General features: G+C 42.8%; 3 protein-coding genes across 14 annotated transcripts; 2 read left to right on the top strand and 1 right to left on the bottom strand.

The window, feature by feature from the left end:
• Nucleotides 1-48,675: 48,675 nt before the first annotated feature.
• On the top strand, nt 48,676-50,328 carry Ak6 (adenylate kinase isoenzyme 6). The gene has a single exon (XM_022851207.2). It carries the CDS (start codon nt 49,024-49,026, stop codon nt 49,561-49,563), a length of 540 nt encoding a protein of 179 aa, XP_022706942.1. The 5' UTR covers nt 48,676-49,023; the 3' UTR covers nt 49,564-50,328.
• On the bottom strand, nt 50,003-132,301 carry LOC111270799 (uncharacterized). Of its 6 annotated transcripts, none has more exons than XM_086972642.1 (7): nt 132,004-132,299; nt 129,983-131,743; nt 129,706-129,813; nt 128,956-129,322; nt 123,546-128,408; nt 52,259-53,792; nt 50,003-51,731 (listed from the first exon to the last, which is right to left on the bottom strand). In XM_086972642.1, exons 6-7 carry the CDS (start codon nt 52,664-52,666, stop codon nt 51,615-51,617), a joined length of 525 nt encoding a protein of 174 aa, XP_086828768.1. In that variant the 5' UTR covers nt 52,667-53,792; nt 123,546-128,408; nt 128,956-129,322; nt 129,706-129,813; nt 129,983-131,743; nt 132,004-132,299; the 3' UTR covers nt 50,003-51,614. The 6 variants fall into 6 exon arrangements, with proteins under 6 accessions (XP_086828768.1, XP_086828769.1, XP_086828767.1 ...); XM_086972643.1 differs by having other exon boundaries at nt 129,983-130,181; nt 131,259-132,298; XM_086972641.1 differs by having other exon boundaries at nt 129,983-132,300.
• Nucleotides 88,584-121,031, top strand: LOC111270797 (U7 snRNA-associated Sm-like protein LSm11). 7 transcript variants are annotated; one of them, XM_022851202.2, is made up of 6 exons: nt 89,647-89,963; nt 95,288-95,410; nt 98,480-99,199; nt 112,576-112,826; nt 115,926-116,228; nt 118,818-121,031. In XM_022851202.2, the coding sequence occupies exons 1-3, from the start codon at nt 89,742-89,744 to the stop codon at nt 99,110-99,112; spliced, it is 978 nt and encodes a 325-aa protein (XP_022706937.1). In that variant the 5' UTR covers nt 89,647-89,741; the 3' UTR covers nt 99,113-99,199; nt 112,576-112,826; nt 115,926-116,228; nt 118,818-121,031. The 7 variants fall into 7 exon arrangements, with proteins under 7 accessions (XP_022706939.1, XP_022706937.1, XP_022706941.1 ...); XM_022851206.2 differs by lacking the exon at nt 118,818-121,031 and having other exon boundaries at nt 98,480-98,650; nt 115,926-118,709; XM_022851201.2 differs by lacking the exon at nt 118,818-121,031 and having other exon boundaries at nt 115,926-118,709.
• Nucleotides 132,302-144,179: the final 11,878 nt, after the last annotated feature.

Raw genomic sequence — 144,179 nt, 5'->3', positions numbered from 1 at the left:
TATCGATACATCTTGTGGTGTATATTGACAGTCCCTTCTGCCCTATGATCTGCCATAAACACAGCCTTCTGAACCTAACGACCAACGTGAACGACGAGAGAAAAACACTTCCAAATTACGTATTCATTAAGTTCCCGATGAGGGCAGTTTATGATCACCTTCAATAAAAAGAGGAAATAGGACGACTAATTGTCTTGTACGTTATTATCAGTCGAGGCCGTTAAAAATGCCTACCTTTTATTTATTTCCTAACATTGCTTTTTCTATCGCGTCCAACGATGTACGTTTTGAGTCAATACCACTAGCACCCCCTGCTAAACTTAGAAAGCTTAGCGAGAGGCGTGAGGGGTCCAGGCATTTTTTTATGCAGCTGGAGCGTGCCTGCTTAAGCAAACGCTATTGGGCGATGCAAAAATACGCACACGCGTCTAAGACAAACAGCGAGAGCTTGTGCTGAACAAGAATTTTTTGGTGCTGTGCTCTGTTAACTTACCAACATTACACATTTCGAAAAACCCCATTAGCTGAATCTGGAAAACAAACTGGAATCTAGACTGGCTGTATAAATTTGAAGTATGATTCGGACTTGCCATCATATCGCATACGGTTGAATTATATGACATCAACGCTAGAATGTCGGGTTTTGTCGACAATATTTGTCTTTGAGTCTGAAAGTAAACATGGTCCAGATTGAGCTAGTACAATTTCTGTCACTAAAAATCCTTTAAAACGGTAAAAAAATTGAATGTCATCGTATGGAGTATAATAGAAATGTCTGCTCCAGTGCGGGCTTTTTTCGCGCGAACACTTCGTGAGTGCCTGAGGCGCGGGGCAACAGGTCGTTGTAAACCTTACAATATTAGATTTCCGAACATTCGTTTATGAAGAACATCGTCAGCTCAGTCTTCCGACTGAGGTCTATAATGGAATGGGATTTTCGATCGGTTTTCGCTTACACAGTCTCGCTCATATCGGTGACATAGACAAATTCGACTAGAGTCAAATTGGACGAATAGAGAAGGAATGCATATAGAAGCAAGAAGCACATACAAACTGTTCCCTATATTCGAATTTTCAGTTAGATATTGTGCAGAGCCGCGTTTGGCCATCTACTAGAAACGACTGTTTGCCTTACTTCATTCACGGGATAAAATCTGAGCCACAACGACCATTAACCGGCCAGCCACTGGTAGGGCTGGTTGCATTTCGCCAGGGGCAACTCCTTTTGGGGCTGAGGTGGGGCCAGATAGAGATACGCGACACGTAACCTAGAACCCGCATGTCGCATTGAGCCAAGTCAGCTTCCTTTCTTCGCTAAAAGTCTCTGGGATGTCATCGCTTTCGGTTGTTCTTTGGGGTCAGTCTCCCCTGAGAAATCTTTTGCCCATTGGAAGCCGAGCGGTCAAACGAGCCAAGGTCCATCATACGGAGCGGGATTGTGCAAGCAGAACGATGTCAAGCTTGGGTAAAAGAAAGGAAGGAGAGGGAGCATGCTGAAGTAGTGATAGCGATCTGACCAGCTTACGGCCGGGTTTACGGTCACGAAACGGCCTACGAAAGCCACTACCTAATTGGAACTAAGTAGTGCGGGAGAGTGCGTTTCAGTGGCAATAACTACGGAGAAAGAAGCGAAGATGTAGATGGATTACGACAATGACGGTATCAACTCCATCAGCGGCAAAGGCTACGACTAGGGCAGAACAGGAAGTTGTGTATAGGCATAGACTGCTGTAATAGTGGCTAGATTTGGATGCTAGAATTTGACTGTATAATAATAAAAAAGCGCTCGCCAGACAGCAATAGAAACCGTAATACGAACGCTGCAGACTCCGGTCAACGATCAAAGCCGTCCACCGTTATGGATTAGATTTGTAGGTCTGTGCAGATACCTGGTTAGTAAGACAAGGTAGGTCCACTCTACCCAAATTGGACCAAGTATCATTGAAGGTTTATCTTATGTTAAGTGAACAGGATGCAACAGGATGTTAAGTTAAAGGAGAATTTTAGATTCCAAAAACCCAGATGGACGCGTACAGAGGGAGGTAGGGCACACACGTTATCCATGGCATTTGTCTACGAATATCATGCAGACTAGCTCACTTCAATGATTCCACTGCATTTTCATGTATTCGTGTTTCTTTCTAAGTTCTTCTCTCTATATGTAAGTGAGAGTTTTTGTGTGTGTGTACCAACGACAATATAACGATAAGGTGTGGCTAGTAGCATCTTCTTGCTGTAGCATTGAGGGAACGTCCGATTTAGGAGTATGGCAATGTCGATTCGACCGGAAACGGAAATTGAACGGATATCAACTTCTAACCGGAAATGTATTTTAAATAACGAAAACGCAATTGTCTGTTAGTCTCCTGGAATAGGTACTCCTGATTTTTCCTCATGCCACAATCGTTCCCCAACCCTAGGGCTGCTATCGCTATCGTTGCCACGTTTTGATTTTTCTACGAAGCGCTCGTTCTGCAAACAGGCTCTTCTTGCCAGACCTTTATAAGCTTTTTTTTTGGCTACAGATTATATTCGCCTTTCTTGTTCATTCACTGTTGGAAAATACTATCGCTGCGGTTGCTAACGTTTCCTGTACGGGGCAAACGGAAACTAAGCTACAACAATGACTTTATGAGTTCGACCCGTACAAGTTCATGACCTCACTATTTTTATCAAGTTTTTTTTTTAATTTTGCTTTATGTTCCTATCTCGTAGAGCAAACCTTTATTTAAGCGGTATAACGACTCGCACGTTTGTCTTGCCCGCTAGAGTAGCTGGCTGTATCTATAGTCTCTCTATGTGTGTGAGCACCTTCGCCAGTCAGCCGAGCTGAGCTAGCTAGCATAGAATCACAATTAGTATAGCTATAGAAATATCAGTTAAAATGATTATGCATCATGCAACATTGCCTTGCATTGTTGTCTTCTTTAACTAGTGGTCGAGAGAGGCGACGGGAAAACATGATGACTGAATGGATGAGCGAGAGATGGAGACCCAGGATAAACGTGTTATTGCTCCGTGGCAGCGGTGGCTTTAATCCTAAACGATGCTATTTTGAAAGGACGACGGAATACACCGGTACTGAACACGCGATGACTCTTGTCTGGCGATCTCTTTTCCCTCGAAAAGTTGACGGTCGAGGCCACCTGCCACGAGTCGGAGTTCCCTTTCCTATTGTCCCCTCCTCGGTGAATCTTTCCAACCCGGAAAACACAGTGTGTACCACACAGTCGACTGCCATTTCTCTAATTCCACATCTATTGGGTGGGTCAGCTGTGCTGAAAGCGGCAGTGGCCGGTGCGGCTGCCGCCGTCGCTGGCGTCTCCGCTTGGCGTTGCCGGATGGGGGCTAATGGTTGCCATTGACAGCAACTGTGGAGGCAGCGGCGGCGTTCCTACCACTGGCCGTAGCGATGCCAGCAAGTGGCATTACCTGCAGAAAATACAGGCACCACCGCTACTATTGCTACTTCACGGTCGGCCTCTCTCGATATGTAATTTACCTTTTCACCGATATATTGTATAAATGCCTATAGTATGCGTAGTTAAAGATCATCGAAGAAGTCGAAATAGGCATGCTATACAGGGCTCAGTCTGAGAGACATAACGGATTCAATCGTTCACGCATACTTCGCAAAAATATAGTATACAGAGAACGTCGCACAAGATCTTTCCATTTGGGAAAGTTGCCTATACAACATGTGAGAAACGAATGAGTTTCTGGTAAAGCGCCTTTTTTTTTCTTAATTGCGGGAGCTAGCGATTATATTCTAGCCGAGTAAATATACTGAACCATGTAAAAAAAATGGCGTACCATGAACTTGGTGTACGGGTACCCAGTGTATTTTACAATTTTCCTTCAGCACCAAGCTATTTCTCCTGGATAAGTCTAGACACTCATATTTCTCTCGTATAGTCCTCCGAAAGCGCATACATCATGATACTTAAGGCTGTGCATACGTGACTAGAGTGTAAGAATCTGAACATCTATGATATATGCGCACGTGAGAGCCCTTGAAGCCATCTACGATACCTCGAAAGGTAAAGGATGGGGTACATTGGTGTTAACTAGGCAGTGATAGCCGTTGATTTGGCTTTGTGGCCTTAGTTGCTTAGAAGCTTATTTAGGCCGTGACAGGGAGATGCCGATTGGGGAGACAGGCGAACAATAAGCTGTAACTTATGAATAATGTGTACAATGCGACATTACCATTGCTTTTTCAGGCAGGTGGTAGTGTTCCTTCAAGCTAGCGTAAACCAAGAAAAAAAATCATACATGGGAACAAAACGCGAGGTCGAGAGAACACCCAGCTTTTTCGGTTGTATAATTTTGGATACCTAGCTTCGTCTCGTCAGTTATCGGGGAAAAAAGGACCACATAACTCAACCAAATGCATTAAACCTTTTCTTGCCAATACAATGCCAAGGATGGGCAATAGGGGATATCTTGTAAGCGAGTGCATTGTGTGAGAGTGCAACGACACAATTCGAATCATTTCGTTACCTTTTAATTCGTATTCTTACGGCGCTTGTTGTACTACCGGATAAAGATTATTTACCTCTCGTTCTTAGGTTAGTGAGTTATTAACCCTCGTCAGTTGTTACCGTGTACAATTCAAATAACCCGGGCTTTCTCTACTCGGCTAGAAATACTACTTTGACTGGGCAGTTCGTGCATTTCTGATTAGGGTTTCTTAGGTATAGATAGCATTACACATAAATAAATATGTCATAGTCATGGCAGGATTCGTGCTTACAAGCCGTGTTGCTAGTGAATAGTTAGAGACGCACGCACTGCCGTAGACGTGGGTAAAAAGCTGGGCAGAATGTCAGTCTTTTGAGATAACGGAATACCAACTTTTGTCCCGCCAAAAGACGCTTTCCTGCCCGGTCGCAGCAGATCATTAGTGATGATATTGGCTGGACAGCCGTCTGCCTCTATACCGGATGCATCTGAGACGAGTGGACCTGTCCTATTAGTAGACGGCTCAGTTGTGGCAAGACACCGACATCATTATGACGTCATGTAGCGTCACCGTTGTTCGTTCTCTCCGTCTTCGATATTTCATCTCAGCTGCTTAGCATAGAATCTAATCACGAAAAGGAACAGTAATCGCTGTCATACCAACTGAGGTCTTCAGTTGTCTTCACTAGAGACTACTATGATTATAGAAAATTGTTGCAGTAAGTTTCTCGTCAGATATTTTATAAACTTCGAATACTCAAAGTTCCCAGGTATGGTAGATTTCAAGGGGTACTTTGCTTAATAGTCCACCTAGGCATGTGCTACATGATATGTTTGACAAAGATACGGGGAAGGTGCCAGTCCTACAAAGGGCGAAGGAATTCGTAATCGTTATGGAGGGGCCTTTGTGCAACAGCAATAAACAGACAGAGCCTGAAGGCACAGATATACGGGTCATGTACGTCCTGCACTACGCTTGGCCGTAATTTGTTTCTATTTAATCTATGAAAACAGCGCTTGGAAACCAAAATTTTGAAACATAATAGAAAAAGTGTATTTTAAAGTATATCCTAATTAATTCCCTTGAAAATAACTACAGCTTCTTTTCGGTTCTATAGGCCATTTCGACTTTACGGTAACGCAGCAACGTATTTCTCCGCCGAAGGTTGCCCAGGAGACTGTATGTAAAATGAGTTTGAAGCTGCTTGTTTTTGCAAATTGCCGTCCTACTAATAGTGAACGACTTGGCCCTTAAGGTATCTCGTGTAAATAGGCTGACTATGAGCAGCGTTTATTACAAACATACGAAAACCACTAGAACCTGTTTTTCCAGCTGAGTGTCGGTCTGGCCAAATATAAGGCCTGTGAGATGGGCGGTGCTCTGCGTTGATGAGGGCCACCTAAGTAGCTGTTCTCGAGTTGTAGATATCCGAGGTGGTAACAGAACGCGGTAGCTTCACTGTTATCAAAGGGTAAAACAGCTGGTATAGGTATGAAATTGTACCTCCGCCTAGGGCTTCACTACCAAAACGAGTTGCGTACTGAAACAGTAGTATAGTATGGAGAAATATATGATGAGTTAATTAAAATAATGAGCTACAAGAAGATTAAGTCGTAATAACAAAGACCATGTGCAATGACAAGCACTCAAAGTTTATATAGAGCCGTGTTTATACAATTAATATTGCGCTGATTTCAAAAGCGATTATTGTTTAGTACCTTAATAATTCTTTATCATTGTTATAAAGGAATCTGCATAGACGAACGAACGTCACGTTTTTTTCGTGCAGTTGGCAAATGGAAGCTTCTGGACCTCCTTGCCCTGACGGTGCAAATGAACTTTTGCACAAGTACTGCTCATCAGAGTACCTTATTCATGGTATTCCAGCGTACACCTTAGTGCAGTTACATCGCAACAGTAACAACATCAACAACAGATAAAGCCGATAGCCTCGATAAAACATAGTACTGCGTCTTATAATAGCACCAGCAGCATTATCTCCATGACAACGGAACCCGTGATGATGACAACGACACCAAGTTATTCGCATGTAGAGTTGCGGTAGTGATGTCTTAGGACTTGTTGCCGTTTACGTCTCGCTACGTTTATATACAAGCATGGTCCCTAACTCGGCCGCTTTCTATGTGATTAGAGGGCGGTCTCGGAAAATAGCAGCGGGCGAGCTCGTTATGCGATCGGCCAGCTAGCTAGCCTCCTGGGCTCCTTAAATTTGATTCCCTTTCTGACTCCCCAACGTCAGTGCCCGCTCACTCTCAGCCCTTCTGTCAAGAAACGTGACAATGACTATGTAAGACGGCAGAGTGGGGCCGAAGGTCCACCAGGAACCAGCAAAACGTACAGAAACTAGCTTAGCAGAGTAGCTCATCTCTGTTTGCAAGGGCTTTCTCCCGGTCGGGCTGCAGCAGCCGCGGAGCCTGCTTCCGCAAACAGGACGCTCGCTAGCCCGTTGGGTACTCGTCTACCTGCCTGGTTGGCAGCTAGGCTGAAGGAGTTCGCCATCAGGAAAGGTCTTTGTCGGTGTATTAGAGGCGAGTGTGGGTAGATGTTTGTGTGTAGCGCTGCCTGCGCTTCTATTCCCTCATGCGTTCCGTCCGTTCTAATGTCGATGGCACTGCATCGCATGGCATGGCGACGACCCGCTGTGTCTTGCGTGCCAACGGCAGAGCGAGTAAGCTAGTAAGTACGCAGGCAGACAAAGAGGCAATGAGAGCGAGCGACCGAGCGAGGACGCGGGATTGGTCAGCTCGTTTCGGCATCCTGCTGGTCTTGTCTGCACCTCACGCTAGTATCAACTGCTGACTGGACATTGTCACGGGTAGTGAACCCTGACTCCGCTCGTCCTTTGGGCCATCGACCGGTCCCTCAATCAAGGCCCAGTGTACGAAGAGTGTACAGACGCCCGCATCAGCACGTTACGACACTTGTTGTGCTTCGGTCTTCCTCTACACCTACATAGTCGCTTACACGAATAGGCGCACACGCAAACACGCATGTACGCATACACAACCCACATGCATGCACATATACATACAAACACGCATAGATATATTTGCATACATACGTCAGAAAAGACAAACGCATACAAAGCTGTAAGCAGCAGCAGGGAAAACCGTCATCTATTTTTCTACTATATTCATCCGCGATGTGGAGCCGCGAACTCAAATATAGATACACGTGCGCGGTCATGCTAAATCGACTTGGCAGGCGCGTGCCTCAGACGCTGCTGCCTCCAGCATCGTTGTTTGTCGGGGGTTGACCAGAAGGAAAATAGAGCGCTCTGAATTGCGTCCAAAAGATGGGATTGCCGTAAGCGTTGCTGTTCCCTATTCATATCTATTGTCGGTGCCGTTCTTTTCTTAACTCCCGACAACGAAGTTATGAATTCAACGTCAAGCACAATGAAAATGGGTTTTCTGAAATGAAACAGGTTTATTTGTAACAAAATTTCAAGAACAGGCAGGACAGTCGGAAGAACAAGAAATCGGGTCAGAGTAAGAATCAGATAAATGGCGCGGGGGGCGCAAAAGAAAAAGATGAAATCGAAATTACTGTCTTAACGGATGCCCTGGGCTCAAAAAGGTAAAGACTCTCCAAAAAAAAACCTAAGCCTTCAGAAATTCATTGCGAATTGTTTGCTTTTTAGTCCAACAGATCCGACTCAATTTCAAAATCCAACGTTTTACCTTAATAGAATGCATTTTTATTATGGATATATTTTAAATGTAAACGTTTTATTATGTTGTATCTAGAGTCAACATCTCTAACGTGGGGTGGCCAACAGGCCTGACTGAGTAAAACTATGTATAGCCCTCAGCTAAACGTCTATGCAGTGCCGTAAACTCTTTATTGCTGAATAAGAACTTAATAGATCGCGATAAATAAATAGCAAGCTCTTCTTTGATAACTGTATGACTCTGTGAATATAAGAGTGACCACCCTTAGGAAAGTTATACCTGCAATGATTTTTCATTTTTGTCAGAGCACATTCTTTAGTGCTAATATTTTCTGTTTAAATTTGCTTTAATCAAGTAGGACACCGATTATTCGTTGCCTTACAAATGTTGAGTATTTGCTGTTTATGCTGCCGAGAGCAGCATCTTTCGCCCACTTATATGTTTGTATACCTGCTTGAGTGTTTGTGTTTATAGGGAGCAGTAATCGATTCAGTGGATGGAAGTTTTACCTAGGGAGCGGATATGATTATTCCTATATAGCGTCAGAAGGCCCGGAAGACCTGCTGCAAATAGTCGTCTTCACTTCGTCCCAGCTTTGTCCTAGCAGTCGTCCAGGTTTCGAGTCCTACGTCCGGTATCGCCGTTAGGCGTTCCATCAGACGGTTGGCTCCCACCACAAAACGAGGTGTGTCTATGTCTGAGCAACCCAGCCCCAGCGGCACAGCGCCCTTAGTCCTGTGTACCTCTAAGGCCTTTGGGCAAAAAAAGCCTAACCGCTTTGTGATATTATTGTCGAGAAGGCGTTAACCCCGCGACTGACTGACTATATATCGATATAGAAAACACTAACAGCCGTGACAATAGCGGCAGCACACGAGCAACACATGGCCGTTCAAACTTTCCTATTCATCCATCTCTTCTTCACTCGTGGCAATCGACCTTTCGCCAAATCTAGCTTCCAGCACTTCTCAAATGCAGAATGCGAGCAGGGTCAAACATAGAAAATTTCAGAAAATGAAAAACGTTGTCAAGATGCTCAAAAGAACTCACTGCTGTATTATATGTCGATGCGGATGGATTCATTCGCAAAACCAAAGAGACTGAAAACGCGGCGGACAATGGCTATTATCATTCTTATTATCACTCTTGTCAACGCAAGGATCAGTTAGCTGTTCCCATTTCTCTATCCTAAAATTCTAGGACCATCCGTTTACTAAGCAGAGTTATACGACATCGTATGAGCGGTCTATAGAGTCGATGGATGTCGCTGCATCAAGAGTAGGCCATTCAAAGAGGGAAACATACTTTAGCAAAGTTGGTACCGGGTAGACGGACGTTGTAGGGCTAGTTGTCCGTCTGTACTGCAAGGCCAAGTTCAGGCCAATTCAGTTCCAAGGTCAATCTAGGCGCGTGGCAGGAAGTGAGCCAAGGTCTGGGGCGTCCGTGATGCCGGCGATGGCAGCAGCAACGGCAATGGCCTGTTAGACCCCGATTGTTGACTCCGCGATGCCACCATCGCCTTTGCCATTCCAGACTATCAGGGGTGCAGTAGTCAGCAAAACAGCGCAAGGAGACCGCACTCTCTAACGCCGTCTAGGGCCGCGGCAATTGCTATACAATTACCGACCCATTACTGGCGACAAGGCGTTGAAGGCAGCCAAATAAGGCAACCGCCTGTGTCGATCGGAGGGCACCTCTCTTCATTCACTGAATCTTTCTGACAGAGATTGTAAGGCAACTGAAAACAGCATTCGAGCGGATTATTGCAACTATTACTGTGGTCGTACCGTGCACTTCGGTCTTACCAAACGCCGCCAAGAAGATAGGGAAAAATCTACCATCAATTCTATGATAATCACTGTCAGCAATATTTACAGCGGTCATGTACCTATTCTCGTAGAAGACACATTCTCGTCCCGTTTGACAGTTCTCCGCTGGCTCGTAGGTGATTTCTGCAATTTATGTCGAATAACACGATAAGGCAGAGGTAGCCGAATGAAGCACTCAGAGAGTTCGCTATGACGACAAACGTCACACATATAATAGCGCTGGTCAAGGTAGCACTAATTATGTGTTCATGTTTCCGTCATTTCGCTTTATAAGGAGTCCCCGGTCGTCTACAGCTAGAAAGCTATATCGCTTGGTTTAGGAATAAAGCATGTAGAAGTACTTTGCTTTGAAGACTTCAAGCAAATCTTCATCTCTTCTGGACATATAACTTTTTGAAAAAATTAAAGTGTATACAGTCAAGACGTTTGCATCGATAACAGCGCTACTAATTCGGCAGCTCAAAGATCTGCTGGATTAATATCGCTGGGCGCATCCACGCGAGTTTTTTTTTGGTGTTAATGTGTGTGTGTGTGTGTGTATATGTATGATGAATCCATTTTGTTCAGGCGAATTCCGCCCTAAATGCTATTATCGCTGTACAAGAGTTTTGCCCAGCCGTCCGTGTGTTTAGGCCGCGTCACTTGAGGCTAGCTCGAAAAGATATTAGAACAACGTTATTCGGCCAAAGCAGTAGTAAGGAAGAGAAGGTAGGCAAAGCCAGCTTCTAATCTTTTTAGGCCAGCAAGTGCTGCGATCGTCTAGGTATCACAGTACAAAGCGTTGAGAACGCGACGCTTCAAAACTACGCCAAACAAGATGATTAGTGAATTACGCTGACGGCACTGAGGTAACGCAGGTTCGGATGATCCGCAGTAAACCCAAAAGCGCACTTCAAATGTATTTGTCAGTATGTTCGCACACATACCTAAAAAGAGAAAGCACATATAAGTCTGCTGAGACCATTGTATTGAAATTTCTCTATGGAAACGTTACTTAAATGACTATAATTGATCTTAACAACATCGAAGCACATCTAAAAACAACGACAAACAAACTATTTTTACATTAAGAGTAATCAGTTTGTGATTCACTGACTTGCTGATCAGGCTCTGTTTCCACACAAGCACAAATGTTCTTTGCTCGGTGACTGATGACCCAATAAACAGTTGGTCAAGATAGCAAATAATGGCAGAAAAAACTGAATTGGTTTGTATATGTGCATAAAGCAGACAAAATGTGCTATACTGCTTCGTCCGACGCTTTCACTAATCAAACTACCGTAACGACACACGTGCCGAAAGAATTGAGTCCAAAAACGGTCTTGCGTTTTAAATTTAATTCCCTTTTTTTTTTTCATTGCCAGGAAGCTACGCGCAGAAACACAATCAAAGTTCGCTAAATACTGTAAAAACATTCTCAAATATAGTAACGGAACTACCCAAAAAGGCGTAAACTCGCAGCTGTCTTAATCTAATTTTCGACGGTCAGGGGAGTTTTTTTTTCCTATTCGGGACCTCCTGCGATCACCACGACTTGTACAGGCGCACCGAATACCGGCGCATTGCCATTCAGTATTCATAAAAAATATCTATTAGATGGTCATTCGAAAAATTGCAACACGACGAGCACAGGATCACCTAATCAATTTTTTATTTTAGATCTATACTCGTCGTCGTCGTCGTTGTAGAAGATTTTTAACTAACACCATCCACTCCGTAGGTAAATCTGTTTCATTCATTTAATTCTTACATAATAGAGCTAGCTTATAAAATATACAAGTTCGCCCCCAAAAACTGCGTAGTTCAAAATTAGTCCCAAAGGTAAATGTTGTTAGAAACCATTGGGATGTATCTTGTATCCAAATTTACTTCGGTGAAGCGAGATTCCTTCAAGATACTTCGTTTTGATATGTAACTACTATCTTTAAATGGCCAGCCAAAAACACAAGGAGGAAAGTTAGAGCATCACAAATTTCACGATAACAAAAGCGCCTATATTTAAAAGCGAGCCAATGAATCAAATTTTACATTCGAAGACAAAGAAAAGTTATTTTCTAAGAAAATCAGCGGGACCCATCCCTGGTATTAGTAAAACTCAATGTCTAGCAGCGTCTGATTCAGCTCTACAGGCCCACATTATATGTTTGTGGTAAACCTGTATATATAATAGAAATTCCCAACAGGCTGTTTTTTTTTACATTATATCTTAAAAAAATGTTATGGTTTGGAGATTATTAATATGTGAGAGGTAGACGAAGATCGAAGTTGCAGAGGAAATGTAAGGCTTGTACAGATGTTGTTCTGGAGCCTTGTGGTTACGCGGCACTCAGACCATGCGAAGCTGTTACATCGGCATGCTCCCCCGCACAGCCTCCTGTAGTAGACGACCGCCAACGCATATGATAATAGACAGGAAATATAATAGGCTATGACCAGATTAGGGCAGGATATTGGATTGTTGAAAAAGTCAAAGCTGAGGCAAATATTTTAAAGTTACAATATAATGAAAAGTTACAATCACAAATTAAAAAAAAAAAACAGGTGATTTGTTCACCCCTCAGTTGCAACTAAACCAACATTATTAAGGATATCCTGCAAAACAGGTAGCCTGTTGGTGCGGACACCCACTAATATGCGCACCATACGACAAACGGATTCAGATTTTTCCATCCAAGTCCTGTCAGTTTTTTTGCCTGGTAATTGAAGATGTACATGGTAGAAGACAACGCTTTTTCTGCTCACTAGTTCCGATTAGATCCTTGTAATACTGCTAGCTGTTAACAGTAGAGGTTTGAGTCAACCATTTGGTAAACGAAAACAACTCATAATGCGTGATTGCTTTCCAATTTCCACTAAACACATAACGTTACCTTGTCTGGCATCAGTCTTTGAGTTTTCACAAAATGTTTTTTTTGTTTAGGCTATTGTTGTACATGATACATTTTTCATCGTCCGTAAGAAACGTAAATAATAAAAAGATTTTGTTGCGGTTCACGATGAAGGAGACACGATTAAGTCCATTTTTCTGCATCATCCAAATATCAAACTTTTTTTTATAGTCAAGTATCTTCAATTGGCTTGAAACTGTTTAGCGGTTTAGCTTTCTGATGATATCATGGTTAGTCAGTCACATGTCGGTCCTGCCTAACTTTCACAATAACTTCATAAACCTTCACCGTAATGAACTGGCCATATCAAGGAGCATAGTTCACACCGTAATTTCCAAAAAAAAACCTACGGAACTATATTGGGCCCGTTTCCTTCGGTAACGTACTGTGACAGTAAATAACGCATGTTTGGAGAAATTTCAACAACCTTCAGCGAGTTCCAGCTTAAGTCTGATCAAAAGCATTCGAATTCTGTTTCAGTACATCTACTACTACCAACCTGCAAATAGCGAGAGGACGCAACGCCGATTCGATGCAACCTACGTTACTTTTAAGTTATCTAGATACAAAAACGATCAATAGCTTTTCGATAACATAGTGATGTAATATAGGTTACCTTGCGTACAACCTAGCAGACGTGCAAGAGATGTTGTCGCCGGCTTCTACAATAGCGCTGTCATTTCCTGATCTTGGACCCATGGACCACTATGCTAACTTTAGTTAACTTTGTCCTGTTACAGGGAAGGACTTTTATCCACGGCAGGACAGAAGTGGACGAGCAGAATGAGTTGACCTAGGTTGCCGCTGAATCAGCTATAGAGTAGGTTACTGGATTAGTAAAAATCAAATGTAGCTGAGAGAATTGTTTGAAATGCATCGCCCAACAGAGGAAAAAATCCAGTTTCGACAACGTAGGTGTACATAAATAATAATAATACACAAGAGGGGCGATAGCAAAATAAAATAAATGTGTTAAATGGCAGGATTTTTTTCCAGCAGAAAATCCCATTGCGACAGTAATAACAGAGAAAACATATTACGAGCAAGCGAGAAAAATGCATTTGTCCGAGGTGAATGGGACGAATATAGTAATTAGAAGTCCTATATTCTAGTCTCGTATCCGTCTAAATTGTATAGAACTTATGATACTGTGTTTCTCTCCTTCGCTGTTAGCTACGCGTTATCCACCGCGAGTTCCGACGCCTTCCGTAAGTTCAGTCCGATCTAATCAAGTTCAGTCAATTTAGTTTTAAAACGAATATCTATGGTATGCAGTACAATACAATGCAACACAACAACTATGGAACAAGAGAATAAGTATAAAAATTCAGCAATAAAGTATTGGATAACTGGGTTTATCGATTTCCGCGCATAGCCTACTACCTTAAAGGGACGCATCGTTGTTAACAGGTTCGCTGGGGTTCCGATTTAGTTAACCGTAAACTTTAATAGTGCGAAGTCCATGTGGGAGGTTCTGCACGATAAAAAAAATGGCCACGCTCTTTCCTCGTTGTAAATCGGTGGATAAAAGATTTGGCGCGAATCCCCGCCAGCTAGGGACAACACCGTGTTTATTTTCACCGTGAGATAGTAATTCGTCGGCCTGAGAAGTTTCCTTTTGTTCAATTTGGCATTCTGTGGATTTATCTTTGATGTATCGCTTTATTTGCTTCTCATTTGTAAGGAATGTCTTTGAGATATTGGGCAAAGTCTAATCAGTATGAGGTGACGGCGAACATAGATGGCAGGCGCAAAAAAACGGCTTTAGAGAAACAAAGGCTAGACGATGAAAATATGGCGAAATTAGAGATGTTCGACACCAGTTCAGCTTTAAACAATTGCTCCACTTGTACTGCACCTCAAGGTCGCCCTAACCCCCCGGAGCATCGATCAAAAATGAGGATGGTGTCTGGGGAACGGGGGTTATAACCAAAGCAGTATCCGACAAACCTATTTTAACAGTTTGATCTTTGCATGAGAATTATGATGGGATGATACAAAAGTACTAAGCAAAGCTTGTGAACTCCTGGAGATGCCGACATGGCGATATCGGGAACAAATGCAAACTGTGAGCCACCGCCAACTACCGTAAATTATTTGCAGCTCTTATTGCCGCTCGTTGTTGGCCATCCGCGACTTACAACACAGACAGCATCGCTAAGAAAGGAGACACAGTAGCCGAGAGAGAGAGAGAGAGAGAGAGAGAGAGAGAGAGAGAGAGGGTACGGGGGCGACAGAAGGGTGGGTGGGTGTGATTTTGTATGATTTCGAGATACCCAAAGCAGCGGTAACCGAGATGTCGCTATTTGGAGAACGTGCTACTTGGGATGCCGTTGATGAAACTATCGAACTTAACCCGAGGCGTGCCCCGGCAGAATCATCGACTAGCACTATTGCAGGCTAAATACTGGCTGCCACAGCGATGTTCCGTGCCGAACATAGCCGGCCGGTTTACAACCTAGATTGGGGGTTGATATGGGCTAAGGCTTCATCACCGCGCGATCTAAGGAGTCTGAGCCGACCACATTGATAGAGGACGATCACGATGATGCCATCAAAAGCAAATGGAATGAAGAGCAAATAACTGTGGTCATCAACCGCTGTGGTTCCTTGTTAAATTCCTCTGCTCATAACAGCGCTTATCGGGAATACAGGCACCCTCTATATAGGCATAATACGATGAGAGTTAGTCTGTAAAGGATTTACAATAGTAAATCTTTTGGCAAATATGTTTACTAACTCCACGGATTTGTTATTGAAAGTATAACACATGGAGAAGAGAAATACCCGCATGAAACTTGTTGATTCCTAGAAGCGCTACTAAATTAACAAATAGACTGTGCATATGACACTGCGCTCAATATGGTAAAACGGGGTGTCGTAACTTGACATGAAACGGGTTTTGTATGCCCCGGCATTCTAGCGAATTACATACAGCTGGGTCTCATAGCTGAAAATAAGATTAAGAACGAGTCGTTACCGCTTCAAAGAAAAGCGAAGTTCTAGGTAAGTTGCTAAAGCTTGGAACGACGTTGTAAACAATCATGTCCAAACTATTTTGTGGAAGCGATAGACGGTGTTAGCGGAAGCTTACTACACTCTGCTTAATGAGTGCGGGACTGCCACGCTCACCACGGAGACACTTATTGGAAATTTCGCACATAGAAACATGGGTTTACCGTGTTTCCCTTCTGTGGTTCGTCACTGCTCAAAATACACTTTATGTACATATTAGGTAGACAGTTACGTTATGAAATATATACTAGATATAAACGAGGCCATATAGAGGCTCCATTTAAGAGTCAGGTACAGCTAGCGAAGTGAGTTCTGCATCGCGTCAAAGCAATACTCTGATACGTGTTGTTAATAAAATATGCCAATGAACAAGATGTACTTTTCCTCTTTCTTTTTTGCCTCTGAAAATTTTACGCAATGAAGGATCGCCACAGAAAACGTAAAACTTTCTTTAATTGTGTTCATCGTTTGTAAGGCTCATCATTGTGGGTATACTTTAGTTCAGATAAAGAGCATTCTTAATCTCTTCCTTATAATGTCACTATTAAAGTTGTCATTTAACGGATGCTGTGACCTATTCACTGTCTATTGTTTAACAATAGGGAAGTCCAGGTAGCAGTCTGACTTTTGAGTGAAGTTAGAAGATTGTGCAAAAACATGGCCATGAAAAAACCTTCCCTTTTGAATCCAGGAACCCACTTTCAAGAATACTTATCGAAAGAGCCAGACAAGAATGACGTCTTTAATAAAAAAAAAAAATCATTGCGGATGTAAATCTCTAAGCCAATCCTTGACCGGTTAAAGAGAGGTTAATATTATGATTTTTTTTTTGTGCCATTTGTACATCAGTCTTTTTTTATTATTTCCTTTTTTCAGATTAGTTAGCATCATGGTATCGCGTACGAAAATGGTCGAAGTTACTTAGCCTAGAGGGCAATAAAACACATGAGGACCCTTACAGATTCTGTCTTCGAAGCGACTAAGTGTACACGGAACATTAATGCTGGTCAAGTAAAGCCATAAGATGGCGGGTGGTTCGTAAAAAATAGAATCTGATTACATACCAACCGACAAATTTTTTCTCCAGCCATTTTCTCCTTTCCTTTTATAAAGCAGAACGAAAAATATTACTTAATTACTCTACCTTCATTGTTACGTTCGGTGCAAAAGGTCACTCGAAAACGCATCGTTCTCTCAATATCAGCGACGATTATATTGATCTGAATTAAGCGGTTCGCTTTTCTGCAAGTTCAATTCAGATTTTGCTGTTACGCTGACACAGATCACTTGTTTGCATGCTTGCTTTTCGCTTACTTTATACATAGCTTTCGTATAGCATATAATTGTAGCACAGAGATAGTCGAAAGGTCTAACTAACAACGACGATGAGAGCAGTCACGGCGGTCCACACTTTTCGAATTGACCGTTCGCTTTCATCACAATTAACATACTACAGACCTTTGCGGAAGTCTCCCCAAGGGACGTCATCGCAGGCCATGATGAAAAATTGCGCGTTCGTTCGATTTGTTCAAACGGCCCCACTAGGCAACACCTAAACGACGGCGCTCGTCCGCCAAAAGCGGTGGTCAGAACGAACAAAGTTAGCGTCCGAGGTCGTCTTAGCGCCGAGTAACAGTGTCGACGACTTGAGTCGCGACGTCTTTCTCTACTATTGGAACTGATATTGATTCTCGAGCTTTTTCTACTGCAGCAACTTATTGCAGTTCCCAATAGAATCGAAACTTGTTTGTGGTTAGCGGCTATTCATGGCTCAATAGTAAACCACCATTTACCCCGCAATTTGGCCCCTATGCATTTTCCTTTTCAACACAATAGAAGAAATGCTTGCAGTAGTTCTTCAATACTGTTTTGGCATTTTCTTGTTAATTAGATAATACTGGCTTTGCGAGATGGCCAGGGAAGGACATCCAGACAGACAGTAAAGGTTGCCAGCCAGACAGTCAGCCAACATCGCGAGTTTATTCCCAGCGGCAGCGAAAGCGTGACGAAGCGTTACTACTGATGAGGTACAGACAGCGGACACTGACAGGAGAACAGAGTTGAGACAATGACAGTAACAACATAACCTCCTGCGACGCTTTCAAAGCTCGAAGATATTGTAGCCATGTGTTTGATCGGCTGTTCCATCCGTCAGCGCTGCGCTGTTTTCAGCGTCCGGAGCTGCTGACCGTCTTACCGCCGATCATCCCTCTGCACCACCATTGCTGACTACTATTTTCGCTTTCTACGATACAGAAGTAGCAATGTTGGTGAAAATAAAAAGAAGAATAAGGCTACGGCAAAATAAGGAAAACTATATTTCGTAGCTTGCGGGTTGGTGAAGTGCTCGTGACCAGAGAGACGGAGGGCTGCCATTAGCGCAGTAGATGTGTTCGCGTCAAAGGCTGCGAACGCCGTCTGCAGGCTTCAAGCCCAATTTTTTTCATAGACGTACTACGTGCAAGGCGGATAGCCAGGAAAGGCTAGCAGGACACACAATGTTTGACCGCACTGCATTTCGTACACACTCGACGTGTAACCGTTCTACACAATGTAGGCAACAAAGCGGCTTTGCTTCTACAGATGCTGCTTCTGCCAGTTTGTCTATAATCGACGCAAATGGCATCCCGCCCACCTATCGGCAGCAACAACGGCAGCGCCCCAAGCGACCAGGCGTTATCTTGAATAATGAGAGATTAGGAAATGATAGATAAGAAGAGAAACAATTCACTTCTCTTCACTCGCATGTATTGCGCTTAAGCAAGCTTCACTTTGTCTTACGTCACCTGCCTAGGATGGCGAATATATACATATTCACTAACCTAATAAGGCTACCTAATAAAATTTTACACATCGTCGAGTTTAATCGAAAGTATTCCCACACCCTAAACGAATTTCATATTCATGTGGCTTTTATGTAAAGCTGCGTCCTTCTGCTTTCTAAGAGTATTTTTAAGAAGCTTTGGAAAAAAGGAGACGGGTAACGCAATGGCTATCCGAAACCTCCAAAACGTAGGGAAATTCGAGGGTTCGGTTTCGTCTTTTTGTTTTTATGGAAAGAGCCAGATGATACTAGCAATTATCACCCTCTCCAATGATAATATGGTTGCACCCGCAGATAATTTCGAAGTGAGCTTCAATTGTGGTTTGTGCCTTGCCGGCCATATGTGAACTCTTGATAGAATTACGAGCAGACCTCGCTGCAAAGCAACGATCGTAATAGCCAGACTCAATACAAAAAAGCGACAGCGCACGAAAAAGTGAGTGGGAATGTCCAGCAGATAATGTAGCCTAAAGGTAGAGGACGGAATTTCTGTATCAGAGATTGGAAACGATGTATAACACAGCGAGGAAAGAGGATTATTCCCTGTCTGTAGCGGTTTTTCAACAGTGTAAACACGTTCCTGTGCAGTTTATCCCTATATCCATAAGGATTCTCCAACGCCATGTTTAAGATAGTCGTTTATAGCTGTCATGAGCAATCAGAAAACCTCGAATAAACTCTTTACACGCACATGCGCACTCCAAATGGGTAAAATAATTTCAAAGTGAGACAGATCAATAGCATTTTCTTAATTTTGGATAATTACGCTCAGTACGTCTACATATGTTTTGGCGAAAGATCCTGCGAATCCTGTGTAATTTAGGAAGTCAAACATCCGAGCGAGTCGTGATTTTTCTCTGCGGTACCGGGACTTTACGTTTATTATTCAAAAAAGCACAAAGCAGTGTGGAAAAGCAGACGAAAATGCTATCCTAGGTACGAGAGTGACTTTCGGGTGGAAACTAAGTGTCGATGCATAGCGGCTCATCATCTCGTATGGCAAAGTGTTCTCCTGAGCTGCTCTCAGCTATCGGTGTTGAGTTTTTGCCATGATCTGGAAACTCATCGAACTTGGATCCGATCTAAAGTGTGCGGCATTATGTCAAAAGTGTGTCAGGACCAAATAGGAAATCACGAGCTTCTCGCAACTCAGAAATATAGTATTTCAAGCAAGGAGTGCCCTCCTTCCTGAAGTCTGTAGATACTCCTCTATCGACATGTCGTGACATCATTAGAAAGCACAGGGGAGCAGCTTTGACAACCCGAATATCAATATCTAGTGCGGGTGCGAAGCTATTTTCGATCAAACTCGACCACATGCGTAATTTTTAGCTGCCTTTATGTCGTTGATTAGTAACGAACACAGGGTACTTACCTGTAAGAATAGGACTGCCGCTTTAACGTATTTTAACGATAAAACGATTTATGCGATTAAAAAGACCTTGAATCCTTTGTAAAAAGGAACCAGTCCGGTGTGTAAATATCATACATTGCAAAGAAAAGGTGGCATTACATACGGGTATCGTCGAGGCGATGGGTCTCTGGTAACTAAGTAGACGGCTTTTTTTTCGATAACGGATTGTGTATTTCCCTGTAAACTCATCTTGATTTATACTTCCTTTAAGAACATATGTATACAAACATCACGCCGATAATTGTGTGCTGTTTCTTCGAACTATTCTACAATCAATTAGGAAGCTCTTTTGTCTTGCCCTCTTAGCTCTCGCTAACTCTTCCGAGTCTTCCTTGTTGAACTCTCTATATATATGTTTCTACGCCGAAGCTTTCAGTTTTTTTACCTTCATCCCCTCCCCTCTCCCCCCAACGATGGCAACAAGCAACTTAACGAGAAATCAGAACGGTCAAAAGGCGCTGCAGCGGATAAAGAATAACAAATGATGGTGATAATGTTGTCGGCGTTGCAGTTGGCGTTTATATCGCCGGCCGCCGTCACCTTTACATTGCCTTGCCTCATCGTTTCACTATTGGCCGCGGCACCAACGGCGGCGATGGCTGCTGCTGCTACTGAGAAAGTACTCAGAACGGGGTCGCTGAAAAGTCGACAATATATTTTATATGGGTAAATGACAGCGGCATGTATGAAGACTGCGGTTGTTACCGCTGCCGCGATTACAGCTTTGGCGCTTGCTGGGTACTGTCTCCCGACAAAAAACCATGTCTCTACTATCTGTCTGTCTCCACTCGTTTCGGCTCATCTGCGTCGTATAGAAAAAACCTAGACGAGGTGGCCGCTGGTCAGAGAGACAGGCAAGAAACAAGCAAACAATCAGGAGGCTACAAGCAGCTTCGCCGAGGTGACGGCGTCGCCAGCTTCGGCACAAATAGTCACCAGTCACGAACAGCATTGTCGTCAATGTCTCGGGCATCGTATCACACATAAGTAATGCATCAGGCTCCTATTGGACTGCGGTTTGCAATAGCGTAACGCAGAGTCGCAAAAAAGGTGAGGAAAGGAGGCAAGGCATTTTCTTGGCAAACGACCTAAACGACGGACCCCAGGCACGCGTCGCTTGTCATTCACGACAAGAGTAGCAGCAGCAGCAGCAGCAGCAGATAAAAACAGGAAACAGCTGGAAATTAAGCTACCATACTAGAAAAGTTCACTCTGGGCGTGGAAGTGTCGTTTTCGCTGTTGTTACCGACGTTAGCTATCATAGTAGACTGTGTTGTCACTGTTGGAAACGCGGCTTCATGAGCTGCTGCATCTGCTGCCGGCGACAGCTGTTCCCAAAGGAGGTAAAAGGGTTTTCTGGCCTTTCGGTGCCCCGCCGAGAAACCAATAGAAGACTGCACACAGATATATAGAACAGCAGCTTACGACAAGACACAGAACGTTAAGCAAGTTAAACACAACTCAAAGCTGATCTGGGCGTGCCTAGGACGGACACACGCTAACCAGAAAAAAAAGAGAGTGCACACGACAATGTGCATAAGCGACAGTGATAGCGTAAAGTGATATTTTGTGGTCTGCTCATCAGAGGCTAATGTGGCCATCGCTTAGACATTCGAATTGGCCGGAGGCGGCATGTGCCAATCGCCGGTCATAGCTGGTCGGTGCATAGTGGTAGGAGCAGCGGTCGGTGGGTCTTCCCGATCTCTGAAAATCGCGCCTGATCTTCACCTCTCTGTCTCGAAGTTCTGTTATTGTCTCTTGCGACTGAGATACGCAACGACACGAAGGAAAGGCCTCATCGTTTCATACGCAGCACCGAGCTGAACTGGCGCTAAGTCCTATCGTTGCTCCAATAGTAAAGAGAACGAGCCCCAGACCTGTAGCTCATCAAGCAGCGCTTGTTGTCGCTCTTAAAGCTAACCGGCCGGCCGCCGATCAACCAGATCACGTTTGGAAACTCTGCCTGTTTGCCTGTCTATCTGTCTACATACGTGCTTCATATATCTGAAATGAAGAATGACACGTTTTACCGCCCTAATCTACTGGCTAGCTTGCATCATTTATTCTCACACGCACAAAGTAGTAGCAGCGACGGCGGCAGCATCGAGGCCATACGCGCAACGGTGATGCTTGCACACGGTACGCCGCTCTTCTTGACGGTGACACCTCGGTCTAGGCAGCACCGTAACTTAGCTATAGTCCTATCGTGTCACTCTTAAGCTCTAAAAAGTGCGAGAGAGGCAGTCTCGAATCGAACAACACTCGTTTGCGGGCAATAAATTTTATGGTATCCACAAAATGAACATTATATGGCTATCAGAAAGGCTACTTTTTAATATGATTTATTAGAAGACTACATGCGGGTTGCGATCTTTAGAAGAACGGCTTCGTCAAGACCAAAACAATAAGCTTAAAGAAAAATGTATTAGAATATACATATTTGTATATACACTCGAAGAATTAGTTTATTATATATATATATATACTATGAATGAGATGAAAATTGCATGTTGTGCAGGCAAGATACGCTTTTTGCTGCAAGACCAGATCGGAATGAATATATCTTTTTGACCTTTTTTTTAGTAAGTATCTATAATGCGTCATCTGTTATTGTTGTTGCGTCGTATCTTCATACAACGTTGCAAATTATCCATATTAAAATATATAGCAGCATAATAATAACGATGATAGCAATTAGAGATCTCTGGCAGGCTATTTATGTCTGGACTTAGGTTTTAGAGAGGGCTATGTTTATCAATACAAAAGTCACATTGCATTTCTCAAGCGAAAGGTCAATAAAAAATGGCCGAACACCTGCTGAAGTACGGTTGTTGTTTTGTTCTGTGACGTATATCTGCACGGGCAATCAAACATTATCTTACTGAATCAATACAAACGTAGTCTAGATGCTATTATGGCCAAATGCTAGTAACCTTACCCGTGCATCGTCACCAGCTACAGACCGTCTAGCAACAGCTGCAATTTGATCACAAGGGTGGCGTGCGTAAATGGCGCTTCGTGCATAGCGGTCGTGAAGGCGGAGCGTTAGAATGTACTGAATATTCTCAAGCAGACATCCCTAAGGCTTTCTTAGGGTTTGCCTCGACACGTCGACTCATACGTTGTCCGTATATTTCGATCCAGCGACGAGCCGTTGAAACGTCCTTGGTAAATGGGGCTGTCTGACTCGTAGTACTTCGGTCGTCCTCGGCCTTGTTGTCGAAGAGTCGAATAAAATTGGAGCAAACTATGAGCGGATCTTGGCGATGAGCTCCGCCAGGTGGGGATAGGGCGGCTGTGCGTCTGCTTGCTTATTTGCTTCCGCCCCTTCGCCCGCGCATTTGCTTCGGTTTGCCCTCGTTCTCTGCCATGAAAGGGCAAAGGTTATACAGAGTGAATGTCCAGTGTACTGACACGATAGTGAGTTGGACAATGCTAGGGTAGTAGTGGGTGGTGGCTCCACGCTGGTGAAGCGGCCTTGAAGGGCCAAGGCCGTTCAGACAGGACATGTGTCGTACCGCACAAATCCGCCTACCCTCCTCCTGCACTTCCTGTTGACGGCACAACCGGGGAGAAGCGGCTATATCGAGGGTGGCACGGACGATGGCAGCTTAAAACTGCTTTTGCTGCCCCCAGAGCCAGTTAATATTAGTAGTGCTCGTATTATTCTATCACAATTTTCGTCTCCGCCTCTTCAAGCTGGGGACGAAGCCGTACTGCTGCAGTTGTCGTTAAACTATAGTCGCTATACTACAACGGCCACAAATAAAATAGGCCAAATATCGTTGCTACCACTAATGGATCTTATTTGATTGTCCTTAATGCTTTCGGTGACGATAGCAGTGTCCTTTGCCCGAAATTGACAGACTATTGGTAGTTTTTAGGCGGGTTTTCAAAAAATCAAGCAATGCCTTTTTGAGACAAATCAAAAAATACTCAGTGGGGTTTAGCTTTGAAAAGCTCGAAATTAATCAAAACCTACGACTTAAAGAAACCATTTCTAATATACGGATGAAACGACTGTTTTAGGGAATATCAATTGCTATTAGATCATCCAGATAAGCGTAAAAGTTCTGAAGACATTCAGTATCCTTTTTCACCTTTTTTTAAGCTTTTTGGCCATCTAGCGCCTTCGAATTCTCGGTAGCTTTGGCCTGGTACAAGTCCAGACCTTAATTTGCTGTATGTGTATAGTGAATATGAGAAACGCGTCAACAAGTTTATATTGCCTACCAATATTGAGTTGTTTGCGCATTGAGAATGATTGGGTCAGTGGTTTAAATCCCAAACCGAATCTGTGGTCAAAGTCAGCAAACAAACAAAAAAAAGGGCACTTGTAACATGTACAAAACATTTTGTTGATATGTTTTTATCTAGGTACAGTCTTATAAGCAACTCATTAGAAAAAAAAGTCAGGATTTCAATGTCCGATTCTGTTTAGGTGCTCTGAACGAAACATGAAACAATACCGCACATAAAAGATAGAGATCGCGCGCTAAATTATAACGTACCTTGATATGATATATTGTCGATTTACCTGATTTTACATCTACGTAAATGCATTACATCTATACACATAAAAATAAAGTAACAATTTCATGAGAAAGTCATTTAGCTGTTGATTGTTGTTATAGTTGTGATCGAAAAGCTAGATACTGCATTACTTTACACGTCTGTATACGTTGTCAACGAAAATTTATGAATTTTCTTTAATTGAAGATACCAGCACTTGTCTCTGTGTGTCCATACCCCGTTGCCTATATCGCTTACGCCACCTAGATCCCTACGTCAAGCATGTGACTCAGCTGAGGGAGGAAGTGACACATGCGGAAGGAGATTAATCGGCTTGGCCTTATAGCTTTCGATCCGTGCCATTCTTTCTTAGGCAGATGTACTCATCTACGCCCCTCTCCCCTTAATATGAGCAGTCACCAGCTGGGGAGACGACGGGTGTCGACGGGAGACGATGCTGCTGTGGGGGTCACTGAACGGGTACAACTTCGTGGGTAGCAGCATCGGTAAACAGGGGGAAGGTACAGTCCACTTAGGGTCTCCGCTGGGATAACTGTCAGACCCACCAACCGATCGTTCGTCTGCCCGTCCATTTGGTGGACATACGGGCTGCCTTTAGCCAGCTAAAATGGCCTGAGTTGGTTGGGGGATTTAGTAGAATGGTCGTACTTCTGCCAGTCGCGTGGAGTCAATGTCTGGTGGGTAAGGGTAGGGCTGGCTGACTGCCTAGGAGAACAGCGCTGAGCAGGCCAACAGCAGGCGGCGATGAGGAGTAGGGAACAGCCAGGCCGGCTGACCGACCGACCGACTGGCTGGTTGCATGGCAGTCAACAACAGCAGCAGGCTCTGCCGTATTTGCGTTGTTCGGGTGGCTGACTCGATTGCTGTCGGCAGCGTGACGGAGAGAGGACATCGGCGCGTGTATTCAAGGTTAGCGTGGTCCTTTGGGGTAGGAGGCTTCGCCCCATCGCCGCTCCCTGTCCGTCTGTCTGGCACACTGCTACTGCTGCCGTGGGCACCGCACTCAAAACACGGCGTAAGTCGAAGAACCGTGCGCGTCTGTCTACACTCTGTAACTTTTTATTCCCTGTACATTATGCTACACTGCAGTGCGACTACAGCGATAACCCTACAGACACCAACCAGCCGCAGGATGACGCTATCGCCAGGCCAACTCAACCCCTGATAGGTATCTGCTGACACCCCTACACCTCTCCCAACATACGCACGTACACATGCTAGCCTTCTTACCACATCCAGGTCGACTCCTCGTGACGTCCTTATATCGATGTATACCTCATACATTCCTCCTACTTCCCAGACTGTCTAACCGTTGTTGCGTCCCGTCCCGCTTTCGGCTGCTGCCGCGCTAGCAGCAGTTCTTGTTCTTCTTGTCGCAGTTGCCTGTCGCCGATGCTACTACCGGTTCAGGCTGTTACTTAGTCGATGGGGCATACATACTGTAGCAACTTTCGTCAGCGGCAGTGGCAGCGGAAACAACAACAACAAAAGGATCAGCCAGCGAAATGAGCCCGAATGGGAACTAAGCGGGAGTCAAGCGAGAGCGGTAGTGCTGTGAATAAATAGAGTAGGGCTGATAGAGAGTTCACCTAACGCTGAGGTAACTGCTATTGCCACTGGCTCCATTATTCCACGTATCCGAAGACGGCGCGTGTGGCCAACTCTCTACGTATAGCAATCGTTACCAAATGTTCATGATATGAGGCTATATATATATATGCATCTCTATCCTTTTGCCCGGTTTGACTACTAAGACAACATGTTTCTTCCCCTGTGTACATTCTCGGGGTGGAATTCGCACGTTATACCCCGGATGTCCCCCGATTTGTTGGTCAGTCAGTAGGCCTAAGTGTAGCTGTACTTGTGTATACGTGTCTGCGTGTCCTGTCAGCATGTGCTCGGATCAGCGCACCAAGTCAACGCATGCCGACCGGCGTCTGTGCTTATTTACGACACCTGTTACTACGTAAGATGAACAACTGTATTTGTATGAACGCGCTCCTTTTATAATAGCAAAGCAGCTAAGTTAGCCATCGATATGACCGTTTATGGTTTTAGGCAATAACGATAAATGGTGTTGATGATGATAGTATGTGGTGACCTTTGCATGTCGGTGTCTGTGTGAGAGTGTGGAAGAAAGACCGAACAGATCTGTTTAATGTATGTAATTCGTTTGTTCCCTTCATCGTTCTATCCATTTAGGTGACGGAATTGATCTGATCGCAAAAGTATAATAACATACACATACACCTACAGCTCATGTTTAGGTTTCCGGGCACCTCTGTTAGCTGCTGCTCGATCCTTGTGTTGTATAGGGCGCGTTTCGTAACGTCTAACTTAAAAGCGAGTGGTGCCGTTGACAACTGTTGGTTCTGGCCGTTGTCACCATAATTACTGAGGAGCCGGGGGAGACGATGGTATGATGGGAACGGTTCTCCTGTCGGCTGGGTAATGGACCTTGGGTAGGCTCTAGAATTTCAACGGCATCTTTTCGGACGGACCTATGACCTTGACTTGCTGTGGGAGCGGGTATCGCCTAGGCGAAAGGGAAGGAGACTGTTCCGGAAATAAGCATCCCCTTTGGGCTAGTTCCCGGTAGCCAAGAATTGCCAGTCACTACCTAATAACCTACTTTCTAGTCCGTCTGTGGTTTTCCCAGTTCTTCGCTCAAGTCTTGGCCTTCTTTTGGTTTCAGCTGCGGCTTCTATTGCCGCCATCGTCACCACCGCTGCCGCCGTGCCCGCTACTACTGTACCCTCTGTCACACAGAAAGGATAGTATCAGCGGCTTTCCTAGGCTAAAAGCGAAAGGTTTTGTTCGCTCCGACATACAGAAAGTTCCTGCTGAATCACCACAGGACCGGATGACGATACCCAGGAAGGAAGAAAGAGCTTCCAGGAAAACGAAGAATCGACTAGAACGAGAAGAAGCAAGAATGAAGGGAAAAAAGAGACAGCGCAGAGAAAAGGGCGGAGGCCGATCAAAGTAGTTGGGGAATAATTCGCAAAAGCATGCACAGAAGCCGTTGCGGCCACCGTTGCAGAAAAGGCACCAGCAGCAGGAAATTAAGGAAATGCAGTCGCCACTATCATTCTGCACACCTCCTGCCTACTTTACCCAGGTGTCCTTCTCGCTGCCACTACTCCGAGGACAAAGCTACAACTACCAGCTAAAGCGAACTTTTGCTACAGCAACCGCAGCAGTATCTGGCTTTGCCGTTGCCCCCATAGGGCTACTACTGCTTCTGCTACTTGGTAGCACCGTTCACCTATTCGTCCTGTTGGTGGCCTTCTTTTCTACTACTATCGCCCGCACACACTTGCACGCACGCGCACAATGGAGACGACCTGACAACTTGCGAAAGGCGTTCCGTCCACCTCTAAACCCGTCCGTTCACATCAAACTTGCATTGTCTTTGGCATTGGCTCAGGAAATGGAGGTACCGAGGGAAAGCGGAAGAAAGGGACAAGAAACGCAGAGGTCGTGTAGTAATGACATTGAAGATGTGGCCCGGTCGCTTTTATCGAATTCTAGGAAGTTGGCACGTAGCCGGTAGCGGTGCAGAGACTGGGCCCAATATAGGGAGAAAAAGCAGGAGCATAGATGAACCTCTTGCAGTTGGCTGCGTGGACGGGTGGCCATGGCACTGTAATACAAGCTTAGCGAGGCTACAAATGGCAAGGTTAGCAAAGCAGACGAGATAGAAAGGGTGGCTTCTACCAATGTCCTTGCGCGTCTAGAGGGCATGAGATTAGGCGACGGCGTACATGTTATTCTGACAGGGCAGCTCATCTAGGCAGCGGCGTTCTGCGTTGAGCTGCGTGTTGCTAGCAGTAAAACTGGATGGTAACAACAAGAAATAGAGAATATATGGACTAGGCGTCTGGACAATCGGGACTAGGACAGAATCAGCATTCCTGGGCTTAACGTCGGATATGGTGAAGCAGCATCTCACTCACCGGCGACCCCAGGACACCGCTCACTTGTGCAGTCACTGCTAGGCGGAAGACAGGACGGCTTGACATTGGCTTCGATTTGCTTGGTTCACTGTGCCGTGAGAAGAAAAGCCACGGCCGTCACAGCCCTCTCCCCAAAAACAAAGGCAACGCCAACAACAACGGACAGGCACACAGGCAAGCGATCAGCACCAACATCTACACTACCCGCTGCCTGCGTCAAACGTCGCTTACCCTTGAAGGCCGTTCGCTTAAGCTGTCCCACTTGGATGAAAGGAGAAGGGGTTACTGAACGGCTGGGCTGAAACAACAAGATAAAGTAACTATTGCTTGGCACTCTGAGCTGCCGCTGCGCTTCGCTACTCCAGGAAGGAGTCTGGCCTGCGGCAGGTCGAGGTCAACTCTCCTTTTGTTTAAACCTTGTTAGATCACACTGTAACAAAATAGCAAAGCACAGCATACCTCGGCAGCGAGTGTGTTATACCGACATTTTGACACAGTACGTCAGCATTAGGTAGGCACGATGAAGAAAACAAAAATTAGAAGGAATGATCTGCAAAAGGTTTGGGAACCAGCCATATTTCCCGGTTACACAACACAACCCCTTTACTTATGTAACTCAAGTACTCCCGGTGTCACCAATGCCTATTCGCCTCTTTGAGGGGTATGTCTAAATATCGCCGGTAGCAGCAGCAGCAGCAGCAGCAGCCGGAAAACGAAAAAGAAAAGCTCTTGAAAAGCCGAGAAAAATAAGCCTCCAGCTTGGAGGCAATTTTTAAGGACAAAAATCGACAACCAGCACAAGCAGAAGCAGCAGCGGCAGTTGTCTAGCAGAGTCGTGCTATTACTGTTACAGACTGCTTCTACTTCTGCTGCTGCGTGTGGCCGTCGTCGAGACAAGGCGGAGAGGACTGCGAAGTACAAGTTCCACGAACACGCCGCAACAACCTTGGGCGGGATTGCTACCGTGAACCCATTGGGTTGCTCGATTGTCGTAGGCTCGCGACTAGTTGAATACGCATCGATTTTTGGCCATCAATGCCGATGTCGCCGTTGTCCTAGCTGGAGTCGACAGAGAGTAACAGCACTAAGCAAAAGCTAGAGCATAAAAACGTTTGCAGCTCGTTTGCAGGCAATGAATCTCTCTTCAAATTCGAGCCTCGAAAGTCGAACAAACCCTTTGCTTCACGTATTATGTTACTAGGAAGCACCTTGAGCACTTCGAAGAATTTCCTTTACAAATGAACACCTCGGCGATGATTCGATGGCCCCGGCCACTGTTACTGCCATTTGTGGCGTGTCGCTTCCGCAGCCGCGCCTTCGAGCAGACCAAATTTTCACCACGAAAATTTGAGCGGTTTTTTTCGTTTCGATTGGTACTCGAAGTGTTCACCGGTGCGCACGGGAAACATCACAGTGCATCGCTGTCGATCGAATCGAATGACGATGCGATACATGGTTGGATCACTTATGCGAAAACACGAGCCAAGAGGATATGACACAACCGGGGGCACCTCAAACATCAGTAAAGGGTTCACACTGTTTATCCGAAATAACAATGCATTCTGCCTGTTTTTTTTACCTCTTTCCGTCGCTTGCTCACTCACTCACTCACTCACTCACTCACCTCGTTACATACGCTGGTATTACAACCAGTAGAAATCAGCAACTTTCGCATATAATAGATGTTTCTATGAGTGTTTGGCTATGTAGCTTTCGCTAAATTTCTGCCACTCATGCTTGGATATATATGCAATGAACGACGTGGACGATTCTTCGACCCTATACCCTCCAGAGGAGCATTTGAAGCAGATGTGGCACTTCTCTAGAATACGTACGTTGTTTCCACGTACACATTACAACAGATACATGGGATGGCTGCATATTAACCAGTTAATAGGTATTTGATAGAACACTTTAAAGGACGCGGTTCCCATTCGAATCAGCTTCTATAAGTCGTTCTTTATTAGCTATAGCTCTGACGAGGCAAGGATTCACCTCAGACCTCGAGATTATCCTCTTTTCGCCAGAGTTAAGAAGCATATAACAGGCTCTGTTATATGGGCGGGAAGTAGTTGAAGTTGTTTAGGATATGTTGTGAAATCGGCTGGTTTCAGCAGACGACCACACCTCGGTGTAGCTCCCTGATGGGAGTATGTCATTACATAAAGGTAAAATTTTTCTCTCAATAAGAATAATTTCCTCATAAGAAATTTAATTTTCCTAACTGCAATGCAATTAATGTAGATTGAAATTAAGAAAATTAAGTAAGTCACACCGGTGGCTCGGCTCCATTCTGCCAAATTTAGAACAGGTCCTTATAACATAAATCTGCAGCCATTCAAATTTACAATCCACAAACAAGTAGACCTTAACAAACAGTTAATTCTGGGTTTTTGCAATAGTGTTTTCTTTTTTGTTATTGACGCTATCCACCACGCCACGTACAGACTGTAAACACGGACCCTCACTGCACTGAAAATAATCAGCGTATTAACCGCTGGTGTTCTGTGCAAAAAATACGTGGAAGTGCGACGCCTATTTTTGATTGCTAAATTCAGCAGCACCCACCGCTATTGAAGTCCGAATTGGACTATGTAAATCTAAAAGTGTCGTAGACCAAGACAGTTGGGCAGCGCGAGCTTTTATTTACTCATTAGTCGATGTTATTACGTTTTGTCTCATACGAGATTTGTGCTCGCGTACGTAACTGTATTTGTCAATTTCTACTTCGTTCGTTTTTCGACGCTAGGACAATAGACGGAATCTGCCTGAATGGATGCGAGAGATGATAAGTGCATTGCTTCGTAGCAGGGAAGGATAACGCGCTCGTTATTCCGATGACGAGAGCCGCTCAAGCGCAGTGGTACCCATCCCATGACGTATTGTACTTCAGTGAACTGCATCTGACCGGCTCGCTAATCATGTCGTGTCTGGATGTTTCTGAAGGTCGCGTTCCGGGTTCCGGGCTGTGGTACACGAGAGCAGGCGCTTTGGACTTGAGGACGACGGACTACCGGTCGAAACGTCCGTAGCAGACAAGGCAGAAAAACACAGACAGCAATGGGAGGTTCCGCTGGACGAGATTGTGCTCGCCGGAACGGCGCACATGTGTAACTAAGTGAGTGAAGTATGCGATGTGATCGAGCAATGCCGGACGAATCCGACGACGGCGTCTCGTTAGCCAGGTAGCACAGTCGAGGTCATTGAGGATTATTAATGGACAACACTCATTTAAAATGAATTTACATTCGAAATATGAAACCGAATCAAGTTCAAATAACAAACGAAACATTCGGACCTGAGAAGACTTCGAGGTCATCGTTTGAAGGAGACAATTCAAAAGTCACAGTGCCTTCAAGGCAGTGCAGCATGCCGAAAAATTTCGGCCGCAAATTCTATATTCTATCATGTACAAGCTTATATCGGCGGCAGGCCTGTGAAATGTGTTTTTGTTCCCCACGAATCTGCAGCTGAAGTAGTATTCATAAGTAAGTCAACATGGCGCACGAATTGCTAAGCTGCTTCTCGTGGCCTGCGGACGGATTGCTCGTTGTGAGCTGTTATTCGAAGTAACTATTGGCTAGCCACTGAGTTCACATATCACCCCACCATTTCCTCAACAGGCGATAGAAGCAGACATGACTCTCAAGGTGAATCTAGTACGAAACCTTGAGCAAGTTGTTTTGTTGAGGTGAGAATGGGACTTATGGAAGTGAAGTGTACAATGATCCGGATCGATAATCAGATATCGCCGTCAATGATGGGACGCCCTTGCAGCTCCGTGTGGCCGCTTCTTTGTCGTTGTCATCGTCTTCTTTGCTCAGCGAACGCGTAAAGGGGAGAGCGATACGAAAAGTGCCTGAGTCAGAACGAAAAAGAATAATGGCCAACCGCGGTTATTTCCTCTTTCTCGGGCGTCTCAAACTTCTCGACCTTCACGACAACGAACGGCCGTGTTTTGCCATCCACTCGTGTAGCGTACAGTCTGAAACTAGGTAAACAGACATCCAACTTGACACATGGATAGTTTCTATTTTTGGCTTCCTGGTTCCGTAGGAACGACCTTAAGCTAGCCACTGCAATCACAGCAGCAGCGGTCGTCGCTGAGAACCTTTGGATAGGTTAACACCGGTCTCGTACGGCTAGCAAATAGCCAACCTGCTAGGCAATCTGACGTTTTTTTTCCGGTCAAGTGAGTCACCCTTTTATCCTTAACAAGAAGAACTTAAACATACGTCTAACGAACAGGTAATTCTTGTTTTATTATCGGTGGGCTAGCTTATTATTTAGTTCACTTAACGCTGTTTCTTAGTAGTATTCACTCACGGTAAGTAATAACTATAACCATGCAGCTACATTATTCTGGTCGTATTATTGTATAACTATGTGTTCTTACGTTGCTTTCGAAAATAAATGTGTCGCATTTCAAGCCCAGAGCTTCCCTTAAACATTGCTTCAAACAGCGGCAGATTGTTACCGCTGCTACTACGACAGGAGTTAATAGTATATACTATTACCCCTATTACGAGCCGTTAGATCCTTGTCTGACATAAGGCCTTCTCGTATCAGTATACGCAAACAATAATACCCAAAACAAAGCTAACTAACTCCATTCATTTAATAAACAAGTATGCCTAGAGAAACATTGCAACAATGTATTTTTTCAACGATTTAGTCAATGCACAGTTTTCTTCGAATGAGAAAAGTCCGCGTTTCCTTGTCGATGAGTATCACTGCCGGCCATCACTATGATAGTATGAAAAACAGTGCTAATGCACGCGAGCAGGATTGATAGTTCATCGAACTCGTATAACAACGATCAATCGAGAGTAGGTCACTGCGACTGGTGATCAGTTCTTGCGGGTGTTACTACCAGTAATATATATTCTATACTTTGATTATCATCGTTCGCTTCGGGTTCGGCGTGCCGAGTTCATACTCGTCTCGTTGTTCGAATATGTCGCTGTTACAATTGCAGTCGGAAGTCCAGCCTTCTAACGGGACCTTCCGGCGGATGTACTGCAAAAACCTTCGTCTGAGCATTGCTCAAGCGGATCGTCCATACAATGTTGATCGATCAGACAGTAAAAGCCCGCGTCAGTGAGCGACTAGAAAAAGCGAACTTGTGGTCATTCGTACGGCTCAACGCACTTCGACACAGGACATCTACAGTTACTACCAGTCTCCGCCACGGACAAATCGGCCCCGACGATACTTCTATTACCGTGTCCTGTTTACGCGGCTTCTGACGGCGCGGTTAACTTAGCCAAAACTTTCGATAACTTAATTACTCGGGGGGGCGAACAATTTAATAGCTATATAATAAATATATCAGCATACCTAGTACGAAGGACGCGGCAATGGCGCCTAAATGAAACGATGTTCAACTGAGTGTACCTTCACAGATATTATGCGTCATGTAGTAACACAGGGCAGCTAAAAGAACCGACTATTAGATATTAAAGAAAAATAAGCTAATGGATTGGGCGATGTCATTACAGGTGGAACCCGTGATGTGAATTATCTAAAAAAAAAAAAACAGATAACATTAATATGCTGACCATACGTCGCGTTAAATAGCTATTATCTCGATCTTGATTCACATATCGGCAATTGTCTTGATGTGATCAGTCTTATAAACTGATCGCGAGATCCTTTTACTAGGAGAGAAATAGGACAACTGCCTAATCCTTTCTCCTAAAAGGTCGCGTGTGCTCAGTAAAGATAAATCGGACATGAAAATAGTCTCATGTGGCTAACTATTGTCGTACGTGTCAGTGTACAGCGAAGGGTATTTCGTTGTCCAGAAGTATTTCGAATTTTTCTTTGTTGGCTTTATCAACGTCATCATTAATTTAGTATGAATCTATTGCTGTTGTGCATTGGACTATGTTACAATACTGGCGAGCAACAACGTGTCGTCTATTCACTGCTCGTTGTAATGAATAGACGTCACACTGTTGTGTGACAACACTTGTGACAGAATAATATCGAAAATTATCTATGTCGAGCCATTGCAAAGCCAGCGGGACAATATAATCCTATAATTTATACGTGACCGATCGCGTTCTAGCACACGATTTGCAATATTTTTGAATATCGAAGGACTTCAAAATGTATTAATCGGCGCTCTCGATCTAAAGCAACCATGTTTTTTTTCTTTCTCGGAAAACTTTCGCCGTTTTGCGCATACTAAATTAAGTGTCGAGCCCTCAAATATGAAGTCAGAACTGTTGCAGCGGCTCGTTGTACAGACGATCTCGGTAGTCGATCATCAAATCTCTATCGGACATCCTTCGAGTTCAGTCGAATCGCAGCAGTCTGATCGATGCATGCGTAGAGTACATCAACGATGACACGGACAAGTAAAGCGTGAGTGTCATATCTCCGGTTCGGCTGACAACGCAAAAAAGTGTTCCTAAAAATCGAGCTGTCGCAAATTCGATGGCTATAATCGCAGGAACACGACGCAGAAGAAACAGCAGAACTTTCACCATTCCTCCTCGTTATTTGGCACCTTGGGAGAGCGACGGCTAAAATGTGGCGCAACGACGCCGTTACAATGAAAATAAGACGGCCCTACTAGGGGATTACTCCCTGAAAACTTGAGAGTTGACTAAATCATTGTGGGTCTCGTTTAAGTCATAGAGATGCGTGTGAGAAACGGACAGCGGAAAGGCCAGCTCCGGCCAGGGTAACGGTATAGGTTCCGCCTCCGGTCAGCCAGGATCGCAGCCAGCCAGCCGAGCAACCAAACAATAAAGACAGCGGCAGGAAAGTCGCTGGTGTTGTCGGCGCTGCCGATGGGACTCGAGGCGGTCAGCAAAGATTGGACCCGGCGGTTGACCGCGCACCGGAAGCACCGGAACTCGCTCTATCGGCATCGGATCATGATGCTCGTGATAGCAATGTGTTGACAACGTCAACAACGACGATTAAATGATCGAAAAATCAAGCCAGTGCTGCTAGGTCGCGGAACTGTGAGCGGCCAAATTTGAATGAAAAGCAGGTAGAAGTTCCAGTTAGAAGTAACGGGACGGTCAGCTAGTTGCTAGAACAAGAAATTGCCTTAGACAAGCTTCACAGATTCGAGTTAGTCTGCGTCTTAACCCCATTTTGAAAACCTATCAACAAAACAGCAGTTAGCGGAAGAAAGCCCTGAGGGCAACGCTCGCGTGCCCGCCCTGCTATATAGCGGTAGAGGTATAGTTTGTCTTCCACATACTTGTAACATACGACGCATCAGCAGAGGCACAAGAAAGCACAAAGGACGAACGGGCGAAATCGGGAGTGTACAGTAGACCGAGAACAATGGCCGACCAATATGTATCAGACCAGATGCCTGCTTTGAAGCCCTCTGAATACAAACACACGAACACATAGAGGCATATTGCGGTTGCCCAGCTTCTGATCGGCAAAGAACGCATGAGATCATCCGAATCAGTCGAAATGACCCAGCCAACAGCCATCAAACGGAATAATAGTTTACGCAAAAAAAACCACACCAAATCACGCCCGTAGCCAACGATTGAATACATGCACAGACGCGTGGAGGAATCGCGAAAGGATCGCCTTTTAGCGAATGTAGTGAATTCCAGTGGTCAGTTGGCGGTGAGGATGCCACTGTCGCGGTAAGCAGTTCAGCAATGGCGAGAGTGAGCTAATGCGCGACTGGCAGTCGCTAGTGGTTACTCGTTGTATGCATACGTCAAAATAGATTAATTTGTAGAGCCTAATCCTTCCCTGTGGGTCAACCGAGAGACGAAGCGGTCCGCGATGAAGTCATATTGGATCTCTCATCGGTTCATTCACTTTGTAATACCGAAAGCCCGTTCATGTTTAGACAGCGGCCGCAAATATTGCACATAAATATTGCTCGTGGCTTACTTTATTATTAGCACAAACGCTTATTTATGACCGATATGCATATACATTAACGTGATGCCCACATGCGGATAGCCATATATACACGATGCTCATGTGTGTCCCTCTGAATCTTGGTGGGTGTGTGTGCGCGTGCGTGCCAGCTAAATGATTTCGACCGGATGGAGCGATGAGGCCTGTTTGCGCCTCAAGACATCACCGGCGTTTACAAGGAAGGACGCACGCCTGAACCTAAAACCAGGTTACCGCATGAACCACACAAATATGAAAAATACCAACAAACAAGTTCGAAGAGAAAATGCGTCATAGTAACAGACGTACCCGCAGATAGTATACGAAGGGCCTAAGCTTCGAACCTGCCTGATTTTGAGACGTTCCCGTCGATCGGACATCACTGGAACGGGACTGTACGTCGATATTCGTTTTCTGGCTGACGACGCCTGTCTGGCCATGCTGTGGGTCGACTAACGACGTTGAATATCTTGACTGCGTATTTGGGATATCATACAGAATTACACCGTACTGATAAGTATAGGAGACCGCAAGGCAGACTATATGCGCACAGCAAAGCTATGAGCGTTCGTGCCTGCCGCTGTCGTTGCAGACGCCATAACAACCCCAGCAGTTTCTTGCATGGTTGCTCATTTGAGCGCTGCAGCCAGGCTACTATATGCACCAACTGTATTATCAATTTGCTTACTAGCTATGCCGCTAGATAACAAGGCAGTACGGCTGCAGAAGCAATAGCAGCAGCGACAACGGCCAAAGAAGCTGAGCCGAGACAGGCGAGCGCTTCAAGCCAAACTGGAAGCCGGAGTGGCTACAACAGCTACTACTGCTACGACGAGGACTGCAACGAGTACCAGTGGGCCAGCGAGGTGCATAGACTGAGGCCTCTGACCGGTCCGTTATAGGGCTAGGTCAGTGTTTCGAGGTCAGCATGTCACCTGGACCTCAGCGGGGACCACGGCGCAGCGCTGAGTGCGGTTCCCCCGATGGACGGTGGATGATGATGAGGGAGGGAAGGAGCGATACATGAGCAGATCTGCCTCGTCGATCGTTCACTCGCTCGCACAATAACTACCAGCAGAGCTATCGTTACTCTCTCTCTGTAGCGCTAGAGCTTCGGGCTGGTGCCGAGTCGAGCGGATATCCATGCCCATGCCGGGGTCGGACATGAAAAGATCCGGTAGACAAGCCAGTGACGAATCGAACTTCACTGGACCTCGCTGTATGGCGCCGAACTCGCGTGCCAGAGGACGAAATGTACTACTGGCTAGCCGTCCTAGAGGGGTGGAGTGTAAAGGGCCGGGGAATAAGTGGGGGTTGCATAGGTATACAGGGATTTTGTTTAAAAATTCGACCACTTTCACCTTCTGAAATACTACAGAGCACGTTAAGCTCTAAAGGAGAACAGCAGATACATTAGAAATGAACGTAGCAGTGTTAAGCTAGCAATAACAGCGAAAGTTTCAATCGCTCAGGAAAAATGGCAAATAAAACTTGTTCTTTTTGTCATTATGGTGGGAATTGCTGGCGATGTTAGTTAGACAGTATTTGGACCAAGACCCTGGTCAAAACTTAAAACCCTCATCGCCAAAGACATCGAAATATAGAGGTGGGTGGGGGAAGGGGGTGCTGGAAGATGATCCTTGACGTGCTTTGACCTGGCCACGCAAATCTTTCTTATCGTATATATGGTTAAAGATATACCATACGCTTGGCTAGCAGTAGTGCGGGGAGACACTATGCACAAATGATCTTCTGGAACAAGCAGTAAGCGGCATTATAGTATTTCGGCTATTTCCACAGGAAAAGGGTAACTAACATTAGTGCCACGGTTACGGTTAGAGCAGCTCTGCGCGCAGTAGTCACGGATATCCGCCTCTAAGCGTGGGTGTTCCTCCATTGTAGCAGCTTTGCCTGTCAATGGGATTATCTTCTCTGAATCTCAAAGGGCCTGATGGGTTGGAGCTCAAGTAACGGGTTATGCAAGGGTTGTCTAGCGTGCTTTCTGTCCTTGGTCATCTGAGGCACCCCTGAGAGGCCTCTGGAAGCGTGCCGACCGGACGACTGTAGAAATAGCCACTAGCGAAAGAACGAGTGGAGAGATTCCGCGTGATACCCCCAAATCAAAGAGACAAGCAGAACAAACGACCTATCCAGTTAAGCCAAACTGGCACTACGGGTCTTTGCTGCTGTATTCCCAGACTGTCTTCCTAGCCTCGATGTAAGGTTTGATTAGTCAATAATGCTTCTGGAGGTGGATCATAAAAGAATCCAGTTCAAATAAGGAATGTAGATCTTTCCATATATATATATATAGAAATATAGAAGACTATGACGTCGAAACGTTAATTATATTCCGCTAGATGTATATAGGTATGTTATAACATTCTGTCTCTTCTTATAGAGATGATCAGAGCTCTGGTATCAGTAGGGTACGTTCGTATATTGACGACCGAGGAACATCTGCGAAAAACTTTTAGCAAGCGTCCAATCTTGATTTGCCTCAATTGACCGATGCTCAACAAACGCCCTAATAAGTGACCCGTCGGGCATTGTTCTCAGAGCCGATGGTTTCGTTTATGTCATTGTACCAACGTTGCGGACAGTGTGAGTTACGCATGTGAGCGTTTTCTCTAAACTCGTTCGATGAGGCAGCACACATCTCTGAAACATGTTCGCTGTCTTTCCGTTCTAGCCGCTAACACGGTCCATACAATGTGCGTTACCGTTGCACAGATCGGACGCTGGGGCCAAATGGCCACCCGTGGCAACTGGCCAGTGGATGATGCCGTTGCTGTTAATGGCTAAAGGATGCGGCGCTCACAACCTTGACTCCTGGCCGATGACCTGGCAGGCATAACCGCCTGCCACATTTCGTGCCTGCAGTAGAGCACATTACAACTAACAGGGCCGCTCGGATGTACCAGCAGTAACATCAGTTTCTAAACCTAACCGGCGATTGCTAATCTATCATGACATCCCTACTTTTTTTTTAACCTCTAATGTCGTGGCCGCCATTCGTTCTTCTTCTCATGTATTCGCCTATCATTGGCTCTATCATTTCCTTTCTGGTACTTCACGCGCGCGCTTTTGCTCTCGCGCGTATATCCACGCTCGGTCTGTTATTCTGCCAAGCTATACTCAACGAGCCAGTACCGCCGCCGCTGCCATTATCGCAACAACGACCAGTTAGTAGATCCTTCTGCTCACGTCACAAGATTACCATCAGCATCAATAGCAGCAGTATCGGCTGTTCCTGTTTTCTCGATCGCTTGAACGGAGTAATTGTGCTTCATCGGCTGACAGCGGCATTGCGACAGACTAAGCAAGGTATTAGACAACTACGACTGTCTCTACCGAGTCTTAAACTGGACGGCCTGGTTACTAAACTTGCCAACAGCAGCAGGAACAATAACAACGCCGGTCAATCCTTGTGAGCGGTCGTCAAGAACCGCCGCGGGTGCGACACCATACGATAGTCGTATACGCTCGCCGCTAATGCAGCGGCTAGTAACAGCGCTATCTGGCAGCATAAGCGCCCTCTAGCTGAGCTTCCCTTTTAACTGTGTCTCTTCCCTTTTGACAATTTGATCAGAGGATTGCCGTCTGCGCAAGAGTGCAATCAGCTAATTCATCCGCCGACTATAGCGCTTCAACACTATGTTCTTCTACTGCTATTCATGGAAAAAAAGGTAGTCGTAGCAGTAGTGTCAGGACATTGATTGGAGTATAATGTACGCACCTTTGAGACACACCGGGCAGCTACACACGACAACACGATACACCTTTGTACACCGACAGAGGACCGCGCAGTTCCTACGCCATTACTATCTTGAATCGAATCCGTTATGATAAATGTCTATCGACTCTTTTTTTCCTTTTTTATAGGATCGTTGGATGTGTCAGCTTTCGTATACAACACCGAAACCGGATGGACGATTTGCCTTTTTTCTGTTGCCGGTGCTATCACTACTAATATCACTGCCCATACAGTTATCTATTGTCTGCCTATTTCGTTAGCAACCAGTTCTCTGAAGCTCTACCCTTTATCAAATCTCTCATAGCACATACTGCTGTCCAGATAATCGTCCTCTCTGCCCTCACGATCCTTTCCCCTCCGTCGCGCTATAGCGTATTGAGGTCCACTTATAATGATCTTCTTCCTCATCTCGTTGTTGGTGTTATTTTCCTCGAGCTAATTATGGGATCTAGCTGTGGATGGAGGCTGGCCACGACAAATCGCTCTGTAGCTTAAAGTTTGATGTTGCAGTCGTGCGTCTATCTCTCCAGCAAGGTAGGCAACGGCGGTAAAAATCATGACGACAAGGAACTAAACGAGGAGCGAATATGGGCTACCTCGAAGAAAGAGGAGTAACACCCAACGAGACGAAATTCTCATCAAAATAGCCAGTCAAAGCATTTCGTCCAGCCACGCCCTCACTTCTCGACTCGTTCGCCTCTCAGTCGACGATCCCTCAAAGAAAGAGGCCAGCAGACTGGCAGGCCTGTTCGAGGAAGCGTCTGTTCTCCAAGCAACGGTTTGGGACACACTATCCGCCCTCGAGGCTGAATGAGGTGTCGTCACTGGATCGCCGTTCATAAAAGTTTCGTCCTTTTTTTTTCTAACTTTTAGCACCGCTGCTGTGCCTTCGTCTTCGCCTGATGTTCTTTACTTCGCGCTTTGGCGACCTCTCTCGTAGAGCTTGTCGATCGCTAATCAGGTGAAGTAGACTCTCCCTTCTGTCGCGCGACTTTCGTTAGTCCTCCCATCTTACCTCCCTCGCGCGTGTTTATACTACCATGTTCGACGAGTCGGCCACGACGGCCTTGAACTCGCGTGCGAGCGACAGAATGAGTGTTGCCTAGCGAGAGTTAAAGGCCATATTGCTATCTGAAGTGACCAGCTATAGTTATCTTCGTGGTAGCTAGATAAAAAGACTATCGGACCGCTGTTTTCCCGTTGTTTTTCATTCTCGCTGACTGTGGCTGCACTGCCCGCTGAGCGAAATTGATCTATTTATATAATTATACTTCGAAAGCCAATAACACAGTCAACCGTTAGCAGTGCACCAAGCGGTGACGAGCTAATACTTGAATGGAATAATCGCTTTCACACGGCGGCTCTTATCGATCATTTCACATTATCGACAGCTGTAATTAGAACAAACCCCCATAATCAAACAAAACAAGCATCGCTTCCGCTTTGTGCAACATTTGGTTAAATCACTTTTAGGACTAATGACGCTCATGGTATACTCATCATACAAAAGGTCATACGCCATGTTTTTGTCAGCAAAATGATATCGAACTGTGTATGCAGCCAGGAAGCGTTTGACAAAATTATTTTGAGTATTTTTAAGTTATAGAATGATAATAAAATAATACTAGACAGCATTTCTGTGGTCTGGGCGTCACGCGCGAAACATCGTTGAGTTTCGAGCTCACCAAACCCAACCGGGCTGAACCATCGTTCAGACAGACGCGTATGGTGTGATCCAGGGACGAAGTGAGCAACAGACTCTCCTCTGGCCTTGAAGCTTGTTGCTAGCGGTCATCGTTTCGAACCTTTGAAACCTACAAGGATGGCCTTTGCCTCTGCAATCGCCAAAAAACTCGTCCCCATTCTCTAACCTACTGCGCAATCCATACCTTATTATTAGTTCAGCTAACCTCCATACGACCTTGGACAAAATGACGTGCCACACTCCGATACGTTCTCTCCAAACTGTGACCATAGTTGAGATGCAATAAATCGAAAATAGAAGATCAGTTATAAACAGCTCTCGTTTATGTGAACCTTTATTGCACCTCTCGGAAAGATTACAAAATAAAAATTTTGCTCATTTTTATGTAGAACTCCACTAGATATTTTCGGCCAATCTTGTGTTGTTTGCCGGAGACCGAATAGTAGCTTCCGACATACGATTGCGTCACAGGTCGGCCACTCTTGTCTGAACTTCTGGATCAGGGTGAAGGAAAGAAATTGTATTACTAACTGTGGACAAAGAACACACATCCGCCCACTCACAAGTGACATTGTGTTTCTATCCCTTTACTGTGGTTTAGACTATTCGTCTTCTTTAGCTCGTCTACAGCAACCGCTCAGTGGCGAGCGAGTGACACTCGAAAGGACACAGAGAGTCGACTCCAAAGCACCTCGCGAAAGCACAGATCGTGCAAATCAACCGCAAACCAACTCTTCTTCATGGAAGATTGCGATACAAGTAGGGACTCAGTACCAACGAAAGTGTTCGCCCTAAGATCCGTCGAATAGCCAATGTTACGGACTATCACTTCTACTATAAACTACTTTAACTAGTGTAGTATAGTGGTCAGTCACAGCAGTCGGCCTCCAGACATCCAGATCGAAAGAGTTACAGACCGACGACTAACCAATGGACGGAGCCACGATGCCAGACGATACATGAATGAGAAAGAAAGTCATGAGACAACTCGAACTGCCGATGGTGGGCCGCATATCCAGTGCTACGACCTACTTACTACTGCCAGCAATCGATAGAGAACCACGATGACCACATCAGCACGAAGCGCTGCGCACTTATCTTGAACGGGCGAGCAAACGAGCGAACAAAAATTGAGACATTCAGACCAGATGGTTGCCTGGATGGACTTTCATAGCTTTGCGCTCAGGGATCGAGCGGCAACCTCCATCTGAACGATAGACTGGGTTAAACTGAACGAGAGGGTTGAGCCTAGTGATGGTTGAGGCGGCCATTGCTCCGTTTGCGTTTACCTCGTCGCCGTCGCTACCATGAATATCATTATCATCGTTGTAGTTCTCCTGTCTAGCAGAAGCGCGAACTAGACGAGATTGAGATACAAAGCAGCTAGCGGTCACTCTAACAATCTTTACTACTACAAACACTACATGGTTTCTTGCCTCTTATCATTAGACAGTACTAGTGCTACCTATTTGTAGTAACCATCCATCGCGATGCGGAGCGTAGGGCGGCATCGGCGCAGGCAGCGGCCGAGCGTCGGAGAGGCACTGGAGGAGGAAGAAAATGAGTTTGACGTGGTGACGCTAGTAACCATTGCTGCTGATCCTGCTACGATGACTGTCATCATCATTGTCGTGGTCGTGCTCTGCTGTACGGTTATCACAAGCAGAACCTCCTGAATCTAGCAGACTTCATGGCCGACCCCGGCAGATAGTCACAAACTCTATATGGCACATATGGACAGATACGCGGCAAAAAGGGCCTCCATCTACAGCACTTGACTGGTCACAGATGACTTAGAAATAATAGCACCTAGTATGTAGACGGTGAAACGGCAATAAGCAATAGGTTGCTGTAAGTTCAGAAGTTTTAATGATTGATTTCAAATTATTTCCAGCACACGTAAGCATAGCCGAAGTGTTAATCTGGGCGCCATTCAACCCTTCTAGCCTCACTCGCCGAACCGAACTGCCCATGAGTGAGAGTACCGGCAATCCGTAAGATAGTTCACTTCGAAGAGATTATGCGATCATTATAGGAGGGTTCTTTCCCCACAAGCGGCTCTCTCGTTTAGCTATATGGACTGAAAGATTTGGAAACTCAAACGGAGAATACGTTGTTGAACAGCGATTGAACACGAACCAATGCTTCGATCGACGCTTACTACCTACCTAGCGGTGCGGCTTAAAGTGATACGAAATGTCAGTAGGCTAGATCTTCTTTTAGCTGTTCTTCACTATCCCTAAAGTATTGTTGTTAAGTAAGATATCTCGCCATTCGCTGACGGAGTGAGCCACGAGATCTGAGATTGGATGTCCAGTTGGAGGACACTGAACGCCCGGCATCCAGCAGTTCTTTGAGGTTGTGTGTCGCATAGGTCGACGATTCACAACCGTTGCGCAGTGAAAGCGGCCTCACGAGTAGCTAGTGGAAGCGAACGAGCAAGTGAGGAACCGCTGCGGCGGTACCTTTGATGGTTCCTGACTAGAGGAGAATTTCGGCAGACACAATTGCAAGTTACAAATCACCTCCATCATTTATCAGGACACTGGTTTCGTTACGCAAATCTTTTGATCTCCCTTTCGTTGGGTGTGCATCCGTTACTTCAGTAACCACATAGGCACGTAGTCGTATGCTGCCCACAATGCTAAGTCTGAACTTTTTATTCATGCATATGGAGACGATGCGAAGCTGGGCTAAGATTTGATTCTGCCAGAAGTTTCGGGGGCGAAAGGCGGCACATTCATATTATGCAAAAGCCGCAAAATGGCACGCATCAATGTACACATTCACAGAATAGAATGAATCTAGATCATTGTGGTTACCAACGGGTTGTGTGGCAAAAAGCCGGCGAACAGTTTGCCGCAGACAAGCTTCTACGTCGTACTCAATGCATAATTTGACGCGTAGTTTACAGATGGATATCATGAATGGTCATGCGTGTATAACAGTGAAAAAAGGGGGTTACATATCACGTTGCGTCATATCAGTGTTTAATGTTACGCGTAATCAACGCGGCCAAAAATAAGCCGCAATGCTAAAAAATAGTAGATGACACCTGACAGAAATGCTGGCGCCTGATGAACAAATATAGCAGCGTCGAAGCATTGTCGTTATATTATATAGGAAGTTATGAAGAACATTGGACCTTTGAAGATTTCAGTGGTAACTTTTCGTTTCAAATTTAAGTTGAATAGTCTGTTGACATCTTTCGGCGAAGCGAACAACCTGGATTCGTCGACGCCGTCATGGCCGAATCCTTGACGGGTGTGCGTCGAAAGAGGTACGTCTAAAATTCGCTCTCCATCTTCAACACGGAAATAGAGGTCGGCTAGCGGCTGATATGATTGACCATGATGCTATCTAGGTGAGCATTCTCTGTTATCGTTGTTATCATTATTGCCACTGCCTATTGTAATCATCGTACAGCTCGGGCTACTGCTGCTGCTGTCGGCGTCGCCGTTACTATTTAGATCATGAATTTGGACGTAAGTGAACGGAAGAGCCAGCGGCAGTAATTTGCCATCGGTGGCCACAAGTCAGTCATTAGTCGGCTTTCACATTTCAATAGATTGAATAGCCTCTGGTAGTGGGAGCTGTGCCCGTATACAGACGTCCAGCAAAAATGGCCAACGATAAACAAGTCATTAATGACCCAAGCAGCGAACGATGGCGGCTATCGCTCCCACCACCCTCGAGTCGAGTGACAGACACCGTGGTCAACGCCTCAAGGCTGCCGTTGCCCTCCTGCTGCTAGCCCCGTCTACTGCTTCCGCCGAAGTCGCAAAGGCGGCCACGTAAATTAAAGAAACCATTTTTCAACCCCTCATTGTTTAACAGCTGAAAATCATCACGCGACAAATTTTAAATCGGTGTCCATTCGATATGCCCCCGTATCCTGCTTATCCACATTGCATCCACTTGTCTCCTTTTGTTTACGAAATTCTAGGTATTTTTGATCGATGCAATATTTGATAAGCAATGATTCTAGTAGAGCTGAATCAGACTGTCTACGTTGGTATCTGAACATACTAAGCAGGAACAAGGAAAGGCTCAAGTGAACAAGGAAGGCTGAGAAGCATGTTAGGCGTAGGCGACATCAAGGCTGTTGACGATGTTATTAACTGGTTTGCTAGCACAGCGGACTTTTTTTGTTATTTCGCTCACTGGCGTTGGTAACGATACGATAAACATTTCGTGGAAGATCAATCGATCCGTTCCGATTCTCACAAGGGGCAGCGGCCACAGGATTCAGAACCATGCGCTCTAGCATACAACCAAGATACACATGAAAACATGCAGCTAACGATGAAGACGTTAATAACAATAACAAGAACAACGATTAACATGTTGACAACGGCATTCGTCCTGCCGTTTGCCTGAATCGCCAACGCTACTACCACTGCTGCCACCGCCGCCGCCGTCATCGCAGTGGGTCCACAAAAAGAAAGCAAATAGTCACTCCATATATTCCATTACCCTATAATTATTTCGACTTACTAACTTTATCGACATCTGCTCGTTCGTGTGCATGCCGCACAAAGAACTCCTCATAGCCTTCAAGTCTATTCTACTCATACTATGCCAGACCAACTGGAGAATGGAGTACGCTCACGTGTTCCATATGATATGACACATCATAGAAATATGACGCTAAGGGCCAACGGTTTCCACGGCTGATGTGAAAGAAACATTCGATTTCTCCCCATTCGTACGCTCTGCTTCGCTAAGGAGGTGATAATCGGGCAAAACTACATAATCGAACAAAGGAATCGTTACAAGTCAACTATGGCGCACAATCCTGTCAAATCGGTGTTTTTTTTTTGTCGAAGAGATCCCAGGCGGGGATTGAAGAAAGAATCGTGGAAACAAAGCTCATACACAACGTCCATATGTTCGTTTGTGTGTGAACCGAATGCTTTATCACTAAGTAAGTAACGTAGTTAAACTTACTAAAACTGCTCGTAGTTCAAGACGTTACCAGTAGCAGAAATAGACAATATCTGAGATTTTGCCGCTGGCAATATTGCTGCCGTCGCCGTTGCTCCCGTCATCTGGGCGTATCGCCACTGCAGAATGCATGAATGTTCGTAAACGATGATAAAGCAGTGCCGGCAGTCGGCGATAATAACCGATATAATGAACTTCTTATTAATAGAGATTACCCGGCATGGCGGCAAGCGCCTCGATCGAGCGATCGACGTAGCCCGCTGCGGTGTCTCAGCTCTTTCTCTGCCATCGCTGCTATATATATATATATAATGCGCACCCATACTTGATCTGATTGGCGTTTTCGCTCTCGTAATGTTCATGCTTCTCAGAGGTGGTCGGTGGCGATTTCTTATAAAGTCGGTGTTGAAAAGTTTACCTTAACCAGCCTAGCGACTCTTGACGGTGAAGGCAAATCGAGTCGATTTGGACACAGACCAAGAGAATAAAGCTCCGCTTGTGTGTAAATGACTGAAATAAAAACAGGTTTGGCATGCTCAGATTTCTGACCGTTAATGTGGTATAATCGAAATCCTCAAATAAATTAATACGAGTCTAAACATATCTACGCTATGCCACCCTCCATATCAACACCGTAAATGCCACTGACCCTTGAAAAATGAAATGGGGCAAATAGCAAATCGCAGAATTAATATATACATTTTGTTTCTAAATCTGCTCTCTTTCTATACGACCAGCATGAACTCCCTCGTTATATACCGCTATCATTTAAAACACTAATATTAACCATTTTTATTATTTAAATTTGGCGGCCGCTAGACCGAATTAACTAACTGGCTTATATACATGCGCTTAAAGGTCTTGTATTTGGCTAAAAACAAATGGCGTAATAATAATGTAAATAAAATTTTGACGTCATTTTAGATTTTCGTCGGGTATTGCAACTCATACTTATTAATATTGTTGTAACAAAAAGAATGACGTTGAACTATATTTTAGATGTAATACGCTGACACATTTTATCTAATTATACTTTACCAATAACGAATAATCAGATGAGCGTAATCCATTATTGAATTAACGGCTACATTACATCTATCACGGGTTGTCTGTTGTATATATTGTGCGCGCACTTTGGTCGGCTCGGCACCGGTAAGTTAAACGCTATGACTTGAGAAAATTCGTACTTTTATCAAGAATACAACTCTATAGTAATAATCCTATTATGTTATATACAGTCGATCAAATCCACAGCACAAATCTATGAGCGAATATTATTTATGGTGCCGTTCCTCAGCGTGTCGATAACTCTGCAGGCCAGCTGGTCGAACAGGAAAGACTTGCAAAAGGAAGATGGGCCTTAATTAGCGATATATTCTTTTTCGACAAGATTCCAAGTGTGATTTTTGTGGTACATAATCGACACCAGTTCTTGCAAAACTAAGCTGGCTACTTTTAGGAAAACGCCATTATCCTTTTATTATGCTACTTTACGGAGACAGGTATGTGGTATGTGGGAATGCTGCTGTTTCGAGGTTGGACAAACAAACACACTTTTCACGTGAGACGTACTTGCTTAACCAACGAAAACTCCAATTTTATGTACGGCAAAAACTCCTATGCTGGTTTTCCTTAGGGTGTGTGGCGCCATCTCGCGATCGTTTGTCAGTTATCGCTAGTCCCAAGTTCGGTAGTACCGACAACGGCCGCTCGTGGCGCTGACACGCGCAAGCCCGGAAGCGACAAACAGACTTCCCCCCACAATGGTGCGACAGCAGCGCAACATCATAACACTGAATGCGTCGTCAGCCGATCGAACTGAGCCACGAGCCCACGTGGTTCGCCGATTTCTGCAGGAATACAATTACGAACCTCGTAAGAAAATCAATACGTATCGAAGGATAACGATCTGCAAACGGTGCGAACAAAAACTATGCAGAATTTAGATGCATAATGTTGGCAACTGTAGGCGAGTCTGGCTGTTGCAAGTGAGATTTTCTATGTTCTCCTGTGCGTTCTCTGCGTGGCAGTAACGTGCTCCGCCTCACCAGTTCGTTCATGTGGACCAGCTAATTAGGCTAACTGTAGTGCGAGAAATGGAACGGCGAACAGTTCCAAATATACTGATTACCGGAACACCTGGAACCGGCAAGACGACCCTGTGCTCAGAGCTGGCTAATCGTGTGGCTGATCTTGAGTGGATCAACATTGCTGAATTAGCCAAAGCAAATAACTGTTATGAAGCGTACGACGAGCAGTACGACTGTGCCATTCTCGATGAGGAGAAGGTTATGGACGAGATGGAGGATCGCATGAGTGAACCTTTTGGAGGGAAAATTGTCGATTACCATGGCTGTGACTTCTTTCCAAAACGCTGGTTTGACGTTGTATTCGTACTGCGCACTAATACAAAACTGCTCTACGATCGACTAGTGCATCGTGGTTACGAGGGCAAGAAGCTTGAAGATAATGTTCAGTGCGAAATCTTCCAAGTGCTGCTGGACGAGGCCAAGTCAGCATATGACGAGGAAATTGTACACGAACTTATGAGTGACACTCCGGATCAGATGGAAGAGAATCTTGAGAGAATCTGCACTTGGATTGAGAGCTGGCGAAACGCGGCATCGAGTCGATAACCCTTTGTTCACGTTGAATTTTCTCACCATGCCGTAAAAACTTAGGCAGAGCAAAGCGTTACTCGGCCGTCAAGGGCTGCTGGATGTGATAAACCTGGCCGGTGCCAGGCCCAGGTTCATGCATGGTGCATGCAGCGCCAGTCTACCAATGTTGTTGTTGAAACAGGTTTTTATCTTCAACCATCGCAGTACGACATGATAATCCTATTGGCAGGTGGCGCGTACTGCGGCGTATCCAATATTTCAACTGGTGACAGCTGACTTGCCCTAGAACTGAGTTAACTAACATCAGCTCTGTATATAAATATGTCTACGGTTATTAAAAGGGGAACTTTGATAGAGCGAGGTGATCAAATTAATCGATCGCTGTTGGAACGTAGATATTGGATATCAATGTTAGCTGGAAATGAAAACGATTTGAGAAAAATAGGCTTTGCAAGCAACATTTGTTACGCGATTCTTCCAGCGAGGAGCGCTTCTTTGTACCTTGTTGCCATGAAGGACGAACCAGCAATCACGAATTCGCGAGCCATATTATTCGAACAACTATGCAATATGCCTGCAAACATAATTTTCTCGTTCGCTTCGGCAGCTAATGTTGATATACATACGTCCCAGGCAAAGTAAAAAGATCCGACGCAAGACTGCTCGCGTTAACTATCTCAGTATTGTCAAATGCGAAAAGTCAACGAATCAAAAAACGTCAACAAAACTTGAAAAAAAAAATAAAAAGTACACTGTTGTGAAGTTTCCCGCATACTAAAACTACGTTTCAGTATTTAGCTTCACGTACGTTTATACGTTGTCAATATAAATATAAGCGTGCCAGGTATATCGAGGGCACGTATTTCCTGAAAATGAGGTCGTAAACTAATAAATACGGGTATCTTTGTTTCGAACAGTTCACTACATGATCCACGAGGTTGCTGTAATGGCTGGTAAAAATCCAGATGTTCTAGAAAACATTCAAGTAAGAACGTGGCTATACTAACTATAAACCTGAATAATAATAAAGCAACGCGCACCGTTGACTTAGGGAAACGTCTTCGACAATTTCTTTGTAGACAGTATAGCATCATGGATATAAGGGCAGCTAAAATAACTGGCTTGAGACACATGCCCCCAAATGCCGTCATTATTTTGAAATTAAAATTATTTCAATAATTCTCCTTCCTTGAATATTTTCGATGCCACGGGTTATATCTTACTTAACTAATCGTTAGTAGAATCATTTATACTCCTTAATATAAATCGAGCAGTAATTGTGTGAAGATTATGCCGGAATTCCTAACTATCACCTCGTTCTAGAAGTCACGAACACTCCTCTATGTTCATTACCGCAGTATAGTTATGTAAAACATGATTCTGTAATAAAATAGAGTCATATAATAAATAGAAGGATCTTGCCGCTGTTTTAGTTTTGGACGAAAGTTTACAACGACAATATGACAACAAAAATCTTCTATGTGTGGTAAAACCGTGGCCTGTCTATAAAAAAAAAATTACTTGAAAGCAGTGAAAATTTCGAATAGAGTATTTTCAAAACTCATAAAGATTCGTAAACTCTAGATATAATAATTCTTGTTATTCTACCATTCAATGTCTACTCTTTGGCTCGGGTAGGCAACAGCTAGGCAAGCCATTAAGCCCTGTGTAACTGTCTCTAGGACAAACGAAATTGATATACATTTCCACATAAACAAAAAAAATAAAAACTTTGTAATTAATAATCGGGCTCAAAACTGGGAACCCAATACCGAAGCGGTCGACCTATCTGTTTTATAAAAAAAAATAATTTATTTTTCTATAATAGAGTTGCAAAGGTTCAGTCGTATCCGGTTCAGCTACGAAATATAGATCTTCAGGAAAAGACGTGCCTATTACAGTTCCATGTATACATCCTTTTCATCTACGAATATATATATATATATATATATATATATATATATATATAACATCTTAGAATACAAAACAGACATTTCTATTTCTTTATTTAGGCTCCCAATTTCCTATTGTACGTGTACTATACAGTCATGCAAATTGTAATTTAGCTACTTACGTAAATCGCTGATATCTGTTGTTCCGCTGTCGGGTGTTGTATTGCTCGGTTCTTGTTTGATATAGACGTCAAGTCCGTCCAGATCTCCAGGCTCAACCTTTACTTGAACCTGCCGTGAATATGAACCCACAAATTTGTAAAAAAAAAACAACAAAAAGAGTTTTTAAGCAATGGTAGTTTCTTTGCCATCTCATGTAGGCAGCTTAATGGAAACTGGGTTCGATGACGGAAGACGTATATTTATTTTCAGTCATATAATATATATATATATATTACGTAGCAAATGCCAAATAAACAGACTAATTTTGCTTAAATCAGATAAGGTTCATAGAAAGTCTCATATTGTCTATTTAGTAATACTGGTTGACTTTTCTACGACAAAGATAGATCTACATGAGATCTACATGAGAAGTGCTAAACATAACCACATGTTACACTGATCCTCTTAGAGCTGTTTCAAGATGCTACATGGATGCACCGGCAGAAATCCAGATGAAGCGACAATAGATAACATATTGGTAAAACGGAACGGTTAGTCTCAGAAACTTCAATTTCGGTGATATAATTAATTTAACTAACTATTTAATTTGGTTTTAAGACTTTATGTAACCTTATTTTTACATTAGTGAAACTTACCGTTGAGAATGTGTCATCGGCTTGCAGAGGGGCAATGGTTGGCGTCAGATGTGACGTACTATCCGCACTTTTCCTACGCTTTCGTCGCCGCGGCGGTAGGTCGCCAAGAATGGTTAGATTGTCTAATTGTTTGCTTTGTGGCTCGAGATCGGCAAAGATAGACTCGATATTGTCGAGATGCGAATCGTTAAGCGACTTTAAGAGCTCTTCGGACTCTTCCGCGTCCGGAGCTGTTGCGAGCCCTGTGAGGTCGGTGTGGCTGAGCTCCGTGAGCGTGCCTTCAACTGGAGTTGGTCCGGTTGATACAAGCGTGATCGTGGTGTCCAGGCATGACAAATTGGTCAACTCTGTCATCGTTTTGTCACTCTGCTCCTGACACCATAAAAGGTCATCGTCGATGTACGGCATATTGTGTATTTGTTATTTCGAAACGGTCTCGAAGAAGACTCGTGACCACGTAATGCAATGCAAGGCAAAGTGGGCTGGGAACGCTCCACAGATAAGGAAAGGTTTATTTCTTTTTAAGGCTGAAGTGCAGCTTAAAAGCTAATGAGTTTGTACCTGTTTAAGGCTGCCAGGATCACCGTTTAAGCAAAGTAGACGATTATGCCTTTCTTGGTCCGTACGTTTCAATCGAGTGTATTTTTGTGCAAGCGCTAGCATGCAAAAAAATCTACGATATTGTATTTTTTCTAAACCACCAATTTTTTTTGGTCTTTGGTGGCGATTATAAAAAATCGAACGAACTATTTTCGTATATCGTTGCATGCAGAATGTTTCGACAAACTCTAAACGTTTATTCTTTCTATCATCTTTCGTCTAATAACAATTAACTAGATTTCTTCAATTGTCGTGTATTACTCGTCAACCTTCTGGGGTGGTAACGGCCCTCATAGTGGTAGAACCAACAATAAATACTCTTTCTCTATAACCTCTTACATATATCCGTAGTCTCTCTTTTTTAGCTTCTTCCGAAAATCTTCCTGTTTTCTTGCTTAAACCAATACGAACGTGAGCAACTTCATACCGGAGACCGTAAGCGTAGTCTGCGTCGTTACGTTCGATTACGTGAATGTAATATTCTCAATAGTTGGGATAATTATATTAATAATCAATAGAATGAAACATTAACTTAACAGAAACGGTGCCAGCGGCAGCATAAATAACAACGTAAATAACAGTAAACGAAGTTGAAAACTTTTCATTGAATGGAAAAATTCAATTCGGTGAAACTCGTTGCAAAAACAAAATCGTGCATTGAGAAGTCGATAACGATCAACTTTCTACTCGTTGCTGTTGTATTTCTGTCTTTGCTAGAAACAATAATGCTACTACTAATGATAAAATTGCCTAGTCGCCAATGGGTTAAAAGGCGAGCAGGGTTGGCACTCCGCTAGAGGCATCAGATGAAACGTCGACAGCATCGACCATTGCTGACTGGACACTGCGAACACCATGGCAATGCGGAACATCTTCGTTTTTGCTTACAGCTGCGGTAGCACAGCGTACACCGCCGATTCAAAACGGGCTAAGGCTGAAAATGCACCCACCCCAAATGTAATTCCTATTAGAAGGTGAACATACCATTCGGGCTATAATGATTTGAGGAATGACATTTAGACAATTAATATACTGAACGCTATTGTCTTTAATAATTTTTTTAACTAAATATTTTAATATGTAAATAAACGACTATACATATATATATATATATATATATATATATATATATATATATATTACGTTAAATATACATTTCAAGTTTCTCTATGTTCAAAGATACTATGGATATCGAAAATATATGTCTCAATATACAATCACGCAAAAAAATCAACTACTAGTTAAAAAGCCAAAAAAATTGAAATTATTATTCAATGTTGAAAAAATTATAATATCTAGTTAACCCAAAAAAAATCTATTCTTCAAGCAATCTTCTTCATCTTGAAGACCTAAATTTGTGAAATATTTAAGCGAGCGTCTTCACCTTAAGAATCCACTGTAAAATCTGTTTATTCAAAAATACGTTGCCATATGTTCACCTCAATTTATAGCACTTGTACCAGAATCCTAGTATAAGATTACCAGCCAGTTTGACGATATGCTCAATGAACGTGAACAGTAGAAATGGTTGAAAATTTAAAAGCTGTTATGTTACAATACTTAAGGCATCGAGCTAGAGGCCAGTTTAGAGTTCTAACATAAATAAGAAAAAAAAAAAAGACTTGAAAATGACTTCAACTTCAAATAGACAAGATATTACTGCAGTTCGGTAACTTCAATGATATCGTTCTGCTTCAAGATCAGAATAGACAATTTGACTCTACCATGAGTTATCAACTCAGAGAATCACTAACTAATCGATATATACTTAATAAATATGGCATCTATCTTAGATTGATTTCTCTAATAACAACCGACGATCTGATAGCCTATACAAACATTTTTGAAGAGCCTTCCGCAAGTGCAGGTCTGGTCTCAGAAAAATATCTTCTGTGTTTTATTTCGAATATCTTACAAGTACGTCATATACATATCCTGAGCAGGAAAGCGACGAGGTAAAGCTGTCAGTGGAATGGCTCACAAAGACGAATGATCGGTTAGTAGAGCAGGTACAAGCCCTCAATAAAGTCAGCAACAGTTTACAAAAAAACCGTTCGGAAAGTTATGTTCGACGTGTTCTCGGCAAAAAAAAAGATACAACGAGACTGGAGTATCAATAGAGTTACTCTTCAGGGATTTCAGCTCAAAAAGACTTATGAGAAATAAGACAGTGACAAAAGTTGGCAAAATCGCTAATAAGGGGAAGACACAAAGATAGTAATATAAAAAAAAAGTACTAGCAGTATTACTAGTGCTAGCAGGACTAGTATTTTAACAGAAACTCCTTCATCGTACTTAAATATATATCGTAGCGTAAATATAGATAAACACGAGGGAATTGCGTGTAACGAGAATATGCACAAGTATAACTGCTGAAAGACTGCACAATCACTTCGACACTCACGAATAAATACATCTAATCTTAGTATTCGTGGAAATTGGACTAATTTCTATGACAGACGTAAACTACGACAACGTAATTTGCAGCGATCTGTTACAACAAGATGCCAAAGTATATTTCTGTGTGCCAACATCAAAATTACCGAATTTTCATCTCAGATAGTCGTCTGCGACCTTACCTTCCACGATAGTGCGATGTATCTAACATTGATCTATTTTTTGTCAATAGTATAACTCCAACGGCTGCTAAATTACATGAAGAAGCTAACCGTGGAGCTAGAAGGTCTCGCAGATTCACAGCATGCTAATGTAATGTCGGATGATCTCAGTCAACCAAAAATCAAGGAAGAAACTCTGTTATGACCCGGAACAGCTGAGAAATGTCTAAATAAAATATCTTACTCAAATACATAATACACACCAGGATCAATTTGTCACGACTAAAGAGCCACTTTTATACTGTATGTTGTTCTATATAACGATGAGTCAGCCTCAAAAATGAGCGTTTAAATCTGTTCCCTACGGATAAAAAGAATTCAGACGTCTTTTTCATACTTGAGTGGATTAAAAAAGCACGTCAAGCCTAAAAACAAGGATACAACTCCAATAGCCAAGAATACGAAAACCCAACGCGGTACTAGGGAACACTCTACACTATGCAGTCTGTATTGTGAAGGCGTTCAAGACTATGGTCGCAAAAGGATCGCGTCAAGGGACTCTCTAAATGTAACTTGTAGATCCTATGGAATATCCACCACAAGCAATAGAGAGAAGGTCGAAAACCTGAAAAACACTTAAAAAAGACATAGGCCATCGATGAAATTTGAAAACGTTCGCAAGAGCAGGACCTCTTCAGAATGCTGACGATGCCGTCGTTGTCTGTGCAATAAACATCTGGCAACATCTGAAGAAGTTACAGTTCAAAGCAAATAAAACGCCAGATTCTTCTTATGCTTTTAGTCACGATCAAAAGCTTGGATTGTTAATTAATAACACGTCGCTCTCATCAATCTTTCAAAAGTCCTCCGACGAATGAGGAATACTAGAAATCCTTAGGATAACTATTGTGTCTATAAAAAAAAACGTTAAAAACTAGATCCTTCGAGTATTTGACCGGTGCCAGTAACTGCTATTGCGCGTAAAATCCTGAAAATTATTACGGCTCAAACTACACTCAAAAATTATCAAAAATATCAATACACAATTCTTCTGTAGACAAAAATACGGAAGAACATTGTAGCTGGATATTCAATTTGACTGGGACACCTAATGTAGCGAGTCTCGATCCCTCGGTACTGTGAACTTCGAGTTCAAATTTGTTTTCGAATGCGTTATATACTGGAAATCGCTGACCGTCTTCCGCTCGTTGAGGGAAAGCGTTTATCAATTTAAAACTTTCAAAATACGTGTAAATGGTCAGTATTCCGTGAGTGCTAGTGTAATGGGTGAACGTCTTCGGGACATCATGCATTGTACATAGACTCTCCATTGTACACATACGCCGCCGTCAATATCGGCGAAAATATACGGACCTGAATATTGCTTACAAGAGAATTCTGTTATGCACCAAGCTTTGGTAGACTTTTACGAATGAACTAAAAGATTGGATTTAATACTTTCTTTTAAAAAGTGCGCCGTTTCACAGTTGAGTATAGGACTTCAAAACAAGATTTTAGCATAGGTAATGTAAATCTTAAGCTCCATAATGCAGATTTATTATCACTAAATTTACCACTGGATGTCAATTGGCTTGCAATTTTTTTTACAAATACACGTATTCGAACTTGATGTAGCCATCGATCTTAACACCATGGAAAATCTACGTTTATTCATAGAAAAACGATAGATTTTTTATGGATCGGTTATTTTTACCAGGCGTAGTTAATATCGATATACATGAAATGTCGGCAGGCTTATAGTTAAAGACTTAGGTTTACGTTTACGCCTCCAAAATGTCCAGAATATACAGCAGACGTAATAGTTGACACGACGTTCCAACTGGATTTTACGGACTTACTGGGTCAGAGATCTTGATTTATATATTCGCAGAGAAGATTGCATATAAGCGCCACTGTAGCAGAAACCAAATTAAAATTATAGCCATTTCTGAGTGCTAGCTAAAGCTAAAAGAGATGTTTTAGAAAAATGTATAACAACAAAATAGTTCATGAACGATGTCTTCCCATGGAAGCAATCACGGAAGCAATATTCAAAAACTTAGTACCGCGCCTAAGTCTTCTTTTGTAAATTGTAGCAGTTTTTTTCGATGAACGTATATACATATACAGGGTGTTTCAAAACTGAAGGAGGAGTTGACAGAATCCATTAATTGAAGCACTTTAAATTATAAAACCATGGGGCACCAGTATTCATTTTATCTAGGGAAATAAAAATTTATTAAAAAAAAGACTTAGCCCGTATCCCTGTGGAATTATGTGATTGTCTAACAAATTGATTTGTCGAAAGATCTCTACCATGGCCGAACGCTTAAGATTCGTGCAAAGGTAAGACTCTGTTCTTTCATTGCTGTCACTCCAAGACCATTGAAACTTGCGGAAGTTTTTCTAAAACATGCTTCAATTGTTAAAAACGTGGCATTTCATCCAAACAATTCACTGCTTTGTGAAGTAGTAGTTCATTACCCATCGTAGCCAAGTGTTGATGCTACAATAAATATTTGAAATGACAGTCCTTAAGTATAACGCGCCCTTGACATGGTAAAAACTTACTGACAGATGTTTTCGAAGGTAGCGGGTATTTCTGGGACAAATCCTGCGGTCAGAGTTACCAAGTAGGCTTCAGACTATCAGCTTAAGTAGTTTAGCTCCTTTTGATATTGTCGTGCGTTTCTATTTGAACATCAATATTTAGAATTATTTTATTAACATTTGGGGGCCTGTTGTTTGCAGTGGGCCCACTTAGCGAGTTCTATTTATTTTTTTTAATGAAAGTAGATGAAAAGTATTGATTTTCAAGCGATGGATTGATTTTCTTGTATTTCGGTCAGTAAAAATGTTTTTCACTGAGGCACTCGTTATCGGCTTGAAATACTCGATATCTTAGAAAATAGGTGTTCGCACTAAGCGTGCGGTGAGTTAACGATCACTACTTCGACCACTTTCTGTGATGTTCATGAATAATTTGGCTAAAAAGTTGACTGCTCGTTCAATTCTGCCACATCGCACGATTGCACTGAATTCATCTTAACTTACTTTATCCCAGAGTTGCTGAAGTTTGACATCAGTGTGCATGTAGGAGAGAGTCTGCGCCTCTCATCCTTCATGCACATACTTTTACTTTTCCAAGCATTTCCAACACAATCATCTACTTCCTAAAAGTATATCTGGTATATCACTTTTTCTTTCATAATTTTCATAATTTCAACTTTAAGAGCTCAAATTCCAGATAGCCCACTGGGAAAGACTATGAGGTCTACAACTTCCCTTATAACTTACCTCGAGTCCTGAAGCATCCTGTACGAGTTCCTAACGACATGTGCGCTAAATGTCATATTGACACCGCCTATACTATCTTAAAGTCTATATCGTATGGAACCAAATATCTAGCAATAATAACATTTCACTCATTTAAGTTTTTGGTGATGTTTTTAGTAAACATTTTAATATATGAGATTATTGTTACTACTTGCTTGGTGCTATGTAAATGTTTTCAGAGCAAACTGTGGTACGATGTTTATCTGTGAAAAATTATGTAATTAAAGGAAGATAAATTTAATTTATAGCTAATGCCTATACCGCCGATGTTTGAGCTATGTTTCAAGTCAATATAACATCTAATCAACTCAAATATTCGTAGAATAACAATAACGATAATAACGCAATTGAAAAACTATCGATCTTTCAAATGAATTTCATGGAAGAAAAAAAGCATGCAATATTTATATATTATAATTTTTTATTCCATCTGAACTTCTTGACAGAATTAAAAGGATATTTGCAGCTTGATGGTATTATCACGACCGTAACAATGGGCTCTGTTTCAAAAATACCAAAAAGAGCCAGTGAATGAAAAACTTGAGCAGGACACGGAAACTGAAATGAAGTATGGTTTGCTGTTTCTGAAAAATGTCCGACAAGGCTCTACTCTGCTTCACAGGGAAAAATCAATTATTTTATAGAGATCGTCGAGAAGAATGAATACACGAGAGGACGAATCCTCGTAAATGAGATCGAAAAGCCAACAACGCCATAGTAACGTTACTATTGTTTGGCTCAATACCATTATTGCTCGCATAGAAATTTACCAGTATGAGCTGGTAGACCTTGTCACAGGAGGTTAACGTATAATTATATAATTTCTATCAAAATATAAACAAGGTAAATGGTATTCGGCTGCTTTCAACTCTGCTACATTTATAGTAAATGCTAGACCTGCTCTACATTCGCCTTGTAAAAACCTAGCATTAGCCTTTCTGAAAAGTAGACATTGCCATCTAAATAAATTCCAGGTGTCAAGTTAATCGAAGTTTGAAGTTAACAGGCAGTCTAGGTATAAACACTTGAAGTATAGCAAACTGCACAGTACTTTCTTCAGTTGGTGATCTTCCCAGCCGCTATAGATAATGTTTGACCGAATCAATGTACAGGTCCGTGCTAACGTATCTCTGCACTGTACCCGAAAGAACATATTTTTGCACAGAGCATTCTGAGTAAGTAATCTAATAACGCTTAATTTCATAAGCTCTGGCAAATACTACAAAATTATAGGGCTTAATTTTTACGAAGCTTGTTATGGATACAGACTTATTGATATCGTAGCTGAATAAACAGCTTTACGTATCAAAAGTTTTGTATATATAGAGCATGGTCAACATCAAAGATACCGCCTGCTTTCATGCTACATCTAAACAAAAATCATCTTTTTTGCGTAAGTTTCAATGTAATTTCAAGTTGCTTCAGCTATGGTTTCGATTAAATTGCAAAATTAAAAAATTTCGAGTTAAAAATTACATCTCCCAAAATGCGTATAATTCTTTAATGAAATAATAATCGTAAGTAAATTTATATTCACGCGTACAAACGTGTTGAAATCTCGCCCGAGCACGCTAAATTCGGCTCGAAACGGTCGAAAAACTAAAAGGTCCGAAAAAAATCAAAGTCTAAAAAATCACCGTTGAGGCTTATATGGGCAACCTAATTGATGAAAGATACTGTTTTTCTGTACTTCGAAAACAGACGCTCAGTTCCGCATATAAGCTTTCGGATAATCAGAAATGGCCCTTTTAATGATTTTTAAACGCTTTGGATCTAATCCCTGTAATGAATCTTCCGCATTGCTTGCATGAAAACCTTCTTTGGAAGCAGCATGAAAACCGGCAAAATCGCTTCGGGCAATCAAGAAGGCGTATAACCTCGGTGGGGGTTCGTCCAATGTGAAGACACTGGGAGCCTTCATTCATATTCCGAACACGAGCCTTTTGCCTTTGCCATGCGCAGTTTGTGGTTTTGTCATACAAAATACCGTTGTTTCTCTGGTATCAAAAGACAACATATCAATCAATTTCTTCCCATTACGAAAAACAGCCCGTCAAACAGTGTCCTAATTTATTGCGACCGCCCCGCATATTATGGAAAAGAGCCATATAAGAAAGCGCGCGAAATTTAAATATCGACGCGGAAGATAAAACTACAATAGTCGATCGAACCACTAGCCATTTGGCCCATTGCAAACGTTTATTTGTATTACGTAAATATAAAACTTATGAAAAAATACTATGACAAGATTAGTAGTATTAAGAGTCTTTAGCCCGTTGGACGTATTGGGCTCTTATGCTTGCGTAACTTAGATGGACTCCGTTCTGTTTATACTGCTCTTACCTGAAAACAAAGCAGAAGAATTTGTGTTAAAATTTATTATTGTCGAAGAATTATATTATTATATAGACAAATTATTTACAGTTTATTCAGTTGCAATTACAAAATGTCCCAAATCTCGGAGTCCATAAAACACAGATTAACTTTATGAGCTTTTTGAACTTTGCCAGTTCGTCTGATACGAGCACAGCTGTTTCTTGTAGAGGACGATAGTTTGAGACCACTTTTCAAAAGTAAAATTATTCTAAGATAAAAATTTGCTTGATATATATTTGCTAAATTGTAACTTTAAACAGGTACAAATTAAGAATGACCGACATTTACTTTGTTCGGTAGACTGGGGGAAAAATATCCCTAATGGTACAACACAAGTGTTTCTCAACTAAGTAGAATACGACTACAATCGATGAGAGCAGTTAATATATATCTATATCTTCCACTTTCCTATTATTTTTTTCGTCGATTTTAACTTTCATGTACTGTGTCCCAAAATCTATTATGTGTATACCAAGAGGTGTGTACTGGCGTTGGTCTTTGTTGCCGAACGGATTCTGTCTTATGGCCTATCAGTTCGAACAAAGCCTACTCTCCTATAGAATGGGAAAAATAAAAACGTCAATGAGAAAATAAAGGCGCCCCCAGGGTGTTCTCAAGTCACTCAGCTGCAAGGGTATTACCGTTGCCCTCTCGACAAACGATACGATATACGAAAAATCAATATTAATTACAGAAGCTGACCTATTTTACATAATAGCGATAATGATGAAGTAAAATTATACGGTAAATTTTAGCTTTGTAGTATAATGTCATACTTTATTATAAACGTAGTCGAACAAAAAAAACATATCAATTAACTAATTAGGTCCTGTTGTTGGATAGCGTTAATGTTCGATGAAGCAGTCTCACCTCAGGGAAAGCCCATCTATATTGAGTTCGAGCACACGTAATTACTATATGAATCGTTGTCTAATCGAATTGCACGCAAAGGTCTAGTTTATACATCAAAATTTTAAAGAAATTACTATATAAATCGAGGTTAGCCGATTTGTCCTAAATACATTGTATATACTATATACGAAGGAGTTATGGCGGCCGATAATTTGTAAGGCCTGCATCATTAATACCTTCAACTGCTTCGAAAAGTCTTGAGTATTTCTAGAAAACTTCTCTAGGAGATTAGCTGTAAAACACACAGAATTCGTATCTAAACTCGTTCTTACCGTTCATTCAAAGACTCACTTATTTACACCATAGTTGCACTCTACCAATAGGCGACTAGAAATGAATATACCTGAAGACAAAGCTTTCAGAGACAACTTAACCCTTCAATATTAATGTATCTTTATTTTTTTGTGAAATCTTTATTTGATGACGGTGTACACCGTTCTAATTTTATCAGCGTAAAGCAATGATTCGCTGTCCGTTTCAATTTATCTCATGAATTCGTATCTGGCAAACTACTTGGACAGAAAACTTAGAGCTCTCATAGGGGTAAAAAAATGATCCTTCATCGACGTTGAAGGGGGCAGGCAGAATGCGGAAGTACGAAAGCGATGCTGCGAGCGAGACAACAGTGTATGACTTAGCTAAAATAAGCCAGAAATATCCACTGGCGAAGTAATTCCTTATAATTTTCTTATAAAATGAAGCTAACATTCTACTATACATAGGGCATAACAGCATATTCCGACAACAGGTAATGTCTGCCAAAACATCCCATTACAAAAAGAGACCGTGGCGACATGATAAAACAAACAATTAATGTCGGCCTTATTTCTACCAAAATAACTTCATCAAGTTACGACCCAAAAACTGAGGTGTGTATTATTATTATTATTATATATATGCACACGGTAGTAATAAATAAATATAGCTACCAAACAAGATGTAACTAATGCCCAAGCGACCTGTTACGTTTGCCTGATGGTACCATAATTCAATAGTTTTAAGCAGCATTCGAATCACAGACCAAACTGTGGACTTCGGAGAAAGATTTCTTTGAGTGGGGAGGTTCCGCAGCCTCCATAATTGGCAGCTAGTGACGTAACAATGGATGATACTATTCAAAAGCAGATCTATATTTTTGAAGACAGATCTAGTCTGTAGTCATTTTTTAATAATAAATTTAATAGACTTACTTATATGCTTTTACAGAATGGAGTGGTTAGCACATGGAATCGACCTTTTTTTTTTGAGTTCAAAGAAAAGCAGGTACATTGTTACTGTCTTGTTATCTTAGCACACCTTTCAAGTTGATTATTTATCTCCGATGCCCCGTTCATCAACGAGCGCCAGTCCAACTTCGGTCAAATCGATCGACGAGAAACAAAATCTCTAGTGAAACGTAATAGTCAAATTGTTGCACTAGCAAGATCCTCTTGTTAGACGATGACAGTCCATGGCGTGCGGGTAGTTGTTGTTTTTTCTCTCTTTCCAACTTCCCTCCTAATGTCGGTCCACTATAGTTGTGAAGCACTTCCTTGATCGTCCTAAAGGCTAAACATGCACCCACACACACACACACGTAAATACTTCATTATTTCGCCGTTTATTCGCACAACAATGACGAATAGCTCCCTAAAATTCTATTAACGGACAGCCACCTGCCGTAACAACTTTTCGAGCAGTTGCGAGAGTCGGTCTTCACATCCTCGGCTAACTGCATTTAGAAGTGGGTGTTCACCAGCATTCAATATAAGCCAGCTGCGCGCTCCGCTATCAAAACAGCTGATTGCCATCGAAAACTCGGTCTACCGTTGTTATATATGTATGACGGTAGAAAGCCTAAGAGATAGCCGGTAAACGAAGCACGTGGCTCGTGCGATATGCATCGCGCGCCGGCAAGCGTTGTGTAACGTTGACAATGAGCCCTTAGGCGGATCTGTACCTAGGTACTGGTGCTCGTTGCTGGATTCGTTGGCTGGTTTACGTTGGTAGGTTGCGTGCCTATTTTGGCCCGACCATCCGCTCGCTTTGCTCAGGCACCCTCCGGTGTAGCGGAATAGACCCAGCAGACGGATTGCATCGACTACTGAGGTCTTTGAACCCAGATGGGTCGGATGGCGCAGCTCGGTGTGAGATACAACGTCATGCCCCAAAGCAGGTTGGTCCATTGCGTAGTGTTGCCTCTTGTTATGCCCGTGGGCGTCCTTCTCTGATTTTTGCCCAAGTTTACCCTCGAAGCTCTTTTCGGGGGCTAAATCCCCCGAAAAACACAGAGCGCTAACAATAGTAGGGTGCTATTACCTCGCCTCGCATGAGGCCACCGAACGACCTGTCGCCGTATGTACGTCCGAGTATAGGCACGGAGAGGCGACTAACCAACATTCGTAGATTGACCGCTACTGCCTCCGCAACGGAGGAGCGCTTAATTGAGGCCGTTCACCCCTGCCGATACGACTTTAAGGTCGCTAGGGCACTTTTATTATTGTCACTTTCATTGTCGTCATCAGCAGCGACAGCGACAGTGCCACTGTAGGTGGATACACAGCCCGGCCTTTGCCGTTGTTGAAGAATATCTAGGGCCGTCATCGCTGATCCGTATAGAATGCCTAAGTTATTAAATCGTCACTATAGAAAAAAAAAAACAATCATGTTATATTTTCCCATTTGCTTTGTATTTTGCAGTCATCTCTGAATGACTCGTTGTTAAACCTCAAGAAAAAATGAGCTTGAGTCTTATAGCGTTATCAACAGCACCTTGCCGCACAACATCGCATTGATTTCGATGCCAAACGCTATAGCTAGCCAATTTATAATAGACAATTGTCAAATAACTTAACGCATTTGTTTCGAGCATTATCGTGCAGTATGCCATAAAACTCATTGCATCTCATGTTGCTGCTCCTCCTGCTGCTATCAATTGTTATTTACGTCGTTGGTGTGGCTCATCTCTGCTCTGAAGCGGCAGACGGCGTAAGATCGAAAAACACCATCAGCTTAGCTACATTAGCAGTGAGGCTTGATTCGTTGACAGCGGTATCGAACGGTATTTGTTGTTAAACTGTTTCCTCTATACTCTTGCTACAATTGTGCTGTTATTTGCTCTGCCGCACCCTGTTGCCCGTTTACCCCCCTCCTTTCATCTCCTCTTCTCTCTGAGTCCACGTCGATAGTAGGAACGTATTTACAGATAGAAGCGGCTCGCGCGCGCGTTAAACGACGCGGATAGACAAGAGACGGCAGAGGGTCGATGACCTCCCTCTACAGCAAAGAGATGAGTGGCCGACCTCAACCATCATCAACTGGCCGGTCCCCAACGGAGCGGTCCACCGAGTTCCGTTCAGATGACGTTCGAGAGAGCAGCGGTTTTGCTGATGTGTCTTGAACGTTAAGCATAGGCAGCACCGACCCGCTTCGAATTGATTGGAAAATGCGATGACGTCGTCGTCGTGCTTTTATTTTGTTTTACTTAGATAGAGCGCAGTGAACTACCAACGAAAATGGCGCGAAGTTCCTGTGACAAAGACAAGTGAGATGCCGACAATGGGATAAATCTTATCAAAAGCTTAATATTTTGCAGTATCAATGAGTATAAAGTAGGAAAGTGGAGGGGACGCAAGAGCGTTTCTGAATTGGCAACAGGCCCTATCGGAGGTTACTGTACAGGATAAAAAAAAAAACGCAAACAAGATACAAGCTCATAAATTCTTAACAAGCCGCTATAATTACAATATACACACTTTTGCAATGTTCATATCTATGATCCGCGCACATTAACCATACAATGCAAACATATATGTAGAATATAAATAAATATACATCGAAAGGTATGCTGTACGTGTATTATACGTGTGAGGCTCTGTGTACGTGTAACCAGGAACAGCTTCCTAGAATTGATCTATTCCAACTCAAAAGTATATTAAGTAGCATCCAACCCACGACTAGTTAATATCCGGTGACTATTTCCCGCTTCCGGGTAGGTTCAACCCTGTAAACCTATTAATGAACAGAGTTCAATGGACTAGTCTAAGCGAAACTCGTAACTGCACGCCCCTATTTTTTTTTTGCCTGTTCCGCCCCCTCGCCTTTTGCTCCAGTTCTCATCATATCTACTATATAATGTGGTGAGTATAAATTTATTTTATTTAGGTCGACCTTAAAATATATTACGTATGTCACTAATATTTCGTCCCTGATTAAAGGCGCACGATGGGTGCGTCAGCAGATTGCCGCCAAAATGGATAATGGATTTTGAAAGTGAAGGTAATCAAACGTAACATGAAGCTTCTTACGTACGAAGCCATCATCGGTGAACAAAAAGTCACATGTAAATATCAAATACATTTTGCTCAATTAGAGCCTGTCGCTTAGCACTGCTCCTCGAATATCCTTTTCAACGATCTGGCGTCTTACTAGCTTACTATAGGATTTTCTAGGCAACGCACCTTAAGACACGCTTCTGTGTCTGGAACCCATAGACCTGCCTTTTAAATTTTTCCATAAAAAAAAATGTACCTTTTCTGTCGTTTTCTTTAATAGATTACTTTCTGATTCATAACAAAGGAAGAGCGATAAAATATTGTTCAGGTACACGACTTTGATAGCAACGACACCAGCGTACGAACGGAACAGCGGCTAGCGATAAACATAATACAAAATTGCTACCGTCACACCGCGGAGGGATTGTCATCATAGTTTGGTTGACGCTGCAGAACACTGTCAGCATAAAAGCTATCTGCGTGCACGCGATCAATCCTGTTCTAAACCCACCGATGGCGTTGTATTCTACCTGCTCTGAGTCATTTACACCCACCACGCTTATTCAGAACTAGTGCTTCTCTTTATTTGTCGTTCATTCTCGTTGTACGAGTTCTGTTAGGACACGTTCGACAGTTCACCTAGGGGTCATTCACTCCGAGCTCTGTTGTCATACGGCGGTCTTACACGAGATCCCATCAGTCAGCCGAGCGAGGCCGTCGGAACTAGGAGTCTAAGCAGTTTTAGTTCAACGTTGATTTTAGCAGGATCCTTTTGCGACGGTCGCCACATACGCTAGAAGATGCCTTATATACGTTCATCTGGAATCGATTTGCTGGGTAACCTAGTCGGCTCCATTTTTGTTAGTTTTAATCCTGTAGACCACCGTAATCATACAAGCTCGGCGGTAAGAGAACTTACGTGTGACCACTTATCAATCCAGGAACTTGGCAGGCAGTGGCTAGGAGGGAAGTTTTGAATTTGCAATAAACCCTTTGTCATAAAACCGTTGGAATAAATACAAATAGAAAAAAAAAAAGTTTTATTTTAGTATTTAAATATATAGAAAAAAATTTGTATGTTTCTACATCAAATGTACGTCGAATGTTTTGTTAGAATTTTGCGCTGGTAAATAACTTCAAAGGTCAGATGTTTTTACGCAAATTGCGACTCTCTTTTGATGCGTGTCAAAAGCTAACTGAAGCAGGATCCAATCCGTAATTCCATAACTGCCTCTGCGATGAAGTAAACGCAAAGTCAACATCCTGCGACGATTGGCAACGGTAATCTCACCACTCGTATGATAATTCTATAACGATGTTTTTATTAAGGCAGTCTCCTGATACGTTTGGCAATTTATAACGAAGATATACGACAATGCAACGACAGTCATTCTGGCCGAACTCATAACTTCAATTTAATCTTCTTAATCACGTATGTGACATTAAAATTATAGAGTCCATGTGATAGCAAAATGATAACAAAGGTAATGCTCTAATGTGACCATGTACACAAGTGAAATAGACGGCACCAAAGCGCTGCTAGGTAACGAAGTGAGAAAAAAAAGGACATCCTATATATTTCAGCTTTTTTTTTTATTACCGAAGCCTTAAAAAACCCTTTTGGTATAGCATCTAACGTGTGAGTTTCTGCCAATATATGCCATCCTCACCGATGGTAACGAGCGCACGTTTTGGAGTCATAGGCGGAAGTGAAGGTCGAGGACCTCAACTTCGAGGTTGACGACCTTCACTAGCATAGTTTGTTATTTGCCGGCCGCTTAGGGCATGCGCAACAAGCTCGCGTCCATCAATAGGACTTCACTCTGGTCAATCACTCTAAAGAGAGAACAAATAGTATGCATTACACGCCATCGTATTAATACGAGTAATAGGCAACTTGTGGATTCTCTCCGCCTGTTTAGCGACTTCCTACCAATGAGCCAGACACACGCTGAGATAAGTGCATCTGACAAATGAAGTATGCTCTATAAAAGCTTTGAATCATCTCGCCTGGGCATGGACGCTGTTCAGTAGCGAATGCCGGTAGAGTAGGCATACATGTACAATCGAGAATCGAATGGATATCAGTGTGCGCTCAGTTCTAAGCATTATCTAGCCATATTGAGTTGTTCGAGGGAGATAAAGAGCCTTGACAACATATGATCGTCGGGCTGGCTTGACGATGCTGATGAAACAGCATCAGTAGTAGTAATGACTAATAGCAGGTAAGCGCAGACAGCCCAGTCTGTCCTACGGCGGTGGCACTATTTAGATACTATAGCTATAGCGGCGACGAAACAGCCGGCTGACCAAGGCACTTCCTGTTTACCGCTACTTCTACAAGCGAGCGGTGTGGTCTGACAACGAACGACCCGTGACTTCACCGTGTACACATATCTCAGCGTACTGCTCTGTTTAGTTCCGCAGTCCTGCATTATGTCTCAGCTACCATTCGTTCGCTATGTATTCAAATTATCGTCATCTCAATTCAAGCGACTTTAGCTTAGATAATAGAACGAACCAAGTGTATATAATAGCGCAAAAATTACCACGCCTCTGTGTAATGCCACAGGCTATACGCGACGCGTTCGTTAATAGGAAAAGGACCGCAAAATTAAACTGAGACACGCACAGATGGACGGACGTTCACAAATAAACTCATCTGTTTATCGCCGCAACCCTAATAAGTTGATAAGAATCTCATTGTTAATGTGATAGCTAAAGAATATCTGATTTGGTTTCGGCTGCTGGTTTGCCGTAGCCATTTTGCTGACGACTAGGAAAGGAATAAAAAAAAAAAAACGATTCAATATTTTGTGTTGCACTCATCATTCTTGTTAGGATCAGCACTTACAGTTGCTTACTGACTAACTCTACTATATATATATATATATATGACAGTTGAGGGGTGGCCCTAGCAGACGGCTAAACGGTGCAGTAAATTGTCACAGTAGTCGTTGCCAAATAGGCTCATTTTTTGGCACAATGAAAGAATGCATCACCGCGAGGCGATTACTACGCTACGACTGTTTAAATCAAAGCTAGCCCGCCTCACCACTCATTGTTACCTCTTCGTTTCCCGGCGCCGCTCCTCTCGCCGCTTTACAAGTCGGCGCAGGCCGCTTAATCCGTTCCGGGCCAACGGCAGGCGGGAATCGCAAAAACAACGACGACGCCGAAGATAACTACCGACAAGCGGCTATCGAGCAGCGGCAAGTGAAAGCGTTAACTAGACAAGGCGGTAACGGCAGAAGTGGCGTTCCTTGTCCGCTCTTCTGGCCTCTTCTGCCACGCGGCCGTCGCCGCCGCTACAGCTGCTATTCGAGTCGCTGCTTTTTCTATAGGCTATATACGAGTGTGGTGGCGCCAGTAACAGGGACTGCGCTTTTTGCTGCTCTCCCCCGACGCTGAGCGACTGGGCACAAGACGGCATCGGCAGAAGCTGCAGCAACATCAATAATGACAACAGCAGCAGCACTAGCGCCACTATCACCGTGATACTCATCTACCCGACTTCGGTCTCCTGTCCCACTTTCGCCTTCCAACTGGGTCGACCGGCGGGCCCGAGCTTTGCGATGCTGAAGACCAAACATAAGTTTTCCACGCAAAGCAACGTGCAAGGTGGCTGACAAGCCGCTTCATGTTTCACCAGCGAATCGCTAGCCGCGGCAGGCGAACGCATAGCCTATTGCGCTGCAACTTCTCCCTAGTAGAACGTTCGTTCCCGAGGAATGTTGCTTACACAAATATACGGCGCCGTCTTACGTTTTGCTAGCTCGGTTACTACTGGCAAGCTATGCTCCGCTGTCGTACCCGGCAATCAGCATATAACTACCGATGGCAGTAATCGGCTATCACAACTACTACTACTACTACAACGACTATCAATGGACGGTTACCGGTGAAAGTGCAAACTTCACTGCACGGCCACAGAGGGCGCACGGATCATGGATTTCCACTCGGTTTCGGTTGACTTGCCGACAGCGATGATCCGTTACCGGTTCTTTGTGAATTTCTTCCATCAGTTTCGTTTTATTCTTCTGTTTCCTACACAGTATTTCAGTTCGCAATCAAAATCGGGTAGAAGATGAAAAAAGGGAGGAAAAAGGAATAAACTAGCTGCAGGTAACGTGTGGTAATGTGTGGTATATGAATGTCCGATCACAGAAGCGACTCGTTGCGCCTCAACAATTACTTCTAGCTCGTTGGCCGGAATTTTGTCGCAAGTTCCTTCATTCCAGCGGGACTAAACGAGCTTGCTTGCAGGTATTTCTTTATTTAGAATTCCGTAAATGATGTGCGTGACATTTCAGATGATTCGCGGAGGTTTCGAACCCCGTATCGGAGCTAGCTACCCGGTCCTTTTTTTTACTAGGCTAATTAGGCTAACGCCTAAGATACATGAGAAGGGCCATTTATACACCGGTTGCATGTTGTCATGTAAAACGCTATCGTGCCATCATCTGTCCGCCCGTCTCCCTGGCTGTCTTCCCGAGACATGCATGTTCCCGCTACCTATTTGTACTCGCTTTTCTAAAAGGCACGATGAATATCAATATAGGCCGACAAAATGTGTCAATGTTGAAGTGTAGCCGCGCATACGGAACGTCTCGTACTATTCTGTGTCATCTTACTCCTATTGGGACGCACGCCCTCGCGTTCTCGCCACTGCTCCTGCTAGAACCTCTCTTCGCAACGAACCGGTCGCCCCATTGGACTCCAGGATGAGACTGCGAAACCGTACGTCATCTACGGGCGAATCGCGATATACTTAACTACGCACCAGACGATATGTGCGACATTTTGGTAGATTCACAAGTCTTTGATTAGCCTTACTGAAGCTTTTTCTAGTCATGTAACCATCAATAACGGCACGACTATCGTGAATATTAGACAGAGACGATTCGTGGTGACAACTGATACGAAAGGAAAACCTCAATCGACATTGATAACACGTAGAGCGGTAGAGGCGACGACAACGACAAGAAGTTTATCAGCGTTGTTGTAGCGGCACCGCCGGCGGTTCCTTCTGTCGCTGCTGCTGCTGCTGATAGAAGCATAGTGCAAGAAGGTCACCCCTAACAGAAATATTCGATCAAATCAACAAACAACCTTGATTTAATTAATTAATATTAGACGGCGAGTAGATGAGATCTGGCGAAAGTATTTGATGCGGTATGTATATAGGAAAAAGATTCTAGATTCTCTACGATATGTACGTATGTGTTCGTATGAAAGTTGTGATAAATTCTAGTTTGGCTGCTTACTAACAATTTAATTACGATCGACCTATTTTTCAGTTAAACGTGTACCGTTTTGGACCACTTGAAGTAAAACGCATATCAATCGATGATTTTTTTAATCGAATCGAGAAATTTTCTAATGTTCTTTCGAATTATATGGAGCTTAACATGTCTTCATGATCGGCTAATATAGAATGTACACGCACTTCCCCGAAGTGATGATCTTCGGATCAATGAGAGCAAGGTCTGATAATATATAACAGTTATCACCTTAGTAACCTTAGTTCATCGGGCGAACCCAGTGCCATTGTAATCAAAGCTCTCGGCGTTAATTAGTTGGTTAACTGTCCGTTATAACGCTGGGACAAAAGCTACTTTTTTCTTATCCGGGATCTGCTTCTCGGATATCCTAACCAGCTTAAAACCCGATAGTTTGTTTGTCATATATATCTACATTGCAATATACAACTGCTTTTGTTGTTATGCCATGCTTCATATCGTCTTAACAAGAGAGACAGCGTTTCAGCAGACTTCTGGGTGTATATTCTCCAGCGCTGTTCATAGCAGAGTACGATAAGCTAGTAAATAAATGTGCCCATCATAAGAGAATATATATTATATATACATATGCGCATGGTAGTGAGCTGCTCCAGTAGCTCACACACACAACAACCATGTGATGGTGTCCACATACTCGCTATCGGCCTGCATACTGTGAGCGCCAAATCGTTCGTAGGGGGGTCAGGGCGGAACCGGCATTAAGTTTGGGGTTTTACTACCGCTACTATACTAGCCCTATGGTCAGGTAGCGCAACAGCAGATGGCAAAACAGCTCCAAAAATACTATATTGACTGAGCGCTACTAGCGTTGCTAATACATCATCCAGCGTCGGAAAGTCAGCGTTCAAACAGAATTAAGCCTTAGCAATGGCAGGAACAGCAGCGGCGTAAATCGACGGCCCTGAGTCCAAGGTGACGGTCATACTTGGCCAGGAAGTCGGAATAGCGCTTACCGTATTACGATGTATAGTCTATCTAACGTTAGCTTTCATGAGCGAGCGCTAGCTGACTGCTATTACTGCCATCGGCGTATAGAAGCGTTGCGCCGTTATCACAGCTGCATGTTTAAGTTGTCCAACACCTCAGCATAATTCGTATAAAAAGTGTATCTATATATGTATATGAAAGCAATAAAGAGCCTCATAGCATCCTACAATAAATGTACCGATACTCGATTTTGTTGTCACCACACTGCGATTGTCGTTTTCTGAACAAAAAGTGGGAATGAATCGCCTTTGTCAGGATATGGATGCGTATTGTCAGTTCTTTTTGTTCTTGTTATTATAATCACGCGTATTCCTCTGACGTCCTTTCTATATTATGTACACAAATGTCTTAATCGTGATGGCGCTTGCTCTAGCCGGTAGTGACGTCGACTTCATGAAGCACCTTAATGAACTATACGACAAACTTTAATTAGTTTTGTTGCAGCAGAAAGTGCTAATAGTCGACAGCAGCGACGTTACTGATGCGGCGGCGGCGGCGGCAGTAACGATTTGGCTTCCGTTGATAGCGTTCATTTGCTCTGTTGATGCTACCCTGGATGCTGTTGCCAATGTTCTTCACTAGGTATGGCAGCTGCTTTGCCAATGGCGGGAAGCTGAACAAGCAAATATAACCTCGATATTGACATTACTTGTGCTGCTAACGGATCAATCTTCGAAATACCAAAAGATAATGACAACGACACCTAGCGGCGACAACAGCTGCCACAGGACTCCAACAAACAGGAACTAAGGAATGACACGCGCGCATAAATATAAATTTTTTTTTTGTAAACATTTAAATCTTGTATTCCCTTGCTTGTTGAGCGGTTCACGGAAAAGATGATGTCCAACTGGGCAAACCTGTGCCAATAGAGGCTCGAAGAGGGCAAGCCGATGTCATACACGCTTAGTTTTACATAACCCAAACTGAAAATGGCACGATCTCATCATGAATAGAAGGATGAATTGATCACGATGGTAAACAAAACTCGCTTTCAAAAACTGAGTAGAATAGATACGTGAACAGGTACGTCGTATAACTCGTTACAATGTTTACATATCGGCCAGGTAATGTTGTTTACATAAATCTAATAAACACACGTTTGATGAAAATTAGGGAAATTAAACGTTTTATTTGCTGACACACGTTCGGAAATAACGAGTTGCTATTGATCGTTTGACTACGTGTTGCATAATAACAGTACGATTGTTTTGCTTTGTTTGTCTCAGATACATTTTGAAATTTAGCATGCGGATGGCGCGCAGACCCGGCGTATTAGAGCCAACTTCTAAAGCTGTAGAATTTTAAGTCGACAAGATGGCTTCGCTCCCCTTGGAAGTCCAATACGATCAGGCTTTTTAATGTTGGCTTATCATATCCGTTGGTCTGGCGTTGATGACTTCAAGTCTGACCTAAATTCGGACCCATAGTCGTTCATTTATTCTCCCTTTCTTTCTTCTAAGCCAGACAAACTTATATTTGAATGCAGAACTGAGGATTGACATTAGGGAGAATGTTATTGCTTATCATTAAATTCGTCCTATGTTCATAAGGCAGACACTCCAATAGAAATGCCATTGGTTTTCTAATATATAAACCGTTCCGTTTTTTTTCCCGGCTTTATCGGAACATTGATCTTAAAATTGAATACTATCAAACTTTTAGATTTTTCGAGTTGCGTGCCGGTCAGGAGCTCAGTGCGATTCGCGCAAAAACAGAAAAGTATGTTTTTTTTGCACTTTATCGAACTTTTGTTGAGTCATAGAGAACTTTATTAATTAGATTTTTTTTCTCGACCACTCTTACCTGTTGTAGAGCCACAATTCAAAGTCAAATTAAAACTAATTCAGCTTTTAGAAAAGTTATTACATTGAATATGTTAGATGACCACCCTGAAGGATTAAATAGATCAGGATGTTATGGGGCTATATGGGCCGCTGGGTTTCGAATAGATACGGAATCGGATGCTAATATTACAAAAAAAAAGTGGTCTTAAGTGAGTCGGAAAGCGTATATGTGTGACGTAAACTTCCACCCATTCTGCTCGCACCACACAGTTGTCGTCAACAATGTGTCATATATGATTGCCTTTAAAAGAAGTTATTACGATCTTATTGACTTAATGCACCATTCGAACGAAGAAATATTACTCACATATGTACTACGTTGTCGATTGTAACCGTCATGGACCAGAATGCCACATAGGTAATAATTTATACAAGTATTACATATAATTACAACAGCTGTATGGACTTCTGCAGGGTCAAGTTTGTCCTAATGAGCGATATTTTCCCCCGTTTTTCTTGAACAAATAACTTATCAATCGGTGTATTAGAGCCATTTATACGTCGACCTCACTTGACGCGGAAGAACTTCCTGCGACCTTATTTTAGAATAGTCTTTTGCCTGCTTCACTCTGATTATAAAGCATCGTATTTTTGGCCATAATCACATCCTTTTCAAGAAGGAAGGACATTTTCCCTTTACAGTCCTCGCGTAAAATTATAAGTGTATGGATATCTCTGACGCATATAACGCCACCTTGTAAGACCACATGGGACGACATAGGCGCCTTCAATCGTCGAATATTATCGAATTGTTGTGAACTCGTTTAAACTAGATAATAGTGGGATTACTGGCATACTTTCTTTCTATGGCATTGATTATTGTCAACAATTATATCAAGTAAATTTTGGCCCATACAGCCTACGTTCTTGTATATACTGCAATAACTTAATTAATAATTGCATCTAATCCTGCATCAAAAGCTTAGTATCACATTTGAGTATGTTTTTAATAGGTCGTGTGGTGGTGATATTCGAATGACGAATGTAGGCATGTAAAAGGCAATCGCAGGACAGAGTAACTATAGCTCGTAATGTGCGCATTTAGCTCGGTATAATTTAGCTGGGTCAACTGCCCTGTTGAACTGGATTTGGAGTTATCGAAGCCCCCGATGCGGTGTGCCCCGGGTCGATCCATTGCGGCTCTATCTGGATCTGCCCGTCGCCCTGCATACCATTCGCTATTAAACACCACACACATACGCATATGGTAAACTCACCAAATAGATCGCGGGTTTGTGGTCCGCCAGCGTTTAGCATCGGCGAGGCGGAGAACTCTTCCTCGTTGTTGGCTGATTGCGTCTCATTCGATGTTAGAATGAGATGAGATAGAAGGACGGACAGTCTGCGCAGCTGGGAACGGCGATTAGCGTCGCCGTTCGATAGATGTCAGTCAGTCAGCCAACCAGCTTCCCTGCTTGATCTTCTTCGATAAACGCCGTTACCGCTCTGTGGCGAAAGAGAGCCGTAGTTGTTGCTGCCGTTGTTGTAATTGTTTCTGTTGCAGTGCCGCCATATCATGCCATGCCACACCAACAAGATCTGGTCGCGTTCGAGTGCCTTCTTCTTTATAACTGCTGAAGCCGATCCTGTTGCTGAAGCGGTTGCTGTTGTTGCTTCTGACAACGGCGAAGTCGTGGTCGTAGTCGACTTCGGTACAGCCATAACAACAATAACGGCAAGAGCAGCTTAGGGATTGGAGAAGCAGCGGCACCAGCGACGCGAGGCCGGCCTTAGAGCTCATCGCATGCAACGTCGTTTTTACCGTGGCCGCCGCTATTACTTCAGTCGCTCCTGTTGTCGGTGCATCGTGCACCCTGAAGCTGAAGAAGTGCTCTTCCCGGACCTCTGGATGGCTGGCAAGCGGACTTGTCGACCGACTGGCTAACTCGCTATCTAACTGCTGCTGTCGCTGGTTGCCAGGCAATGGCTGTGTGTAAAGAACAACCGTGTTCTGTGCGCTGCAGAAGCGGCGGCCGCTCGTTAGACAAGAACCAGCCGACGAGTTGCCAGGATATAGGTCAGTCCGTCGCTGCAGCTGGGTAACGGTTAACCCAGAAACTTGTGGGTTACCGTTGCGAACGAGACGAACGAATGACCGACCGGCGGGCTGACGAGACAGCGCCAAAGAAGTAGCGACAACGTCGAACCAAGTGACTGGTGGCTGGAGCAGCAGCAGCACCGAGTTTTGATCCCGAAGGGGGCCGCGATGGCAAACGGTTTCGTCTATGCAACTGAACGGCCGACGAAGCGACGAACCAAGCGGATTGATTGCTGTAGCTGTTGTTGGCGTGATACGCGGTAACGTTACTACAATATCTGCCTTCCTAGCCGCTGCTCCAGCTACGAAACCGTCGGCAATTGCGATGCCGACTTCTTCGATACGATTGACTAGGCTCTGGATCTCCCGTCTACTTGGGCACTACGTTACTCCGACCGGCCAAATGTGCCACTGTTGCTATTCGCCCCGAAACGTGAACGGCTTGCGTTCATCAGCCAATGGCAAAGACTCTCACTATAGCGATGAAGAAGAAAGTTTTCCGTGGTAAGGTAGTTTAGATGCTAGCAACAAGGCGCTTGCAGCAGCAGCAGCAACAACAACAACAGAAAGAACAGTCAAAGACAGATAGACAGGCACACACACACACGCAAACAACACGACCAGGAGCACAAATGTGTGCTTCTTTCTGCTTCAGCCATATACAAGAAAGCGCTTTCTTGTGCCGTTGTTGCGATCTCTTCTAATTTTCTAGATTCGGGACCTACATATCTTTAGCCCATCGTGAGTGCCGCTTTTAAGCTTTGATATACGTGAAAAGCAGCGCACTATGATTTCCCTGCTTTTCCGACTACACTTAATATAGCTAGATATATAAGTGTGTATATATATATATAACCGTATCCTGCGATAGGCCTTGTTAGTATGTATAAGAAAACAGATCAGTCTCACTGCGCTTCATTGGCGTCACCCGGCGGTTATAATAAAACCTAACATTTTGGTCTTAAATCTTTCATAATGCATATATGTAAACAAGCATGGTTCGAGTATGCTTTTAAGTTATAGAAGATAATGATACAGTGTCCACATGAGAAATCATTCATTTGTCTATTTAAAACATGACACCACTTAGGAAATTGTTTGTATTACGCATGCGCCTAAAATGCTTCCGGCCATTTCTAGAATTGTCCGGAGAAATCGAATTGAATGCAACTTAATTTCAGTATTGAGAAAAGTTATGCTGCAACGATGGCAGGACATGTGTAATAGTTTTTCAAACGATTTTTGCCCGTTTATAGTTTTAGTGCAAACGCGAATAATTGCGAGTTCTTTGTAACCAAATCGTATTCAAATAGTAAATGCATCAGCCGAACTGTTATCGGCGCTAAACAGTGTTTTATGGGATGATCTTTAAAAACGAATGCGAAACGTCATGCGCCCTAGTGCTTTATTGTACAATCAAATCGTCGTCTCCAATTGATATCTCTTGTCTCTGAAAGAATTAAAAGCTTCGAGGGCTAATCTGCTTATGATAAACTGTCGGCTTTTGGTACTAGACTTGCTAGCCAAGATTATTTTTCACACTATCAACAAGTCACCAGTTTTGCTGGAGCCCACTAGTAACGTAGAATTCCGCGTCAAAATAGCGTACCAGGAAGTAGCTTAATACCGAATATTTTAATATTAATATCTAGGCTACGTAACATTAGCAGACGAAATTTTCGTAGGTATTCAGCGTCAGGCTTTTGGCCATTGACGATTGTAAGCTAATCAAATATAATCAGAGAGAGAGAGATGAGTTCAGAGGCAGGGCTATCATTTAAAGTTTGAAGTCAACTTGCAGTTATGAAGTTTGTTCCTCTTCAAATTTGTGAAACTTCGCTGAAATCTACCATGTGAAAGCATCTGAGAGGAGGTTTTAAGCAAAGAACAATACTTGCTGGTGCGATCATTCTAAAAACAGAAACTAGAATATCGAAAGCGATAGCGGAAGTGGTTACACATCAAGTAGTTAAAAAGGGAAAATAATTTTTTTAATCAACAGAGCATGAATAAAGTGCTTGCTATTAGTTAAATGTGGGATTTTTTTGAAACATGTACTATGCAGTTGTAACGAAACTAGTGAAGATGTAACGGAGAAACAAAAAGCTCTACAAACGAAGTCCAGTACAGATGCGAACACGTATGATAAACTCTAAGAAAAATTTGCGGCCTTATTACCGGCACAATAAAGACGACATATGGAAAGAAAACGACTTTGGTGACAATGCCGAATTAGTCTGAGTTAACAATGAATCATTTACAATCACAAAATATTGCTCAAAACGAAGATGCTTAATATTGCTATATATAGATATATAGTTTCATTAATGTATAGCGTAGCAATTCATCGTACGTTGTATAGTTGCTCGACGATTATTTTCGATCTTAATTGTAGCGCTTCGATCACGATCTAGGTAAAGAACAACAAAATTGAGCAATTGCTAATCTTAGATATTCTATAATCTTAAGTGCGTATTAGTTCGGTTGTTTCCTCGTTTTGATACGCAAACGATAGTGTAACGTATTCTACTCCCGATACTCAGACATCCATTAATAACAGGATCAGGTAAAATGGCCCAAGTTACAAGTGCACATCCATTGAGAAATTCACAGGGGGGCGCATATACCCAAATTTCAATGTTTTCTCTCATACGATTCAAAAATTAGTCAGATTTGTCCCGACCCACTAAATAGATTTGGACAATTTAATGCGTTTATGTGCTGTGTTGTCAGTACTGAGGAGCCGTTCATCAAGTTTACTAGCAATGCTCCTTGATAATATATATGAGTTGTTTCAATCAGTTCTCCATTTCTTTATATTATAGATTAACGCTACTTTGCAAAACGATTCTAAATATAGTTATCGAATAAGCGATCTTTACAAACACTGAAGCTGACGCTTGTACTATACGGTATTGCAGGATCTAGTCAGGCTACTCTATTTCGCTGTCCGTTCCGGTCGACGCTAACCGCTTTATCATAAAATCATCAGTTCATTCATGTTTGGTCAACACTTATAGCATTTTCGAGCCTTGAAGCCTAAAACAGTTAATGATTCTTAGCTTTTCGGGATACATTCGCAAAACCAGGCAGCCTCATCAACTATTCTTCCAGGTTCTTTGTTACCATAAAAGAACACATTGTTAAATTTACATTGGTAAAGTGCACATGTCTATCACTGTGGTCTAGAGGTTTCCCTCACGGAAGCATTAGTTACTTTGTGATTTTCGTCACTTCGATTCGATTTAAATACTTCCTTTTTTACTTCTTTATTGTTTGTTTACTTCTATTTACTATTCAAAAGTATCTTGTTTCGTATTAAATCCATCGTAATTTCATTGAGCATTAAGAGATTTTCGTTTAAATTCAGGTTCCGAAGGCGAGAGTTCGAAACGAAAAGAAAGTGCATCTTCTATACCTACTTTCGATTTTTCTTTCCGCCGAGGTCAAACAGCTAACGCAGCAGCATCGAGTCTTTATGTCCTGGGCAGCGAGGAGACTATAACGAAACGGCTATTTAAAGTCGATAGCGGCCTATTAAAAAGACTTTTAGAGGGACACTACTGAAGGAACACAATCCCTAAACTGGGCGAGAAAATAAACTGCAGCCATGCAGCTATCGACAAGCATACTGGATCTATAAAATTTACTTAAAAATTAGGACCTTATCTACCCCTGAGTTAAGCGAGCAGCTTCTCGTTGCTCCCCAACACCTTGTTCGGCACTGGTCAGCACGCAGCCGTAATGACAGGTTTCTACTCAGAGTCGTCACTGACGACAATAAGCGGTGCCCCCACGTCCACATAACGCAGAGAAATACAGGTAGAGAAAAATAGCTAGTTCTCCCAAGAGATACGCCACCTAGGTTTAAGCCAGATTTCTATTCCAAGAAAACGGTGATTTGTGTTTGGCTGGGTTCTATGTTCTGCAAAATGTTTGAGAAGAAAAAGACAGTCTACAAGACGAACAAGGACCTACGTGTGGCCTAGATGGATCGAGTGAATCAAGCCATTCAACAGAAAAGGCCATAGACAAGGCAACCTTGTCCTTCTCCATAATAATGCTATAGCTCAGATGGGGTCACATCCACCGTATATTCCGATGGATTATAACTTTTTTTTTTTTATTACTATCATATGAAATTAACAAACGTACATTTGAAAGTGAAAAGAGTATCGACGAGGAAATTTTCAACGCCAGTCCTGTGTGTTGACCGGATGAGAAAAATGGCAGAGTGAGGACGAAAGCACTATAAGAAAATTACTGATGTTTTAATTTGATATTTTGTTCGTTCTCTTAACGGGTCTAACGTCCCGACAAAAACATCTGTGGGAAACACGCAACTAAAGCAGCTATTTTAAAACTTGTGTCGAAATAAAGCAACGCATAAAAGAAAAATCTTAAAAGTAAAAAATGTTTTGAATTTCACGTCTGGCACTGCTGTAAGGTATCCCATCAGACGGCTTAGGAACACGTTGTGATCTGGGTTCGAATGCTGGGCTGAAACACACTTTGGCTCATGCTTGAAGCCAGATGGATTGCCTAGTGGCGATACGATACGTAAAACTTAGAGAAGTTTAGAGTCTACGATACAGAAACAGATGCTGTTGTCGCAGGAACTAAGTCTATTAGTAGTTCTAGTGCAATGAAAACTAATTAGTCGCATGATTTATTCTTCGCATAACGAAGGTCGATTTTCTCGATACCAGTTGAAGGGTATTTAACTGTTTTTTTTTTACGGAAAAGATGAGTGTTGCGTATGTAAAAGCGTTGCACAGGACTAAACTCTACGTGGGTTATTCTGGCTTGGACAGTTTCTCCTTGTGGATATCGCGTAATTCTTGTTGTAGGACTGATATGACAATCGCAATAGCAATAATCGGTCAATTAGGTAGCTACAATCGTTGTTGGAGGTCATTTCCTCCACAGGAGAAATAAGATGCCCCTGGCCTATTCCTGTCGTAATAATGTCGTAGAGTGTAATTTTGAGACGCCAATAAGACGTTGTTTCAATTTTTAAGCGTCGTGTAAAACTGAGAAGCACGTATATATCCCGTTTGACGAAATTGTGTGTTTTCAGTGTGCGAGCGTGCTACTACAAAGCGAGAGCGCCCACGGCGGGTGCCATCCGATCGTGTCAAACTAGAGCAACAATACTATTGTTATCGCTACCAACATCAGCATTGACATCGAAATTACACTTGCGTTTGAAAAGTTTTTTCCACTGGCTCACGCAGAAAGTTAAGCGTATCCTCCAATTGATCTTTATGCATGAGTGGCGTTCGAACGGTCGTCAACGGTGGCAACAACAACAACAACAACAACAACAACAAATGTCACGTTGGCTTGAAACGTCGCGAAGCATCGCGCTAGCTCTCTTGCTACAGCTACGGCTGCCGGACCGTTAGACAAAGCTAGTGGGCCTGTCGGTCTGCTCTAAAGGTGCACCACCAGACAAGGGCAGCTTTCGGACCCGTACCTACAGGCCTTGTATGTGTAGCCGATTGTTGCCATTTGCGCAGCAGCAACCTCACACAGATATACTCTGTATAGTTCATACACACACAGCCATAGCAAAAGAGCATGTAGAAATCCTCGATGACTGTATGATGTTCACCTTTAGTTACAGACTTGATGGGGTAGCGACTAACAGAACGGGCTTCTGTGTTCTATCGAAAAATAAAATGTTTGACCAGTTGATGGCACTGATTCGGTGTCGTGCACTGTGCACGTTATCTGTTCCCCAATTTGTCTTCGTCTACCTCCAAGTTCGGTATCATCGCATTCCTGTCAAGAAAGCTACACGCACCCATAGAGGCACGCACCCTCGCAAACAAATACGCTAGGCACAAGAAATGAAACTATAAGTGGACCAAATAAAAGCGAGAGAATTACCATAGATTTCATCGAACGAACTTCACCGAAAGCACGTAGCAGAGCCTACATGCAAAAAGCAATTAGAGGAAAATTATAAGAAGGAGACAGCCAACATGTCAGTATTCATGCTCGTCTGTGAAAGGCAACGGTCGATGGCGATAAGTAGTTTACATAACCGTACTCTGCAAAGCGCAAAATGTCACATTTTCAAAATTTCTCCTGCAGAAAGAATGCGCATACTCAGAACTATTCCCGGTCGTGTTTGAGACTCTGCTGTTATGCGGGCCTCGCAGCATTTACCAAGCGATGAGTACGATCTAAGAAATCACTGCGAGGTACCAAACAGGTGACTTTATTTTCTAGTAATTGGTTGATGCCTTAGGTCAAACCTTAAGAAAAATTACTCTCGCAACAAATAGAACATCTACTGCAATGCAACGCTCTGTCAAAATATCGCAAAGTTTACGATCGTTGGTGGTAAACCGTCGACAGATGAGCTGTAAAAAATCCGCTATTTTTCTGCTGCCACATCAATCAGTCATTGTATATCAAATAGTAATGATTAGTTAGAAATAATACAATTGGCTTGAGAGATTCAGCCTCGTATAAACAAAATCCGACTACTATTTCGGATATTTAAGTATCAATAAAAAGTAAGTATCAGTTCGTTATAATTAAGAACCTCTACAGTGGCATAAACAGCAATACTAAAAATACACAACTCGCGATATTAACGTACGGGCGAACATCTGAGGAGGGTCCTATTGTAAACAGGATTAGGATATACGCTATCATTGTTATGCACCGTGCCAACCACGTAGAAAGTCACTTTGTTTTTTTACATATTTGCCCTGCACACGTCTTGGTCAATACATAGTGAAGTCTTTGTTTCCTCGAACGTGTAGTTAGATGAATGCATCTAAAGTCAGTCCAATAAAAAAAGCTGGCAGATTGGCGGCGGTCACAGTGGCAACGTTAAAGCCATTCGAAAATCAAATTCGCCGTAGTCGTTCGTGTTGAATTGCCTCCAGACGCGATGTAAATAGATGGATAGCTCTTCTCCCAGCTAAGTTTCCTAGTTCATTTCTTGCCCCCGTAAGCCATGCTTGCCTTCTTAACACAGAAAGCACCAACGTGGCAGATGGCAAAGCATCACCAGCACACACACACAGTAGGTATATTATTATTATTCGAATATATTGAATTGCCCCAATGACGATATAGCCAATTTGACCCAGCTTCTCTGTCTACTGCAGCCGCCGTCGCACCGTCTTCAACGCTTATTCGGCCAGCTAGCAGTTACTGTCTGATCGTTGTGCAGCTGCCTCAGCGTCCGAAATAGTCGCTTCTGTTTACACGAGAAACGTACCACGGCATGTCACTAGTATAAGGCACGGTAGACGAGGGAGACTGGAGTAAGTGGATGAACCGCAGGTTTGCCTTCTGATTGTCATTACGTGTATGCTGATCAAAAGTCCCGATTGTCAGTCGACTGGAGACAAAATATCAATTCTCCATAATCGTATGCACGTGGCTTCCTAAGAAGCCAAAATTTTCCCAACCAACAACTGTCTCTTTTCTATTGGTCCTTATTTGTCGAAAATTTCGATGTCTTTATCTCATCTTATATCTAAAAACGCATCCAGCGGTGCCGCTCTATACGACTCTGCTGCAACGATTAAATCCATCCAACTTTAACTAATATTGCTTCACAGTATTATATACAGACATATGCATATGCCGAGTATCTGATGGTAGTCGGCTGTAAGCCCACACCACATTTGGCATTTAACAAGCCCAGTTTGGCCGTTCACTTGTGCAAAAGACGAACGTTAAAGGTTGACTAAGGAAGAGGAGGGCCCCTTGCGATGTCGTATATTTTAAGTATCAATAATATACGATAGTCGGATACACGCGTACATAAAGACACAAGCAGACGCAATGGCTGCCGGACAGCAGCAACGATAGCTACACTTTCTAGAGTAGTGCTTCGTAACTTTAGGAACACGCAATGGTCTAGGTTCGACTCCGGGCGTAGACGCGTTTCGTTTCGTGCTAGGAGCCAGCTGTCTAACGGAACGCCTAACGGCGATACCGAACGTAACACTCAACAATTAGTACGCATCGTTACAATGTAGACGACACGGTAGCGCTGGTTAGTAACTGTCATTGTAATAATCATTATACAGCCCCTATATAGCTTGGGCGGGTACGCCGTAATATGCGCATGGTGGCAATTGCGATGACAGTCCCTTTTCTCGGATGCATAGTTCAATTAGCTGGTTCGCTTAAATGAGCTACCTAAGGTGCGACTCAGGCCTGGGACGCTGAAGTTCAGAGACTGGTTCCTTCTGCGAAATGCCACACGCTCGTTTGCGTTCGTATACGATAAGATGGTACTTGCTGTAACTTCTGCCGCCATCGCTGCCATTACGGATGCGTGCATCACTAATCGTTTTCTGACTGTCTCTTGAACTAAAACAGCCCCAACATACTCCGAACTCTCCTATGGTTGTCACTGCTGCACAGAGGACATTGACTATTGTCGCAATACTCCAGCCTTACGGCCTGATAATAAGTGCATTTGCCTTCGAGACGAATGAAACGAGACCGCGTTTAATATTGCATCCAAACAAGCGTATACATCAAGGATAGGACGAAAGAGGGACGCTCATAATTAGGACGTCACAAGCTTGGCCTTGGAATAAAGGAACGGCATCGGCACAGTACAAAGCTTGAACTTTTGACACTTCCGAGAAGAAATGTAAGATAAATGACCGTCAATTGCTGATGTGTACTACATTTCTCAAGTCTCCATATTTACAAATGTCTACCATTCAGAGGACGTACTTTATTATTGAGATAAAAATTGATATATGAGTAACACAATACTATACAAAGAACTTAGTACATGACACGCGCAGCGATATTTGGTGCGCAATAATGACATTTCAGGGATTTTTATAGTTCACACGATCATCGTCAGAGACTTAATTGGCGGTTGTTATCGTTGTTTTTTCAGTCCTTGAAATTACATGTTTACCAAAATGCCAAAACAACGGAGCCTTTGAGATGATAGGTGTATCTGATCGCACTATATTATGAAGTGTGCGAAGGTTAAAAAGATGGCGTGAAAGCGTCAGACTTTTAAATGGCTTCCGCCAATTTCCGCTGGACAGTCTTTTCCGCCGAGGAAAAGACTGTCCAGCGCGACCGCCTGGGACTGAAGTAGTGGAACACAGTTACGCCTACTAACGTTATTAGTGTACTCCCGTCATATTGTGGGATAAGCATACCCATAAGGGGGTTGTCTTTCCTTTTTTTATTTTTTAATGAAAGCTCAGAATAAATTCGTACTTCCTGCTTTGCAATATAGCATTAAAGTTTTCTATTACTCATTAGTTTCACTAGAGATACTATTGTTTTTGCGTTACGGCGTTGAGCGCGCCGATGCTCGTAACCTAGCTGATTGCAAAACCAGTAATTCATGCCAATGTTAATGAGATGAAAACGCTAAGGTAGCTGTTGTTGTTTTCACTGTGACGCAAATTGAAGCCTTTATACAGCTTGAAGTTCGTTCTTTTTTTTTGTTGTAGAACAGCCTTGGCATCACACTTGCACAAAGGTAAACTTTTGTTTGAACACAGATTCTAAGCATACGAATAGTATCTATACAGGATATAACTTATCGTCAAACGTATCTGCCTGCATCGCAAAGGAAACGTTCGATAACGAATGACGATTCCCATTTTTACATTACATGACAAGGGTCTGTATGATATTCGGTGATTGCACTAGAAGTTGTCACGCTTCCTTGCAGAACATTAATCTAAGCTGAATGTAGGAAAGCCTGCCTAGTTAATCCCCATAGACATTAGTGTTTTTTGGCCATTAATTGCTATTGTAATCATGTTATATTGTGTTTACCGTATTCTTCAATGGCTGCATAGTCTAGGTCAATTTATTGGTCCTCAGCATGATCAGCAACCGTTCAGCCATTCCTTTTAACATATTATTCGCTGGCCCTCGCTTCCCATTTAGAAATTACCAACCAGAAGTTGGACGGATCAAACATAACACTAACCAGCGAAGTGTTTCTCTACATATTCAGTTTAGCTGGCAACAGTGGTGTTTGTCTCGTCACTATTGTGAAAACTAGCAGTGTCGTACCCGTACACGACGTAAATGTGGGCTGGAACGCTATCAGACCCAGATGGACAGATCAACAGGAACAATGCAACGATACATGAACATTACCGTGGGGTGGGGTTGACACGCATTTGATCGGGATCAGCGTATTTGATTTTTATTGAAGCTTCATAAAATTTGCCGCCCGTATAAATTCGAAATTAGTACTATGTCATAATTACCAACGCGCTATTTTCTCTTACTATTGTTATTATGTGTTTATTGCAATCGTCTACATTGGCACAGTACAGTCTAGGGCTAATGAGAACGAAATGTGTTTTTCTTCAACACTAAATAAGTCAATTATTGACATACTCGTAAACACGTCCCAATCTATCTGAATGCGTATGTCTTTCCGTTTTTTCCACAACGGCATTGATTAACTCAGTAACTTATTGGTTCTTATGTATCCAAAAATATCAAATCAAACCAAAGATCAAGACTGATTTACAATCAACCGAAATATCTATGCATATATCGCTCAATGCCCTACATGAGACAGCCCACGAAGAAAACGAAGAAAACCGTGACGGTGGCGAAAGGTAAGCAATCAGAAAAAAGGCCAAATCAAAGAACGAGTCAAAAGCGAAAGAGAGTACCAACTATTTTGGCCTTGGCCGTCCCTCCACTCAGCTGCGACGGCAGATGCGGCTTCAACAAACAGTGAGCACTTCGACGGGCCGACCAATAGAGGTTTTCTTTGGCGCACTTTTCCCCCAGCACCGCCGCTGCCGCCGCAACAGCAGCGGACAATCATCACATGGGCCCGCGTCTAATCGTGGCATCGCCTACGAACTGTATGTGTCGTTGCCAAAATGGGCAGTCACCGAAGCGACCACCACATCAACACCTTTATCAACAACTGTTCCCCAACCAGTTCCCCCTCTCGCCGTTACCCTCATTTTCATCCTCATACACCTCGTTTTACCCTATCATCATCACCGCTCTTAACTATCTTAACCACGACCAGCAGCCACAAAATGACTTCGTTGTTAGTTCCTTCATTTGCTCGCTCGTTTGCTATTCCCTGGCCGTTTCGCGATCCATGTGCTTCTGGAAATGCTAGTGCCAGGTACCTCGCAGCACAAATGACTAGTTACAATTACCAAAGAACTAGTGTTACTTCAGAAACGCGTTCAAACCATTTTAGTACCTATTGCGTGCTACCGCACTCTCACAGACATGCGCTCATATATATATATATATATATATATATATATAAATCGTGTTTCCTTGCCAATCTTGTTTTGGCAGTTTTCGGTCGCACTCCTTTGCTTATCTATCGATCTGGCCGCCGTGGAAGTATTACGAATTCGAGCGGGCGGGCAGGCGGCGGTCAACAGACCGACTGGGACCAAACCCAAGAAAAAGTCTGCGATGGCCAACATTCTCTTCCTCACAAGGTGTTCTCCGGCGACAGTCATTTTGCGAATGCAATGCCCAATGTAAGCTTGAGCCTACATGGGACCTCTTGAATTCTGTCTACTGTTCCTGTTTAACCGCTGCTCGCTGTTTTGACTACCCTTGCCGGTGCTGTTGATAACAAGGACAAAAGTGCAATATGCGTGAAGAACGCAGCGCGCCAGCGTGATCTACCTCCTAGCATACGACAGTGTAGTAGTGTCCCGATTGTTTGGCGTCACCATTTAGTACCTCATATGTGACTGAACGAATTTTGAATACGAGACAAGGGCAGGTTGAGGGTCCCTACGTCATGTATGCGCTACAGCGCAGCTTGTAGCAGCCAGTTATTGTGTATGAAATGGTTTCTATTTCATATTCTATATAATCCCCTTTCATTCCGATTCGACTTCTATGGGATTTATGAAATAATGCTTCGTATGTTTTCACGATGCGATCACACTTTTCATGTAAAAAATAATATAATTGGCTTACGAAGTTGCTACCACAAGATAGACGCGTAACAATAATGCACAATTTAGGAAAAAGGTACGTGTTGATACGTTACCTCCGACATCCAACATTATTTTTTCATTTTATTGGCTTGAGTTTTGTATCTTTTTTTTTTTACCTTAGAGACAAATACATACAATCTATAGCTATATAATATATTAATATTAAACGAAGTTCTGTTATAGCATTATACGGTTATCTGTTCTATAGTACAAAATAACAAAACATATTTGCGTATACGTGTCAGATGTTTCTGAGCAGTTTTTCAGGGCAGTGCGAATTGATCGGAGTCTAAACTATCGTACATTTCTAACTAGTACCATACTTCATTGACCTATCGAATTGGCTCCATTATTCAAAATTCAGCAATGCAGCAGCCTCGATCTAACAAACAACGCAGACAAACAGCTTAACAGATGCTGAAGTAAGACTAAAACTTTTTAGAGTAAAAGCGAACATTGTTATATACTTTCATTTTGTGTGTATCTGTGTGTATGTATGTACATGATACAAACCCTGCACGTGTAACTATAAGCTTTGACGCGAGCGTGCTCATTCTTCGAGCTCTCGGTGCATATAGAAGCCATCCATATATATGTATGCCTGTTCTGGTATGTTTGTGTGTATATTCTATGCTTCTACTGTAAGTGTTCTGGCTTTGTTTGGTGTTTTCTGTTGTCTTGTTTATCGGTCTTGTAGAACTTTGGTTCTGCAGGTAGCATTCAGTTCCTTCGGCTTGCTATCATGGTCAGGGTCGTACAACTCACCTGAACGAAGAGACACCAATGATAAGGATCACATTTAGATCGCGCTGCTATTTTTTGTTACTGTAACGCAGTGCAAAATATTCGGTAAAAAAGTAACACGAAGTCTCAGAGCTATTACTACTTCCGAAGAAATAAAAATTAAAAACTAGTTCAACCAAGTATTACTGCATTTTTCAAACAAAGATGAAAATATTTTCAACATCTAAACGTTGTTGTACAGCAGTTTATGTTTAACTGAGCGTAAGTAATGGCATGTAAGATTACAGTAAGCCCACTAACCGGCTGCGGGATAATCCGAGCAAAATACAACATATTACATTGAATCATCAGGAATGCTCTTCATTGTTAAATAGTTACTCTATTATGCTTCGAGTAACACTGACAGCGATTTCTATTTGGCGCCATTTCTGGCGCACGCCGCTAGAGGGCGGTGCTTCTGTATATCGAATCTGTAAACAAACATGGCGCCCAACATCGAAGCCAATCGAACTTCGAATCTGTGACGCTAATCGCTCAAATATCTCGATATGGTTGAACAGCAGGATCTCACCAAGCCTATAGTAGATCCAATTCTATTACTCGTTGAAGGTTCGGCCAAGTTACCACCAAGCGTAAACGATCTGACACCCGTGGACAGTCTAGAAGAGTTCGACAAGGTTTGCACGATCAATGTGCGTGCCCTTTTATCTCAGCAGGATCTGGACAAAATCGACAATGATCGCCGACTCAAGAATAGTGAGGAGAACCAGGTATGACACTAGACATGTGAATTCGTTAATAATCAGCTACTATTTTAAGCATACTGTTGCCATAATTTTATAATATTCGGTCATTTGTAGCAATGTGTGTACTAGATGCCACAACGACAGCAGAAGGTAACAAATGCCAGATCAGCAATTTCACCCAGATTGTCACCCAGAAACGCTTGTCAAAAATACTAAATATTTTTTTGATTAAAAAAACTTCGATATTATGCCACAGTTGCTTTTCATCGACTCTCGGGAAGGAGAACATCTATGTAATCGTTTTCAAGTCAATAATTTAAATAAAACAATTCTAACTCTAAGACAAGACTTGATTAATGTTTTTTCTATTGATTAGATCTAAGTGATTGTCTTTCGTTTTGGCGCAAATTGGCTCATATTGATTGGCGAGAACACGTACAAGTTTATTTCGCACCGAAGTGAAAGTCATCCTTGTCCGCCTCTAACGCAACAGCAAATGCCGCGGCTGAGTGGCTGTCAGCCGCCGAGGCACTGCCACAAAATGAGCACTAGCAACAGCAATAGTTGTCTTGTGGTGTCACTTTCCTGGCACTGATCCTTACTCCCCCACTGCTCTATCTGTCACTATATAGACACATGCAAATTAAGCCTCCGAATCGATAATATCGCTTATCTTGATCAGGATATTTGGCCGTTGACACATTGTAACTACCAGGTGAGCCGCGTATCGACATCTGAGTTCAGGTATACCATGTCTCTTTGTCATTTGGTCCCGATGAATTACCAATAAAATGCTAAATAAAATACAATTTACCCGATTCTGTGCACATAAGCTACGTTGAGTAGTTAGTAATATAAAGATGACATGTTGCATCTCTGTTATCGGTGAGCGGATGACTTCTTACCTTGTTGGTTTATTTCAATAAAAACTATATAATCACGAGGATAACGCTTCCTGGCAAACTACAGCAAACCAAATCACTGTTAAGTTCAGTGCAGTGTTTATATCTTATGCTCAGCTATTTGCATATTGCGGAAGGCGAAAATGTACTCCAATGTTGCAGTATAGTTTTTTTTGCCAGTCCGTTCCAAATTGACGCTGTACTATAGCTGATACAGCGACATACCGATTGACAATAAATTTGCTTTAAGCAAAAGGACAGATTTGAGGTCTTTAGCTGGCTTCAATCAGCTAAAAATTGTGCATGCCATTTTATTTGTGTGCATGTATCTTATTTTTATCAGGTAAATAGACAATCAGTACTTTCTAATCAGTGCGCTCAGAGTGAAGTTTCGCATCGTTTCACCTCGTACCTCGGCTTGCCTCAGCATTTTAGATCAGAATCTAATCTGTGTTTGTTTAATAAAACATTTCCTGCTGATGACGAAATAGCATCGCTCCGCATTTTTTTTGTTTATGACAAATGGATTAATATAGTGTAATAATAGTGTCATTATTTTAATCTACGGCTTGCACAGAACCGATTGTCGATTCTTATATATGTAGTTGCTATTGCTTCCGCTGCTGTTGCACAGTATGACAATAACAATAATAATAGTTATATCAATTACGTACGCTAATTCTATTTAAGTCGGCCCTTCCCTATTACCACCGTCCACCCTTTTCGAATGATTCTGAAATTATTGACTCTTGAAATAGACAATAACAAGTTATCTAGAAAAGATCGTAGCGATCGTGGCTGTAGTTGTTGCTGCCATGGAAGGATCCCAGCTGCAATGAAATCGCAGGCCGCCATAACACTTGATGATATTGTGCTCTAGTAGAAGTCACAGCTGCTGCTGCTGCTGCTGCGGCTGTTCGACGAGCTGCGGCAAATACAGAAGCAGCAGAAGACTATAGTACAACTTCACCATTTCGACGACTACTGTGGCACCCAGGCCTGTCTGCGGGTGTGTATGTTTTAAACAACAAAATGATGTCGGTATTCGAGCGAAGGCGTCACGTTAGAATATCCGCATTTCGTCGCGCTGCTCCTGCTTGCTTCTGATGTTCACGTTTCTGTTACTGCTAACGCCAGTGAACAGTTCATTCGTAAGTCGCATCCAGCAATAACGGCAACAGCAGTATGCAGCAAAAAAACTGTATGAATATGTAGCCGCGGCCGCCACGTTCATACTGACGTTGGCCGACTACTATGTACTACACTGATAACACGTTCGATTGCTGCTGCGCTGTGCACGACCTCAAAGCGTGCGCCCTTGTGAACGGCTCCATCCGCTCGGAGCAGGCCAAGTTCAGTGTCAAAGCTCACTTCATTATAGTGCCACTATATATATATATATATGTATATGTAACCCTGGTATATATATATATACAAATATACATCATAGTCGTGGTGCTAGCGGCAGCAGTAATAATGTAAATGTAATAAATGGCGTCAGGCGGTGGCAGCGGTCGCGACGGAGGCTGGCCCCGCTATCGAAGGCCACCGGAGCCGCAATCATCAGGATGATGATGGTCGTCTGCGACTATAGCGACGGTCACAGACGGACAGACAGATGTACGGTGCCCGTAATGGACCTTTTCGTAGTGATGGCGCTGATGCTGGTTGGTAGTGCAATAACAATAGCTAGACGCAATACGGTTGATTCACTGTATCATTGCAGGTGTCGACGTGTATACATATGTATACGAAGCCAAAAATCCGTAACATTTTATCAGCCTGCACTGGGTCCATTTATTGAATAGTGACTGGGTTAATTACAAATCAGAACGAAAAGCTGATGTAGAGTCAATCATGCTGATCATCTTAGAGATGTACAACATCATCATAAGAGATGTCTATACATACGGATGCACTAACAGGTACGTCGACGTGGGAGTAGAGGACATTTCAGTGCTGTTTTCCTACGAATCGTTTACGCTCACGCCACTTTATCGTCACGGCTCCACAAGTGAGCCTTATTGGGTCGCCCATTACTATCGTGCAAATGGCGTAACGGCCCCAGAACTGAGCCAGCATTATCACTTTAGTGGCCAGAGTCCCGATTTTGTTGTTGTTGTTGTTGTCTGTGCAGTTATCGCCAATACTCGAGGTTACCATAAGGTCATTAACTATGGCGAACTAATGCGGCGGATCAACAACAACAGCAACTGATCCGAACGTTCATATAATAGCGGCAATGGAAGCTCATACGCTCACTTTGTCACTTGCTCATTAAACTAACGAATAATTAATGGTTTCTGAGCTGTAACGTGGCATCTCGCTGGCTAGCGGAAAGTTGAATAGTTCGCAAAGCTGACAACAACAACAACAACAACTGAAGTGGTTCATGGATGGCACAAGCAGTAATGCAAGCGTCATCGCCCTTTAAGCGATGCCACCAAGTTGTAAGTCGTCGGTTGCAATGTGTGTTATGCCATCATCCACTACGCACAATCCAACTTTTTATCAGCTAACCAATCAAATCAAGACACAGCGTTCGCCGTCATAAGTACCTTTGGCTAATTTGCTCTCTCAATTCTAATGAAGCCTACATCATTGTCAATAACAGAATTGGGAAGGCGAGATCGTCCGCCCTTCGCTGAGTCAAAAGGAACAATAGGGGCCGCAGTACGCTGACGGGACATAACACTGAATGCTGCGGGTCAGTGTTGCCACGATCTAAGGTACTATTTAACTTTTCATGGTATGACGGCCAGGGTCTAATGGCCGCGCATAGTACGGAGAGAAGAGAAAGTGCATTCGAAATGCGAAAAAACCTGAGATATGACCCCTAGCCGCAGTAACATCGCTGGCCTGAACCCAACAATGGTATAGTCACAATAGTTGCTTCTATTTATATATGTATACTTACATAGTAGCAAATGGTATTTATATACAGCGTGACAAGAGAGAGCGAGAGACGACAGAGATACTTATGGCATCAGCAGTCATCACCAGAAGATATTCTAATTGAATGAACCAGTCCACGTTGTTGATTAGGAACAACGAAGCCGGCAGAAACCAGACCGATGAGTAGCAAGAGTAACAGAAGAAAAGCAGAAGCTGCTGATGACTTTGGTAGCGAATAATAATTGCTTGGAGAACGTGAAAGACAAGGCCGAGGCCATACGACAGATAGCAGTTATAGTCTACTGTAAACCGTATTAAGCAACGAGCCAAAAGGAGTCGACAAAGAAAAGTTCAATTTTTTGCCGAATATTTGTGTACGCAGCAGGCGAGTAAGTAGCTCCGGCCGACTGCGGAAAGAGATCGGACTGATTAGCTTTTGCATACGCCTTGCATTGACTCATCATTCATTCAAATTAGACGGTGCGGTATTCCATGAAAAACAGTAACGGTAACCATATGAAATATTGTCACTGACAACTATAATAATGTAAACAATCGAGCTAATGACGATAATGGTCACAACAATTGAATGTTTATTCAACGGGAGTGATTTTTACGATAAAATAACTAAACAGAGATAATATTACCAAGGCATTTCACAAGACGGTAATTTTAAAGCGTAGTTGAAATTCTGCCTGATCTTAGATTACGATTCTGACCTTAAATACAGTAATCTTTCGAAAACGAAATCTGGAGCGTTCAATTGAATACGGTCGGCACCTTATTAACTATGCATTGTCATATAGGCTAAAGTACGTATTTAGCTTATATGATATAGCAGAATACAGTACAGATGGCAAGCGATAGTACGTGTAAATAGAAACTAAATAGATAGAAACAATATTTACATAGATGTTCTTACATGGACCTTCGCAAAAGCTGCAAAGGCCGATGTCTGTGTTAGGTGTGATTGTTTACGGTCTGTAAACTCATAATAATTATATCTTGAGCAGTTAAGTGAAAAATGGAATATTGGCTACTATGTGTTGTTACTGTTTTATGCTCGACTAAACATACATACAAATGACAACTATCCGTTTATTGTTTCTTCTCTATTACTATTTCTACTGTTTGGTTGTGTTTCATAGTTGGGAGTAAGTGAAAATTGGTGGTGTTTTCGTTGAAGCTTTTTTATTGCCCAATGAATAATTTGACCGTCTAAACGATTCGTGTCCAGGTATTTGAAACAATGAATACAATCAACCACCGTTATTTTGTTAAAACTGTTGCTTTCTCTTGATCTTATAACAAGGATAGTGAACTTGATTGTTTAATAAAATGTGCTAATGTACAATGAAACATGTGCTTTGCTAGTACACACAAACATAACATGTGATTATAATTAGAAGTGATGCTAATAGTATTCTAGAATAGTTTTAGAGGCTTTGAGGGCAAAGCAACAACGATTGCATCTTTTTGCTAAGGTTAGCGACGAGGGTGGCGTTGCTGCATGTGCAAGCCATCATTCAAGATTCATTTGATGATTTCTAGGCAACAAATGTTAAAGTGAACAAGAAGCAAAAACAAACTCTCTTAACCAAAATCAACGACCAGTGGAGTTATGGACCAATTTCAATCTTGCATCGGGCCTTGACGCAGCGTCTTCGTATTAAGGTAAGCACAAGCATCGTGCCTGCTTGCCTCGTGTGACACATCCACATGTGGACTATATGTGCAGCACTGCAGTTCTCAGAATAGAAATAGCTTACCCACAATCTATGACAGTCACGTAACTTGGTTTTGTTGTGTTTTAGCAATTTTCTCATTTTTATAGTGTCTTTCCCAACGGAAAGGTAGATATGAAAGTAGCTACTTAGGTATGCGATAATTCGTACGTAATAAGAAGTAATTCGTAAATGAATATGTAGGGAAGTTCTCACTGAATTCAGGAAAATTGCCCGAAATTATCCTTTTGTCACCTTCCAGAAGTAAAGGCATAGCCTACAAGTGATTGCTTCTCGCTCTCTTCCCCATAATGACGTTGCTTCCTTTTTAGATTGCTTTTCTTGGCTGCCTTTGTTTATAGATAATCTAAATATGTAACGTGTTCATATTCTTGGGGATGGAATTACCCTATGGTGGTAATGGAGGGTTCCTGTTGGCGTACCAAGTGACCGAAGCTCGGAATAAGCGTATTGTGCAGTTCGTAGAGATAATAAAACTGTATCGACAGATTACGGATAGACTTTTTAGCCTCAATTACTATGGCTAGCTAATTAATAGAAAAAATATGAATCATCATCATCATTATCATCTATGACACATTTATCGTACTAGTAAGGGCTTTTTTTTCTGGGTTCGGAACGGTTTTCGGCCGAACTCTTAGCGCGGCCGCTAGTCGAGCAAGGCAGCCGTCAAGCAACGTCAAATGCGCGTGCGTCCCTTGAAAACAGACTCACTCCATTTTACGATCACTACCAATCGTCATACATATATCAGGGATTATGACTGCGATTGGAACTGCTGCTGTTGGAATATTGGCCGTAGGTATTCCCCATTGTTGATTTCTCTGTCTGAGACTATCTGCTGCTTTCTGGCTGGTTAGTCATCCACTAAGCAACTGTATCGGTCTTCGGATTGGCCAACTGGCGGAAAGCCGACCGCGTAACGCACACGTGTCGCTCTGAAAATCTACCTATGGTCTACAATCTACAATTCATTGTCTTTTTAATCATGGCGTTTGACCCGCCTGTCCTGTTCGCTTGCTATCTATTATAAACCAGTTACTATATGAGTAAGTTGCTAGTTCGTGGGGAAATTTTACGCTGCTGACGACTGTGATGATCATGAAGCTGATAATGGTGATAGCCATTGCGACCAACATGGCAGCAGGGTGCTAGTAATATGATATTGGCTGCCACGTTAGCGATAGTAGTAGCGGTTTTGGTGAAAGTTGTTGTGGATAGCGGTGGACGGCTGACCAGCAATAGGAGTTAGGCCTGCCACAGTTGTCACAAGCACCACCGCGACCGCCGCCGCTGCTGCTGTCTCTTTTCATGTGAGCGGACTGATGTTAGGAGCGCCACCGTACCGGTGAGCTCGTACGATTTGAAAGGACCCCGAGCATTGCGTACGCTATGCTCTTGAATTTGCTCCCTCTGTCAAGAACAAGCAGTAGTCGCAGCGGCAAGGGTGCACTCGCTCGGTAAAGTGATATTGCCGTATATTCTTTTGCACCGACTACGACGACAATGGCAAGCGATTGGAAGACGCTAACGGCAGCCTCATTAACAGCAGCGGCCCGCATAGTTATGTTGCTACTAGTATCGCCAAACGACCTCGCTGCTGCACCCTATACTCTCTGCCTTCGCTGCTTGCTGAGATTTTAGACTCGTTTGTAGCTTTCAAGTGCTCGTAGTCGCTGGTCAGTGGTCAACCTCTCCCCAGTAGTAAGCGTATTCAACCAGGCAACACAGGAGGCAAGCAACAGTGCGGTAGTGGCAAATAAAAAAGGTAGGTCTCCTTCTTCGCGCTGCTGCGCGGTAATGAACTGCCCTGTGTTACGCTAACGATTAATACTATAACAGCATACACACGCCGCACACAAGCCAAACATAGACGCGCTGTTACTTATATATACATATATGTATATACGGGGTAACACGTTTAAAGTGAGAATTTTCCTAATGGTTTGATTGTAAGGCCCTAGCTAGACAAAAAAAAAAAAAAAAAAGATGACCATGTTTGTTCCAAACTGATTATCACTCGCTACGATTATATGCTCAGTCCAGTACTTGAACCACTCACTCAGAATATCCTGCCTTTCTCGAAAATAATTGTTCAATAGTTATCGTGCATCAAGTAGTATTGGTCGGTATGAAGTGTCACCCAATTATGCTACACCAAAAATTCCTGCAAAATTTAATTTTGCGCTAATAAAAGGGTTCTAAATATATTAGGGGCCAAAACTGCCAAAAAAAAAGTGTAGAAACGTATAAAATGCTTCAAAAGGACTGGTCATTAAAACTGATCTAGACTACCTAATTGGCAATGGATATTCTCTTCTCTAAAACCACTGTATGAAAAATCTTTGTGTATTACAAATTTGTCTTTTGATAAATTGCGAGGATCTTCCTTCAATCAGATAAACTGAGAGGAATTTCCTTCAGTTTTCTGAAAAAAACCGCATACAAACTAGCAATAATGCAGGCAGTCCATTAGGTAATAAAGGAAATTTGTAATTACAATGTGGGGTTCATACAGTCGAGTAAAAGCTGATTTTTCGGTTGAATTCCGAAAAACGATGCGCCGACAATTCATTATTTTGTTTTGAAAAGAACTAGCTTTCGTCCGGTACCAGGAGCAGTAGATGAATGCACGCTCGTCATGGCAAACAGTTTTTATATATATATATTTTTATATATATATATATATATATATATAGATGCACCGAACGAGCGAGCGATGAATAAGCAAACAATGCAGGTCCTGTCGTGGCGCTCGGCAAAAAAGACAAGCACATCTAAACTATACTATCGTTATTGGTCTTCATAATTAATTACCATATTTGCGAGTGTAAATGTATCTTCGTAGCTGTGGTGTTCTCAAGTCAGTTCATAAAGAAACAGGACTGTTTGAGGAGTTTGATTATAAAGAGTACACATTTTTATAAAGCAACGATGTTGATAGATGTTAACAATGGGTAGTACAGGTTCATTGATGTTTCATGCGGCGGCATTTCAGGTGTGGGTGCGAAACCATACAACAGTTCGGAGTATTCTGATTGGATTCGTGGCAGCTTTCGACAAGCATTTAAATATAGCTTTGGTTGATGTTGATGAACTGGTACTGTTGCGCCCGGCAACGATAAAGTGCCCGACCCTCACTCCTCTCGAACAATTAACAAAGCTTGAAGTAAGTCACAATGAACAAGCATTTCTGACATCAGCAAATTTAGAAATCAGTAAACAAATTAGCTCAGATTGTAGTAGCACTAGTGTTAGCTCCGATTCAGGAAAGATAACCGGAACTTTGGCAACAACATCAGCAACAGATCTAGCCAGCATATTGCCTTGTGCAAATGCCGCCAACACTAACCAGGATAGCATTTGTGAAAACTCAGAGCGAAACGCCACCAAGGCCGTGGAAAGCAGTCCCGATACAGCATCTAAGTTAACAAAGCCGTCACAGAGGAAACGAAGGCTCCGCAACGAACTGCTTCAAACCAAAGATTTCCAACGATTCGTGCCACAACTCTTCATTCGAGGAGAGAATGTTGTTTTGGTAACATTTGCTGACGCAAATAGCACCAAAAACAAATCGGAGTCTTATACATCACTACAGTATGAACAAATGCTCTCATCGTCAGCCGTTTAAAAATCGTACAACTTTACTGTGCTGTATAGCAATGATGTGCAACCAACGTGCTGGGCGCGTAAGGGACGACGTGAAGGACGAACTCAGGTAAAGTGAGTCCACTAACTTTGACTTCGAAACTCCTCGCGGACATTGTAGCGTCTGCATACAGTGTGAATAATTTAGAAGCGTGAAAGATGTGTACGCGAATTATAATTCTGGTCTGTGTTTGCAACTTGGCTGTGCCATGCAATCAGCGGATCTATGTTCTTATTGGACTCGTTCACAACAACTGGATCATTCGTAGGAAACTTTTGGTTTTTTTTGAGTAGTAGAAAAAGCTGGACTATGAGAGATTTTATTCCTGAGTTCGCTATACCTTTGTATCAGCTAACTTCCCTAAACGCCACTGTCGCCAGCGCAGTGACGCGTTTTCGATAGCTTGCGATGATTACTAGTTTTGCAGAAAGAACAAAGGTAAAAAAAAAAAGGTAAACATGCGTAACGTGGTGTCTTCGTGACAATGGCAAAGTCTAACCATGGACACGAAGCTAACAACGTTATTTTCCTTCAAGCTTGGTCTGTTACAGTTTTTGCTCCTTATTTGCTTTAGCCTCCTGTGGCTTGCATGGGTGTTGCACGTAAAAGTAACTGATTATAGCGTATAATCATAACAACTATTTGATCCTTTTTAGCTTCCCATTGTGCACGCACACAAGACAGCCAGTTGCCGTTTTTCAAGCCAATGATGGCTAGGTTACCGCTGTCCCCAAACGTCCTTGGACCGGCGTTCGCAACGATGATACCACTAAGCGTTTGTTGTAATGTCATTCGTCGTTGAATTGGGCTGTTTGAGAGGCAAGACTATGCGGTCGCCGTAACTATGCCTTAGGCGCTATTAAAGTGTACTGTTACAACAGACGGTGGCGTCAAACGCAGCGATCTGAGTCCTGCTGGTTTATGTGTGTGTGTACGTGTCGACCATAGTCTGACTGACTGACTGCACGCCATCGGCGCCCCATGACCCCTAAGTGCAAACAGCCGAGTACAGTGCTCTCGCAAGCCAGGCCGTTGGCTCCAATCATGATGAACGATGCTGAAGGTATACACACGAATTCACACACGTACCGATAGCCATAAACACAGGTCGCGCCAAGTGCCATAACTACAAGCGTAGTCACAAACGTCAAGCAGACTCATGCGCTTGGTTCCACCAATACGTTGTCGTCCTTGCTAGCGCTTTTAGCTCAACTCCTCCGTTCAATTGGAGAAACGGAAACGATGCTGTATGAGTAGAGTTCGCGTTGGAACAGCCATGACGAGCGCAAGACCTTGCTCTTGAACCATCGTTTCTCCAGTGGGTGATATGGCATTCGCGTTTGCTCTAGGCTCGCGGCTTGCGCTCATAATCGTCTGCTAGCCTGTCGACACTCGTTTGACTGGCAACAAAAACAGTCCCATTGTTGCTGTTATTAACATTGTAATCCATCGTAGTAATAAGCCGTAGGAGTAGGAGCAGCGACTGTATCATCGCCTCGAATTGTGTGTCGTGGTATTTTAATGCTTTTTTTTTCCTGTTAGCCAGGCAGTAAAAATGTATGGTTATCATTGTAATAGAGTGAACCAAGCTAAAATAGATGTTTCGTTTTTCTTTGAAGAAGAGTACAGTCAATGACAAATGTGTAATGGTAATTAAAAGTTCTTCCTGTTCTATCTATAAGTTTTAACGAGTAGCGAAATTTAATGATATTTAACTGACAGCTTTCATTGACGTGAATATTACATTGCGATGGCTTAATTTGTGAAGATTAATTTGATATTAGGTACGTTCTACAAACTTTGCGAAATTGTTTAGGCCCAGCTTGATGTATCTTGCGAATTGCCGACGGTTGAAATTGGAACGAGCTGTTTTTTCATTCACTTCATAATTAATAAAAAGAAGTTATTCGTTATTTAAACGGTAGTGATTTCTTTCGTCGAATTACATGACTAGCTTTATTGAGGTGCGTAATAATTAAGCAATGTACATTTAGGCATTAACATGTGTCGTTAGGTTCAACTTCTAAGCTGAATAAGTGGAGGCAATACCTATTTGAACCCGAAAGTAAAAAATTTCTTTACATGCTGTGTAGTAGTGTTATAGTTCGGCTGAATAGACCATGCAGAACTTTACCAATAGTGCGATTAGAAGCGGGCGCGTTGCTTATGAGTCGACCTTGCCGTAACTTCTCCCCAAAGTCGCCCTGGTGCATAATACATCAGTTCTACGTAGACATACGGCTACTATTCTTACGATTCTCGGACTTCCGCTTATTTGTAGGCCGTTGCAAGAGCATCGATATCTTTGAAGAGGTAAAGCAATGGGGTGGCCCTTAGTTTTCGTTACCACAGGAAAATTTACTTCTGAAGTCGTCGCACATAGCGGTTTTTTTCATGAAGGGGCGCAGCGCGTCATCGCCATTTGCCAGCTAAACTTCATTAGTAATAGCTACAGAACCAGCAGTTCCGATCGTTTAGTAGCTATAGCTGATGACTGTAGCAGCATGACCTACACGTTAGTCGATGGAAATGTCATTCCATGGTTTTATTTTTTCTTTTGTCTAATGCTACTTTTCATAGTACTTCTATAGTATAGTAAGCTCCATAACGTTATTCGTGATCGTTGTGTCACTGTGTGTAGCGCTATGCAGGCGACGACCACACGCGAATGAAAACACCTTTCTGTAATGCTGGTGGTGGTGGTGGTGATGATTATAATTGATGATGATAGTTCTGTAGTCGCAATAATGCACCCATGGTATTTCCTAGCTATTGCCGCAGTGGCAGTATGCCTGCTGCTGGTGTTCTTGCCGCTACTGCTTCTGCTGCCGCATCTATAAGCAGAAATCTAACTGTCCATGGCAGAAACTGCTGCAACGAACTAACTGAAGGCAGTAAATGACTACATTGCTTGGCAATGGGCGGTATTGAAGGGGTAGCAGCAAACGCCAGTGTCCCCGGCCAAGACCAAGGTCTCCGCTTGAACTTCACCGAGGTCACGGCAAACGAACGACGTCGCAAAGCTACTGCTAAGCTAGGCTGTTTAGCTAAGCTAAATAGAAGTGAGTCGTAGACACAGTCCGGCCACAAAACAGCCAGTGCCGATGGGACCGGCTGTCATTGGACGGGAAAGGCTATAGGCTTCGAGCACATCACGGCCATACAGACAAACCGATACGCGGAACAGCGCGCAGCGGCCCTTGAGACGAATGAATGATACTATCAGCTGTAGAATGAAAAGCTGTACAGCAGTAAGAACAGCCCAGCAGCAGCGGCAGCACCAAATAGATGAAAACATATTCATCAACTCTCTATGAGATAGTTTCCCCAATACTTTTTTGATAAGTTACTTATTAATAGACTTACCGACGATATGATTGTGCTTATATATTCATGTTGATTTCTCCGACATGCGTATGTTGAAAAAAAAGAACACGATAGGAATGGGGGAGATAGGCTTGCAGGTAGCCAGTGAAAATCTAAGGTAAATCAACGATAAATATCTAGCTTTGAAAAAAACCTACACCACTATTTACAAATTTAATTATCTACAAGCAGATTGTGCCGCCCACGAAAAAGAGGGAAACTAAGCGATGACTTTATCATAAATCATATCATGATATATCATATATCATACCTTTCTAATTTTCGTAGTACATGATCTAACAGGTATCCAAAATAAGTTCAACAGGTCTAGCTTAGTCCAGTTTGTCTACTTATTGCAAATTAAAACTATAGTACATTTGCAACACTGATAGAATTAAAATGGTCCCTGCAGCGTTCGTTCTTGGTAGCGGTGTCCTTGATAATAGCAGTTGTCATTGTTCGTGAATCTTGAAGAAAAAATAGTTCATGTAATCCAAGGGGGCGCAGGGGGCGCAGTATGTCACGACACCATATCAATACACACACGCACGCACGTAAACACCTTACAACGACAAATTGACCGAACAACGCACGTCAAAGTTTGCAAAGTACAGATCGTTGAAACAGAACGGCAAATTAGAACACGTTTTTCTCACCGATTTCTGATTCAGGGACGGTGTAACCCATTGAGGGAGAAGGTGAAGGAGATTGGGTTGATAAACGAATCCAGCAATCAACATCAATCCACCATTCCTGTTAACTGGCCATTCGAAGATTGTTTTAGTCCATTTCAGTTCCTCCCGAAAGGAGAGGCCTATTGTTATTTTCGAAACGCACTATCCTGTCGGTCCTCCTTTTAGTTTTCGTTTTCTCTACAGTGTAAATTGTTCCCTGTTTCTTTTAACTTTCATTGCCTTGTCCTTGTCTACGTTGTTACTACGCGATCAAGACGACGATAGGTGAGCGGACTGAACACCGTGTTAAATGCGACTGCGTTGCGTTCCACGCACGTTCCGTTCGCTGCTTCACGGCAAACTGTGGCACAACGCTGGCGTTAACAGCCGGCTCCCGCGTCGTCGCTCACTATGCCGTGCCATAGCGGGAGGGGAGAGGGCGGACGCGCGAAGGGCCGACTGACCCACTGAGTCGGCTGCTGCCACCATCATCACTACCGCCGCTGCCGCTGATACCGCTAATATGCAACTGCTGTTGCTGTTGCTGGTGCTGGTGTACCACTGGTACCAACCGTTGAAAACTATTCGTGCCGCTGCAGCTGATGCCGCGTCCATGCAATGCATTGATAAGAAAACCGAAGTCTGCTCCGGCGCAAGGCAAGCACCTACTATTGCAGATATTAGCCATTATGAAAATAGGAAGGCTGATACTGGTTTAACACTGCAAACAGCTAAACTATAATAGAACGATGGGCAACGTCAGCAAGCTCTGGTTTACTCATTTCTTATGACCACCACACGTTCTGTAAGTACGCAGTAGACTTGTGATTCTGCTCTGGTTGAACGCAAGATCAAAGTACAACTATGTGACCGTTCCATTTGATTGATGATAAATATTGTAGTAGGATCAGGCGTGAAAGCAACAAGTCAAAAGGAATACGCTTGAATGGCTTCAGAAGAGCCCAATCTCAAAATCCTAAAACACTTGTGACCGTCGAGACACACCTGAAATAACCTATGATATCGTTTGCTGTTCTAATTATTTGCTAGTTGAGAAGACGCTAACTTTCCGCGTTTTCTGCAACGGCAACGTATATAACTTATTACCTCAATCGAGCCTTCTGCTCGATTCCATTGGGTGTGTATGAAAACATCACAACTTGTATACGCTGACGCCTCCGCATGGTTTTTATTAATACTGCTTAGCTCGTAGTGTTTATTGAGGTTGTCAGAAAGAAGCAAATACAGATTTTGGACAAGTTAACCGCGCTATAAAAACTAGATATTACTGTCAGCTAGCTTGAACAAGACATGATTTAATGCATTTGGTACAACGCAATCTAATTGCTATAGGAAGTCAATCTTCAAGTCTTGACTGTTGACTTTTTGCAACGTAATGCGTACGGCGTCGATGCAAAGACCGTTTCTGATCATGATGCTAATGGTTGTTGATGTAAATAACCAGGATACGTCGCACGTAGTCGAGACGACGGTATATAATAGGCTGAATTAGCTTTGATTCGACATCCGGTCGTGCCAAATCATCTGTACGTAATGCAAACAATTATAAGGCAAGAAAAGACGAGCCCAATCTCTACTGTGATTTCGTACAGCGCGCACCCAGCGCACAAACATCAGTTGTCCGTTCATTAGTTCGTCCGTCTGACTGGCTGTCGTTTTGTCTCTGCGTGAGACGGTCGCGACAACGGCGTGCCTGTTTATGTGTATTTGATTGGCCTAAATCAATTCCAGAATGGAAATGTACAATATATCATATCGGTGGACAAAAACATTACAAGTAATAAAAGTGCTTTCCAGCGATTGCTTACATATAACACGTATGCCTCTAGCTATCTATGTGTCGTGTTCCACTCGAGCGTTATTTTGGATCGACGGCTACAAACACACATACATGATAGTATAATAGTGTGTGTAATCTAGCTTATTGAAGGTAACAATAATGCGGTGTAGTCGTCACTGATGCATGATGACCGTCTGGGCTCACAAAACTAGAAATATATTGGGCCACCACTTCCTTAAGTCGTTACTGGTACGTTGCGAAAAGTGATCACAGGGGGCGCATGGTATATGTGTGTGTGTGTCCGCATCCGAAAGTATGTACTACGCATCTGCCTTAATGCCGAGTGCCTTGAGTACCCAAATGAAAATACGAAAAAAATAAGTAAAATACAAAAAAAAAGTATGTTTTATGCTTCCGTACCACCTCTTTAACTTGTCCCGTGTCCCAAGGAAGAGCGGAACAGATATTAAATTTGTGTCAAGCACATTTCAGTTTCAGATTCGTCCAACTATGGCTTGAATGGAATTAGGGCAAATCAAAAGAAACTAGCAATGGAGTGAGGGCAGTGGTGCGGACGCCAAATGTATTTTTAACTTTATTCGCTTTGTTTCGACTATCAGGCCAAGAAAGATAGGTGTTAGAACAAGCTGTTTGTCCGCTGTATGACCTTTTTCAGCATGAGCTACATGAGGTACAGAGGGGAGGCCTGGGCCTTACCCGTACGCAGCCCTCAAACAAAACGCAGGAATATAACAGCAGTGAGCGGCGATAGCTGTGGAGACCGACATACAAGAAGCAACACAGAAGAACAGCAAAAGCGCAAGCTCTACAAGGGGAAGCGCCTAAGATAGCTAAGCCGTCTGACTGATCATGTTCAGGAAGTAAGGCAATGGGCCTTTGTTGCAATGAAAAGACATTGTTTACGTTCGTCTTGCACACGTGCCTCCAAGCCGTGAGGTGCAAGAAAGCCGCTCTCCTGCCTTTGGACTAGGGAAACTCTTGGGATGGTTAGTATATATTTATTTGGGTGTCTGCCATAGAATTGGTTATGGTGTCGGCAATGTCGTAGTGGCGTTCAGGCGTGTGTCTGTGCATGGAGCGTGTTCACTCCCAGAAAGGCCGGCTGCCTGTACCCTTTCCCAAGCAACCTACTTGTAAGAGCATCGCCTTCTAGCGTTTTTCCATCGCTTCTCCCACCTAGATTGGACCTCGTTTTGTATACTCGGATCTAAGTTCGGTTGCTAGCCGACTGGCACGAAGGCTCGTTCATTCGCCTATCGTCGTTTCGTTCTGCTACAGCGTGTGCCTACCAACTACGTTTTGCTTGTCATCTCCTTCTCCTTTTCTTCACCGTTGCTGCTGCTGTTGCCCCCATCTAATATGTATCGCCACGTTTTGTTCGTTCCGTCAGCCACCGTTGCCGCCTCTCTAGTTGAAAGACAGAACCCCGGAGGTGTCCTGGCTGAAGCGAATGAAGTGGGTAAGTGCTTGGATCAAACAGCTATGAGCTTTATTCAACAGCTCTGCTCGAGATAGCCTCCATTCGCAGAACGCAAACAGTGGCTGAAACAAGATGTAAATTACTACATTATTTCTCCAACAACCCTCGATATTATCCTATTTATTCCCATTAGCCTCGAAAAATCAATATAATAGAGCGTTTTGGCTTGAATCTGCTACGAGACGAAATTTACGACGACAACAGAAAACGCGGAAGAGTATGGGTGTATAAATTGAGACCGAACACGATCAAAGGGCCGTGGCATTAGAAGAAACTAGACTAATGTCGGAAAAAAGGCTGCTGTGAATAGAACTACGAGACTATTAATAGGGCATTAAGATTTTACATGAAAACGACTACATTCAGCACATTCATGCACATGTCGGAATGTATGGTTATACTTTACACCCACATCAAAGGGATCCAGATGGGATTATCCGATCCCTAGTTTTTTTTTTTTAACTGATCTTCAAGTATTTGTTTCTGGAGTACAGTAATAAAACCGATAAATAATCTCTGAAGCTGTTACGTGGGTGCCCATAGAAGTAATACACGGAAAGCTTGCTTTGTCCTTGACCAGAAGAAACTTTTGGATTAGAGCCACTTCAGCATAGTGATTAACATAGCTTAGTGTCTTGCCGACTATTTGACTGCATATTGTGTGGAACTTTTCACTGCTAGCTAAGTTCATATAACGATATACACATATTATTCGAAAAATTCGATTAGAATACGTAACTACTGTAGAGAACAGTAAACAAGATAGACAGAGTAGCACAACAAAAAAATGTATATAGTTGTACCATTTTTTCGGCACCTAATCACAGCACTATACCACTATGTATGTTTCTGCAAGAGCATAATTAGATTACTAAGTTAAGGAAATGCCTAGGTCGCTCTTTTGCTTGCCTCTATTTTTACAAACAAACTCATTTAAGTTCTGATGTAGATGAGCCTTCAAATTTCACGCCTGATTCGGCAACTAAAAATTATTTTTAAAAAAGTCGGCTCCTTCCATAATAAAACGAGGTTTGACCATTTCTGCTTGCGCACTTAGACCACCTACAACTCTCTAACTTACCAAATTACCGCTATACTACGACAGACACCTCATCGAGAGCCTAGAGTTGCCGTTTAGTTCAATGACGCTTGCCTTCTTTGGCAGCCGATTCCCGTTTTAGCTGTGTCGAGATTTTCTTCACCCTATATATTGTTCTCGTCGATGTGTATATATGTGTGTGAAATAATACAATGTTGAGAGGGAACCTCATGAGATGAAATCTCGTTTATCGAAACGCCATCTTCCGCTGTTGCTAACGTCTGCCGTTAGCGAATTGACCAAAGTCACTTGCGACGCTTCCTGGCAATCGATAGAATTAGTGAACACGGCGAGTTTCTGGAAATACAAGAACAGCAGCAGTTACAACCAGTCTCATAACAGCTGGCGTATTGGCAGGAACAGAAATACTATCAGGACATCACCAAAAATTACACAGGACAGATTCGGAGGCAATAGGTCTCTTCTCCAATCCGCCCCCGTCGAAAGGTCGAAGGTCTTGTTCAGCGCGCTAACGAAGTCGCCGTCCAAAGTCGTCAGGCTGCCACACATCAATAATATAATATTATCTGAACTTCTCAAGGTTGCAGCTCAGCAAACGAAGCAATGGAACGATCACACGAGCATTATAGGAACATACATACACATACTATAGGTGATACTTCGTCTTCGCGCATTATACTGCACTATTTCGGTAGTTTGTTCCACTATGTACCATAATTATCTAGTTGTATGCGCTTGTATTATGTATGCATTCCTGTGTAGTCCAGGTGTAGACACGTGTGTACGTACTTAACTATGGATAATAAGAAGAAAAACATTTTGTTACATTACGTAGCGTCAACGTCGTCGAACAGACGCCGTATTTTATCACGACATCGTGCTTCTAGCTATTGTTGTTGGCAATCGCCGATAACCGGAACAGCGCAAAAACAGTGACAGCGATGGCATCAGTGACTAAATTAAGAAACAATTCTGTTAACTTTCCTTCACACAGGTCCAGATAGATGAAGATGGGTCATACCACAACCCAAATTGATGTCTGTGATTCACTCGGCTGGCTGACTGACTTGATATATAGATGGAAGAGACCATCGCTCGATGGCGGTAGTGCGCTCACACCCACCGTCTTAGATGATGACGAACCCGAACGTCGAAGAGTAGTGCGCCTTAGTCGCTATTGGTCGTATGCCGTTTCTTATCCTCGCTAATGCGACTTCGTAAAGCTGCTGGTCGTTATAGATACTGTAATAGTGGAGGATGGAGTTTGCGAAATCGAATGCTTCACCCCCATATTTCTAAACGTTCAACTCGTGTTGAAATTGTACTTCTCTGCTGGAGCTTATGCGCGTCCGTTACACGAGTAGTTTGCTTCTAGTTTGCTGGTGGGAAAATGCCTATACAGCATTTGATCTTGTCCGGGGGTTTTGCTTTAATCCCTCCACCAACTCCAGTGCATGCTAAGGCATTAAAGTTAACGTTCTCTGTTGCACTTGAGAATGCACTTCATCAACAGGCAACTAAACACTAAATATAGCTTTAATATGCAGTGGATAAATTTCATAGAAGCGAAAACTGCTTGAGGGTAAATTCACTTTTTGCGTCACTGCTATCATACTAACCAGCATTTAGTAAGTATGGTGGTTCGATTGTATAGATCTGAGACACCGAGAAAAGACAGCCGAGCCAATGTTAAGTCAAAATACTTTGAATCTCCGTTTCATTCACTGAAGATGCCTGTTTGTGCCACTTTCAGTGTGGAATGGCTTACTATTTTTTTAGCGTTGTTGGACACGCGGGTTTCCCTGATCCCCCAGAAATTGATTTGAGGAATTGTTTTGACCCAGATAACACTGTTACTGCTACTGCCACCGTTGTTGTTAGTCCGATGTCAGGGCGTTTCTCAAGACAGTGTACTTCTCTGGCAACGGACAACGTTGTAGAAGAACCGTAGAGATATCACCACTTGTAAAGGTAAGAGGGGAACTAAATAATAATAGCGGTGGCCTTTCAAAGGTTGCCTAGTCACTTGCGGTCATTTACTAACTGAAAAGGGACACACATCCTAACAACAGTTACGCAATACATGTTATCGATGTCCAAAGGCATCGATGGGTGAGTTGGAGCATGGAGCGAACGTTCTACTACAACTGCGACTCCCGTTTCGCCCTTGAGCTGAAAATATGCCGGTCCGCTTGAAAACTCTATTATAGAAGTACGTATAGTCAGTCCCTAGCGCAGTGTCAGCCTCTCTGCAGAGATGATAAGGAAAACATTGAATAGTAGGATGTTATTATCCATATGCGTAACAAGATAGATCCTAAGGTAAGGTTTTGATATTCGACCCGCGAATGTTACTACCCAAATCGACCCTCTAATAGCCCATCGTTAACTTTCTTATATGGGCGTCGGAAGTTAACACGCTGTATTCTTCCCTCATCATGACGCGCCGCTACAAGCCAGTGTCTTTCAACATTTTCTAATTTTTATCGGCGTAGCCTTTGATAGCAGCGGACCTCTGCATTGCTCCGGTTCATGCGAAGAAGCTCATCATCGACGATGCGGTGACAGTGGTGGGTAGCTCTACTGCTATAAAAGCAAAAAAATTAACATTTACAATAAAGTATATCAGTAAACGACAAAGAAGAAGAGGACAGAGGAAACAGGCCGTCCAATCAACAGTTTAATGTGAAATTATCATAAAAACGCTGGGAAACAAGAAATAAATATTAACGAAAGTAGCAATACATGATGCTAACGACAGTGATCGTGATAATCGATTAAAAAACTGGATTAATATGTAGGAACGTACGCGTACACGCATGTACGGCCTTGCACATAATTTTCAGTGTAACTTTAGATAAAGAAATATGCTCTTTTTTCAAAGCACATTTTAGAATCTCAGAAGTTTTCCTGAATTTGATTTATCACTATAAAGTTGACTGTGATCCCGTTCAAGTGAAGTAATAAGATCACGATGAAGTTGAGATGTAACAGGAAGTTAATCGCGGCTTAGAAGAAACTGAGCGCGCTCGATCGATATTTATTGCGTAATGCTGCCAATCGTACCATTCTCATTATCTAATACAAGCTCTAATTAAGTTCAAGCAGAAAATCGTGTCCCTACAATGGCACAATGATATTTCAATTATAAATTGTTCACAGATATTTTGTCTACTTCCTTAAATTGTCTTAATCATAATAACAATAATATTAAAAATAAACAACATCATACGATAAGCGGTTTTCGACGTTTGTGTTTGCAGTTTTTAGTGATATCTATAATTACGGAGTTACGATCCAGAGTATTTTGTCCTATGTAAAGTGACTATAAGAGAGACTGATTTTCGAGTCAGCCGCTAGTAGATTTATATTAATGGCTTAAAACTGCATATGTAGCCAGTGGTAAACGTAACAAAGACATACTTGATTACTGAGATTATACACTGCACGTTAGATTGGAGAATCGACAGTCCACGTCTTCTATCCATGCCACAAAATATGTGACCCAATTTTCGCCGACGCGCGATACGCATATATCGGCTGCTCAAACGTGCATGCCTTATCTTATAGTTGTATGAATATGTTTAAAGTTCCGAAATTTTGACGTATCCTCAAGTTCCGATAAGAAACGACGTTTTCGTCAGACAAAAACCGTTGGGTTCGGTTAAGATGAACGCCTTCACTTTCATGCTACTGCCTACGCGTCAAAATAGGAATGTTAGGATCGATTCTAGGCCAAAGTTAGTTCTCTTTCTAAATAACGCAAAAACCAAAATGTAGCTATCGAAGTGAACCAACGCAAATGTAGTACAACGCTTATAAAGTTCTCTGCAAAAACCAGCTTAGTAAAATAAAATCGAAATGTATTTCGGTGTATGACTAGTCTATCTCTATGTACGTTCGCGTTTTCATGGTTTCAGTAACTGTTTCATATATTAGAACGCTTCAGAGTAAAGCAAGAGTTTGTTCCCTACCCGATGTATTTAAACTGTTATCACGATGAACCCTTTTCGATAATGAGCCACACAGGTAAAATAAAAGTACCAATAAAAGCATAAATAAGTTGCCATTAGAAAAAGAGTCATAGACATAGTTTTATATTAGATAAATAAACGAATACGGTACTTTACTCGTGTCGCTGCTGTCGCCATGCCCATTTGCATCAGGAACGTAGCACACAGGCACGACTTTTATTCTAGATGAAATAACGGAAAGGTCCTTTTAACCACTATAAGATATTGTGATGCTCGCTGCTTTCCAGGCGGCTACGGCTTTTATGTCTTCTCTCCTCACACGATGAATTCCTCATTATTGGTCAATAGCGACGTACATCAGCCACAAAGCAGCAGGACAATCACCTATCTAAATATCCTTTCTTCCTGTCCCGTCCAGATCCGGGACTCACAGATATCTTTTTTCCGTGGCGGCATTACCTCTGACCTCTTGGCCGACTTAGGCTTTCTGTGCTCATGCGTTGCGTGACATCCTGCTCAAATCGTCAGTGTTGTTGATTTGATTTGACTAGGCTAGCGTTCATCTTTGTGCTTTATTTCATACTTTTAATTAAAACTAAAAGCATATTGGTCCGACACAGCCTTTTATGATTTGCAATGAAAAACAAGATTTTTTGAGGACGTCTTTTTTGAAAATATTCTGCCCTAGAATAAGCAATAGGCCGAACCGTTGTTATTACTCAAGCCGCTGCCCTTTACGTACATGAGTTGTCTATAAGTCAGAATATTTGATACACAATTATTATTGAGGACTAAAAGTAAATGGCTTTTCCGCCACACAGGCTTCCCGATAAGATCCCGAAAGAGTTCACGAAGGCATCCCGAAAGAGATTTTAGCTGAATTTTGTTCTCTTACCAATCTTATCCTTGTCTCAACTATCGTTGGTAGGGATTTAGTTTTGTGCCCTCTTTCGGTGCCTACTATCTTCGGCAAACTAACCTATCTACCTACTATAACTGCTACTATGACAAGTATTACGATTAGTAGTCTTTCACTTGAAGATCAGATTCCCTGAACATTTGTTTTCAGCTACCAGATCGACGTTTGCTACCGTGCCAGTCCTAGTGCTTTACGCCGTCGTCCGCTATTACGTGCGCGGTTTTGCGCCTGCTACTATTGACTTGGCGGTGTGGTACTAGTCAGCTCTGTGTTCACTCAGCGCCGGGCGTGCATGAAACAAGCCTTCATCTAGTCCACCATAGATGTTGCTAGCTCAGTCAGTCATCAGACCATGCGTGGTGGAGTCATGATTACGTCTTCCTTGTCGTCTTCTTCTTTTGGTATGTACTGTAGCTTCTGTTGTTAAACTTTAACTATCGGAGTAGCGATAAGAGCCGTTGCAGCAGAAAGAAAGCGAAAAAAGAAAGTGAATATAGAAGCAATTGCCGCGACGCTGACTGCAGCGGCGGTGGCAACAGCCGTCCCACATTACAATACTACATTGTGGCCACAGCAACCGAGGCAGGAAGAAAAGAAATCCCAACCTATCTTCGTCCTCAACTTCACCTTTAGCCTCATCAACGTACTTCATCTCTTGCCCCACCTTCCTTACTACCTCCTTAGCATTATGTTCAACGGTACTACTAGCAAACAATGTTATATACCCTTCAAAGTCTCTATGTACGGATTCTATGTTTCAATGTGATCAATGTTATAGGTGTGCGTCCATCATTTCGTGTGTAAACGTACGCATGTACGTTTTGCTCTAAACAGAATCCGTCATCATATTATTATTAGCATCTAGTCTATCCGTAGCAGCATAGGCGTCACTTTTGTATGGCCGCTAGTGAAGTGTAGGGGGTTTTGGGGGAAGCATGACTTAACAGTGAAAGCAAACACAGGGGGAAAGAAACACAGGAAGAAAGAAACACAGAGAAAGCGAGTGAGCGAGGGAGCGAACATATGAATGAATTACTGAACAATTACTGGCCTCGGATTCGCTACGTTGCCGCCATACAAGCGCTAGAGCTGATTGCAATATATCTTGATTTTGGTGCCGTTACTGCCATTGTCGCTGGCCGCGAAAAAAGTCTGGCGCGCGGAAGGGAAACTGGTTTCATCTAAACAAGTTACGTATTTGCGTAGCGATTTAACTTGCGGAGAACAAAAAGGAGTAACAAACATCCGCCGAAACATATTGTTTACCTAACGCAGTTGTAATTAAGCATGAAGACATGCTTGTAAGAAAACGTAAGCGTTAGCCATTCCACTGAATCCAGATCTGTGTTTTCGCTTCTCTGGTACCTTATTTAGGTAATGGATAAAAATGTAGCTAGATTATGTCCATTACAAACTTCGAACGTATAAGAGTTGATTCGTTGTTCAAGCGTAAATCTATAGTCTATTTACACCGCCATATTGAGGCAGAAGTCACCATAGGTATCATTAACTAGTACGGACAATACTGATACATTAACAATAGCTGGAACTATATTTTCAAGCATTATATTTACGTTGAACCATATGGAAATGACGAACAGAAGACAAAGAAGAATTTCAAAGCTTTAAGCCTATCCTTCACATATACGCTATTGCCGTAGAGTTGACTGTAGACAGACTAGAAAAACATGTTTGCGTTCAATGCTTTGATATTTTCTTTTTGCACACCTATATAACAGACATATTTTGTTACTTAGAAAGTCGACGTTTAACTTTACGTTCGTGCCATCGGACGATTTTCGAGTGCATCACAGATACGTTCATCAGGTAAGACCAAGTGTAAAAAATCTATCGGGATAAAATTTGTAGATGCATTGCACGGGGCATCATCGTCGGTAGCAGCAGTGCCATTAATAGTAGCAGCGTCAAACCTGAACGTTTCCGAAACCGCAAGTTTACGTTGATAACGTTAGGAAAATTTGGTTGAGTTCAGCCAGCCGAAAAGAGTTGTACCAAATTATCTTTAGTTTAATGCCTACTAAACCAGTTTAATGCTTATTCCGAAGCATTGTTCAGTTGGCAAAACAGGCACTCTTCAAATACGGAACGGCGGTTAATATTAAGGAATGACGTCAAGTGGATTTCAAGCGCAAAACTTAGGTCGAAACGGTATCACGGTTGCGGCATTTGCCAATGTCTTAGCAACATCGCGCCTTTTTGGTGTCGTCCTCACGATCCTATACGAGAGACGTTTGTACTCTTCGCGAAGAACCTATTTAAGGTTGACATTTTCACCCTTGTCTTTTGTAAGCAAAATATACTTCCCTAATTAGCCATAAAAACGCGTTCAGCATATGCCGAACAACATTGAATACTTTAACAGGATGGAGCGTGAACTTTCTAAACGGCACATGTGCTATAACAGCTTTTCTTTCTATCTCTACCTCTATTGAAAATAGAAGTTCTACAAAATATGGTAACCGTTCAGAGGTTCACCTCTGCAGGATAGGCAATATTCCTCAAACTATTAAATTAAGGGACATATTCGTTTTTTTCACTTGAAGCCTTCCTACGATTTTGTCAAGCAATTGTTGATCCCAAATCACGCGGCCCTTATGCTTGCCAAGTATGCATGCGATAGGGGCGCTGTTCTGGGCTCCTCTGATGCGGAATCCAACCGGGACAAATACTGCACCGATCAAAATGGCAGCATTTCTATCATTACTTCTGTTGTAGCTACCCCGGCAAAAATTTACTATTAACAAGCAAATAGGACAGGATAATTATACAGTTGCACATTATCTATTGACAATAATATTTGGGCAGTTTTTCAAGATGCTCTTCAGTGCGACGTAGTGATCACGTGACATGACGGTGCGCACCCCAACTGCGACTGGTAGACCGTTATCGGTCAGGGTTCGCACAAACCACAAAACCGAAGCTCCTGCTATTCGATATAGGGTCCATAATTTCCAAGTTCGTTCTACAAAGCGTCTATTTAACCTCTACTAGTAAGCGCACCGACACGGCCTTTCGCCTATTTCAAAGTCTGCTCACCTAGAAAACAAACAGGTAATGTGCTTTCTTTTTTTTTGTCGACGATAGAACTGATGGCGACGACTACATATGTGAGGCAGCGGCAATATTTGCACTGTAATAAACAATAGTTGGGTTCCACCGACGCTGCTGAGCGGGAACGTGGCGCAAGTGGTGAACGTCCTTGACTAACTCCACTGGAGAACAGCTCTTGAAAAGTCATTCGATTTATTCATTCAAGTGAGGGATGCTGTGCAAGAAATACAGCCATCATTACCACGTTCCTTAACCGCGAACGTCTTATATAACTAAGCTATCATTTTTGGTTTGATCAAACACTTCGCGCATCCTCTGGCATCACTGCTCATCATTAGGCAGGACGCGTCTGCTTAGAATGTCTGTGCCCTCGGACTTCTTCTTTTTGATAAAGTAAGTGTCATCTAATTTGAGTCATTGAATTACAGGTTCTCAACGTTAATGCAGGACACGAAGCGATACGACACGAGTTTTGCGCAAATAAAATCTTTAAGAGAGGACACTGAAGAGGTGCCTGGATGGTTTTGCAAGTTAACGAGAAGAAAAACTACAGGCCTATTCAATTTAGCGGAGACGACGCGTCACGATCCGCCTAGCGGAAGCGTAAACGAGTCGCTGGGAAATTGGAAATACGCAATAAGTACCACTTGCGTATGATTCGGATTACTGGAAACATGCACAGCCGTTGCTGGCGACATGCTCGACCCGGTTCTACATAGGTTCCCGAACAGGTTTAATTATCTTGTCGCAACCTTTTTTGTTTTTTTTATTGTTTATTATTTTGTTATTCTATTAGATGAAAATAGCGAATCGTAGGTGCTAGTTTCTTGTCTAAAGCTTTTAGTTTTCTGCTTGTTTATCTTATTGTTAACCGCTATCATTTCTGACCACTGATGGGATATTAGACCAGTTTTGCTATTGCCGCTATCCGAATATAGCTACACACTGCTTCGCCAACCTGTAGCATCGTCTGCCTGCCAGATGCGTTACCTATATTCGGAAAGGATAGCCATGTTGTCAGATGTATGTAGGTTAATATCGATGCATCAATGTGAATCTACCTGTAATTATCGGCCCAATATTGCGCTAATGTCATAATATCATCATTATTTATGTATGTAGGAAGGCGCGTTCTTCTTTATAAATTAAGAGCTGCTGATATTGCTAGCGTAAATTACTCTGAAGAAATTGGTAATTATTTCGAACAAGGAAGACATTGCCCATGATATTATTGGTCTACATTCATGTCGACAAAAATGATTTGAAGCAATGCCGCGGCCGCCGCCGCCGCCGCCGCCGCCGCCGCTACTAAAGCAGTCGTATGTCTCTAGATTTCTGCTCTAAAAATACGCAGTATACTGCTGGACTAAAACGGGATTTGTGCTTGTTACCAAAACGCATTCTCTTTGCTGATCAGTTCGTACTATCGTTCCAAACGTTACTAACACAAAAAAAAAGTTTCAGCATTAAAAAAAGCTCACCAGAACTTATAAAGTCTATCAAAACGTCTACCCGTGGTGGATCACAAGCCCGCTATACAATGAATATCATTATGATCCTATATGCACCCTTTGTTTGTAACGAATTGTTTAGATAATAATATTTACGTTTAGTGCGCCTACTATGTGGGCATGTGCCTTTGTAATACAATATGGAAACAGATAGGTGGTACACTTTCTACGAATGACATTAGACGTACAAGTAAAAAACAATTCTAATCAGTGTATAAACAGTTGTTTGCCACACCCGATTTATCCAAAAACAAGAGTAGATATTGGATGACATTACCCAGTGATTCTTGCCATGTAACAGTAGATATTCCTTTAAGCGAGCGGAAAAATACATGGTTATGGCAGCATGGATAGGCATTAGTCTTTGTGGCGAAAAAAATGGGTGAACGACGTCCTATTTATCACAGATTCTTGTCTAAGTTAGTGGTGTTATAACGAAACAAAGAGCTAGCTTACTCTCTTATCACGAAAGTCGGTGCATTGGCGGTAAATATACACCCCAATGTACAGACTTCAGTAATACGGCAGGCAGTTGCTGTACTGCATCAGTTGCGATTGGGGGATTGGCTTGTGTACATATTGTGCAGCTTGTACTATCGTCTCTATTGCAATCTGTCTCTCAGAGAAATTTGGTCATCGTCTTACTTCGAATATCATTGCCTGAGTGACAAAGAAGAACGTAATAAATTACGAGACTATCATGCTCTCCATATGAGCAACGACTGAAAAGTAAACATCTGCAAAAAAGGAAAAAGCTGAAGAAACATTTGAAATTTCGACAGGCAGAAGCAAAGTGATCTATCGATGCTTCTTGAAATTAGTATTCCTGCGGCCTAATGTTAATAGTTGTAACGATAGATAATTGTGCCAAACATAGGACTCATATTTCTGAGTTTTGACAATAAATTAGAACAAAACGTTCTTAGCAGAGGGACCATACAACACTACAGGTGAGTGCCTTATCGTCTACTGGATCGTCGCATACTTCATAAGCGTACTATAGAGTGTCCATGCTAGAATACGCTTTCAAGACCAACCATGTGTAGAAGGCGGAAAAAGAAAGAAAAATGTTGACGTTTGTATTTTTTCTAAAGATCTATTTTCATAGCTTGAGTCCAAAGTCTGTGCCACTCTTAAAAGAACCCTGAACGCTACTTTTTTTTTTTTTTATAAAATTCCGACCTCCAGCGATTCACATCGATTTCCCGTAAGTATCTAATCTTCGATACGGACGTGGTGGCAAGGGTAGCTCCTCCTCGTGTAAACGTTTCGCGCGGTTCTTGCGAGGCCTAAACGTCGACTTTTGCCAGCAACTCAGTAATCCTTAGCTTACCTTTTAATGCTCAAGAACGTTTTCGGGCAAAAATGTTGACCCTGTACTGTGGAAACTCTATCGATTACGTTGGTTTTTATTATTCAGACAAATACATCTGAAATAATAGGCTCGTCGAATGCTTTTTTCAAAGCAGGTAAATTAGATTATCTTTCGCTAAAAGGAGCACCGACAATTCGAACGCTTGCCCACGACATCGAAGACAGTGCGGGGTAGCGGCCGATGTGAAAACATGCTCCATGTTGTTCGTCTGTGAGATTTTTTGAGCCGCTTGTCTTTCCTAAATAACTAAATTGGCCTTGTTTGACCTTATTTTCGCTCTATGTTTCGCGAATCGAATATTAAATGCGGTTAACTTTTTCGACTTATTTTACACTGCTTTGTGTCGAATTCCTTTCAGATAGGGTATACTCTACTGCATGTGCAGGCCCACGGCAAACGTAGCCTAAAATAGATTCTTCTTCTTTCTTTTCTAGCCTAGGAAGGGCAATCTCCAAGCGCTATGACTAACGTCGGTGCCGCCTAAATGTTGTGTGCTACGATGCCAGTAACTAGATGCAGCAGCTGTAAAGCAGTTGAACAAGAACGAAAGAAGCTGAAGAGCTTTTCACCGCTCATGCATTGGAGAAACAAAGTGCGTCCGCGATGTCTTTGACTTAGCAGCATTCTGAAACATGCGCACAAGGGCTACCGACGGCAGGCACGACATCGATTCCTATCGAATCGTTGTGCTGTGTCATGTCATCAGCGTCATTGCCAAGTTGGTGGCCGTCTGCTTGCCCCGACGGCGTCGGTCGTGCAACCGTCTTGTGCCTTGCTCTTTTGGCTATTCGTGACAGATATGAGAAGGCCAAAATGGATTGATGAGGGAGGAAAAGAGCCCAGCACGGACAGGTCTAACATTCAAGGTTCAACGACCGGCCGACGGATCGGCCAAGCCAGCAAGCAGGCAACTCGGGCAAACCCAACTACACGGCCTGCTACATCAACCCGGCCTATCTGCTTGCGTAGCCCGTCCTGTGCCTATATTACATTTACGTTCTATAATATAGCTAAGCAGGGCACTGCATGGTGTCCATCAGACTCGGCCTCCCTTCGAGTACAATCTCTAGCGGATGGGTATAATATGCTTTCGTGACAGCATATAGAGTCTATTATTTGCTCGTTCTCGCCCTTGTCTCTGTCCTTCTCTTGCTCGCTCTCTTTATATATATATATATATATAACGTTGCGACAACTGGCCGCATACCAAAACAAAGTATGAATGGTTGCCCTCTGTCGCTGAAGACTAAACCATTGTAAAATGGGTTTCTCGTCCTGTACCTCCACTCGCCACCTGTATCTTAGTTAGCTATCTTCATTATACTACAGATTCTGTATAACGAAGCCAGAAGTTGTTATATAATATTAGCCAGCAGCACTGCAGGCGGAAATACCTGAAATATACCCGGCTGTTTATCTAAGTTGGCCAGGGTTGCGATAGGGAATACGTGAAAATTTTTTTTTGTCTCTAGCTCAGTCCGAGTCGAGTGTTTTATGTTATTCACACTAAATAAATACTTCCTTTTATGTAGCTTCGTCAAGTTAGTTAAAACAAACTGTAATACATTTAACAATTCATTAATTCGATGAAATGAAGAAAGGCTAGATACGAGAAACGCGAAACTCCTTAGTCAAATGGAAACATCGTACCTAGATTTAGCAGCCTTGCCATATTAATGAAATAAACAAAGGAATCACTTATTCAATAACATCAATACTTTGGTTACTGACACTGCGGCTGTTTATGGATTTAGCGATTGTATTATTTTTTTCGATGTTTCTGGCGGTAACTTTAGAAGTATTATTACTACTGAATAGGTGGCTTTTATTGCGGCTATGATAATTTCCTAGTCTTCTCAGATAATTATCAATTCGCTGAGTGTGGACGAGTATAGATAGAAAGGCGTGAGCGACAGCTACACGCGAGTAATGTGTCGCTAGCGATCAACAAACGCCTTCGAGAGAGTGGCCACTGGTGACGACGACCACAAGCACGAGTATTCGCTCGTGGGTGATGGCGCAGCCTCCAATGTTACAGGTTTACTGCTGCTGCTGCAGCTTCTCATAGTCGTAGGTAGCAGCTTTCGGTGCAGCTAAGAGGGTCCGCAATTGAACAGGACAAACATGGCAAAGCACAACCAATACAACAAATGGTAGCGCAAAGTGGGCAGGGGCAATTCACAACAACGGTAACAACGAGATGGACATCGGTTCAACAAACCAACAAGTGGACCTGGTTGTAACGAACGGCAATAGTAGCAGTTGCAAATTCTCATAAGAGATCTCGTCTTTAGTTATTAACGACGCTAGTGACTACAATGAAACCAGCGAAGAACGAGACGCGGGGGCCTCTGAGCGCCTTCGGAAACACTTTGTGCGCCCTCCAGAAGCCAAGGAAGGCAAAGATATAAATAGGTCTATAAGAAACAGACGTCCAAGGGTAACAGGCACTCAGAGGCTGTTAAGATATGTCGATCAATGTACGGATCCTAAGTAATTGCAGGTAAGCGCTCCTTTTCCAAAGTTTGCGTGCTGGATGCAATAGAAAACTAGTCGCTCTCGAGTTTCTTGCACTCTGGTTCTTTTATATAGACGAGATGGTGACGAACACGAATATTGTATCTTCAGTAGTTACCGAAGCTCGATACATTTCATGGCGTACAGATTTGAGATGCCAGTTAAATCTGTAAATAACGATCAACAAAGTAAATAACGGAATAACGTCAACTCGACCCAGCGGAGTGTTCGTTCCATTTTATTCCGCCAGTCGTGGTACGTGTCGCAAGATCCTATTCAGGAGTAATCTGAGTGAAGAGCTGTGCGACCACACTATCCAGATTTCTTGATTATCTCGTTTCTAAACGTAAACAATTCTGACTGAAGGACTAACAAAACTTGCTAAGTTGTCAACGTCAATAGAAAAATATTCATCGCTTTACTTTTGTTCCCCGTGGGGTGTATTTGCTACTATTTTAGCCATTATCTATTTTTTATAGCTGTCACAATCACGAGCCGCCTCTTACGTTTTGCTGGCACAAAAATTACGCCGATGTTGTTGAAGTAATAGGTACATTTGATGTGCGCTTGTGTGCAGGTCGTCTGGCTATTTTTCGCGCAGTTATCTATTTCGTTAAGCTCTCTATTTTATTTCTGCTCTTGCACGAGAAGATCCTATGTGGCGTTTGCTACTGCCTCAGTCGCGGTTTATTCAGTGCTTTTTTTCTACTTATTTTTCATCGTCACTCTTTTGCTTGTTGGTCTCCCTTCAGCATTCTCCCGCTTCGCTTGTCGCCCAGCAAATAAAAGTGAAATCGAGGCCAAAACCGTTTCTTTCCGCTAACTTGGACCTCAGACCCCCAGCGGTCCCTTCTAAGCTGTTGCCACTGGTGATGCTATTGTCGCTATTGCTGCCGCCATCGAAGTGCAGAAGACGAACAAATCAGCTGGTCGCCTAGCTCGTCTACTCTGAAGTAATGGCTCTGACAGAACGGACAGACAGACAAACAGACGTGCTGAATGGCAAGGCGCGTTCACACAGCGCCGTTGCCACGCATATCCAAATGGCAAGTAGTCGCTGGCTGGCTGGCTGGCTGGCTGGCCGGCCGGCTCGCTCGCTCGTTCGCTTTTCGACTTCTTTCTCATCTTCATTGCAGGAAAGAAGAACACAGGCAACGAAGGCAAATATGGTACAATGACAAGGTAGTGCTAAAGCTGCGGTGAATTCCACTCCCCCTGATCAAAGAAGAAGCAGCAACAGCAGCCGAGGGAAGCGTCGTATCAATACAACAACTGCGAAAAAGCAGAAGGGTCTCAGCTTGAACAACAGCGCCAAGAGTCAGATAGTTGATACAGAGGTGCCAGGATAGACTGGCCTGACTGACGATGGATTCAATGAATGCCACGGCTAAAGAAAAGACAGAACGTGCCGCTGGCAGTAGCAGCATCCCCACCTTCTCGACAGCAAACGGTCGGAGCTGGATTTACAGGAGCACAGCTAAAATCGTCTAGCTTCGCGTTATGCAGAAGATCAGATCGCGTTACCAGATCAGGCCGTGGCCCAAAAAGTCCTAGAGCGCTTAGAGGCGAGAAGGTAACACGAGAACGTATTAACCGATCAAACGAAGATGAACTAAGGTAACGCAGGTACAAATCATACTTTCGTTGCTATGACCTCAAAGGCTGTTCTCACTATTGTATTTAGTGCACTGGAACATGGAACCGCCTGCCGGAGTTCTTAAATGAAAAATCGTTGATGACGATGGTTATGGTGACACGTCGTCGCTGTTGTCGTCGGAAGAAGTTTCTGATTGCCGCACGTTGAGGCAGGACGCCCGCATATCCGCAAGATGAAGCAGACAACTGCGTGGAATACTTTTAAACTGGTCTGCTGTTACTCATAGTTATCGTCATGAAAAAACCTCACGAAGTTTCTCGTACGCCGCTGCCCATTACAGAAGGGACACAAAGCGAGGCGTCACGAACGACAACGGACGATATGCAAACGAAAGAAGCGACTAAAGCGTATTTGTATTTACGTTTACTCAGCAAGCTTTCCGACAGCGGACGCTGAAGTATTTAATGCTAATTAATGACGTACATAAAGATTTAGAGCAAGGAGATCCTTCAATCGTCAAATATGCTACATATATTTTGTATAAGTTGCTATATATATATATATATATATATATATATATAGTGAGGAGCTGTCTATGCATTCTCGATGAAGCTACAATCGATTTACTGTATAGTACAGATACACTAAATTCGGTCACCTTCTTTAAAAAAATAATCGCGCTTTCCCCTGCAAATATCTATACATAAGTGTTACCCATGTTTCACTCCACTTCCCCTTTCGTCCTTTTATATCTCCTTTTGAGAAATCTAAAATACTCACTTCGAGGGCAACGATATGCACCACTGAAGACGAAATATTAGCGTTCAGTAAACTTTCTGCGCGTGTTCTTTTTTTTTTGGTAGAAGTTCGTTGAAAAGATACCCATTCGACCCTTTGCACTTAACCATTTTTAGCAGAATTTGCCCTAATCAATAATTGTTGATTGGACCGATATCAGATATCGTAAGGCAAAGTCTACACATCATAAATGTACGTGAGAAAACTGCAGCTTGATGAGCAAAGTGGATCGAATCCAAATATCACCTACCATTTCAGATAGTCGAGGTCCGTTATTCTGGCCCTGTAAAGGAAAACAAAGCAATACATTGTTGAATTTAGATAGCAAAACCCTCGACAATAAAGTCGCCTAGTATTTCTGTTAAACGATGATGAGTAATAGCGTATGAGCGAGAACTTAATAGATATCGATGATTCTGGAGGCATATCGAATATTGTACAGATTAACCTCTCTTTGTGTGGATAAGACCTGCCTATCCTACTGAATAGCAGAAGAGAATTCAGTTTTCTTCATCTCATGCAGTACTTAGTTTTTTAGGGTCTGTCTTGTTCCTCTTTTAGTACGGCGATCACGTCATTATATTTGCCAGAACACAGCAAGAGTAGGGAATGGTTATTTGTCTCGCTCAGCTTATTCGCCTTCTGGCTGCTGTCCTTATTGCTAGCTTGTTCTTTCTTTCCTTTGGAGACTCTGCCTCTGTGTCATTATAACGTTTCCAAATTGACCATCCCCTCTGCTTGCTCCACCATACATCTCCCGCTTAGTTCTACGGACGATCGAAGAAAAACTTAGCTCAGCTCAACTCGCCCGGCAGCTAATCAACCGCTCACTGGATTTCCTATCTACCACAGCCACTGCGACGACGGCGATTACTATTACTGCTCCTATTATTATGCATATATGCTCATATCCAACCAGCGGTTACCATCTACTAACGGTCTAGGTATTTTTATATTGCGAGGTGCTTTTTGCCGCTGCTGCTCTGCAAATGTAAACCGTGTACAAACTACGTCTTTTAACGCGCCGCCGGCGTGTCCGCACGACGCACGATGCGGCGGGACGATTTTTTTAACAGTTAAACATGGTCCATATTTTAGACAACTATGCCGCTGTTATGTGCCTTCTTCTAGGAGGAACCGGGGCTCGTACCGCGTTCGTAGTCGGGTCTACAGCTGTTTGCCTACAGCAACCCCCCATCAGTGACTAACCCACTAGTTGGCAGTACAAGTGCTCAAATAAAGGAAGTCTACTTTGGCTTGTCATCTAGTAGCCTTTTAGAGCTGTGTGTGCGTGTTCCACACGATCTGTTCCCCAACCCCCCTCAGACACTTCCGAACCTCCCCGTCCTTTCCTTCCACTTCGTCTGAAGTAAACGGCAACCAGAAGACGGAGAAGAAGGCAACGGCGACGAAGTTGGACGGCAGACGGACACGAGAAAGATGAAGAAAAAATTAGAATCGTTGGTGATAGTGGTTCTGGAGTTAGTGCTGCTGTTACTGACGCTGCCGGTGGCCGCGTTCCTATGCGACGTCGATCTGCTCAATGATCGCAGCAACCCAACGTGAACCGCTCCGGTGGCCTGTGCGTGTGTGTGCGACTATGTGAGCTTCTGTCTTGTATGGATGTCCGTCCCCTGCTGGCGCTCAACCTACTGATCCACATTTGGCGTTTCCCTCTCGCCCTCTACAGCGGCCAATTCTGGCAGCAGACAAAAAGGCCGGCAGACCGCCGCAAGTATACAGAGAGACGCGCGAGGCTTTAGCTCCGATCGCTGACGGCTGCAGCGCCGATTGCCACAAACGAAACGTTGTAACGCTCATTTTCTGCCGCAGCGGCGGCGGCGGCGGCAACAATATTGCAGAATAGCGGAGCCGTCGCAATCCCGCAGCTATCGGTGTTTACGTTCAATTCCTACAATAACGTAGACAACGTTAACAGTGGTAGCAATGGCAACGAAGTGTCTGCAAAATATTGTAAAGCAAGTAGACGGTGGCTATGCTAACACCGCGACAGCAGCAGCAGCATTTGCGGCAAAAAAAGAACAGAAGCAACTTCGGGACGAATGCTGCGGTTCTGTCTATGCTTCCTTTCTTTTAGAGTCCGACAGACTGCTCAAGACGCTCTTCCTATAGCAGCGACGCAGCGTGCAATCGCAAAGGAAGAGCAATAGTAGAGCCACGCACAGCCGACTCCTTGCTGTAGCTAGAGTTCCTGGATTCTTCTGCCACTGCGGCCACTTTCGTTGTCCTCCGTATCGCGTCGCCACCGCCGGTACTCTTCGTCCGCGACACTGATGATATTGATGACGCGACCGTTACGTTAGATTCCGTCAGATCGTTTTTTGTCCCGTAGACTCTCTGTGCTGTATTAAGCTTGTGCTGCTCGTTCTGCTTCCGCAGCTTCGGAAGAACATCGGTCGAAAGTACCGCTGGCAGAAAGTACGGCTATAAGGCAGCGTAATGTAACGCTACGGGCATCAACAACAGCGGAAGGCATCGACGACAGTAGAAGTCTATCCAACGGGTGTCCCCAGTTTAAGCCGTTCGTTTATTTTTTGGCCTTTCGTGTTACTGATCTTCTACTGCGGCATTAACGAGTTGCGACGATGGTATAAGCAGCCGGCTGAAAGAACAGCAGGCCTGCGCGATTCTCATATTAGTGCATTTTCGACCGCAGAAAATACCAGCTGAATTACTTCCTCCATTTTTTTGATAGACGAACGCTGGCAAGGTAAGAATTCTCATTATATCGCATTTTGTATAACTTTAGAATAGCAGCACCCAGAATAATAGTAAAATGAACTGTTTTATACATCTGTAGCCATACCATATGAGGCCAGTGCAATGGGGAAAACAAACGAAGTGTTCCTGTAGTTTGACATAGAACAGCAGCTGAGGCAACGGCTCTCAAAAGGTACTAAAGGTTTAATGCTATCAAACAGATCTATGTTTTTAATTACAAACAAAGCTACAAACTAGACACCAATGCTTTTTGACATTTGTTTATTTGGGAATGATAATGATGCACCGACTCGCTTCAAAACGGTGCGATTCAATGGACCTGGAGAACCAGCAGCGGTCGAGGCTCGTCAGGATGAAACTGTAACGTACCGTATCTTTTGGACAATAGAATCTTTAAATGCATCTATACGATTTGCAGAAAACCATATAGTGAAACCTACTTAACAAGGTTAATTAGGTTATTAACAAGGTTAATATATAAATTGCTATTCACAGTTTTTTTTTCAGCCAACATTCAGTCTCTCTGCGGATAATTAGGCAGGAAATAGAGAAAAACAATTAAAAAGCTGCTATCACGTTGGCTATGTTGCTATCCGCCTTTACGAACAGTACATTACGAACGTCACGCCGCAGATACCGGTACGGCTGCCGGCCATAATTTCCGCAAAACGCAACTACGCACGTTGTTTGGAGAAAGATGGCTTGCAACTCACATATACGACCATCTGCTCCACAGACAGGGCTGCGGAACAGTTGTCTAACGATAACGGCCAACAGACGCTTGGTGGTCGGACGTTCTCACCTGATATGGTTATATGGGAAGATATCTATAGATAGTACACGATCGGCAACAGGTTATAAGGCAAGGTCGAGATGTAGGGTTATCCTTAAAAATACATTTGGGTTTCCGTTGGCAACATTACCTCGGTTTTCCCAGGTATAAGTCAGATATAGAATTTTTTTAGATTAAAACATAAGTAATGATTGCCTTTTCACCGAAAGAAGAAATATTTTATTCAAAGTGTATCAACAGATAGATATATTAGGCATTCGCTATCACCCTCTTCTCATATTCCAACCAGTTTATTGGGCTCAGCCTGGAAGAAATTTTCAGGCCTGATGTTGAGACTCTCGTCCAGCCAGACGATCTTGAGTCCTTTTTCACTATCATACGTACGGTTAGTAGTCTGAATTGTGAAATGTGCGAAGCCTGTAGAGTATGGTAGATGTAAAAGAACTTTTGGCTGAGGCTCTTGCAGAGTGTCTTGGGCACTCGTTTGCCATGTGCGGCCTGGCGTTGTTGTTAAGAAGGATGACTTGCTTCGTTTCGCCGGTTTTTTCCTTTTGATAGCTATATTCAGTTTGGTATATATATATATATATATATATATATATAGTCTTATGAGTGAAGATTTAGTCTGACTCGGCACTAGAACACATATCCTGAATCCACGAGCTCCTTTGTTTGCCTTCGATCTTCGTGAAGATATCCGCAACCATTCTGTATAGAAGCCAGTAGCCGAAACTATGCACTTGCTGTCAAGGAAGACGTTGAGGGTATAATAGATATTCTTGTGTGTTTTCCCATCCAACTTCTCTGCTAAGTAACGAGTTAATCGCGACTGAACGTTTTCACCGACCTCGAGTAGCCTATGTATATGCCGGCTGAATTTTTCGCCAAAGGTTTTCTTTATACGACCAGTAATAAAGATCTATTTGCTCTCAAAATAAACCAAATTCAATACGGTTAAATGGATTCATCGAGAATCAACGCTTTTTTTTTTACAAAAACTGAGGCTGTGCATTTATAAGAGACAAAACGTAGCTTTATTGACTGCATCGGTATAGAAATTTATTATCTGGAAATCTGAAAAATAGTCCCACACGTTATACGAAGTAGTAAACATATCTAAGCATAAATCTGAACTGGGATCAAATGCGCGCTTTAGCTAAGCTGCCACTACTGTCATTTAATAAGTTCATTAAAAATACATGTTATAAAGAACTCAGCAACATCACTCTACGATGTTCTACTTTGTTGTTTGCAATTAAACTTCGGTAACAGCCTTGTTTTGCGTAAATGTGTTTATTGTTATAAAGGATAGCAGTCCGACCTATAAAAACATACTGACGTTATTATGAACGACGTTAGAAGAATTGGAAGCGATCTTTCACGTGGATCACGCTACGCTGTAACGTGAATTGTGCCAAACTTGGAGTTCTAGAAGTGTCAGGTTTGTCCGCTAAGGCTGATTCTAGAACGCACAACGATGGCAATACTGGACTAATAAATGCCCCGGCGTAATGACGAATAGTTTGGGAAGTGGCTATGTGACATAGCACTAGAGAGCGTCCGAACGTTTGATGTAACCTATGAAAACGTGCAAGTTATACGAGAAACACACTTTTACTTGAAAGGGTAAAATACATTATCAGTTAGGTTTACAGTTAAAATGTGTGTGTGCGTCGAAGCATTAATAACTACAAGTAGCAAGTATGACCTTAAGGTTTAAGGTACAGCTTCGTAAGGATGTATAAACTGTGGAATATGAATGATGTGTTCTTATGAATCGGCAATTTTCGAAATTTTCGCATCCGAATTTAATAAATTTTTAAATTGAAAAAAACTTGAAGTTTACGTAGCGTAAGTTACTTAAGATACCCAAAAGTGAACAGATCAAGACGAATAAATCGAATAGACTATGACTCAGGATATAACGCAATTTATATTGTTTGAAAATTATTGGAACATTTTCTAGTAATTTGACACATTTTCATTTTCATTGAAGTATTTATATGCAATATATAATAAAAACGGCAACTTTAGAGCTGTAATGATACTAGCACTGATTTTACTAATCATATTATTACATATAAATTTCATATAAATAGCAAAGGTCTTTATTTGAGTTGATTACTTTTGTACTGTTAGAATGCTCGCCATGCCCTTGTTCTTTACTTCCTCTTGCCCTTTGCCATTTTCCCCCTGAGATCCTTCATCATGCGAACGTTTCGCTATTCCATATATGTTGTTACTTATCGTAGTTACTGGGGGAGGGGGGAGGGGTCTGCTCAAAGCGACAGGCATCCTTCCTTCCCTTTGGTTTCTCTCTTTTTTACTCTGCTTCGCTAGTTGTTCTTCCGCAATAGTTAAAAGTCACCGAGAAGTTACCGTTCGCCTGGATCTGCGGTAACGCAAATCCAGGTCGGTGGCGCGGTAGCCCTGCCCCACAGTGGAATGTGTGTAGTCATGTGTCCGAGCCGATGTCACGATGTGAATGCAACCTGGACCATAACGAAAACATAGAACACAGTAAAACAATGAAACCTGGGAGCCCTACTCATCACGCTAATACCTACATTGACAAAACGACCGAATCAGAGCATGTGGTGGCAATCAGATCAACACGGCCGGCATTCGTCATTCGGACAGTTGTAGCGCACACATGTACACATACACACACAGATACACACGAACCCGACTTTATAATTGATTCTAGTTGGCCAGAACGACCTGAAAGCAGTAAAATCTATGCATTTTCATGGTTGCAACCACCATTGATGATTTTATTTACCTATATAGCTGTTAGACTAAAAACATCACTAGTTATAGCAACAGGTCACACAAGCACAAGGTGTTTATTTTTTCTCTTAATGCTGCTACTAACATCTCACGCAATCAGTCTGGACAAACTTCTTCTGGTCAGGTAAACCGGTTGAACAAGTCAGTCACTAGGCGGGATCGTTGGAAGTTGCTAGGTGCCAGGAAGCGACGACTGTAACAACAATGATGGCTGAACTGAATGGCGAATTGACTTGACTTGAGTTAAAAAGGAAATGGTGAGACAAATGATAAAAGAGCCGTGTTGAACCTTAATGCTTTCAACGATTGCAGATTTTATATCTATTGAACGCATGTAACAGCAGGTACAGCTGTGTTATCACCTGTAACTGCCGTGGCGCCATCTGGTGGTCGATCGTCCAAATTTCGTTGTATGACCTAAAAAAACTGTGGCGAGACTTATCTGCTGGCACTGGGGAAAGTGACTTGCTGCAACCACTCGCAAACTCTCACTCGCCAGCGCTAACGGCAACGGCGTAATAGCGGAATCAGAAATAGCGACAACGGCAACAGCAATAAACGCTGAAATATATAGATACCATCTTTTTATTGTCGTAGCTTGTGCAGAATTCTACTACTAGATGGCGCAGCCGGTCCTTGTAGACGACTCCGTTTATTCGAAAACAGCTATGATATACGCGGGTACGAAAACATAGAGCATCCTGACGTATTCTTGCCATTGCCGAGAGTAAGAAGAAGGAAAAAAGGTCGAGAAAAATAACTGTGAACTGAATTGACAGCCATTGAAACGCTATACGTCTTTCGATGTATATAAGTAATGCTAGATATAATGATGTACGCTAATATGAAATGCGGTTCAGCGCATATCGAACTATGCCGTTAACCAAGTTACGTAGTTATTACATTTATATACATTAGCATAAGCTGAGCAAGAATGGGTATAAAAAAATTATATTTAATTTCGAAAATAAATATTTAACCAAGGGGTTGATTTTGCCTGTTACGCTAATGTTAGTCAATAAGTTGGTTCTCATCACTGTGTAAGCAAATACATTTGAAGCTAGGTTGTTTGTATGGATAATTAGATTACTTTAAGAGCGCCTGTCAAATTGCGAGAGATTGTCAACTTTAAGAAGGCTGTATTTAGACATAGCCACGTAACATCCATTCTTCTGACGGCATAGTTGGGCACAATGTTTATAAGCATTGAGTCATCTGTTGTGAAATCAAGTTATCACCCTCAATGGCGTGTCATTTATATAAGATTCATTTATTGTAGCCGTGTCCGAACGACCTAAGGTAGAGTCTCAAATACTTCTAAAAAGTCCACTTCATCTTGGTGTGGTCCCGTGTCCAATTACAAACTTACATATACCTTTATTACGTTATGCTTTTTCTTTTCTACTATTATTATTATTTATGATTTTTTAGGATTACGTTACGCACGATAAAAAACAATAAGTGCGCTTGCTACTAGCGCACTTATTGTTGCTAGAATTGTTGGCGTGGAAGTGTTCAATGACAGATTACTCACGACAAACTATACAATTATTCAATAATACGTAATGATACGCAAGCCATTTCGGTCTGCTTCGCCCCTGTTTTCAAATTGGCACATTCGCGAGACGCATGTCGTACCTTTTATTGGTCTCTAGACTACACGAAGTCAGCCTTTCAGCTGTTTATGCTTCTTCTCTACCCGTTTGTCGGCTAACAAAACCGGAGCATTGCTTCTTGCCGGGATCTGTTTACTGGGACCTCCCGAAGATAGAAGGGGTCGATGGAAGAAAATGACGCAAAAGAGTAATTCGTTACTGGCCATTTGGCACACGAAAACCCGTACATGATCGTCTGCTGGTTACGTCGCAGCGGCGTCGGCGCTGGTGAAACTCTTGCAGTTAGACACATTCTTTACTATAGCGCACACCCTGTCCTAACGTACGTCGTCCTTTGGACCAACTGCAATCAGCGCAGCTGCTGTGGCTGCCGTCGCTTCGCCAGCATTTTCTCTTCTACCACCTCCTTTGCTATCTCCACAACTACACACTTATCCGGCTCTAACAATGCATCCCCATTTGGCCTCATTCTCTAAGTTGGTCGATGTTCTCAAGGCCGACGGGTCCCTGAAGCAGATCCACATACGACATCACCATTTACCACTACGCGCTTACTCATTTTCCCATACATGCGCAGAACAAACTAGATATTTTATTAATATTACTATTATTATTGCCATTATTAGCCATATCAGCACCATCTTGTGATTCTAAGAGTCGGTTTCTTACTGTCGAACAAACGCAAATAGTGTTACAGATAGATCAACAAATACTCATCCGCAGATCTTGGCTAGGTTGATAATGTTTCAGGTGACAATACAACTTACAAGTTACGCAAGTTGATTAAACCCCACCGAACGTGTCACGTTGAAGCCACATGTGTACACTTTGGCGATACAAATTAGGTTCAGCTTAGCACACAAATATGCATAATTTTTCACAGCGTATTCTTTCATAGAAGTAAAATGTACAGCTGTAACAACATTGAAATAAATATGTCGTTTGTCGCATATTGTTTTCATAGAAAATGCGAGGTAGAACATTAGCTGATATGGCGAAAATAATGATCTGCAAATGTAGAAGCCAATTTTCTGTGATAAATATACGAGAAGTATTTGTAATTTGTGCAATTGGATTAGTATAAATGACAGCTGAAAACTAAGCATTGCTTCAAATTGAGAGCAGACGAATTTTTGCTGGACTGGACAATTGCAGTACAGGCGATTCGAAGTGGTAAATTCAAGCGCAGATATAGCACTCATATATCTCCTTCTGTACCCCTGCAGTAGGGGCATTATTTTCTTTTGGCATTTGGCAGATACATAAATGCCGTAGAGTCGCATGCAGGAGTACAGCCTTTTGAAAAGTAAGTGGCGCTGTCATCTGGATACATATAATGTTCTTGGGAATTTGTCCTGTCTAATACGATGGTTTTTCGCAGCACCTTTTTCTCGTTATTGTTTTATTTTTGTCGGCCACATCTATTACGTAATTATTTTCTTGCTGTCCTTATCTGAGGCCAACCAGACGATAGTAAAAGAATCGTCCCAGAATATCACCCATCTAACTGTATAATAGACACGTTCAATCGATACTTATTCTTGTTTGTTTTGAGCTACTTAGTCTGCCCCCAAATTGAATCATTCGACCATTCCATCGCTCTTCATTGGGTCCTTTACTCGATTTCAAGAATTAGGTCATGGAGTGATGCCATTCCGTCTCACTCTTCTGATCACCCCATGCATTCCTGCTTTTTTTTCCAACCTGTAGAATAACCCATTTGTAGAGGCGTAAGACAGGAAAGAACCTTTTGAATCGTTTCAGATATAAATATTACTATTTCGTGCTTATTTGCTTTAATCTTACCACGAAATACAGTTGCTTGCTAAATTTATAGACTAGTAAATAGAAGTAGAGAGAGGTGAAGGATATGCGATATGTCTTCTACTGCACAATGAAAAGCTTACCTATGATAACGATCAAAACGTATGTTTGAATTAATTAGACTTTAGTTCAACTTGGTCCATGCAATTCGATGAAAAAATTGAGATTGACGATGCTTTTAAATAAAACCTGAATCCAAAAGTTCGTACTTGCCTTATTCGATAAATGAAACGGGACTAAGACTTGCGTTAAATTTAGCCAAAGGAGCTAGAACAATAGTTCCAACAAAAGTCTAGTAGTATATAGGTACAATGACAAGATTTTTTCCGTGTTGGATGCCACGTGTTCCCTAGAGAAGTTATGGGTAAGACAATACGAAACGACCGACTTCAAGTGGGGCCGGTAGGCAAATACATAGACACATGGCTGACAACATCGACAATAACGACCACAACAATAGTAAATGATAACAGCGACAATAACAAAAGTAGCTAATTTTTTTGCATGGATTTAAAATACTAGGCGCGACGCCCACTAGGATACTGTATTGAAAAGCTGTAGGGCATACGCATGGCCCCATCTCCCCTTAGAAACATAAGAGATCTTTAGACGCGCGCTGACTTCTTGAAATGTCGGAAGCCACAGGCCACCATATAACTCACGTATATCTTAGCTTTCTACCTTTCAAGAGCCATCTTTTTCCTAGTTATCGTTTTTTTTTTTCGTTCATTGTGTTCTTTGTGTTCTTGATTGAGTTTAGGCGATTCGAGCCACTCGTAGTGAGGCTGGTTGCCTTCGCCAACTGGCGAAACGCAATCAGCCTTTTTCTGCGCGCATCGTTGCCGTTAGCAGCAACAGGTTGATAACAGGAAGACAATGACAACATGCAATCGCATCTGCGTGCACTGTCTTGCACACCGCTCATGACCAGAATCAGCCAGTTCGGTCGGAACGCGTTGCTGTCGCGTTTGCCGCCATCCCCACTCAGCTTTTTGCTATTCATTCGTCCATCTATCGTTACCTCTTCTATTCTCTTTCGTACTCAATTGTTGTGTTCCTTTTGCCCGTCGTCTTCCAGTTCTCTCCTGAAAGGAGAACAGGAGATGGGATATGGAAACTGTGAATAGCACTGGTAGTATAAGAAGAAGCATATCTCCACCTTTATCTGTACGGTATCAAGAAAGAGGAGAGGCTGTGCTTGTCTAATCTTTCTGGCTGTTGCCATGGGCCTGTTTGTGTGGCCGCTGGCGCTCTTGGGTGCCTGGCTGCCAGGGTGCATGTTCGCTCTCCAATAATGGTTAGGGTGGCATGGTGCTAAAGGCACGTACGCATGTTGTGTGGGTCGTGCGACTTTTGCTGCCGCTGTTCCTGCTGTGGTATGGCATGCCTAGTGTCTCGTCTTGTCTCCTATAGTAGCAGCAGCAGCAGCGGAGTGCGTGGTAAGCGAGAGATGGTAGTGGTAGGTGGCTTGTCTGCCTTCCTGCCAGCGTCGCCATGTCGTCGCGAGCTTATCTTGACGCGGGCGGGAACGACGGAACCGGTGTGAGCTCTGAGTGAGCAACGCTGCTCTATCGGTGTAGCCGACGCAAAGAAGAACCTAAGATAAAGGTCACTGACCGCTCGCCTCTTGGCTTACTTCCCTACCCGCGGGATTCACTTCTAGCTCATACATTTCTATGGTAAGCAACTAAGTACTATTATAGTTTGGCTATTCTTGCCGTCGTTAGCCGCAGCTAAACAGGCAAATCGAACGAGTAAGCAAGCAACCTAGAACCACAACGGCCCTCCGTCACTAGAAGTATCGTCACCATCAAAAATCTGTAAATATAATAAAACAAGAACACAAAGGCTTGACTATTGCGCTTTACTACATCACCGAGCAGTTACTGGGCAGCCTGCCGGGCATCAGCTAAACAATAACGACAAACCACAGCAGAAATAAACAATCGAGTTCCATACAGAAGGAAGACATGAAGTATAAAAGCATTTGCTAAACTTCATCTGATTATTACATTCCAATAGAGTATATTACCCAACTGTATCAGAGTCACAAATTACACTCGCGCCGTAAGCCGCCTGTAATAAGCACGGTACCTTAATTATTATTTGTACAGAATATGTATGTATAAATATTTAGGTTGACGTACAGCCGTTAGGCATTCCATTGTAGAACTTGCTTCCGGTACGAAACAAACAGTGTGTCCATGCTCGACCTCAGTCCTGACTACAACGCGTCCTTAAAGTCTAGCAAACATATACGCTACCTATTATTACGTTACGTGGGACAGATGCGGTTGCGTTTGGATGGACAAATGCCAGCTCAGCGGCGAAGTTAAGAGTAGTGTTACTAAATTACTAACGAAAAAGACCGTAACGTTTTAAATAATAACTTTGTCTCTTAAATTACACTATGGGGTTATTTCCTTTGAACAGTTATTGCTAGGTCACACGCATGTCCACGGTATAACCACACCTCGATAAGGGTAAAAAATTGAACGCTAGAAACATGTTGAGCTGCAAAAATGTTCAAACGATGGTATCGAATATTAGTCTTAAACAGATCTCTGCTGAAACATTATTAGGGAATGATCGTTAAACGACGCTTACGGCGGGTTTCTTTGCGACATAGAACAATTACGCTCTAACTAAGCTATCACCACTTGACCTTCGCCTTCATTGTAGCGCTTGCAGAGTGTTCTTTGCCGTTAATGATGTATTTAAGTTACACATTATTTAATGTGTCACGATAGATGTGGTTCTAGGAACGCGATAGCTTCTGTTTCACATAAGCACGTCTGGCTTGCGTATTTGTGCGTGTCTCAACACGAAGAACTACGATGGAATAAAGTACACGTTACAGTATTTATAACTGAGTCGTTTTCCAAGTGATTCCATATAAATGTTTGCGTTCCGTTACTTGAAATAGATTGAGCCTAGGCCAGTTCTCTAGGTCTATTAATAATTCTCGGGGCTATAAATAGGTTGCGATTACATTTATGGTTCGACCCTCCCCGCTACCTCAGTTAAACCTTGGCCGACAGAATCGAAACTTATAAATTGGCAGTTGTCGGTTCAGCTAGTAAAGAAAGCTTGCCAGCTACTCGAATACACGCAAGCACAAATGAATGAAACAAATTGAACAGAGAACTAATAGAAATAAGATGGAAAGCTCTCAAAACGATGTGAGGTTATCACTTGCAATTGAACTTCCGGAAGCCAGAAAAAAGGATATGAATTATGTATCTATAAGGAAAATTACTATTTCATTCGATGCGCCTATTGTGCATATTGGCTTCGTTTAGAACTGCGACAATACTTTCTGTTATTTCGGCTTCGTTTTCCGAGACAGAACTGAGACAACTCGACCTCAAGTAAAAAACGAACAGTCCAAATGTGTGCGCCCGATACCCAAATTCAGTTAAAGAAAAAGAGAGACAGAACTCGTTTCGATATCGTTTGTGTTATGTTGCAGCCTGAGATATACTTGCCATTTTTGTATATACAGGTGTCAAGATGTTTGTAGAAAGTGTTTTTGCAGTCTATACGTACTACAGACACTGTAATTAAAAACGTACCATCCTTCTAAATTGGTTCTTATTCCATTTGCTACGGTACATATTTCGCTTTTAAATGATACCCTCAACTAACCCTTTGATGCTTGTGCATAAGCGTAAACCTATTCTTACTTAATACCTCTGTACTAATTTTTTTTTTTTACTAACTAGGAGGAACAATATTCGCGTTGTTACTGTTAGCGTAGTACGCGTTTTATTTGATTAAATTTTTCACCGTAAGTTTGTGGTTTGCTATCCTCATAGGTTCATGATGCCAGATAGATATAGCAGAGTTTGTTGTTTAACAGGATAGTACTCCTTTAATAAATTTTCCGAGTTTTTATCATACAGAGCAGTACTTACACGATATATTAAATGTAATTGTTTTTGAGATTCGAGGCGGTTTTGAAGGCAGAGACGATTGAAATGTAAGCACAGCATATCTAATGAGTATGAGCAAATACGTTTGAAGATGATACGTTGCATATCTTTAAATAAAAAAGAAACAGGCGTAAAATCGGGTTAATGATACACAAATGTTCATTGAAAGAGTTTACTGAATTTTCTACATTCTTAGTACTCCTACATTTTACGTTTTACAAATTACACTGATTTTAGATCTACAACTTGAAGGTCATACACACGGTCTATAAGATAGTGTGCGGGATTCAAGAGTGAAATCAGGAAAAAGTCAAGACGCCATTCAACAAATTCTGAATTATTTTAAAAAAACAGAGTGGTCGCGGCAGCAGGACATAGATGGCGTGATTGCCCAGGTTCGAGTTTTGTCTTGGTAATAGGAATTGAAAACTTCAGGCCGGGTGGTGCCCTACAAGCAGTAAACGGACATACTGTTGGGTGAACGACCTTGCGGACGTCAACCTTGTAGGACCATTATCATCTCCACGACGACCACTGCTATTGCTGTCGAACCTTCCGTCTCTCACCCTTAGGAGGTTCCATCGTCCTTTCCACCCCAACGTGCCTTCACCACCCCAACGGATAGCGTAAAAACAACAACACAATTTGTGGTTCTGAGGGTCGTAAGCGATAGGTCGTTTTGCAGAGCTTGGTCTAGCTAAATCTCCCTTCCCGTGCTGTTATGCTTTATTTGCCAAAATTGTTCCTTATGTGCTTTAAGTACCTATGCGGTCGTTGTAATCTAATATTAAAATGGTTATTGTGCTCTTTGATAGGCACATCTGCAATGTAACTACTCACGAACATTTACTCTGTCAGTTTACATAAAAAACAAACTACCTGAAGTGACGGTCATGACATTAAATTATTACATATATATATATATATATATATATATATATGGCGTTTTCCACTGTTGGGAGTAACTTATGATTTATAACGCATCACAAGTAAAAATCTCTGTGATTATCACAGCTAGTCGCGCCGTAACGAGCAACGACTTCTACTCTTGGTTAACCAGTTTCAGATATTGCATTAAGTTAGTCAGTCTTCTCGTTTCATGTATAGTCGCTAAAATTCTCCTACTTTTTGGCACTTCAGCTCATGATTCATTTTGCAGCGTCGGTGACTAGGGTACTCGTGGTACTTGCCTCGATGTGTCTGTTTAGACAGATGCGCCTATCGTAGAGGCATGACAATCGCAGAAGTGGCCTCGCTCCTTTTGACGCGTCCATTGGCCTTTTGTGCAGCAATCTCCTTGTCTGTTAGTTCGATCGTTCGTCTGCTGGACCGAACGGACCAACCAGTAGCACTGCTGCCGGGAAGCACCGATGGTATTGCTCGTACGGATAACGGTTAGTCAGTAGTGAGTATGCGTTGACTATCCGTAAATATCCGTTAATCTCATTGTCTGTCCCTTAGGTAATAATGCAAGCAGTAGTTCGTCCGTCCTTGCGTTCGTATATCAGTCTGGTCGCTTTAGGTCGCTATTGAATATTCCTCGTAGACCCCTAGCTATCCATCCTCCGTGCCACAGAATGCCGTGAACGCCTCTCTGAGTTCAATGACTTTTAAGCTGCCGCTATTAAAGCTACCCCAAGCAGTACACCTATCATTGTCGACAACTGTCAACAACAACTGTTGATTCTGGAGCTGCTCCTATCGAGTAGGCGGGAAGCCGCCTCGCGCTCTTCGTGACCTTCGTCCTTACCAACTATGACTCCTCTCTCTTTCTTCTCCCTTTGCCTTCCTAGGCCCTGTGGGCTCGGCACGCTTGCGCTCCTTTTGCAGCCATAGCCTGCTAGTGCAACCGTTGCTGCTTCCGGCATCGCTCCGCTTTCTTGTCAATGGCTCTATACAGTAGCTAAGCGGCGAGAACTGTGTACGGATGAGACAGCACACAGAGATTGCTAGTAGTAATGACTTTGTCACTCGCGCTAAGCTTAAACTGCTGACAGCAGTCACCATCGACCACCACTAAATAATCTCATTGCTTCCAACGATGTTCGTATTCGTTTCGCTTTGATCAAATCTCTGCCTAGTTGGGATTTATCAATGTATTTCCTGAGCTTTTTTGCGGGTAAGCATTAGCAGGAAACTACGACTCTAATCAAGGGCAAATACTAATGACTGTCCCGCCTGCTTATCTGCAATTTATCAAAAATACAGGTAAACGGAAGAAAAGGTTATAATACCGGGTACCATCGCCAAAAACCATTCTTTTTGCCTTGCTGAGTAGCGTCAACGAACTAAATATGAGTGCAATTTCTATATTATATACTGATGCTTTTTATTTGGCAAATTTTCTCGTCTTAGGTATAGTTCTTAATTGGCCAATCGATTTTGTCTTAATTGTCGTCGTTTTTCGAACTTTTTCTACGATTATTTCAGTCACACACCAGTATATATATGACCATAAAAAAGCGGTTGCTTAAGGTAAACAGGCGCAGTGCCAGTCCATTGGAAAAGTATAAATAGTGCATCACTATGACATAGCATATATATGAGCATGTCTTCCCGTGACAGGCTAAGGCAATCCTCTTGATCCTATTGGAGATATTTTTTTGATTGTGGCTACGCTGTTAGTTCCATTACATGTCTAATATGTTACATGAAGGATCTTGCCAGAAGAAATGTATTGAAAGAAGTCGTGGAAGGCGTGGCTGGAGGTCCGGATTTAAGACCCCGAATATAACAGACATATTCGCTAATACGCGCAACAATCTGGCGAAACGATTCGAGTTTTACTAGCTCTAGCATTTGTCGAAGCCCCTGGGCATGATATTCTATCGTCATCGCCCTGATCTACTCTGTGCGCGTGTGTGTGGCACCAAAAGTCTTTGCGTAACGCGCAGTTCTATTACTCTTCGGGCGGGCTTAAGCTAGTTAGACCTTTCTAGCAAAGAGAGTGACTGGCAACTGGTCCTGTTTGGTTGTGGACTATTTGTAGCGGTTTGCCGCTCACGTCACCATAACGGCCACCAAATGTTGCGGCCGTGGCGCTGCTTTCACTCACGTCTCCGGTCTACTCACGTCTACCTACCAGTACACATATGCACACACACACACGACGATACAAATAACTCATACAACGCTGCTCTTACGCACTGACAGGGGCACAACCATAGATACGTACGTAAATGCCGCCGTAAGAGATACGTTGGCACTCACAGACAAACAGCAGAGGCCACCCCTCCGAACGGAGGCCACTGACCCTCCACCGGCAGCCGATGACGTTTGGCGCGACGGTGTCGCCACGCGAGCTACGATAAACTGCAAAGGGAATGCGCGGGAATAATCGAGTGAATTCGAGTGAAAGTATGACAGTGAAACTATTACTCTGATTATTAGTAGTACTAGCTATAGCACAAGCAGTAGCAGTATTATGAATAAACGCAACACAGCCAATAGCAGTAAGTCAAGTACCCAAAAGGGCGCCTCCATAAGAAAAATGATGCCGATTGCTGCTGTCCTGACAAGGCCCGTAACGGAAAGCTAATGATGAGCTTTCGAAAACATACTGATTATTAACGCCATGATGACGATTTGGCGGCCGATGATGATGATGATGATACTGATGTCGATAGTTAGAGCTAATATGTAGAAAACGTCTAGACAACACCTGCCGAAGACACCTGCAGCAGAGCCAGCTGGTAGATTCAGCTTCGCTTCCTTCCTTTTGTCATCTCTCATATCCTGCACTTGTCGAGCGTCATCATTAACATCGATGCCGGCAGCAGCAGCAGCAGCAGCAGCGGCAATACGACCAGGCCGCCACCAGCATCTCCATTATGAACATCGTCATCATTCGCTGCCGACTTTCCCCATTGGAACACTATTTTCATCATGACCACTGCGATCTTTGATACAACTAAACGGGTAAACAATAGCAGCCGTAAACCACGACATCAATCAAGATAACAAAAGGTTCAGAACACAACAGAGTGTACAGACGCTAAGCAACACCCACTTGGTAAGAACAGATTCATTTTTATTTTAGGCTGGCAACACATCTACAAAATTTAAATTTCACAAATTCATTTTTCACGTCCACAGCCATTCAGTGTACAACCCAACGATTCGACGGAACTGCGTGTATTGAATAGTCGCTGAACGCTTTCACAAAAAAGTCTAACTTAAGTCGGCATAGTTTACTACGTTTCAGGGAGGTCAGCAGTTCCCTGCTGCATCCCTCGTTTCGTACTTTACCCAAGTTTATTTATAAACATAACGCCACAACAGAACCCGCGCAGGTAGAAAACCAAAGAACCTATTTAAGCGAGAACGAAAGAAACAAAGCTGAACCGAAAAGCAAAGTAAGTTGGTAAATAATTCGCCATTGAAGAGAAGGCTGAAGATCATCTGATCGGCAAAGTTTCCTACGGTTAATTACATAAACACATGCTATAATTACGTGAAATTAGAAAATAACTTATTAAGATACGTTAACTAGTACACCTAAAAAGGTTACATACAATACGACTCTCTATTAGTTTAATTGAATAATTGCGATGAGAGACGGAGGCGTGAATATGGCTGACGGGTCAATGGAAAACCTGCCTTGATCAGCACGTCAATCGAACACATTCACATAGCGCCTTGTTTTTTAAGCCACATCCAGGCTTCGTTCGTTAGAACTTTAGAAATTAAACCTGCACAGACTCTAAGGTCAACGCTCTAGGCACTAATCAGGCCCTAAATAGAAGTACTAACTTTGACAACCTTATCTTCTGTGGTACGCGGGCATCATCCACATCTTACCTGTCTCTATATGTCTCTGTATCGATCAACAACTGGCAATAGGGAAAAAATGAACGAGAAAAATAAGAAAATCATCACTTGTCATTGGTTTAATGTAGCTCTTGTGATACTATTCAGTTGCTGTCTATGGGGGCCTCCACTTGGTTAGATGTGGGGTTTCGCGTTCATAGCAAAGAACGAATAGCACGGGAGGTAATTGCAGAGATCGAATCGAACGGCACGACAACAAGGGTGTTACATGCAAAGGCCATCGGCGCGGGTGAATTGCGCTGTAAATGCCTGTTGTTATCGTCGATGTTGCCGCTGTTTCGTTGCCCTTGTCGTCGTTGACGTTGGTAACTCTGATGCCTTAACCGACGACAGTTGGTCTCTTGATAGGTTTTACGTTGCGTATAGACAGACAGACAGACAGACAGCTCGTTTCATGCTGGGAGCTAGCCAGCCGTCCGATGGAAGACCTAGCGGCAATACGGTACGTAAAATTAAAAACAAAAAGGTTTCACGGACATGATAATGGTAGAATTTCCAATTGCCAAGGCTTTCAGCTGCACTGGAACCGCGCCATCGTCCGTTCATCCATTCATCCGTTCCTGCCACCACACACGCCGCTGAATGTTTTCTGCCGTTCAAGCAACGCGCAGTGATGGAGATCAGCTGAGTGACGACAGGGGCGGACCGCTGACGGCTTAAGCAGGTCATCGACCCCCCTCCGCTTCTCCCCCGCAGTTTTCTCGACTTTCCTTCATCTATCCTCCGTTTTGCTGGCGACGGCCCTGGTCAGAGCGCAGGCAGAGACTAGTTGTCTTTGCCGTCTACACGCGGCAGACCGCTATACCTGCGAGTGGTAAAGTCTCAAGCTTCGAATCGCTCCGGCAAAGACAAAACCCCACAGCAACAGTTCTACCGGCGCCGGTACTCTAATGCTATAGTATAATATAATCGTCATCATTGCCACTCACACTCCTAGTACGAGTGTATCTCGATTGTCAATACAGTGACTGCTGTCATCACTTCTTCTTGTCGAGTTGACGTGCTACAACTCGCTTTGTGTCAGAGTAATGGGAACAACGGTTGACGGTTAACTCGCAGAACCTCGAATCGCTTGTGATGATCCGACGAAGCTAGCGGAGAGGTCAACACTGATGATTCGTCGTCGGTTCACGATTCTCGAGCGGTACCCTATTTTTGTATTCATAAAAGCACTGGTACTTTTGCTGGTTGGTTCGGAGATAGTTTAGCGTGGCATTGAAGCTGTGATAAAGACGATATTTGTATGCGATGAGGACAGGTAGCCACTAAGCTTGATAATGCACCGTAGATAGACAATATAAAAAGTGGGACAATAAGAAATATAATAGAAAAGAGAATTTAGTTCAGAGTAACTACGAAAAAATTTATTAACGACGTAACTGTTCATCAGGACGGGAGTAAGGATTTCTATGCTTTCCGGAAGTTAAGCCTTATCTCGAATTACATCTGTTAACAGTTTCCTGTGACTGTTCGCAGATACTGGAGCTCGCCATTTGATTTTTTTTGAGAACCAGTATTAAGTATTTAAGAAAATGAAGCTGCACATCGGACATTAACTAGTTAAAAAAACACCTATTTTTTTGTCCTTTCTTAGCGAGAGTGTAAAAAATCACAGATCTGAGGAACAAATCATAGAAACAGTTCACATTATTTAACAGTTATCATTTCACTACAAAACATGAAATTGCATCCTTCGATTCTTTACACGACCCTCCCCTATTTCCATCCACTTGTGCCCACTTACCCCCGCCCTGTTCTGTCTTACTTCATCTGACTAAACGACCTTTATATATATATATATGTATATATATATATATATATATATATATAGTTATTTCTACCTCCTTATTAACTTCCGCCACGACCAAATGGCCACGACCTTCAACAAATCACATAGCGTTGGTCGCCATTACCAGAAAATGCAGAAAAAAAAACTACTGATCGACAACAACTGCAGTTTTATATATATGATATAGTCTAGCACAATGCAACGAGGGTGAGTGGTGAATCAAATAGGATGATACAACGATGGGCACAGACAGGATGAGAAATAGAACAAGAAGTATTGCTTACTTAGAGTGTCACATATATGATACACGAATATAGTCACATACAGACACCTAGCGGTGATTACAAACTTGAAACGCAGCTGACATCTGTGTGTTTGTATACGGAACGTAGGGCTGAAGAGGTCAACGGCCACTAGCTAAAACTGCTAATTCGTTACGGACACTCATTCGATGTACAAAACGTTTCCTGCTGCTTCCTGAAATTGCATGTCTTGCTTTTCATGTATAAATAGAAACGTATCCATGTACAGGACACGACGCAGTGATATTTCATAGCTCTTGATT

This window comes from Varroa jacobsoni, unplaced genomic scaffold (assembly GCF_002532875.2).
Source record: "Varroa jacobsoni isolate VJ856 unplaced genomic scaffold, vjacob_1.0 contig00123, whole genome shotgun sequence".
NCBI classification, from domain to species: domain Eukaryota; kingdom Metazoa; phylum Arthropoda; class Arachnida; order Mesostigmata; family Varroidae; genus Varroa; species Varroa jacobsoni.
Note: the sequence above shows the minus strand (reverse complement) of the source record. Positions and strands in the feature narration are given on the sequence as shown.

Coding starts and splice junctions, on each gene's coding strand:
- Ak6 (XM_022851207.2), top strand. CDS start 49,024: ATGGAACGGCGAACAGTTCCAAATATACTGATTACCGGAACACCTGGA.
- LOC111270797 (XM_022851202.2), top strand. CDS start 89,742: ATGGTTGAACAGCAGGATCTCACCAAGCCTATAGTAGATCCAATTCTA. Junction 89,964..95,287: donor AGAATAGTGAGGAGAACCAG/GTATGACACTAG, acceptor GATGATTTCTAG/GCAACAAATGTTAAAGTGAA. Junction 95,411..98,479: donor CGCAGCGTCTTCGTATTAAG/GTAAGCACAAGC, acceptor GCGGCATTTCAG/GTGTGGGTGCGAAACCATAC.
- LOC111270799 (XM_086972644.1), bottom strand. CDS start 52,666: ATGCCGTACATCGACGATGACCTTTTATGGTGTCAGGAGCAGAGTGAC. Junction 51,732..52,258: donor CCGATGACACATTCTCAACG/GTAAGTTTCACT, acceptor TATTCACGGCAG/GTTCAAGTAAAGGTTGAGCC.